At 33.1% G+C, this 144,179-nt stretch overlaps 2 protein-coding genes across 6 annotated transcripts in view; one reads left to right on the plus strand and one right to left on the minus strand.

The window, feature by feature from the left end:
• The first annotated feature begins 32,210 nt into the window (after positions 1–32,210).
• Positions 32,211–103,427, plus strand: LOC145294116 (acyl-CoA dehydrogenase family member 11-like). Its single transcript, XM_080141214.1, has 13 exons — positions 32,211–32,657; positions 53,382–53,614; positions 57,246–57,345; positions 60,256–60,376; positions 65,703–65,848; positions 68,553–68,702; positions 71,444–71,538; positions 72,599–72,698; positions 77,391–77,531; positions 83,029–83,121; positions 89,407–89,674; positions 91,561–91,627; positions 101,109–103,427. Exons 1-13 carry the CDS (start codon positions 32,373–32,375, stop codon positions 101,272–101,274), a joined length of 1,965 nt encoding a protein of 654 aa, XP_079997340.1. The 5' UTR covers positions 32,211–32,372; the 3' UTR covers positions 101,275–103,427.
• A 12,263-nt stretch (positions 103,428–115,690) lies between these two features.
• LOC145294117 (uncharacterized) overlaps positions 115,691–144,179 on the minus strand; it is a 173,586-nt gene continuing 145,097 nt past the window's right edge. Inside the window, exons 8-12 of one of the 5 annotated variants that reach the window (XM_080141219.1) lie at positions 138,420–138,604; positions 133,933–134,228; positions 127,970–128,055; positions 122,733–122,821; positions 115,691–116,529 (exon numbers count right to left, since the gene is read on the minus strand). In XM_080141219.1, coding sequence (XP_079997345.1) covers positions 122,766–122,821; positions 127,970–128,055; positions 133,933–134,228; positions 138,420–138,604 — 623 coding nt within the window. In that variant the 3' untranslated portion in view covers positions 115,691–116,529; positions 122,733–122,765. Of the gene's footprint in view, positions 116,530–122,732; positions 122,822–127,890; positions 128,056–133,911; positions 134,229–138,419; positions 138,605–144,179 lie in introns of all 5 variants that reach the window. The other 4 variants (XM_080141216.1, XM_080141218.1, XM_080141215.1 and 1 more) reach the window with 4 other exon arrangements.

Here is a 144,179-nt window from a genome sequence, read left to right on the forward strand (position 1 = left end):
TTATTGAGATGTGTATTATTTATTGATGCGGACTATGAATTTTTTTCTTCTATGAATTTTTTACTTTCTATAAAAAAAAAAATTATTAAGCATTTTTTGAGAGGAGGTAATTGGTTGGGGAGGGGAGTAATTAATATTAAATCCCATGTTATCTCCAAAATATACTTTAAAATGTATGGAAAGAATTTTCCAGTTGAACTTCGAAATGAACAATGAGAAAGAAATAATATGGATAATTTGGATATTTGGAAGTTATTCATTAATTTATATTGAAACTGCTCTTGAATTTTTTCTGAAGATCCTCGGCAATAAGGGTAATGATACATGTTAGCTGTGTAAACACACTATTTCCATTATCTTTTGGTGAATGAGTTGATAAGTTATTGATTTTTAATCCTTGTGTACGCGAGGAGAGAAAAAGTATATATGAACGAAGGAATAAATAGTACTCCCAATTTTTTCATTCATGAAAAAAAACATGATCAAATATCATTCAGGATTAAACATGGGAATGTAAGAAATCGATTTAACTTTGCCATAACCAAACAGATTTCTTTTATTATTAAAAAGCTGTAAAAAGCAACTGTATATAATTTTTGCTTACAATATTTATGAAACATAAAACTTTGGAGGGCTCCAGAGCACTGATAAAACTAGCCTTTCTGAGGAAAACAGGTTTAGACCTACTTGAAAAATATTTTGTTGTTAAAACTCACTGTATATATTTTTTTCTTACAAGATTTTACATTGAGCAACAAAAGTTAAAACTAAAACAGCCTCCAGAGCACTGTTGAAACCATCTTTTCTGGAGAACACCTTGAAAATATACTATTGCTGTAAAAAAAAAAAAAAAGAACAATATATGCTTTACAATATTTTAAAAACAGTGACACAAAATAAAAATAAGAGGCTTCCAAAGTGCTGCCGAAACTACTATTTCCGAAGGAAAACAGGTTTGAACCTGAGTCAGAGTGGATTGCTTGACAAAAAACAGGCCGTATGGAAGTTCAATTTCACAAAAAGAACGAATTGTTTACTTTGATAATATGCGATGGAGCAAGATGGCTCATGAGATTGACAAGGTCAAATCAACTGTTTTGACAGACGAGTAAGATTTGACAGACGATTAAGAGTTGAGAGCTAGCCGAAACCTACAATTTGGAAAAGCTGATTCTAATGATAGAAGTTAGAACATACGTCTTAGTCACATTAGAGGAAGAACCGTCCAATGAGAGAGAGAGAGAGAGAGAGAGAGAGAGAGAGAGAGAGAATGAATGATGAACGCATGGAACCAATGAGAAAGCGTCATGTATGAAAGATACTTTTTTTGGCCGGCAATCCAAATTATCTCCTATTTGATACATAAACGAAAGAAAATCTCTTGTTGTGCATTTCAGTTTTTGATGATAATTTTTTTTGTTGTTGTTTTCATATTTGAAAGCTTCCACTCAGAACAAGGGGAGACAATTCTAGAAGAAAGTTTATATTTTCTAAAAAAAAAGTTTGTTCCAAAAACAAAAAAAAGACTCACACTTTCCAATTCTAACAGTTGAAAAGTATTTTTAATTTTGTAACAAAAAGTTAATATTTTTATTTATTTACTTGCAGGACGCCCAATGTTGTCCAGTCATAAAATACGCATAAATATTATATTTTAATTAATAGAAAAACTTGCACATGCGCATGCGAGTATTATATTTTTTTCTATACAGTTCACTTCTTGTAAGTAAAAAAGAAAATACTCAAGCTGAGATCGAAACCAAAACCTAAAGTTTGACATGATCTTTAAAAAGTGTTTCCAAACATACTGTCATGTTTTACAGCCATGCATGCACATTCGTGAAACAAATTGGCAAACATAAAAATTTGATGACTCCCACATACCAATTTTTCAATTTTGACCCCTTTGCAGCCTTTTTTCAGATGAAACTGATTAAAAAGTTTTTCACGTGTCTGAATATCCTATATATCAAATTTTAAGTCTGTAGATCAAAAATTCATCAAGTATATAGGTTGAGAATTGTCCTCACACACACACACACACACACACACACACACACATATTCTCACTTTTATAGATAGTTCAGTCCGGCTTTACTCGGACCCTATATACTGTTCATCACTTTATGTGCATATGTATATATATATTGAAAAGTTTGACTCATGTCCAGGTAACTTGCATCTAAAATTTCAAGTGTTTAGATCCAAAATTGACAGAGAAGTTTGGTAGAGTCTGCAAAGATCAACTCTTTCAACTTTGAGCTTTTGGCAGCCAAATTGTCGCCTAAAACCTGATTAAAAAGCTTGCTGCATATCTGAATACGGTTTATGTAAAATTTCAAATGTTTTGACCCAAACTTTGCTGAATAGTTTGCTAGAGACCGCAAAGGTCAAATCTTTTCAACTTTGACCTTTTAGCAGCCAAATTTTCAGCCAAAAACCGATTAAAAAGCTTGCCTGATATCTGAATACACTTTATGTAAAATTTCAAATGTTTAGACAAAAAATTGGCTGAGTAATTTGGTAGAGACCACAGAGGTCAAACATTTTTTAAACTTTGACCCCAATTTTGACCCCTTTACATTTATTGTTTTGGGCTCAAATCAAATTAAAAAGTTTGATCTATGTCCAAGTAATCTACATCTAAAATTTCAAGTGTTTAGACCCAAAATTGTTAGAGGAGTTTGGTAGAGTTTTCAAATGTCAAATCATTGAACTTTCCCCACTTGACAGCCAAATTCCTGGCCGAAAACTGATTAAAAAGATTTTTCTAAATCTTAATACCCCTTCGTCAAATCTCAAGTCTGAAAATTGACTGAATAGTTTGGTAGAGAAATGTACACACACACACACACAATTTCACTTTATAGATATATAGATATAGATAGATTTTTATTTTTTGAAAAAGTCACTCATTTTCATATAATGACCATTGACCATTTGCATTTAATTTATTTCGTAATTGTAATTGTTGTATAAAATTTATTTATTTTTATTTTAATTCAATAAATTCACAGATAATTGTTTTATTTTGTGTTTTTTTTTTGTTAATTTTAGTGTATTGATGCTTTTCTTTTTTTTTTTTTTTTTGCGTTCCAAGCATTCTCATTCCAGCTGACACCAATTTTCTGAGACATTTCTGGAATCCTGCTTTTGAATCAAAGAACCACAACGTAGCAAAGCCAGAACCGATCAACTAAGACGTTTCAACCATCTTTAGTCTTCATCAAGAGAGTAGAACGCATACGTCAATTTTGATGCCCTAGGAACAAGGCCAAACTCAGCAGCAAATGAGAAGATGTAATCTATCAGTGCAGTCGACCAGGTTTTGTCTATCGGTTATCAAGACAATATCATAGTCAGTGAACAAGCAGAATGTTTATCATAAATTGTACCTATGGAAGCCACACATAGATATACAAAGAGGGAGGAGGTAAAAGGTTATGGCTGCACCACATGAAAAAATATGAAAATACAAAAAATACCTTCATTTTGAAATTCTAATTGTTTTTATAAAACTTATTTATTTTTATTTATTTTAATTCAACGAATTGACAGATCTATATATTAATACGATAGTGTGTGTTATTTTGTGTGTCACACTTATATCTTTTTTGTTCTGAGGGACTATTGTTTAATTGTTATGACCTTCCATTTCTTGTAATAAATAATTTTACCAAGAATTCTTCATTTGTTTTCGTTTCGGTTTCGATTATACCTAATGACACTCAAGTCATCTACTTCTTTTTATAATGATTTTATGAGAAATTCTTCATAAGTTTGGGTTTCAGTTTCGATTCAAACTGACGTGCCCAATTCATATGGATATATTTTTTTTATTTTTGAAATCACAACTTTATAATATATAAGAATCGATAGAAAATTGACTCTATAATAATATATACAAAATTTGCAGGAATTAAAATATCATATTTAAGCGTACTTTACGACCAGGCTTTGCCGGGCATCTCTGCTAGCTTAGATAAATACTTTTGCAGTTTTAACAAAAGAGCTACAATAATATCAGGAAGTCTTCATTTACGCTGAACAGAATGCGAACATCGTTAGATTGCACATAAAAGTGTCTGCTGTGGAATTTCCACAGGTCCCGCTACTAATTAATTATTTTGTTATTTTAGTGTGTTGATTTGGAATTTACCAAAAAGGTTATGTGAAATTAACATTTTCAGAGAAAATTGTTTCATTGTTTCAAGTAGAAAATTTTCAAAAATGAAAACAGAAATGTCATCAAAAACTAAAATATGCAAGAGATGAACACAAAAGAATTGAGCAGGAAGAACAGAGATTGTCAGAAGTAGATTTGTTGTAGATTGCCTTGGCCTTGAAAAAATTGCCTAAGATTAATTTTTTTCATTTTATTTTTTTTTTCTACCATTATTTCATGGCGAAAAAGGCATGGTGCCACTTTGACATAAAGGGCTACTGTTTGAGACCAAGTTTACCGAGGGATACTATGTAGGAAGTTGAATGGTGAGATGTCTGTTCACATTACACTTGCATGTCAATACAGTCAGGGAAGCAAGAACCTGGGAGAGAATTCCAAAGTCTAGCAGTTCAAGGGAAGAAATTATATGAGTAGGTTTTCTGGTATCTAGGAATCTCTACAGTGTAGGGGTGGGATTTTGCTGCTTTTCAGGTTAGTTGGGGGTATTTACAACAAGAGGTTACCAATGGTTTGAGTTTGTCTGAACATATTCCATTAAAATAATTGTAAAACAGGTGCAGAGATGCAACATTTCGGTGATGAGACAGAGGTTCGAATTTGGTTGCTATTTGCATGATGAGAGATAACTGAAAGTGCCGGTCCGAATGTGATGTAACGATGTCATCATCTTTATATTCTTACTAGCAGATGTACCCAGCGTTTCCCAGAATCAAACGTAACATTAAATTCCTTTTAAAAAAATGATATGAAAGAAACAGAAAGAAACTGAGACATGTGCATGCAAGTATTGTTTTTTCTAAACAGTTCATTTCTTGCAAGTAAAAATAAATACTCGAGCTGAGATCAAAACCACGACATAGACACCCTCGACAAACCCGACAGGCAGCTAAATCTCACCCCCACACAGTAGAGATCCCTAGATGTAAAAGATCTTTCTACTCCAGTAGTTTCTTCCCCAGAACCGCTAGACTCTGGAATTTCATTCCAGGTCCTTGCTTCCCTAACTGTACTGACATGCAAAAGTTCAAGTGCAACGTGAACCGACATCTTGCTGCCCAAATCCCAACATAGTGCCCCAGTAGTTGCTGCCACTGATAGTAGCCCCCTACACCAAAGTGGCAATGTGCCCTGTTTGAGGTGAAAATGTAATAAAAAAAACCCAAAAAAAAAAACCTAAAGACACTGAGTCAAGTATGATAGCCATTAGGTCAGCTTGCCACAATCTTTAAAAAGTGTCTTCAAACCTACTTATTCTTAACATAAGGAAGCTGTCATGTGCAGTTGTAAAACAATTGATAAACAGATAAAAATCAAATGACCCCCCCAATTATCAATTTTTCAATTTTGACGCCTTAGCAGCCCTTTTTTCTGCATGAAAACCAATTAAAAAGTTTTCCACATGTCTGAATACCCTATATACCAAATTTCAAATCTGTAGATTCAAGATTTGTTGAGTATATAGGTTGAGAGTTGTCCTCACACACACATTCTCACTTTTATAGATATGTTACAATATTCTTGTGATCTTTTTTTGGTTTTTCTTTCTTGCGTTCCATGCATTCTCATTCCAGCTGACACCAATTTACTGAAATAATTACAGAATCCTGGTTTTGAATCCAAGAAACACAATGTAGCTAAGCCAGAACCGATTAAGTAAGATGGTTCAACCATCTTTAATCTTCGTCAGGAGAGTAGAACCCATACGCTGATTTTGACGCACTAAGAACAAGGCCAAACTTAGAGGTAATCTATCGGTGCGGTCAAACAGGTCTTGTCTATGAGTTATCAAGGCTTGTAATAAGGAAAGTGACAAAGAAGAGCATTTGTCAAAAGTTATACCTATGGAAGCCGAGCGCAGACATATGAAGGGGGAGTGAGTAAAAGGTTATGGGCCTACCACAAAAAAATATGTTGTTGCTATTAAAAGCAACTTGATATATTTTGTATTAAAAATCTTTAACTATGGTGACAAAAAAATAAAACTATGGAGGCCTCCAATGCGCTACATTTGTATAAAGGTTTTGACTGAATGCCAAGGGTTGTTTTCTGGATGGATTTTGTATAAATTAGGGGTGAATGGGTTCAGTTGGAAATTCCTTAAAGATTCAAGAGTTCGAGATAGAGATTCCAAAAGATGTCTTAAAAGGGTCAAAAGGTTACATTGGCCAAAATGTTGTGAACAACCAATAGATTTTGCCTAGCAAAAACACATTGAGAATGTTGGTGACTATGTAGAAAAATAAATTTGGAAACAAAAGGTTGCTCGTTTTAATGGTGCCATTCATGTCTTTATAGCTCTTTAACTTTTTGAGTCCAAATAATACGAATAACCAATCCTCATCTAAAAAATTCGTAAGTCAGGGGTTCTCAACCGGGGTCCAAATGGACCCTAGGGGTCCATAGAATATTTCTGGGGGTCCACAGGCAAAACATAAGAAAACTTATCATTATTATTTAAGTTGTTGTAGAATACTTTATTTGCATTAAATTAGTTTTCATTTAAAAATAAAGATTAATTATATAATATTTCTTTGATTATTAAAACCTCAAAATTTATATTAGTGAAAAATAGAAGATTGTCTTGTGACCAATAGTTATGAAAGGGTCCACCAAAATATAAAGAAGGGAAAAGGGGTCCATGAGTAAAAAAGGTTGAGAACCACTGATGTAAGTATTAACAATGCAATTAGAATCGTCAAATACTTTGATTTGTTTTTTTTTTTACAAAATGTTTAATTTTGACCATTTGAACAGATCTATTTTGACCATTTGAACAGATCTATTTTGACCATTTGAACAGATCTATTTTGACCATTTGAACAGATCTATTTTGACCATTTGAACAGATCTATTTTGACCATTTGAACAGATCTATTTTAAGTCTGCTTATACACACTTTAGTTGTCAGTTTGCAAATATGGTTATCTCAACAAAGTGTCATCTCAAGATAAAACGCCACTTCAGAATGACCTATGGAACTTTGAAGGGTTCAAGATAATCTTTGAAGAATAATTGATTATGTATATGTACAAGAGCCGAAAAAGGAAATAAGGATAATAAATGTGCATTAACTGTAATATATTAGGTTGATGCAAAAATAATGTTGTTTTTTGACATTCAATTTCATGTCAAAATAAATTACTTTTTGCACCAACCTAATATATTACAGTTTTTATATTTAAATTTTATTCAGAAAAATATAATTGTCAAAACAAAAATTTATTCTTTGAACAAAGAATACAACATTTTAAGTAATTTCCTTAATCCATGGATTTTCAATGTAGGCTCATCTCCTCAGGGGAAATGTCATTAGCAAAATATTAATTATGGTTTGATATCATTTTGCTATTTAGCATATACATTGAAAATATATTTTAAAGATTAAATCTTTTTAAAGAACATAGAGAAAGAAAAAAAATTGAAACAAAAAAAAAGAATATGAGGTTTATGTATCTGATTAGAATGGTAGTCCTTGAATAGATAAGAGTGATTTTATTAGGTTCCAGATTGGTTAAAGAATTTTAATTTGCTCTGTCTAGTATATTGAACAATTTTATTTGGCTGGGGTTGTATTATATAAAAATATTACCTTAAAAAAATATTTGTAAGATTTGAAACCACAAGATTGATTAATCTGTGATCTAATTCATCCCAGTATTCATATATATATATATATATATATATATATATATATATATATATATATATATATATATATATGTAATTAAATTTTGCGGGAAAAAGAAATCCAGCAGAGTGCTCAATTATAAGGCAAATCCGAAAATAAGAGCGTGTATATATATATATATATATATGTGTACAGAAAGTTTTTAGATGAGACAAGTCATTGGTACCGTCAGTTTCAAATCCGATAATTAGGAATTCGCAAATTCGTGATGTATATATATTTCCACTTTCCACTTTTGAAGAGAGCTTGATATGGTTATCTAAAACGGTCCTAACTATCGGGTTTGAAACCGACGGTACCAATGACGTGTCACATCTAAAAACGTTCTGTAAAAAAAAAATATATATATACTAGCAAAAGTACCCGTCGTTGACTGGGTTCAAAAACAGCGTATAGAAAATGGACTCTGATTTATGAAAGTATGATAGGTTATGAAAAGGAAGGGTTGTAAATTTGGGTTGAATTTGGAGGTATCAAAACCAAAGCAAAATATGATGAAAGTAAAAATAAAATAGATAAACCCTATAATTTATTATACCATACCTGTTCACACTGAAACACTTATCACAATATTCTGTGGATCTATATTAAAAAAACTTGTTAAACTTTGTGACATATTTCCATTCTATGGAGGTCAAGCGCGAACGAACACCCAATAATTTTATTATACCATATTTCTTCAAACTGAAATATAATTATCAAAGTATACTTATGCAGATAGATATGAAAAGTCTTTATTAAAGTTTGTGCCTATTTCCATTCTATGGAGGCCAGGCGCAAACGCAGACTCCATAATTTTATTATACCATCCCTATTTAAGTTGAAACATACTTACCAAAGTATTCTTATGTACATCTATATAAAAACCCTTGTAAATGTTTTTTTTTTTCATTTTTAAATTTTTTATTTCCATACTTTGTGGGCCAGGTGCAAACGCAGACCCCACAATTTTAATGAACCACCGTTCTGCCAGATCAAACATACCCATTCTTGTGTCTCGATACATCTTTTATCATTATATGTAATCAGTTTTCTATAATATATATCCCTGAGTGGCTTCCGGGCCTTGATAAGTGGTGATCACTGTGTAAAAAAAAAAAAAAAAAATTAGTCAACCATATAGGAGCCTATTCGTGACCAGACACACTCACACACACTCACACAGAGACATTCAACTTTATATTATAACTAGCGGGGGTACCCGGCGTTGCCCGAGTGTTTGTTTCCGGGACGGGGGGGGGGGAGTTTTAAAAAATGTTATGGTAGGTAAGTAGGAAGGATCAAACCCGGAGTCATGAGTAAAAGTAGGAAAATAAAGTGTAAAAAAAAAAAAAAAAAAAAACATCTGCAACGTTAACAGTTCGGCCACCAAGAAAAGTCCATTCCAGTTGTTTAGGAAAAAAAAAAAAAAAAAAAAAACGACTACGGTAGGTCGGTGCGAACGTGAAAATATAATGTGAATTGTCCAGCACGCTAACCACTACGCCACAGAGCACTGCAGCTTAGTTTAGTGATTTTAAATAACTTCACATGAAAGAACTACGAAGCCAAACCGGTGTTCTCTTCTCAACTGTTCCTTGTGAACGATCCCCAAACGGTGTTAAGTGGTGGCAGGGGGAGGAGGAATTTATTAGAGAGAAAATATTTTACCACTTCCATTGATCTTAACCGATTTTGGCCGTGACTTCTCAGCAGAAAAAGTATAGAAATCTAAGATTATCGAGGAATTTGAGAAATAATAAGCCTATAACACACCTCAGATATTGTTCTGCCGTTTGTGCATATTATATTTGCATGAAATATCTTGATTTTTAATTCTATTAAGGTCAAAATCAGACAGGAAAAAATGAGTTCATTTTATTTATATAGAGAAGAGAAGAGATTATAATATATATATATATATATATATATATATATATATATATATATATATATATATATATATATATATATATATATATAATTAAAATGAAAGATGAAGAATAAAAGTTATATAAAACTTTATCGTATCATCAGAACAGTAAGGAAAAGTTACAGGGAAAATTTTTTTAAAAATCTTTAGGCCATGGTATTTCAAAGCTAAATCAGGAGAGGAGAAGGACCAGAATTATGTAAAATGCAAATATAGAAAAAACTGGCTTAATGACATTTAGAAATGAAATGAGAATGAAGGTAAATAGGATAAAATGATAAAAAATAATTAAAAGTGGGTATATAAATATAAGCCATATAAATATACAACATATATATATATATTTTTTTTATTACATTTTTTTATTACATTTCCACCCCAAACAAGGCACATTGTCACTTTGTTGTAGAGGGCTACTATCAGGGACATGAGCATCAGGGGTACTGTGTAGGGAGTTGGGCAGCAAGATGTAGATTCACATTGCACTTGAACTTCTGCATGTCAGTACAGTTGGGGAAGCAGGGACCTGACAGGGAATTCCAAAGTTTAGCTGTCCTGGGGAAGAAACTAGTAGAAGGCTCTCTTACATCTAGGGATTTCTACTGTGAAGCTGCTTGTCGGGTTTGTCGGGGGTATTTACGTCGAGGGGGCACAAGTGTTTGCAGTTCGTCAGAGCATTCACCGTTAAAGTACTTGTAGAAAAGGCAGAGGGATGCAACATTTCGTCGATGGGACAGTGGCTGAAGTTATATATATATATATATATATATATATATATATATATATATATATATATATATATATATATATTTATATATATATATATTTACCCTATTTACCTTCATATTTTGTACCTATTTTGAATTATTATTTACCATTTTATCCTTTTTTTTTTTACTCATGTTCACCCTTAATTAGGTATATCACCACTTGAACATAAGGGGATACAATTTGGGATCATGCCGAGGAAAGATTAACAAGATGTTAGTTTATGTTACATTTAAACTTCTGCATATCAGTACAGTCAGGAAAGCAGGTAGCAGGAAGGGAATTCCAAAGTCTAGCTGTTCGAGGGAAGGCACTATTAGAAGCTCAGCCGAGAACTACCACAACTACTTTGCCATCCCATAAGTTTGCTTCTCTCATACTAGTTGCATTCTTATACGGAGCTAATTTAAACATAAACTGTAAGGCAGTTCGTATATATATATATATATATATATATATATATATATATATATATATATATCTGTTTAATCCTTCAGGGAGACTAGCCGCCCTCCTCACCAAACAAGTCTGGTGGGGGAACCAGTTTAGTCGCCGGTGACCCCACCATGAGGCAGGTAGTACTGGGTTACATGGTACCAGTAGCATATGACATGACCTGACACTGAAGGATTAAAAACAAGACCTTCCAAAGGGCGAATGAACTCTTTTTCTGGGTCAACGGCCAACTAGCACTGTGTATATTTGTGTGTGTGTGTATATGTGTATTGGGGTAGAGAGGGCTCCCGTAAGCCGTGGTGAAGGCAACCTTTCTAGGAGAAGCAAATCTCTGATTTAAAAAACCATAAAGCGGAAGACCAGTACCCGCATTAAGCTGGTCTGCAGTTTAATTTGTTGCTGGCTATCTTGCTCTTGCTTGTTGCTGAATCTCAACATTTTGAACCGAGAGAGAACAAGTACAACAAAGTTATGTTTCCGTCTTCTGGCATTTAGGGACCTCAACAATGAAAGGGATGGGTTTCTGTTGCTAAGTGAGTTTGTTGGTGATACATATGTCGAGGAAGCACAAGTGCAACGAGTTAAGCAGGGCACATTCAATTAAAATACTTGTAAAACAGGCACAGAGATGCAACATTACAGTGTTGGGACAGGGGTTGGAGCTTAGTTGACAAATATGACGGGTGATTGCAGAAACATGTATGCACATATGTAGCCATTAATGTTTGTATAAAGAAATTAAATATACCTGCTCTGTTAACTTATTGAGCACTTTTGGTAGACACATGTTGTTTCAGTGGATGTACTTCTCGGAAACTAAGCTACACTGCCGTAATATATATATATATATATATACAGGGTGGCCACAAAGTCACGCACCAATGTTAATTAAAAAAGTTAAAAAATTTAAAAAGTTAAAGTAGTAATATTTATTCAAATTCAAAGTTCTTTACAAGGATTACAATTGCTCGATATGTTCGCCGTTTGCAGCTATGCACGAGCCAACACGAAATTCAAAGTTCCTGTAGACACGATTCAGTAAATCAGCATCACCATCAATTTGAAGACAAGCATCAATAATACGACTCTTCAGATGATCCAAATCACGAATCTTCATTGAATAAACAATTTGCTTAATGTGACCCCAGAAATAAAATATAAATATTAATAAAAAATAAATATTAACATTGGTGTGTGACTTTGTGGCCACCCTATATATATATATATATATATATATATATATATATATATATATATAATTTATTGGTATATTAAAATTTACTATATATATATATATATATATATATATATATATATATATATATATATATATATATATATATATATACACACACAGCTCATACTTTTAAATTTCTTTTTCAGGACTTACTTCCTCTATAACAACAAAATGAAGAAAAAAAAAAAAAAAAAAAACTAAGAACTGACTAACTACCCTGATGAAGCTATTTTTAGCGAAATATTGAACTTACAACACCAACAAAAGGACATAAAAATGATTTTATGATATTCCTGACTTCTAAAGTTTTCAAAATATTCAAATTTCTGTTCAAAACAAGTGTCTTCAAATAGTATGCCACTATTTTCTTATTATATATATATATATATATATATATATATATATATATATACCGCCCCCTTAAGTAAACACTTCATCAAATCTCCACACTAACGTAATGTACTTGCAATAACCCTTATCCCTGAGTGGCTTCCGGGCCTTGATAAGTGGTGATCACTGTGTAAAAAAAAATATATATATATATATATGTGACCTTGTCTGTCTGTGTGAGAAACAGGTTTGTGTGAGATACGATAAACTGTCTCTACCAAACTACTCTGTCAATTTTTGGTCTACAGACTTGAAACTTCATATAAAGGAGATTTAGACCTGTAGAACAAATTCGATCTGATTTGGTTTTTAACGGGTAAAAATAGCTGCTAGAGAGTCAAAATTGAAAAAAAAATGAAACTTAGCAGGTGTAAGTCGACTATGCGTATTACTTCTACACATGCACAGATATACATTTATATATTTAACAATGTTATTTTTTATGTTTTATATGCATATGGACTCAGCTCAGATGGTAACAAATAAGGCTGGAGACCTACATGTTTTGGTTTCGATAAATAGTAGATTTTCATTCCAAGATAGGTACCAATTGACGCTCATAAATTTTTTTTTTTTATTTCATTCTTGTAATTTATTTTTATTACATATTTTTTTTATTTAAGTAGATGCCAACAATTTTCATTATATTGTGTCTTACACGTGTTTCGTTGGATAGAAGAAGATATTTTCCTTATATTACCAAACAACTAATCAGAGACAAATAAGTATTCCTCCAACACAAAATTCAAGATATTGAATGAAAAAAGGAAAAAATAATTTGGAGCAAATAAGAGAGAGATATATAAAATCTGTAAAACAAGAAATTTTAAACACTTGTTTAAGGTACGATTTCAGCTTCAAATGAAGAGCAACATCAGGAATTGGAATACACCCTACTAAAGCCTGCAACCAGAGGAGATACTTTTGAAGAGGACTAGAGTTTCATGTGTATACTATCAATAAAAGTGCCTATTCAAAAAGCCTGGAAACTTATTGAAGGCACCTCATATATAGTGGGGGAGATTTTCTCTGATTTTCATCTTTAAAGTGTGTTTCTTGTGTTTTTGACTTGCTGTTTTCTCATTTTTCTTAATCACCTTTTTGCTTTGCTTTGAAAAACTGTATATATTTTTACTAATATTTAATTGTCTTTGAAGAACAGCCAAATAAATAAAATATTTTCCGTTATAAGTTGTGTAACGTGCACAAAATGATAAAGGGCAAAAAGAAAAAAAAAAGTAGGCAAGATAAAAAATTAAAAAAACAAAACAAAAATTATGATTCTTTTCTTTCAGATGCAACCAATCAGTACATATTCTCAGAAGACAAGGACATAACTTTGTTGTACTTGTTATTTGAAACAATTTGAACGATTTTTATAAAGGATATATGCCTTAAAAATATGATTTTTATAAAGGATATATGCCTTAAAAATATGATTTTTATAAAGGATATATGCCTTAAAAATATGATTTTTATAAAGGATATATGCCTTAAAATATGATTTTTATAAAGGATACATGCCTTAAAAATATGATTTTTATAAAGGATATATGCCTTAAAAATATGATTTTTATAAAGGATACATGCCTTTAAAATATAATTTTCATAAAGGATATATGCCTTAAAAATATAATTTTTATAAAGGATATATGCCTTAAAAATATGATTTTTATAAAGGATATATGCCTTAAAAATATGATTTTTATAAAGGATATATGCCTTAAAATATGATTTTTATAAAGGATACATGCCTTAAAAATATGATTTTTATAAAGGATATATGCCTTAAATATATAATTATTATAAAGGATATATGCCTTAAAAATATGATTTTTATAAAGGATACATGCCTTAAAAATATAATTTTCATAAAGGATATATGCCTTAAAAATATAATTTTTATAAAGGATATATGCCTTAAAAATATGATTTTTATAAAGGATATATGCCTTAAAAATATGATTTTTATAAAGGATATATGCCTTAAAATATGATTTTTATAAAGGATACATGCCTTAAAAATATGATTTTTATAAAGGATATATGCCTTAAATATATAATTATTATAAAGGATATATGCCTTAAAAATATGATTTTTATAAAGGATATATGCCTTTAAAATATTATTTTTTAAACTTAGGAATATATATATACGAACTGCCTTACAGTTTATGTTTAAATTAGCGCTGTATAAGAATGCAACTAGTATGAGAGAAGCAAACATATGGGATGGCAAAGTAGTCTCTGGTCACCCTTGCCAATCTTTTACAAAAAACACCCGTCAAGCTTAATCCACTGTCAAAAACTTTCCCCACTCTTTATCTATGCCTAAATCAAAACGTAGATTCCATGAACAAAGCTTCTTTCTTAGAATTGCACGCCAGTGGAACTCTGTTCCGTCTGCCTGCTTCCCTCCTGACTACAACTTGGATGTCTTCAAGTCCAACGTAAACAAATTCCTGATTAAGCGCCCCCTTAAGTAAACACTCTAAAATATCCACACTAATGTACTGTACTTACAATAACCCTTATCCCTGAGTGGCTTCCGGGCCTTGATAAGTGGTGACCACCTTGTAAAAAAAAAAAAAAAAAAAGTTGTGGTAGCTCTTGGCTGACCACTCCTATCACTTCTATCAGCTGTCTTGAAAAAAGGAAGAAAATGCTATTAAAATCCACAGGATTGTTTTAAGAGACTAAGTTGTTAACCTTCAATTGTGAAGATGACATTAAAAAAGAATGTGCTTATCATGTGCTCATTATCAGCAGCAGCAAAAAAAAAAAAAAAAGTCAAAATACCACTTTACCTATATAATTACAAACGAGTGATTAAAGGCGAAAGTATAACATGATTTTATTGTGATAAAGCTTAAGTCATAACTTCATATATTGTAATACTACTGTGCATGATTACACATTTGGAAACCTATATACGAGGTGTCTTCAATAAGTTTCCAGATTTTTCGTACAGGCATTTAAAATTGTTCCAGACTCTTAAAAATTCAGTATGTTATTGCTATACATCTTATAAGAGGACTAATTTTTATGATTTCAAGTTCAAATGAACAACTACAGCAAGAATTGGAATACACCCTACTAAAGCCTGATTGTCACAGTTGGTGAATTTCCAAAAATACAAGCTAGACGTGAAGACACATTAGAACAATGATATGCAATAAAATAAAATCTGGCAACTTATTGAAAACACCTTGTAATTGCATGCAGGTGATTAAAGGCGAAAGTATAACATGATTTTATTGTGATAAAGCTTAAGTCATAACTTCATATTAGCACATTGTAATTGTACTGACTATTAGTTGCATAATTACAAATTTAGAAACCTATATAAATCGTTATCGTTGTCATCATCATCATCAACAACAACAACAAGGTCCATAATATGCTGAAACAAAGCATATAGAAGAAAACACTCAAGACGGGGATAAAAGCATAATATATTTATAAATATTTATTAAATATATTTATTAGATAAACACAGGAAATGTCTTGCAAATATTTATAATTTTTGCAAGACATTTCCTGTATTTATTTAATAAATATATTTAATAAATATTTATAAATATATTATGCTTTTATTCCCGTCTTAAGTGTTTTGTGGCTTGAAAAGAGTCCAATTATGAGAATATAAGAGTTCTTTTTAACCTCTGTCTGTAGTCAGCTCCCTGAATTGTTCTGATTTAATTGAGTCGTATTCAAATCAAGAAGAAAGTTGACTGGAGTGCAATCAGATTCAAAAGAGGACGAACAAAGGATTTTTGCATTCAGCACACTAAAATTAGGTATTTGTTGATTGGTCAAGGAGAATTGCAAGCTAATCAAATTGGAATATTTGAGAAGGCAAGGGCGCTAATTCCTGATGAACAAAGAGAGATAACTATTTAGTGGAAACATGGATAACTTTGACTTCCAAAATAACCTATCTCTGGCCATGTAATATTTATTCCTCTTTTACTCTCAAGCCCATCCTTACCAAATCCTCCTTTGTTTTTCTTGACCTTCCCCAACTAACTGCTGAAATAAAGACATGCTCTTCATAAACACCAACCTTAAGTCTGGGGTGACAGCTGAGATTAAATCATGTCCTTCATTAAATCGACTTTAAATGTGTATTTAAATGCGATATCCTTTGGCAGATTCCAATCTTATATATATATATATATATATATATATATATATATATATATATATATATATATATATATATATATATATATATATTGTGTACAGAAAGTTGTTAGTTGAGACAGATCATTGGTACTGTCGGTTTCAAGCCCGATAATAAGGCCCGTTTAAGGTATCCTTATCAAGCTCTCTTCAGTCAATATTCGTCTCTATTATTATTATCGGGCCTTATTATCGGGCTTGAAACCGACGGTACCAATGATCTGTCTCAACTAACAACTTTCTGTACACAAAATATAAATACGCTCTTAAAGTTTGGATTTTCCTTTTAATTGAGCACTCTGCTGGAATTCTTTTTCCAAAAGAAACTAATCATATATATATATATATATATATATATATATATATATATATATATATATATATATATATATATATATATATATAATATAAAAAATATAACACGGAAATTACATAATTGTCGATGCAATAATTTATTTCAACCTTATGGTATTTTCAAGCATCTAAACCAGACAATTACATTTTTGATACTGAAAAAAGGAAAGAAAAGAACGGGCTTCGACCCTCAAAAAACCAGAGGGGGTGGTAGTAGCAATCCACTTAATACATTTTATAGAGAGGGTGGTAGGACCACAAGAAAAATTTCCACATCAAGAAGCAGTCTAGACTGATCAACTCCACTAAATCGGAACTCGGTCATGTATCTAGGGAGATTATCAGGAACATTATTAAGGTAACCCTGGAGGCCACTAAATTCAATCTGTGGAAGGATTCTTCGAATACTATCGAATGGTTTAAATCGATTGAAAATAAGAGAAATGCTTGTTTCATCCAATTCGATATCATGGATTTCTATCCCTCAATTTCCAAGGAATTACTCATGAACAGCATTAATTATGCTAGGAATTTCGTGGATGTATCCGATGATCAGGTAAAACTAATTATGGCTTGTCGCAGATCCATCCTTTTAAACAATCAGGAAACATGGATCAAATCGAATAACAACGAGTTTGACATCCCGATGGGGGCTTTTGACTCAGCCCAGATTGCCGACCTAGTGGGCATATTTATAATGTACACTATTAGCAGAATTATAGAGCCTAACTTAGTGGGATTATACAGGGATGATGGACTATTTGTTATCCCTAATAGTGACGACCCCATAGTATCGAAAATACATAAAAAATTAGTAAGAGCCTTCAAATACCTAGGATTTAAAATAGATATTACCCCAAATTGTAAAGAAGTTAATTATCTAGACATAACTCTAGACTTAATAAAGGGGATATACAAGCCGTTCAATAAAGATAATAACACACCATCTTATATTAATACTAGATCTAACCATTCAAGTTGCATAATTAAACAAATACCTAAAACGATTAATAAACTTTCGGCTAACAAAGAAATTTTTGAAGCAAATAAAAAATTATACAATAGAGCACTAGAGATAAGCGGATACAGTGAAAAACTCACATATATTAAGAAGGAAAATAAAAATAAAAATAAATCTAAGAACAGAGGCCGGAAAATAATATGGTTTAATCCCCCTTACTGTCAACTATCCAACATAAACATAGGGAAATTATTTTTGAACCTAATAGATAAGCATTTTACCATAAATAATCCACTTAGGAAGATATTTAATAGAAAAACCATTAAAATAAGTTACTCGTGCACTAAAAACATTGACAGAATAATTAGCACTCATAATAATAAAATATTAAACAACTCTAATAGAAATAAGGCTACAGTAGACAAATGTAACTGCCAAGTGAAAAATAACGATAATTGTAAAGTTGAGTGCGTGGTTTATAAGGCCACGATCCACCCAGAAGATAATAACAGGGACAAAAAAGTTTACTTCGGTATCTCCGCCGGAAGCTGGAAACAACGTTTTTATGACCACAAACATTCTTTCAATAACCCAGAACTTAAGAATAAAACCGAGTTAGCTAAACAATGGTGGTTATTAAAAAATGAGAATCGATCCCCAGTGATTTCATGGTCAATCCTATGTCATTCGGACGTTCCAAACGGCTTTAGGCAGAGATGCAGTTTATGCCTCGAGGAAAAAATAAGAATCCTGAAGTACCAACACAATAATCTCCTAAACAAACGAGATGAACTGATGGCCAGATGTAGACATAAATGTAAATTTTAAATAACCAATAACTCTAGATCCGACGAACAGAGAATTCTATAATGGTAAAGACACCGAATCTAACACCACTAGATTATTTACGATAAACCCTCCCACCCCACCCCACTGGCAATTATAGTGTTGTCCGGTATATACTCGATAATAACTACTTTATGATTTGTTGTCCGAAATCTAAGTTAGGTATTTTTTTTTTTTTTTCCCCCGAAGTACATGTTTTATCCAAATTACTTATAAATAAATGAGATAGCTTTAAGAAAATAATTTTTCTCTGCAGATAATACATTAGTTATTAAACTGAGTTAAGTCAAAAAGACCAAATATTAAAACTAGATATTATTAGATTTGATACAAATCAACACAAAAATATAATTATTTTACTTATTTCTTTATGCGTGCATGAGAATACTTTTGTTGTACGGAGTGAATAAAAGTATATATTAACCGAAACTAGATACGTCCTATCGAATTGGGGGCGGCCAATATTACAATTTTCCACTTCTTAATCAATTAAGAATTGAAATATTAATTACAACGACCGCTATAATCACCAATAAAATTATTTACATGAAAATATATAAAATATTAAATACATAAGACTCAATTTTTTTAAATTCATAGTATTATATTACAAATACAATATTTAAACGAATAAGATAATATTTATTTCTAACTAATTTTTACATAATAACATACAGATAGTTTTAAAACTTTGCATATAATATTCTTTTTATTTTTTTTATTTTTATTTTTATTTTTTTACTTTTATTATTTTTTATTTATCTTTTAATAGACCTACTTTCCATGACTCAATTAACTATAGGACGCGTGTATAACATCCATTTTCTTTCCCTTATCTTTCTCAGAGTTTCTAGACTAATATGACAGTTAACATTTGATCACTGTCTCCTCTTTTTTTCTTCCTCTCTTTTTTTTTCTTCTTTTTCCATTACGCGCTGTTCTATTTCTTTCAATATATATCCGTATACTTTCGCCCCTTTCTTCCTAGGTTAGTAAACGCGTGTCAAGGCATTTACGTGTAAGAACGTACATTTTAGAGGCGTGTGTGTGTGTGTGTGTATGTGGGTGTAGGTGTATGTATATGTGTGTGTGTGTGTGTGCGTGTGTGTATCTATGGTTACATCGAGCTGCCGCTTATAAGTGTCTAATCTAATATTTTTATTTGTTATTTTTAATTTTAATTTTTTTAAATCCCTACCACCCTCTCTATAAAATGTATTAAGTGGATTGCTACTACCACCCCCTCTGGTTTTTTGAGGGTCGAAGCCCGTTCTTTTCTTTCCTTTTTTCAGTATCAAAAATGTAATTGTCTAGTTTAGATGCTTGAAAATACCATAAGGTTGAAATAAATTATTGCATCGACAATTATGTAATTTCCGTGTTATATTTTTTATCTTATTGCTCTGTTTACCACATTGAGCTCTCATACCCGGATTTCCTCTGGAATTATTCCATTATAACACTATATATATATATATATATATATATATATATATATATATATATATATATATATATATAGCTTAGAGCATTAGAGGAAAAGAGCGAGCTCAATTCTATGAGGAGACTTATCTGGACATTATAAAGCTCAACAAATATCATTGAAGCTTATATATGAAAACAATGGGAGTTGGAAATGAAGACACAGAATTATATATTGGTAGATATAGATTGATTCGTTTATTCAATAAGGGAATATAATCGATTAGTTGGGACATAGAAGGGAATCTTTATGCCAAGGCATTTCGAAGCCTAATGCTTCTCATCAGAAGAGTAGAGAAGATGCTAGGTAACATAGTGGGGATCAATACCAACTGAACTATATAAAAAGAAAAATCTGCAAGACAAACAAGGATATTTAAACGGATTAGAGGTATGTCTATCCTCAACATATCTCTACGAATAAAAGAATCAATTCAAGGAAACAACACTCAGAAATTACTTTTTCCTTATTTAGAAACGAGCATGTATGTATTCTGTTGTTTATGTCCTGCTCATTCATAACATAGAAAGCTGCCCTTTGCAGTCGGGTATTCTCGTGACTTTATTGTGGACTATTGCTGACCCTCTCCTGTAAAGAAATATTAAAAACCCCCAGGATACTATATTCCGAACTTTTTGTTTCTGCCGGCTAACCTCATTGTATATGTGTATGCGTGAGTGTATATATATATATGTATATATATATATATATATATATATATATATGTGTGTGTGTGTGGGTGGGTGTATATGTATGTGTGCATATGCACTACTCTAATCCCTTATACCTTTAACGAAACCAAGAATTTTTTATTTTTATTTTTCGTTCTTTTATCTTATTTTATATATATATATATATATATATATATATATATATATATATATATATATAAAAGTGAACGTGTCTGTCTGTCTGTGTGTCTGTGTGTCTGTCTGTCTGTGTACATTTCCCTACGCAATAACTCTGTCAATTTTTAGTCTATAGACTCGAAATTTGAAATACCGGGTACTGAGATTTGGGAAAATCGATGTGACGGGTGTCAGCCAGAAATTTGGCTGTTAAGGGGTCAAATTTCAACGATTTGACCTTTAAGAACTCTACCAAACTCCTCCGACAATTTTGGGTCTAGACACTTGAAATTTTAGATATAGGTTCCTTGAACCTGGATCTAACTTAATAAAGTGATTTGAGCCCGAAACTATAAATTTTAAGGGATCATAATAGAGGTCAAATTAAAAAAAAAATTTACTCTTTTTTTTTTTTTTTTTGCTCAGCATACACCTCCAAACACCCGGGCAACGCCGGGCTGAAATGCTAGTATATATATAAAAGTGAACGTGTCTGTGTGTGTCTGTGTATCTGTGTACATTTCCCTAAGCAATAACTCTGTCAATATTTAGTCTACAGACTCGAAATTTGATATACAGGGTACTGAGATTTGGGAAAATCGATGTGATCGGTTTTCGGCCAGAAATTTGGCGAGTAAGGGATCAAAGTTCAACGATTTGACTTTTAAGAACTCTACCAAACTCCGCCGACAATTTTTGGTCTACGCACTTGAAATTTTAGATATAGGTTCCTTGGACATGAATCTAACTTAATAACTTGATTCAAGCCCAAAACAATAAATTTTCAGGGGGCATAATAGGGGTCAAAGTTTTAAAAAATTGACCTCTGCGGTCTCTTCCAAATTACTCAGACAATTTCTGGTCTAAATATTTGAAATTTTACATAAAGGGTATTCAGAGATAGGGCAAGCTTTTTCATCAGTTTGGGTCGAAAATTTTTAGATACCAATATATAAATGTATGTATGTATGTCTGTTTGCATGTTTGCCTTAAACTTTCAATAGCGGCGACGGATTTTACCAAGATTAGTATCGTTTTAAAGTTCGACCTTTCCTATGACAAATATCGAAAAATTGGCTAAAAACATTAATATCTTCCCCTTCAACTACGCACTTTTCTACAGGGGGGGGGTCACTTTTTTTCGCCAATATTTTTTAAAGTTATCCTCTCCTTTAGATTGTCTTGCCTTAATTTTTAAAAATGTCGCTTCCGGTTTGGCAGTGGGCGCTACCACTTTTTTTTTTTTTTTGCTCAACATAAACATCCAAACACCCGGGCAACGCCGGGCTGAAGTGCTAGTATAATATAAAGCTGAATGTGTGTGTGTGTGTGTGTGTGTGTGTGTGTGTGTGTCTGGTCATGAATAGGCTCCTATATGGTTGACTATTTTAAAAAACTGATTACATATAATGATAGAAGATGTATCGAGACACAGGAATGGGTATGTTTGATCTGGCAGAACGGTGGTTCATTAAAATTGTGGGGTCTGTGTTCGTGCCTGGTCCAAAAAGTATGGAAATAAAAAATTTAAAAATGAAAAAAAAAAACGTTTACAAGTGTTTTTGATATAGATGTACATAAGAATACTTTGGTTAGTATGTTTTAACTTAAATAGGGATGGTATGATAAAATTGTGGGGTCTGCGTTCGCGCCTGGCCTCCATAGAATGGAAATAGGCACAAACTTTGATAAAGACTTTTCATATCTATCTGCGTAAATATACTTTGATAATTATGTTTCAGTTTGAAGAAATATGGTATAATAAAATTATTGGGTGTTCGTTCACGCCTGACCTCCATAGAATGGAAATATGTCACAAAGTTTAACAAGGTTTTTTAATATAGATCCTCAGAATATTGTGATAAGTATTTCTGTGTGAACAGGTATGATATAATAAATTACAGGGTTTATCTATTTTATTTTTACTTTCATCATATTTTGCTTTGGTTTTGATACTCCCAAATTTGAAGCTATCTCTCTACAGCCCTTCATTTTCATAACCTATCATACTTTCATAAATCAGAGTCCATTTTCTGTAGGCTGTTTTTGAATCCAGTCAACGACGGGTACTTTTGTTAGTATATATATATATATATATATATATATATATATATATATATATATATATATATATATATATATATATATATATATATATATATATATATCGCCTTTTCTTTCTTTTTTTGTTCTTTTTACTTCACCCTTCACCCTCTATCCCTTAAACATATTTCATGTGTCTTGCCTTTATTTGTACCCCTTAATTTTACTCAACTTTTTATTATTATTATTATTATTATTATTATTATTATTATTATTATTATTATTAATACTATTATTATTATTATTACTATATTTATTGATATTATTATTATTAATAATAATACTATTATTATTATATTATTACTATTATTATTAATACTATTATTATTATTATTATTACTATTATTATTAATACTATTATTATTGTTAATATTATTATTATTATTATTATTATTATTATTATTTTTATTATCGTCGTCATTGCTATTATTATCGCTACTATCATCATCCTTTTTATTGTCCTTACCATCGTCGTTATTACTGTTGTTATTATTAATATTGTTATGGTTAATAGTAAAATTCCCCCTATTACTCCACCACGCCAATCATCCATATCCAAAAATCTATTTTTGTCCTGTTAGACATCTCCAAAGAACTTGCTACCCTATCTCTCTACCTTTGCCTTATAAAAAAGAAAACAGAAATATTGCCACATATTACCTAGCATATAGTATACTTTGAAATCCAGTATTATAGCCTCATAACTACCCACTCAGACCCACCCCTTTCGCCTTAAATCACCACCATAATATCCTTCCCAAAAGTATACACTAATTCATAGTGATGTTGTCATCTCGCTTGCATCTGTAAAAAAAAATGCCCCTCCATAGATAATAGACACCTCTGTTGCCAAGATTGATGGAAAAATGGTTGGATCATTTTACCAATCCAGTAGTTATCTCACTGCCAATGCAATTCTCTACTTGTATAAAAGCCAAGTACATTGTTAAATGGAGTACTGTTGTCACATCTGGTCAGGAACTGCTCAGCGCACTGTATCTAGTCTTGATGGAGTTCCAAACTGGCTTAAAAACCTAGTAGGTGTTGCCCTTTTCTCTTCCCTGCAACATCTTTCCCACAGAAGAGAGTTTGCAAGTCTGTTTTTATTGTCATTATTTTCATGGCAAGTGCTCGTCTGAGCTCCAATCTATAGTTCCCCTTGCCAAACTTTCACAAAAAACACTCGACTGGCTACAATCACTATGAACAATTTCCCCAATCTCTATCTGTGCCTAAATCAAAATGCAGTATCAAGGTTCGAAGGCCACTCGAGGATAAAATTTAATGAATGTAACAACATGAACAAAGCTTATTTCCTAGAACGGCCCACCCATGAAACTTTATTCTGCTGGCCTGTTTTCTGGCTGACTACAATATAGTAGCCTTCAAGTCCAATGTAAACAAGTTCTTGTCAAGCCGTCCCTCTTAAATAATCAAATTCTATTCAAATCGTGCCATTAACAATTGTTAGGCTACCACTTTACATTCAGTAACCCTTATCCTCGAGTGGCCTTCGAACCTTGATACATGGTGACTCCCTTCTAAAAAATAATGGCCAAATTCGCAAAATTTGGCTGTAAAAACGATAATCTGGCAACCCTGGACAAGAATATGAGAGTGATCTCCCTTTGATGTAGCCTAGTTTTTAAATATTATTATAATAATATATGATAATAATTGTAATGGTGTGAGAAGAAAGTTATAGTAATTTTGACATGCAATGGTTCTTCACCAAAGAAAGAAGTCAGTGAAACGTTGTGCAAAGAAAGGGAACATTCGAAAGAAACAGGGCAAAAAAGAAGAACATTGTCTGCCAAGAGGTGCTGGACTGAAGGAGTAAATTAAAAATTGTCTCTTACAATGTGATTTTATTATTTGTATTGAACGATGGAGCACAACATTACTTCCTGAGTATTTATTTATTATCATTATTATTATTATTATTATTATTATTATTATTATTATTATTATTATAATTTATCTCATGTAGTTCAGGTCTATATTTAAAATACAATGGACATTATTTTCATAGAAATGTTAATAAACTCATATTTGCTACATGTTATTAGTTTTTTCTACCTAAAAAAAATTTTTTTTTTTTTTGTTATCCAGAAAAACATCAGCTTTATCAAATCATATTTATTAATTAAACATATTTCTCATTCTGTGGAATTTCCATGGGTCATTCTAATTTTCTTACGATAAGTTGTGGAGAAAGTGGCTTAGCGTTAAAGAGACTGCGCGTTTGTGTCTGCAGAGTACAAACTAAGAATCAAGATGGTGCCCGCATGCGTTTATGTGGAAAAAAGTCTTGTGGAATCTCGTACCCTGATTCCATAAATAACGAGGAGAGAAAAGCGGGAAGAGAGACGATTTTGAGTCACGAAAACGAACGGACATGTGTAAAAGAAGAGGTAGAAGAAAAGAGTGTGGTGAACGAAACAAACAATGACTCGGTTGAAAGTAGAGTTGTAACGAACACAAGCTATTCCGGCATGACGTCAGGATTTGACCCCAAGCTAATTCCCCTGTTTGATGGCAGTAGCACTGATCACTCAGTGCAGGATTGGGTGGAAAAAGCAGAATTAATATGTCAGCTCAGTGGGATGAAGCGTATAGAATGCGTGGTCCCAATGCGCCTCACTGGGGGAGCATATGCAGTATACCAGCAGTTGGCTGATGAGGAAAAAATAGATTTTGCCTGCATCAAGCGCGCCCTTTTTACAGCATTTGCATTAGATCCAATTACTGCATGGAAGGAATTCATGGCCCGAAAATTACATCCCGGGGAAACGGTGGATGTGTATCTGGCTGAGCTAAAAAAGCTATCGGTCCTTTTTGGAGGGATGTCAGACAAAGGCTTGGTGTGCGCCTTTGTTGCAGGATTACCTAAGAGTGTGGAATATCTGCTCCGTGCCTCATCCCAAGTGGACGAGATGGACATATCGGAAGTATTGGCGTGGGCACGAGCAATACTAAAGTAAAGCCCTAACACTATAGACCAAGTGGCAGCTGTACACCCATCACAGGTTGGATTGCAGGACCTGGGCGCAGCTACCGCCTGCTATAAGTGTGGAGGACCCAACCATTTGGCCCGTGATTGTCTTTCGTCACGTCAATCAACTCGGAAACTTGACGGGCCGCAGTGCTACAAGTGCAAAAAACGCGGACACCTGGCCTGCACCTGTCCGGGAAACGGGCAAGGGGAAGAAGCTTCAGCGCCAGTCTTCTCCCCAGATCGTCATTGAGCAGGGCGCTACCCACTGTAAGCATACACATTAATGGAAGCGAGCGCCTCGCGCTTGTGGACACTGGGTGCACCCAGACTCTCGTAAGCAAGATATGCCGTGCCACTTGGAAAGCAGAGAGAATTCCGGTACTAACTGTAGGCGGGGGTTCACTAGCCTCTTGTGGGGTGAGCATTATCCACACAAGCATCAACGACGGGCCTGCAGTAGCCGTGCGAGCCCTGGTGATGGAGGGAGAGCTTCTCGGGTACGACCTACTTTATGGTATGGACTTGATTACACAACTGGGTGGAATTACTATGGACAGAACCGGCAAGGTACAGTTCTCCCGATGTGAGGAACATGTTTGTGCTGCCATAACTCTCGACAAGCCTGACTTTCATGCAGAGTATGATAGAAACACCAATGCATGGACGGCGTCTTGGAAGTGGTCAAACGATCAGCCACCAATATCCTTGCGAAACCGGTTATCGGAATATCCCCCACCCATGTGGCTAAGGGAACAGTATGAAGAAGAACTGCAAATGTGGATCGACAATGGCTGGCTTCTTCCATACCCAGAGGATGAGCTTGGCCCCCCACGAGGGCTGATTCCCTTGATGGCCGTCGTACAAGAGACCAAACAAAAGGTCCGCCCCATCCTACAATTCCGTGAGCTCAATGAGCATGTCGACCCATATACAGCAAGGGCTGATGTGTGTGCACTCAAATTAAGGGAGTGGCGACAGCAAGGATCAAACGTGGCAACTCTGGACCTACGCAGGGCCTATCTGCAAATACGCATTGAGAAGAAATTGTGGCCATTTCAGACTGTGGAAATTAGAGGAACCCGATATTGTTTAACCAGGCTAGGGTTCGGTCTAAATGTGGCCCCAGGCATTATGACAGCAATCATGCATGCTATCCGGCAGCAAGATGAGGCAGTGCAACAGGCAACATCCTCATACATCGATGATATATTCGTCAATGAGAACCTTATGTCAGCGCAATCGGTTAGAACGCACTTTGAAAGCTTTGGACTGACATGTAAGGAACCAGAGCGTCTGTGCGATGGAGCAAAAGTTCTCGGCCTGCATGTGCGCAATAGCAAGGAGGGACTTTGCTGGAGAAGAGGAAGTCACGTTCCCAAGGTCCCAGCAGACATCATTCGACGAACAGTGTTTTCGCTTTGTGGAAAAATGGTAGGCCATTTCCCTGTGTGCGGTTGGCTCAGGGTGGCCGTGGCAGCCATAAAAAGACATGCAACAGCCGTGTCGTCGCAATGGGACGATACAGTACACGATATCACCCTAAGGAGCATGTTGACAGAGACTGTGCCCAGAGTGACCAGTGATGACCCCGTTCAGGGAAAGTGGTGCGTCAGCGGGAATGAGTTCACGGTCTGGGTGGATGCTAGTTCACTGGCCCTTGGAGTTGCCCTTGCAGTTAATGATTCCATTATTGAAGATGCCTGTTGGCTTCGGCCAGAGATTTATTCGAGGCACATAAACCTGGCCGAACTTGATGCCACATTGAAGGGCGTTAACTTGGCGCTTCAATGGCACGCCAAGGTTCTACATATCATGACTGACTCGGCATGCACTCATCGGTGGATAACCGATCCATTAAGTGGAAGAGCACGGCTGACGACACGAGCATTGAGTGAGATGTTAATTCGAAGACGGCTTGCCACCTTGGTCAACACTATCACAGAGTACGACCTGACCGTGGACGTAGTGTTGATCAGGTCTGCGCTCAACAGAGCAGATGCTTTGACAAGAGTCCCTCAACAATGGCTTCTGGCTGGTGCTCGGAGAGATGCTGATAATCTGCAAAACACATGTGCAGCAGTTGTGTGTAATGTGGATGCAGCGCGCATCATGGACATTCATCGACAGTGTGGACATCCTGGCATCAAGCGGACACTGTACTTTGTCAAGATGATTGATCCAGGAGTAGGAAAGAAAGATATCCGAAGAGTGGTGGAAAGTTGCGAGGCGTGCCAATCCATCGACCCAGCTCCAGCACAATGGAAAGGGGAGTTAGGAGTGAGTGGTAAGTGGCAGAGAGTGGGCATGGACATCACACACTACGGTGGCAACCACTTCCTTACCCTCATCGATTGTGGGCCTACACGTTTCGCAGTCTGGAGACTCCTCGGGCGCCAGGACTCTTGCAACATTATTCGCCAGCTATCATCCGTGTTCTGTGAAAGAGGTGCGCCCGATGAAGTGCTGACAAACAATGACTCAGCCTTTTGCAGCCATCAGATGAGGCAGTTCTTACAAGAATGGGGTGTGCGGCTGCGGCTTAGATGCGCTTATGTGCCTTTTGGCAATGGTATAGCTGAGAGAAGCCATTGCAGCATCAAAACAATTGCAGCCAGGAAGCAGTGCACCATCGCAGAAGCTGTGTACTGGTATAATCTCATGCCAAAGGATGGCGTCTCTCCAGGAACGGTGCCTGCAAATGCAATCTATCAGTACCGTGTCCGAGAAAAAGGAATCCACCCCGATACAACTGTGGCCACTGAGATAGAACGGAATCGATATGCCAAAGGGGATGCTGTCTGGGTGAAGCCGCCAGGAAACCGATGTACTGACAAGTATAAACGAGGCACAGTGACCGATGTGGTGAGTCAGCAGTGTGTCCAGGTTGATGGCGTACCCCGTCACGTTAGGGACCTACGGCCGGCGACACATGTACCACCTTCAGTGGACGATGAGAGTGATTCTGACTCTGAAATGAGTGGGCCATCGCTTTGGTTTGCACCATCCCTATCAAGCAGTGACTCTGATATCAGTAACCTCCACGGAGATGAAGCCTTCCCCGACCATCAGGCGGTGGATGAGAGAGCACGCGAAGACGAGAGTAGCACTGTCCCCCTTCATAGAAGCACCCGACGGCGGCGATCACCACCCCCCTGTCGTCTCTGTGATCATGAGATCAGGGGGGAGTGTGGAGAAAGTGGCTTAGCGTTAAAGAGACTGCGCGTTTGTGCCTGCAGAGCACAAACTAAGAATCAAGATGGCGCCTGCATGCGTTTATGTGGAAAAAAGTCTTGTGGAATCTCGGAGAATCTCGTACCCTGATTCCATAAATAACGAGGAGAGAAAAGCGGGAAGAGAGACGATTTTGAGTCACGAAAATGAACGGACGTGTGTAAAAGAAGAGGTAGAAGAAAAGAGTGTGGTGAACGAAACAAACAACGACTTGGTTGAAAGTAGAGTTATAACGAACACATAAGTAAATCAACTTTATTTTATTTCTGATTTCTTTTGGTGGGGAGAGGAGAGGATGGGGGCTATATTTTTAAACATGTCATAACTCTAATCCTAAACTGATTGTGCATTCGTATCGCTGTAAAGTAGGCATTACTATATTTTGTGTGTAAAATTGTCAACGTCATCATTTTGTGTACGGATTAACTTGTTTGTAAATTTTATGGATAGCCAAAAGCACTAAATCCGAATAATGGAAGTAACGTTTTTTGGTATTATTTTGTGTACACTTGCATAATTTGACCCGAATTCTCGTGAATTCCCGTCAAGCATGGATCAGGCGAGACTGCAATCATCGGTGTCAGCCGAGCGTTGTTCAAATGTTGAAACGCTAACTCGACTTTTTATTTTATTTATTTAATTTTTTTTTTTTTCTATTATGTTTTTAGTAATTTTTAAGGTGATATTAAAGGGGCGGGTGACTTTTTATTTTCTGATTAGTTACTTATTTATTATTCATTTTTTTTTTTTTTAACTGAATTTTCGGGAGTTTGATTAGCCCAAGGAAAAAAAGCGCTATCTAAATGGAAGCAGACAACATTCGAATTGGAAGAAAGCGACTAAACCAATAAAAAGAAAAAAAAGTTGACAAACAAATATATTTTCAAACTCGCCACACAAAAAAATGACAGGCAAGGAAATAAATCTATACATGTTAGAAAAAGAAATGAAAACATCGATGTAGACAATCATATATTGTCAGGAGGAGAAATTGCTGTACCCCCCAAAATGAGGTGCAACAATTGTAAACACAAATGTTTACTTAAAAAAGATCGTGTGTAAAGGATGGTTTCTCCTGGAGATGTACAAATGGACAATGCCACCAAAAAGAACTTGAAATGCTAACTGCAGGAATAACGTCTTGGAAATAAAATAAAAAACAAGAAAAAATACGGTTACAAAAAAAAAAAGAAAAAAAAAAACTTGTACTTACACCTACCAATTATACGGTCAAAGAATTTTTTCTTGGAGAAAAAAACAAAAAAATTTCTGTTGATAAATATTTTGCAAGAAAAAAAAATTAAATACCAAAATAAAATAAACATATTTGCATTTTTCAAGGTAGGTCATTTTGTTATTTTTTTTATTATTATTTGCATTCGTATTTTTTCTAGTTTTTTTTTTTTTTTTTTCTGTTTTTTTTTTTTTTCATTAGTTTGCGTCTGTTACGACGCTCGGCTGACACCGATAATTGCCGGTCTCGCCCGATCCATGCTTGACGGGAATTCCTGAGAATTTGCGTCAAATTATACAAGAGTACCTTATTTTGTTTTGTTAGATTTTAATATTTATGTAAATATTACATTCATTAGAAATTATAAATTTATTATTTTAAAATATTTATATATTTACTTGTCTGCTGGGCTAATATTTTTTTATACAACAAATATGTGAATTCAAATGCCTTAGATTTATTTCGTTTCATTTTCCTGTAGTCTGCCAGTTCGAGTTTTACATAAACACAAGTCATGTGACAAATCAGTGACCATCAACACAATTTGTCGACATTGCACATCTATGTGTCAACATTACCAAATTATTACTAGTTTATTTTAGGCTTCTTATTTTAAACTGTACAAAAGTTATGGTGATAATATTAATTTATATTAAAGTTATATAGTGTTTCACTGTTTCATATAAGAGGATAATTCTATGGCGCACTTTGGGGGTACCTACTCTAGTGTCGTCTACTTTTTACATTTTTTTTTTCTTTCGTGGCTTTTAAATCTAAGTGAGTTTTTTATTTGTTTGTTTGTTTGTTTGTTTTTTTACTTGAGAGTTCCTTAAGTGGTAAATGCCCGAAGGCCACTCGAGGATAAAGGTTAATGAATGTAAGATGGTAGGGGGTGGTGGTGTAGTAATCGTTAATGGTGTATATTGGGTAGAATGGGGGGGCGGCTCAACAAGAACTTATTTACACTGGATTTTGAGTCTACCATGTTGTATTCAGCCGGAAAGCAGGCCACTGAGTGGTGGCCAGTTCTGAAAAAGAAGCTTTGTTCATGGAATCTGCGTTTAGATTTAAGCACTGATAGAGAGCGAAGGAAATCGTTTATAGTGGTTGCAGGCAGTCGAGTGTTTTTTTTTTTTTGTTTTTTTTTGTGAAAGTTTGCTGCGGTCATTTCCAGTTTATTCTCTAAATCCCGATCGGAAACATTCCAGTTGTGTTGTGTTGTGTACTCTCCTATACAAGCACTTTTAAAAATCTATATTATTATCCAAAGAAATTTTTTTTAAGGGAAATGACTCAGAAAATAAGTTTGAGACATTTTTAAAAAAATGTTAGAGTTATCTGCTCTTAGATATCACTTCGTATCGTTTGAGCAACTTTCGAAGGTTTTTTTTTTCCTTTTTTATTTTTATCGTTTCTATTTTATTTTCATCGTTCAGTTTATTCATTTTTATTAATTTTCTGAAGAAAGGCGAATGCGGCATTGTTTCTCATTATGTTTCAAACAACTTCCCTTCGTAACATCAACGTTAGTTTCAAACTAAAGGGATTCGATTTTTCGCCGTGTCGTTCATTTCGAGTCACTTCAAAACGACAGCAACGAAATGCTACCCTCGTCATGTGTAAGAAGTCAAATCATTTCAAATTTCCCCGTCATCCTCGACAACAGTTATCCGGCAGGAATGTCGGAACTTTCACCCAGGAAGAACCTCGGTTGACTAATATGTATCTTGAAGATGTCTTGTTGCAATCATATTTGAAAAAGCATATACCAACTTTGGTGAGATTAATTTCTTTATTTAAACTTTGAAATTTTTTTTTATTTTTAGCTTTTGATACTTTTTACGAATAGGTATCCAAGAAAATTTGGCTCAAGTGCACTATAACTCGCGGGGAGAACTTTTTTTTTTTTTTTTGGAAGAATGATACTCGGGAAAAGGGAAGACAATCCAAAATTAATTTTTTTTTTTTTTAAACATTCTAAAATAACTTACAATTCTTAAGACTTAATTTATTTCTAAAAAAGTTATAAAAAATACTTTTCATAGTATTTTAAACTGAATGTTATATTTTATGTGTGCATTAAAAATATATTGCGAAAAAAAAATTCTGTGTAGGCATTAAAAAAACAAATTGGTAAAGTTTTTACTTTCTTTCCACATTAACAAACACTCACCTTTAAAATGACAACTTATAGAAGTGCTCGTGCTCGGGTATGCTGAAAACGAATTTCACATTCAAATTTGGGGCAGACATAGTTTTCTGAATATTAAGACATTCTTTTCAATGTATTGCTTTATAAATGTTAGTGGCGTTCGCCATTCTTAACATGAGGAGGAGGAGGGATGTTTTGTAACACGTATGTGCATTAGTATTTTTCAGTTGAGAGAAAACATGGCTAATAGTAAAAGCATAATGGATTACATTGGATAATAAAGATCTTGCCTTGTTTGGGGTGAAAATTGAATAAAAAAAAAAAATCCCTAAAATTCCAAATAAGTGACATAAAGGTCCCATATATGGACTACAAACGTTCAATAAACAATTTCATCATAAAGAAATGGCAAGAAAACTGGAACAATTGCCTAAACAACAAACTCTTCCAAATTATGCCTTGTACTTAAAAAAAAAAAACCTACTACATCCCAGAAAATCATATAAAGAAGTAGTCGTCTTATCACATATCGGATAGGGCACACATACATAACTCACTTCTACATACTAAAAAGTGAAAAAACCCTCACATGTATACCATGTCACGAACCTTATACAGATAAACACTTTTTACTTAACTGCTATGACTTCACACAAAGTCGTCAACACTACTACAAGACTACAAACTTAAAAGAACTCTTCACAAAGAAAACTCTAAAACCATTCTAAATTTCCTAAAAATAACAAATCTTTACAATAAAATATAAATGCTATCAAATAACAAACTATACCAAAACATTGCCCGAATATACCCAGCGAAAATCGACTCCAAAAGTATCTAAAAATTTAAATCTTATATACAGCATTAAATGACTCAAAGAAGGTCGATATGCTGGTTAAACAAACAATGTTGATCTCATTCATAGTAGTTGACTTATTTATTGCCTCTTTCTTATCAGGACAAGGTATTGCATAAATTCGTTGTTCATTTATCTAAATTCATATCAGTTTACAAAGATATCTGAACTCTTTGTGATAAGCTTACTAACTCAAATGACAATTTGAAGCAGTTTTAACTGGAAGACCAAAATAAAAGGATTTTCTTTTTATAAACTAAATTTTAAGCTGTATTCTCATGCCTTGATAAGTTTGGACAGCTGAGAGAAAATGTTGGCATTGGAAATTTTGTATAAACAGGTGTTCTCTTTAAAGTTTGGATAATCATTATGGCCTTATTACAGCTACAGGATATATATATATATATATATATATATATATATATATATATATATATATATATATATATATATATATATACGAGCAAACAGTTAATAAAACATGTTAAAAAACACTTTGAAATGAGTCTTTTAACTTTCTTGAAGTTATACATTTGGATTTTACCGTCACTGGATTATTAATCTTCCACCAGACTATCCATTCATGTGTAATCACCTTTTTTTTTCACCATATTCCCTCTGCTTCACTTTTTTTGTTTTCAAGTAAGATCTTTGACTTACTTGTTTCCTCAAATACTTTTGCATGCAAAATCCGATCCCGCATTTTGCTAATTCCTACCCTTTGATGAGAAGGAAAGTATTTCTTCGAAACTCTGCGGATTAAGGACTATCCACTTATCTAATGTTTCCTTTTCAGATTAAATATGTTTTTAACTCATTTCAAAGTGTTTTTTTAACATGTTTTATTAACTGTTTGCTCGTATTATAAGCTCTATTTCCTATTTGGTTTTATCGAGCTTTTACATCTGGCTGAGATACTTTTATAAATATTAATTTTTTAATATTTATAATATACTTTAATTTTACCATCTTGGATCATTTTGGTAAATTTAATTGTAATTTTTATTTTATTTTATATATATATATATATATATATATATATATATATATATATATATATATATAGTTACTGCTTACAACAACACGTTTGTCAAAGTCAAGTAAATATCTGACGAAGAGATCTTTCTCGAAATATTATATTACACGGACATACCACCAGACCGACTTTCCCAGGTAACCACTGTGCAAATATAAATATACTGCGTATATGAAATATGAATATGTACACATGTATTTATAAGTTGTATTAATAAATTTCTCACCTGCTTCAGCCTGTGTCTTTCCATTACTTCTGCATTGCACCGCCTTCTACAATTCTATTTCTTATCAAACTCTGATGGGGAGAAAATGCAAGACTTTTGGGGTTATTAATATATTTATTGCGGGCTATTATCATCTTTTTTTAGTCGTTGTTTCATAGTTACCACCTGACGAAGGCCAGAGGAATAGTTGGCCGAAACGTCGGGAAACAACAACTAAAAAAAAGATGAGGATTATAGTCCGCAATAAATAAATTAGTAAATGATACTCATCTCAATAATGAATTCCAATTAAATAAAATATAGTTTTGAGGTTATTTGGAAGTTTTATTAGCTTACTTATGCCCTTGAAGCACAAGAGGAGTAAGTGCTGGTGTTATTGTAAGAGTTAAAAGTGAATGGAATAAATTCAGGGAACTACTGCCATTACTAATTAGCAGAGCATTGACACGGTTGATATAGAGATATATTAGGCATATGTGCACAGTGAGATGATGTGTGGAATTGAAACCTTGTCAGTAAAGATTAAGAATACACTTCATCGAGAGAAATGATATGGGAATGATGCAATGGATGTGTAACGTGAGTCTTAAAGACAGGCTTATATTTGACAACTTCAGAAGAAGATTAAATTCAGACAGTATAAGGAGATGTCTGCAAAACTGGGGACTTTGATGGTTTGATCACATTGACAGGAAGAATGAGAGTTAATCTATTATTTATTTAAAAAATTTTGAATTTATTTTAAATTTAGTTTTTTAATTTATTTCAAATTTATTTTTAAAATTTTTAATTTATTTTTAAAATTTATCCTTTATTTTTTAGATTTTTAATTTATTTTTTTAAATTTATTTTTAATTTATTCATTTATATCATCTTTAATTTATAAATTTGTAAAATTTTTATTTAAATTTTTAATTTATTTTTAAAACTTATTTTGAATTTATTTTTATTTAAATTTATTTTTTAAAATATTATGTCTTTATTTTACAAGTATGTAAGTTTTTATAGATATTCAAATTCTTTATATTGAAAATAAAGGTTCAGTCTTCAGAATCCAGTGAGAGTTGAAGACATACGTTGCATGGTGAGAAATATGAGAATTGTGATTGTGTAACCAGTCTTAAAGGCAGGTTTAGATCTGATGACCTAAGAGGAAGATTAAATCTGGATAGTATAGAATGATGTGTGTAAAACAGGTGTCATAGCTGGTATGGTCACATTGAAAGAATGGATGAGAGTTCTTGGATTAATAGGTGTAGACCAGTTGAAGTAATAAGGTTAGTTAACAGAAAGAAAATATTGGAGGAAAACTAATAAGGAGAGATTTGAAAAAAAGAAGATTAAAACTTAGCCAAAGATAAATAATAACGTGTAACATAGATGTTGAATCAAATATGATGATTATTAGCCTACCAAAATTAAAAAAAAAAACATATTCAAACACTGCTGTGTTTGAATATATGGTTAAGTGTTAGTTTTACTCGTTTAGAACTGCTTTAAAATTTCACCCCTCACTTATTTTGCGACCAAATTTTAAACAATTTTCACAGTTCATAGGTCACATTCTCAACTATATTTTAAATAAAAATGTTCAATTTTTGTTCATTAAAACAAAAATTATAATAAAATTACTGGTGTTCAGAATAAGGAACATGAGAGATGGTTTCTTTTGATTGGCTGTTGGTTACCATAGCGACATTTTCATTGTCGACACCTTCATAAATCATAGCGGGAATGTCGCTTGCATGCCATCTTATTTGGGTTATATAGAGAGAGTTAGCAAAAATTATGCTCTTTGCTGTCCCTTCTTTCTGTTTATTTATTTAATTACGTCTTTTATTTGATTTTTTTTTTTAATTAGTCAGTTGAACATTATATAATCAATTCTTAATGCTGCAATATTTTAAGTTATAAATTTATTATATTTTTTACTAGAATATCTTGTCTTTTTCTTTTCCAGTTTTAACAACTAGTCCTTTTAATTTTTTAAGTTTAATCTTAAACATATCACTTTCTATGCTCACATTTTTCTATGTAATATATTATCTTCATAACAAAAATTAGAGTAACTAGGGGGCAGCCATTTTGCATATGCCAAAATCAGCATTTTTTTTTTTTTTGACAAACAGCTTGCATATTATGCATGAAGATTTACTTCTTTAATGTGACTAGATTTAACTAAATCTACTACAGATATAGATTAGGTGTGTGTCTGAAGTCGAAACTATGCTATTATGGTTAAGTCCAAAAATTCAATACTTAAAGTGAAGATGCCAGAAGTGAACTCTGTTTACCTAAATATGGAACAGAAGTCACAAAGCATGAAACGAAATATGAAATCATATGGAACCACTTCCTTTATCATAAAACAATAAAAGTGATAAACTTTTTTTTTTTTTTACATTTCTATAAATATGTTTTTAATATTTAAAACATACTCATAAGAACTGTTAACAATTTTTGTTTGATATTTAAAATATATTCATGAGAACATTTTTTTTTTTTTTTTACATAGGCATCCCCACTTATCAAGGCCAAGAGGCCACTCGAGGATAAGGGTTAAAGAGTGTACAGTAGAAATTGGACAATATAGTAACCGTTTGTAATGGAGATTCGGTAAATTTGTTAACTTATATGGAACGGTTCATCAAAAACTTGTTTACATTAGACTTGAAGACAACTATATTGTAGTCAGCTGGAAAGCAGAAAAACGGAAGACAATTCCATAGGCGTGCAGTTCTAAGAAAGAAGCTTTGCTCATGGAATCTATGCTTGGTTTTAGGCACAGATAAAGAGTGGGGGAAACTAGTTATAGTGTTTTCTGCTAGACGGGTGTTTCCTGTGAAAGTTTGGCGAGGGGGGGGGCATAGAATGGAGCTCAGCCGAGCACCTGCCATGAAAATAATGATAAAGCAGAGACAAACTCGCAACATCTCTTCTGTGAGAAAGAGGTTGCAGGGAAGAGAAAAGGACATCCCCCACAAGGCTACGAAGTCTATTTTGAACTCTATCAAGGCAGGACAAGTCCTTTCTAGCAGCTCCTGCCCAAATGTGACAACAGTACTCCATCCTTGGACGTACCTGGCTCTTATATAGGTAGAAAATTGCATCAGCAGTGATATATCTACTGGATCGATAGAAGGATCCTACCATTTTTCCAGCGGCCTTGGCAACGAATTTTATGTATGTGTTCCATTTCAGATCAGGAGTAAAGGTCAAGCCAAGAAGCTTGTCAAAACATGAGGCCTCCCCAAGGCGAGAGCCATTCATTTCAATTGATGCCAGATGGGGATCAGAGGGTTGATGATGTAAAGATAAAAGCTTGGTTTTAGATGCATTAAAAGTAACAAGCCACCTCTTTCCCCATTGTACCACTTGCTCAAGATCAGAGGAGAGAGAATCAGAGAGAACTTGGTCGTTTACGGTTTTAGATGTGCTACCATAGATAGTAGTGTCATCAGCATAGATGTCTACGAATGATGTAAGGATGTGATTTGGAAGATCATTAATATAGATCAGGAAGAGAGTTAGGCCCAGGATGGACCCCTGAGAGACTCCAGCATTAATACATAGAGCTTCTGATTTCTGCCCATCAACCACTACTCTTATGAATCTATCAGAGAGAAATGATTTAATAATTGAGAAGACATTTTCAGCTATACCATAGCTGGAGATCTTATGAAGTAAACCTTTATGCCATACTCTATCAAAGGCCTTTGATATGTCAAGAGCAATTGCCCTAGAAAGGTAGCCTCCGTCAAGAGATTCGCTAATCCTATGAGATATAACTGTAAGCACATCTGCTGTAGATCTAGCAGAACGGAAACCATATTGCATGTCACTAAGAAGGTTATTTTTGCTCAGATGGTTGATTACTTCTCTATTTAACACAGATTCCAGCAACTTACTCATGACGCACAGGAGACTTAGTGGCCTGTACTGAGAGGGAGATGAGTGATCACCTGAATTCTTAAATACAGGGCATACTGATGAGATTTTCCAGGGTGATGGGAAGCAATTCTCCTTACGACAACGTTTAAACAGTGGTGTAAGTATGGGTGCTAGTTCTGGTTGAAGTTTTTTGAGTACTATAATTGGAATACCGTCAGGGCCAGTTGCTTTACTGGAATCGAGGTTTTTGATTAGCCTGGCAACATCACGTACAGATATTTGTATATCATATAGCATGTGTTCTGATACAGGTGGAAATATTGGAGGCTGGCAGCCTTGGTTGCAAAGGTTAGAATTAGCTGCAAAGTTCTGGGCAAAGAGTTTGGCTTTGTCTGATGCTGACGAGATTACCTCAGGTCCATTTATGAGAGTTGGGATAGAGCACATGCTTCTGTCAACAATATTTTTTTAATATTTAAAATATATTCATAAGAACTGTTAACAATATTTTTTTAGTATTTAAAATATATTCATAAGAACTGTTTATAATATTTTTTTAATATTTAAAATATATTCATAAGAATTGTTAACAATATTTTTTTAATATTTAAAATATATTCATAAGAACTGTTTACAATATATTTTAATATTTAAAATATATTCATAAGAACTGTTAACAATATTTTTTTAATATTTAAAATATATTCATAAGAAGTGTTGACAATATTTTTTTAATATTTAAAATATATTCATAAGAATTGTTTACAATATTTTTTTAATATTTAAAATATATTCATAAGAACTGTTAACAATATTTTTTTAATATTTAAAATATATTCATAAGAATTGTTGACAATATTTTTTTAATATTTAAAATATATTCATAAGAATTGTTTACAATATTTTTTTAATATTTAAAATATATTCATAAGAACTGTTAACAATATTTTTTTAATATTTAAAATATATTCATAAGAATTGTTAACAATATTTTTTTAATATTTAAAATATATTCATAAGAACTGTTTACAATATATTTTAATATTTAAAATATATTCATAAGAACTGTTAACAATATTTTTTTAATATTTAAAATATATTCATAAGAAGTGTTGACAATATTTTTTTAATATTTAAAATATATTCATAAGAATTGTTTACAATATTTTTTAATATTTAAAATATATTCATAAGAACTGTTAACAATATTTTTTTAATATTTAAAATATATTCATAAGAATTGTTAACAATATTTTTTTAATATTTAAAATATATTCATAAGAACTGTTTACAATATATTTTAATATTTAAAATATATTCATAAGAACTGTTGACAATATTTTTTTAATATTTAAAATATATTCATAAGAATTGTTAACAATATTTTTTTAATATTTAAAATATATTCATAAGAACTGTTTACAATATATTTTAATATTTAAAATATATTCATAAGAACTGTTGACAATATTTTTTTAATATTTAAAATATATTCATAAGAACTTTTAACAATATTTTTTTTAATATTTAAAATATATTCATAAGAACTGTTAAAAATATTTTTTTTAGTATTTAAAATATATTCATAAGAAGTGTTAATAAAAAAACTTTTCAGTACTCATGCAGAGAGTGACCAGACGTAACTCCGCCCCCGCCTGGCTCTCTCTGGAACATGACGTCAACAGCCGGAATAAGCGGAGTGTTGCCGAGGAAATTAAGCCATTTGACGTAACATAAAACTGAGCCAATGACAATGCAGAGCGATGGTTTTGAATGCGACGCGCATTCACATGAGTGGAAAATTCAAAGCAGTAGATGACAGTTTGAAAGAGGAAGAAAAGAAAACAAATTAGTGAAAAAAAAGAAGAAAAAAAGAAACACTATTTCGTACTTTCACGTCAGAAAAAAAAAAAAACATGAATTTTACAGCCTTAAGTGAGCAGCTGAAAACACCAACCGGAGTCCTCGATTTTTGTCAAGAAAAAAAATTACTGGCACGGACGAAAACTTGTACATCATGTGGACTCAGGTGCAATCTTATTATAAGAGGAAAGGTAAGCGATGGCTATGCCTGGAGGTGTCCGGCTACCAAATGCCGAACCTTTACATCAGCTGGACTGGTACCTTTTTTGCCAAGTCTAGACTGACAATTGCCATCATACTTAAAATAATCTATTTGTGGGCGTTGAGCAAGCAACACAGAAAGACCTCCAGCGCGAATGCGGAATACGATCTACGCACACACACCATTAATAAAACAACGGTTTGAGGAAACATCTGTTTTGATATGAAAAAAAAAAAAAAACTATCCTACCCAGTTTTGTTTCAACTTTTCTAGTTTTCAGGTTTTTCCTTCAAAAACAAAAAAAACAACACCCCAAAAAACAAAAAATTTTTTCAATTTTTCTTGAAAAAAAAAAAATTTTACAAAAAAATTCCTTGAAAGTATTTATTTGACTTATCTTTGAACCTTTTCTCGAACAAAAAAATCTTTAACATTATTTATTTAAGAATATATATATATAGCAATAAAAAATATTGTTATAACATTTTTCTTTACAGCTAATAAAACTTAAAATTTAAGGTAGGTTTTCTTTTCTTGTCATGCTTTCATCGCGATGCTCAGCTTAATTTCCTCGCCGACGTCGGCTTACTCTGGCTGTTGACATCATTTTTCGGGGAAAGCTGGGCGGACTCTGAGTTATGTCTGGATCACTCTCTGCATGAGTACCAACTTTTCATGCATTATTTATCACAAAATTCTGTGATAAAACTTATGAAAGACATAAATATATTATTTCAAAAAAACACCATTTATAGAAATAATAAAAATATATTTATATAAATATAAATAATAAAAATATATTTATATAAATATAAATAATAAAAATTTTCATTCGTTTGTTTTTTTTTTTCATGATAACACTAGTGTTAAAACAAAAAAAAACTGTAAAAAATGAAAGTTTATTTTTTATTGTTTTAAATGTTAAAACTAAAATAATTTTTTTAAATAAATTATTTCCACATGGTTTCATATTTCGTTTCATGTTTAGTGACTTCCATTCCATATTTGAGTAAACCGAGTTCACTTCCGGTGTTTTAACTTTGAGTACTGAATTTTTGGACTTAACTTGTTATTACTTCTATTAATTCTAAATTTACTATTTCAGACTAGTGTGCTATTTTTCAATGCAAAATCTGTGTGTGTGTGTGTGGGGGGGGGAATGGTGTTGTATCTGTTCTGTTCTCATGACACTACTATTTGGGATCATGTCTAGAGGGAACCGTGAGGCATTGAGCAAAAAGATGTCTGTACACATTACATTTAAACTTCTGCAGTACAGTCACGGAAGCAGAAAATGGGGAGGGAATTCTGAAGTCTAGACATGCGAGGGAAGAAACTATTAGAGTAGAAGACTTTCCAGCATCAAGGGGCCTTCATAGTGAAGGGGTGAGATTTTGCTGTTTGTCAAGTTAGTCAAGGTGGCACAAGCGCTATCAATTCATCAGAGCACATTGCATTAAATTACTAGTAAAACAAGCACAGGGATGCCACATTGTGGCGATTGGACAGGAGTTGGTGCTTCCAGCTGAACCATTTATAGAAAGGTTCTAAACAATCCTTCACTCAAGTATCTTTGACAACATAACATTGTTATGCTAATAAGTGACATGTAACATTGCGTGCAGATTTCCTCTAGCCTCCATTATGAACAACTTGCTGGCATTGTATTGTCAATAGAAACAGCTTTCTCATTGACATTTTACAGTTGTCCCTGAATCGTAGTTGTAGAGATCCCTTTTTTTTTTTCTTCTCTTCTGGCTGAAATAATAGACCCAATAAATAAACAACAAACAACTCCATTATTTGCTCTGGGATTTAGTTTTATTTCTTTACAGTAATTTACATCAAGGTGAGTATTTATTTTTTCTCTTACAGTGAGAAATGCCACACAAGCATAGGAAAGTAGGATTGACATGTCAGCACCCCCCGAGGAGGAGCACTCTGACATGCAACTCTGTTGGCATTCCCCAGTAGGGGCGCCTCGGTTTATTAGCAATAAACTAACCCCTTCTCAAAGAGAGAAGGCAAAGCCTTGTAAGGTGGACCTCCTAAAACTGAACAGTATCAGCTTTCTCCGTAATCGATAGAGAAAAAGTAATTCCAAGAATGGTCTAAACTAGGGCCGAGAGAAAAAATTTACATCAGGATGAACTGCATCTTTATCTTCTAATCAACGTAGGATGGTGGAGGCCTTAAAAAACAGCATCAGCTAATTTTGACATAAAACTACACTGAAACAGGAACTCTATAGCCTTTCTGACACAAACTTTCAGTCATAACAATAACTACCAGTACAGGTCAACTTGATCTCTAATGGAAAATTTCATTTTCTTAATTTAACCTTATTTTTACATATTTTAACATATTTTTTACATATTTTAACATATTTACATATTTTTGTATATTTTAACATATTTTCACATATTTTAACATACCTAATATCTATTCTTGCTACGCTGATTACTTCATTTTGCAAATTTTCTAAGTAATTATGCCGAACACAATTTTATTTTTATCATATCTAAAACAACTTTAAATGTGAGTGCATAGATTAAACATAAACAATTGTACAGAATTTATTTAGGTAGCACAATTGGCCACAAAATTATGACTGTTCAATGTTTATATTTTTTGTTTTTGGAATAATTAGTGTCTTTATTTTTTATGGACTGTTATCCTCATCTTCATAGTTGTTGCTGTTTCAGCACGTTTCGGTCAACTCATCTTCTGGTCTTCTTCAGCTTATTAACTGTGACGGGATAGAAATGCTGAGTCTGGTAGCTATGTTCCCAATAATTATTGCCTTCCATAGTCGTCTCACCATGTTTTGGCAAACTAAATCTCTGGCCTGTTTGGGTAGGATTGAAACTGCTATCGTCATTCAAACAATGCTCATCTGGGACCGTAGAGACTCAATGCCTCTATCCACTGTGCAACGGGCACTGAAGGATGATCAAGGTTGGATTTTATGGTCTTATAAATCATATTTTGTGTTCTTATTTAGTCTTCCATTGTCGGGTTTGGACCGGATGGTATTATATATTTTTGTTTTTGAAATCCTTTGAAATAAAGAAGGCCAGAGGATGAGTTGGCTGAAACGTGGCGAAACAATAACCCTTGTGAAGATGAAGATAAGTCTGCAAAAAATGAATATTCAAAGTTTATTAGAAATAAAAAAAATGTGTTGTACGAGAGACGTGCAATAAGGAATGCCCCTGATCCACTTCCCATAGGAGTAGAGCAACGAAATGGCACAGTTATTAGTCTTTCTCTACATAGGAACCACCCAGAGTTATGCATTTCTCCCATCGTTTGATGCAGCTCTGGAGACCGTTTTTGTAGAACACCCCAGGTTGGTCCTCCAACCACGATGTGACTTCACAAATCAAGGCTGCATCATCTGGGAAACGCTTTCCTTTCAAAAACAACTTCATGGCTGGGAAGAGGTGAAAGTCAGAGGGTACAAGGTCAGGAGAGTAGGGAGGATGGGATAGGATTTCATAACCACATGCCCGGGCTTCTAATCTGTTGTGGACCGGAGTGTAGTCCTGCAGGAGGAGGGTAACTTTGCTGATCTTGTCCCGCGTCTTGATTTTGATAGCTTCCCTTAATTTCCTCAAAAATGAAGCATAATAGGCTCCTGTAATTGTGGTACCCTTTGCCAGGAAATCTTTCATCACTACTCCATCCTGGTCCCAGAAGACTATAGCGGAGGGCTGCACCCTTGCCTTTTTTGGAGGTGGTGAGTCCAAGTGCTTCCACTGCATTGACTGGGCTTTGGTCTCTGGATCATAGTGATGGACCCAGGTTTTATCCTGTGTAATCAGTCTTTTGAAAAACTTTGACTCATCTTCTTGGCACATCTCCAAATTCATCCTCGAGCACTCAACGCATTCTCGCTTCTGGAATGGTGTGAGCAACCTGGGAATCCATCTGGCAAACACCTTATGCATATGCAAATGGTCATGAATGATAGTTTCCACAGACCCTGTACTAATCTTGACATCTTGGGCTATTTGGCGAATAGTAATGCGCCAATCTTCCAAAATGGCAGCTTCAATTTGACAGACAGATGCCTCATAAATGGCAGAAGGGGAGGGGGGCGACCAGGTCTGGGAGCTGTTTCCATAGACTTCCGGCCATGTTTGAATTCACAATGCCAGTGTATTACAAGGTCATATGATGGGGCATTATCACTATAAGTTTCTTTCATTTCATCAAAAGTCTCCTGTGGTGTGCGTCCTTTCAAATACAAAACCGGATCACTGCTCAACATTCAACAGGCTTTATTTCACACCTGACTCAGTTCAAACACCTGTAAAACAGAAACCACAATTAGTTCAGAGCTGTAATTTGCCACATAATCCGTAGAGATATAAATCATTGCACACGCAAAATTTTAGCTAGATCAGACAACTGGAAGTGGGTCAGAGGCATTACTTATTGCACGCCCCTCGTATTGTGAGCTTTTGATCCAGAAGCCAAATTTGACAAAAAACATAGACTTAAAACAAGAGAAAAATTCTTATATCTTAGAATTGTTGGAAATGAAACTTAATCATAATGGGAGCAATAATTATTAAATTAAGTCTAAACATTACCTTTCAAAAAACGAAAAGTGTAAAAATTATACTGAAGGGCAACTTGCACTGTTCATATCATCAAGATACCATAACATTGTGAGCCAGCATAACTTGAACAAAAAATGCCAACCACCTGCTCTTCCTGGAGTACTTCAAGCTTTTTGCCAGCTCAGACACGGACTTAAATCGACTCCTGTAGATCGTATATAACTTCTTCAAAAATATTGGAATGACATTTGGTTTGGACAAATGTGGCAAGTGCTTCATCAGAGCTGGGAAGAAGATCCAAATGAAAAACATGCAGATTGAAGATACTGATATCAGAATCTGGAAGAGCAGGAAAAATATAAATACTTTAGCATAGAAGAGAACGATTCAATTCAACATGGCAAGATGAGAGAAAATATTAGCAGTGAATTTATACGTTGCGTAAGGAAAATCTGTAAAGCAAAATCACTGCCATTAACCAACTTGCCATGATTGTGAAAACATACAGTTTTGGCATTGTTGACAAAGGCTCATAAACAGACTGGACACTAAAATGTGGAAAATGTTAACACTGTACTGAATAACATGCAGAAATCAGTGTCTCCAGGCTATATCTGTCGAGAGGAGCAGGAGGTATAGGTCTCTCAGAAATTGATCATTAGTATCGTGCTATTATTATGAGCACCGAGCAATATCTGATGAGCTTCCAGAATCCAAACCTCAAAATGGTACATCAACATCAAGAGCCAGCAGAACAACCTCATCATGAAACTGGACAAACATGGAACAAGATTGTTTTACAAAATGAAACAGAATCAGAAAACAAGTCTGCTACGAAAATAGTATAAAAAAAAAAGTCGTCAAAAAATGCATTTCCATTGCAAAAACTGGAAGAATTTGCCAACTAACAGCGTGCCAAGTATTTTCAGGATGAATTCACCGAGGACTATATAAATAAGAAATGCTCAATAGAATATATATATATATATTTATATAAATAAGAAATGCTCAATAGAATATATATATATTTATATAAATAAGAAATGCTCAATAGAATATATATATATATTTATATAAATAAGAAATGCTCAATAGAATATATATATATTTATATAAATAAGAAATGCTCAATAGAATATATATATATTTATATAAATAAGAAATGCTCAATAGAATATATATATATATTTATATAAATAAGAAATGCTCAATAGAATATATATATATATTTATATAAATAAGAAATGCTCAATAGAATATATATATATTTATATAAATAAGAAATGCTCAATAGAATATATATATATATTTATATAAATAAGAAATGCTCAATAGAATATATATATATTTATATAAATAAGAAATGCTCAATAGAATATATATATATATTTATATAAATAAGAAATGCTCAATAGAATATATATATATTTATATAAATAAGAAATGCTCAATAGAATATATATATATTTATATAAATAAGAAATGCTCAATAGAATATATATATATATTTATATAAATAAGAAATGCTCAATAGAATATATTTATATTTATATAAATAAGAAATGCTCAATAGAATATATATATATTTATATAAATAAGAAATGCTCAATAGAATATATATATATTTATATAAATAAGAAATGCTCAATAGAATATATATATATATTTATATAAATAAGAAATGCTCAATAGAATATATATATATTTATATAAATAAGAAATGCTCAATAGAATATATATATATATTTATATAAATAAGAAATGCTCAATAGAATATATATATATTTATATAAATAAGAAATGCTCAATAGAATATATATATATATTTATATAAATAAGAAATGCTCAATAGAATATATATATATATTTATATAAATAAGAAATGCTCAATAGAATTACTAAAAAGAGGATTGCTCCACTATGATCAGGAGCGGATTATAATGGCTGCCCAAGATAAAGATTTGATGACCAATCCTTTTAAGAAGATGAGTGATCTAAACAATGATAATAAGTACAGGTTCTGCCACACAGATTAAGAGTGTGAGCCACCTCACGTACAGTTGTAAGGTTCTGCTGGGAGACAGCTACTCTACAATGTGACACAATGGCATGTGTAAATATCTCCACTGGACCATCTCTAAATGCTGAATATCGAATGCAAAAGCAAACCCTGGGAACATATATTCGAAAGAATGGTTAAAAATAAGACATACACCATCCACTATGACGATGCAGTTCCTACAGCTGTGTCGCATGAAAATGAAGCTGTTAAACCTGACATAGTGAGATGGGACAAGAAGGAGAAAGAAGCAACCTTAGTAGAAGTTAGTGTCCCCCAATGATGCTGGGTTAAACAGAACTGAGAGAGAAAAGATAACAAAATACTAAAGTCTAATGCACGACATAAAAAGAAATTGTAATCTTAGGAAGATCTCCATCATTCCAATAATTGTAAGAGCAACTGGACTCGTGAAAAAGAATTTCAAAAACTATCTGGCAATTATAACTGGTGAACCAAGTGCAAGAGTGATTCAAACAATTGTACTTAAAGGGACGATTAGAATCTTAAAAAGATCTCTCGGTTGGGATATCTGGCATCTAATAGGATGCTTCATTCCCAGCTTGATCAAAATGATAAGAAAATGTTTAAAAAAAATTTAATAACAGTTTTTTTTTGTTTTTTTTACAGAGGGTCACCACTTATCAAGGCCTAAAGGCTACTTGAGAATAAGGGTTAATCAAAATATATTGGTCACTAGCACAATAACTTAGTAAATGTTAATAGTGGGAATTGGGTATAATTGATTATTTAATGGTACGGCTAAACAAGAACTTGTTTATATTGAACTTGAAAACGACCACGTTGTAGTCAACTGGAAAGTAGGCCAACGGAACAGAGTTCCACAGTCAAGCAGTTCTAGAAAAGAAGCTTTGTTTGTGGAATTTGCGTTTAGATGTAGGCACTGATAGAGAGTGGATGAAATTGAATCTTCATAAAGAATTCTAGTACATGTAAAATACATGTTTGCGCTAAACGGTTGCATGTTTAGTATGGTGCATGATTGTGATGCATGCAAATAAAAAATTAAAAAACATTTGAAAAGATAGCACAAAAACACTTTGAAAAATTGATTTTTTTTTTTGCTTAATAACAGCAAAGTGCATATTTAATATGATTTTAAAGTGTTTTTAGAAGGAAGCTTAGTCCCCATTTAAAACAATAAAGGAGAGAGCTTAACCCCCAAATATTTTTTCAATCAATAATAGTTATTGTATGTTCAAATTACTGAGTTTTGCAATACTAAATTCACTGTTAGTGAACTTTTTTCAAACTTAACAAGTGACAGACCAAACAATCCTGATATGGAGATAAGATACGTTCATTTAATTTGCACGTTTAACAATGAAAATGCCAAACGATACAGCATCTTATTGTGATTTGAGAATGCATCTTAAATCTAATTTATTACAAATAAAAATCCTTTTCATTTTGGTTTTTCAGTCCAAACCGCTTCAAAGTGTCATTGGAGAAAGTAAACGGTAAAGCTTATCACAAATTAAGGGTTGAGATATCTTCATAAACTGGTATGAATTTGGACAAACGGACAATGAATTTATGCAATACCTTGTCCTGATAAGAAAGAGACAATAAATAGGACAATTTCTATGAATGAGATCAACATTAGCATATGTCACTTCCTATTGTGAATTTTATCTATGTATATATGTAGTGTGTGTGTGTGTGTGTGTGTTAATTTCCGTAGGAAATCTTGAGTAAGAAAGCTCAATGTAATACAGAGCAAGAATAAAGTTAAAATCTTCAAATGAACCTTCTAGCCATTACACGTAATTTATTTCACATCATTTTGGTGCTGCACCGAAATGATGTGAACACTCTTATTCTTCTATATAAATAAAACAGATTATGTATGTGTGTATGAATGTGTAACGATTTAACTGATAAACTATTAAACTACTGATCACATAACACTGAAATTAACAGAAAATAATAATCATACACCAAGGATGATTTAATGAGTAAAATCTTTGTTTGGATGGATGAATGTGTACAGAAATATGTCAATAAGTTGAAATTCAAAATGTTCCTTTCAATTTGCCAACATATTTCTACTACTTCTGCACTAGCTCAAAGGCAGCTTGAATTGGTTTGATTTTCAGTCTTATCTATCTGAAACACTAAATGTTTTGGTTTTGATTCTAGCTGATGGCACCCAAGTCTTTTTAAAAAAAAAACTTTTGACATCAGTACTATATATTAGGTACAATATAATATTCAAATGAGAATTGGCTCTGTAATAATAGATATAAAATCTGCATGAATTGAAATATATTTTACAACCGGGCAAGGCCAGGTGCTCTTCACTAGTTATTAAATAAACTACCAGCTTGCTTTGGCAGGGTGAAATAAATTATAATGTGTAATGGCTAATGTAATTCATATATATATATATATATATATATATATATATATATATATATATATATATAAAAATGGGCTTTATATATACTAGTGATGGGACGATTCCAATATTTTTCCCAATTCCGATACAATTACTGATTCCGTAAGAAATTCCTGATTATGATTTCAATTCTTTATAAATCTCTAAATATTTAACTATAAAATTCTTATTTTCTCAGATTTCGGTAAAAAAACACAAATGTTAAATATGCAGATATTTTCCTAAATGTCAAAATCAACTTGTGAAGGATGATCTATCGATTTTTGCGTTATTGGTATTTTGAAATCAATAAATATTTATTATTTTATCGTTATTACCAGAAATGGAAGATTTTGCTTTAAACAAAATCCAATAAAAAAAACAAAAGAATCGTTTTGGCATTGGAAAATTGGCACCAATTTTTCCGATACCGATTCCTCAAAATTTGTCAATGTTTTCTGATGCTGATTAATCGTCCCAACGCTAATACATACGTATGTACATATGTGTCCCTAAAATAGAGGACAACATAATGAAAGCAAATCAACCCTCCGTCAAACACTATAAAAAGTGCAGTTACTATCGGCTTAGCTTTATCACAGAAAATATCGTTAATTAAAAACATAAGTGATAAAGATATCACATATTTCAGACTGGACTTTCATATTTTTTTTTTATGTAAATCACTCCAGACAATGTATGAAGCCACTTGATGTAAGCAGCTCAAAAAAAAATACTAATTCAAGGTAACAAATTAGCCAAAAATAAATTTTTCATACATAGATTCCCACCCAGAAAACCAAACATTTTCCCCCTTTGTCAGAAACATAACTCGTGGAATGTGAGGACTAAAGGCAAAATAAATGAAGCAAGAGTTACAAGGCTGCCAAAAGTAAACCGAAAGTCAACTTTCTACTCTCCTAAAAGTTTGTGTTGATGTGCCCGGTTGTAGTCCTTATTGTTGAGGTTTCAAATCCTTCCATAGTCAGCCACGCTAATGAGTCACAGAAACCTGTATCCATGGATAATTATTATACGTATGAATTTCATGCTCAAGCATTTAGGAAAATACGATTACTAATAGTTTTATCGCAATGAATATCGCTAACAATAAAAACTGCAATTTGAATATATATATATATATATATATATATATATATATATATATATTGTATTGGTAGTAATTATTTGTTTGTTTAAAACAAAATATATAAGTGTGTCACCCAAAAGAGTGCTCAATGTTTATACAGAGCCAAAATAAGTGAATTTAGTTTACAAACAAATGGCTACACATAAGCATACATGTTTCAGCGAAAACCCAGTAAGGGAATCGCTTCGTCAGGCCAAGGACAATTCACTTATATATATATATATATATATATATATATATATATATATATATATAAAGGAACTTTGTATGTGAGTTCGTATCCTATAGACTCCTAAACGGCTGGGCCGATTTTTTAAAAAATTTCACACAAATCTACTTTATGTGCCTGGCAGTGTTCTTAGATGGTTTTGTGTCAGAATATCTTTAATATCTATCAATAATCGAAAAAAATCAGATGAAACAAGGAACAGGTGATTTTGACTAAAGTTAACACCTTACACAGCCTAACATCACTGGTTTGAGAAGTTTCATTACTGCACAAGCAAAAAGGTACAGCATATAAATCAACAGTAGGTTCTTTGATATGTAGGAATGCGTTCAAAATGAATTTTTCTGTTTAGAGCACAATTTAAGCTGTTACTTGATTTTTGTATTTTGAACTTTAATTCAAGCCATTATCACTGCACAAGTAGAAAGGCTCGGCATATAAAACAACAGTAGGTTCTTTAATATGGCAGGGGCATGTTCAAAATGAATGTTTCTGTTTCGACCACAACTGAACTATGATACTTGATATCTGCATTTCATCTTTAATTCAAACCTTTATATATCAAAATAATTTTATAAAATCAGCAGTAGGTTCTCTACAGTGCAATGTAGACTACAATGTATTGTGGACTAAGTCACTGTGGGAAGATTGAAAAATGGGCGATTTTACCGATATCGATGACAAGAAAATATTGGAGGGTGAAACATTCATTGATCCTCATTCATTCCTGGGCAACTTCGGGTCTCCTTGCTAGTATTTAATATACCTGTCTGGCTACACAGTAGCATACATGTTTCAACTAGAGACGGGAGATCATTGTCTATGGAATCTAGTGGTGTGGTAATAGTTTGTTCCCTATATAAACAAATGACCTGGTGTTGAAGGATAACATGTTAGATGTTATATAGCGAGATTTTAAGTGATTTTTCAGTTTTGTAGACGTTTTTAGGAGAAGCAACAATCTCAGAATAAATACAACAATTTTTGTAATAATTAAAAATGTGAAATATTTTCATAAAACTCACTGTTGGGGTTGAGTGTAAAAAAATTTGCATAGGAAATGTTTGGTTATTTTACTGTAATGACTGAATTCACTGAAGAAAAATCGAGATTACTTTATGTGTGTGTATATATATATATATATATATATATATATATATATATAAAATAAAATTCACGTGTAATCACCTTTTTCTTCCCCATATTCTTTCTGCTTCACTTTTTGTTATCAAGTAAGATCTTTGACTTACTTGCAGTTTCATCAAATACTTTTGTATGCAAAATCCGATCCTGCATTTTGCTAATTCCTACCTCCTGATGAGAAGGAAAGTATTTCTTTGAAACTCCGCAGATTAAGAACTACCCATTTATCAAGTGTTTCCTTTTTAGATTAAATATGTTTTTAACTCTTTTTCAAAGTGTTTTTTAACATGTTTTATTAACTGTTTGCTCTTATATATATATAGAATAACACATCATCATATTAAGTTTAACACCTGTGTTACATGTTGGCATGTGTTGGACAGCTTTAAGAAATTGACTTCCAATATTATCTCTGCTCAGTTGGTCTTTACACATGCAAATTAATTCCAACAAACAAAAAATGTTCCTAATCACAGATTTTTATAATCTGCGATTAGGAACAAGATATTTTTTTGTTTTCTCTGGAACATGGTCACCCAACATGCAAGACGTCTATTACCCTTTTAAGCTGGTAAATTTTCGTTTCTGTTGCTTTTAATTTCTATCATGTCAGTATATTAAACCGCCGATGATCATGATTAGTTAATAGACACTAAACAAACCTTTTTGTCGTTTAATTTAGCTCAGCCATATTTATTTTTTGTTATTTTCATTCTCTTCAGGTTTTGGCAAAATTTGAAGATGATTTGATGGAATTTGGTCGTAAAGTGGCCACAGATATTTACGATCTTTCATTGGAATGTGAGCAGCAGCCTCCCCGACTCGTCTCGCAAAATGCTTGGGGTAGAAGGGTTGATACAATCATTACGTCCGAAGCCTGGAAACAAATGCATGCAATTTCTGCCAAGGAAGGATTAATTGCGCTTGCCTACGAAAGGAATTTTGAAGAATTCAGGTAAATAGAAAAACAGAATGAAAAAAAATGTGAAGACGTTGGTTTGAAAGATTTTGCGGGTTTGTATAACAATCCACAGACGTATGAAAAAGTGTTACAAAAAATAAAAAAATATAACAAATTTTATCAAAGGAAACATGTTACTCTTCTACCTACCTGAAAAGTTCTTTTTACTCAGTTTAAAATATTTAATCAGTTCAAAAATTATACAGTGTTTATCGATATGTGAAAAAGACAAATGGCGGAAAGCTGACTGACTAATATGTGAAGTTTGGGAAAATGAGTTGAAACTAAAATATTATACAAAATACTGTTAGAAACTCACCGAGTATATGGCACGGTAACATGGCATATTATAATTTCAAATATTATAATCTCTGGAAATAAATATTCGACAATGACTTTATGTACATGCATTTCTGAAAACCACTTTTATTAGCAAAATTACATTTAAGTAAAGTTTCAAAATGTATATGATTTTAAATATTAGAAATTTATGGAAAATCAAAACAGTATATTTTTTCTTTAAAATAAATTTCATTTACTTTAAAGATGTAGGATACTTTCAACAATAAGTTTTTATCAAGCGACTTTTTTTATTATTCTTATTTCTTTTTGGCAGAGATATAATAATCTCTTATGACTTGAGTAGAAGTCTGAAAGATGTTGGCTTGAGATGGTCTGAAAATCATTTTTAAACATCACAAATCACTATGTGATAGTTTAATGGATAATACAGTGGCACTTTTTTTTGTGAGATCTTTTTCATAAATAAATTTATTTTTAAGAAGAAAATACATCATTTCGTCAAAAGTATATATATTTAATACCGTTGTTTTTAATTTTCATGTCAAAAGATTTCAAGACTTTAAAATAATAACCCATTTATTTAAAAAAAAAAAAAACAGCATTGTTTTGGCTTTCAAAAATATTTTTCTAAAAATAAATATACATATTGAAAATAAAAAAAACATACCAAAGATGCATTTACATCACACTCATTTTATTTTATTAAAAGTACAATTCGTTTTACACATGTTTCACTGAATGGTGGAAATTCACCAAACAACTCATCAGAGACAAATTTATATTCCTAGGACCCCCCCCCCCAGCTTTTTTCCCCCTTGGTTTAAAAAGGATAAAAATTGTTGGAAGGAAACAAAAACCCTTAAAAGCCATAAGGATAATGATCTTATTTATACTATCTTTACCCTTATGACTTTTAAGGATTCTTGTTTCCTTCCAACCATTTTTATTCTTTTTAGTTCTATTCATGTATTTAGCACTGTTGAGGTAAACACAAAAAATTGATATATATATATATATAGATATATGTTTTCTTTTTTTATTACTGTTTTATCTGTTTAGTTACACATGTTTCGGTTGCCAAATCATATTTACGATCCAGCAACTTCGTCAGACTTTACCGAAAATCGATGGATCATAAATATGATTCGGCAACGGAAACATGTGTAACTAAACAGATAAAATGGTAATAAAAAAATAAAACACATATTTGCTCTGCAATAGTATTGAGTACTCTCTTCGGGTTTTTACTAATTACCATTTTTGCTATATGTATATATATCCATTTTCAATCTATAATCAACAAGTTATGAAAATATATTTATGGCAATTAAGCTACACAGAGGGTTCTGCATTTCATCCTTAGGAAATTATTAGATTAAACTGCATAAAATTCATGTTACTGGGTGTAATATATATACAGGGTGTCCCAAAAGAAGCTGAATTGATCAAATATAAGATGGAACAACAGAAGCAACAAATCAATGAAAAAAAGATTTTAGCGCATCTAGAATGATGATAACAAAGTCATCAGAGGTCGTTACATCACCGAGGAGCGGATATTTATCATAGAGTGGTACTTTTGGTCGAATTCAAATTTCAAATCCGTTAGCTTCTTTTGAGATACCCTGTATATATATATATATATATATATATATATATATATATATATATATATATATATATATATATATGAATAATAAAAGGGTAAAAATCCGATATGATTGAAAAAAAAAAATGGAGGCAGAATGAATAATAAACTCCAAAAGAAAAACTCTCCAAATTTACTCAAAATGCAATCCAGACAGTTCCCAAATTAACTTGACATTTAAGAAAAATTTGACCCTACTGATTAACATTCATAACAACCCCATCTTCACAAGATTGAACAAAATAGGCATCAAAATATTCCAAGTCACCTCCTCAACAATTATGGATATAATCTAAAAGTCTAAATCCGACACCACATCTAAAGTCAAGGCTGGTGTATACTACATTCCCTGTCTTGATTGTGATGAAATCTATGTTGGCGAAACTCAACAAAATCTGGACAAGAGACTTTATGAACACAAAAAACAAAAACAAAAAACACACCCAATGCCATTTTCTCTCACGTTATGAAATATGGTCATCACTTTGCTTTGAAAACGTATGAAGCCAATACATAATACATATAGATTTATGTTTAATTGAATCTGCCCTTATTTCCCACGCCATAAATACAATAAAACAAAGGAAAAGTTTCTATACTATTTCTTCCCACCTATCTAAAACTATCATTAGTGAAAATGATTTGGATACCAGTTAATTCTAAATTCCTACATTCGTGTGTGTGTGTGTGGAAATTCTGAGTTAAATTATGTAAAATTACAACAAAATATATTATTTGGCAAAGGAGTACAAATAATTAAAGTTTTTCTCCTTAATCCATGGGTTTTCAATGGATGGCTTTTCTCATTGGAGGAAATGTTGTTAGCAAAATAGATGTGGGTAATTATAAATTTTGCTTATTAGCACATCGATTGAGAATTAAAATTCAAGTGATAGTATAAAAAGGATACTCAAAGTTGAAATGATGAAAATGTAGGAATAGATGTGAAGCCCAACGAATATTCCAGAATGAATTGCGTTTTTTTTTTAATAGTAAATTCTAAGCTGTAAAGTAAAATTTAAGTCATGTATGTTTGGTAACCCATTTTTTTCAATGTGGAAGAACTCAGATTTCCATTTATTCCATTTGCTCTATCTCACATATTGAGCTTTTTTATTTGATTGGGATTGACTTATAAATATTGATAATACTATTTATTTGGACTTTGTTTATAGTATTATATGATCTGTGATCCTACGGCATTTCAGTATTTCATTTAAAGACATATTTGGATATATTACAAATTTGAATATATATATATATATATATATATATATATATATATATATATATATATATATATATATATAATTTGTAAACAATTCAAATACGACAAGTGTATAATTAATAGCACATTCATATCATTTTATTTGATATATGGTATGCATTACACGTGTTCGTTGAATGGTATACCAAACAACTTATCAGAAACCCATATAAATCCATATATATACATATATATATATATATATATATATATATATATATATATATATATATATATATATATATATACTAGATAAATTTAGATATGTTGATCTCCCTTTGCATATATACTGTTGAAATAATTGACCCTTTTGTCATGGACCACTTTTAGCTGTTTTCACTCTTCAAAAAGTCTGCAAAACTGGCAAAACGTTGATCATATTTGAAATCATGGTTCTATTGTTTCAGCCGAGTCTACCAGGTTGTTAAACTGCTGCTGTTTTCTTCAGCTAGTGGCCTCTACAGTTGTCCTTTGGCTATGACTGATGGAGCAGCAAAAATTTGTGAAGTAAGTATCTTTTGTTTTATTTTGTTTTTGTTTCTTTATTTGCAAGAATTGTTTAGAATCTTGAAATATAAAATTATTTATTTAAAGAAATTGAAATACATTATTGTTAAGAACATGGACCAATGTTCCATAAAAAAAATTGGTGAATAGTAATCTAATACAACAGAAAGATTTAAGAAACAGCGTTACTTTACTTTATATATTAGATTGCATTTTTACATCTAAACATTCCTTGCATAGTTTTCTATACAATTAAGAATTTTCTTTATGCCTTCATTTTCATTTATTTTTTATTTGCCTTCACTAAACCTCAATTTAACTGCTTTTTTTTAAAATTTTTATTCGTGCCAAACAAAGCATATTGCCATTTGGACATAAGAGGATCCAATTTGTGACTATGTCTATTGGAGATTGTGTAGGGAGTTGAGCAATAAGTTGTTTGTTCACATTACATTTAAACTTTTGCATTTTAGTACACAGGAAAACAGGAAACTGGGAGGGAATTCGAAAATTTAGCAGTCTGAAGAAAGAAACTATTAGAGTAGAATACTTTCCAGTATCTAGGAACCTCAACAGTGAAGGGGTGGGATTTTACTGCTTGTTGAGTTAGTCGAGGAGGCACAAAAGCTATTCCTCAAATCACATTCCATTAAAATATTTGTATTATTTGGATTCATCGGACTACTGTTCTCATCTTGAGTGTCATTAACTTGTTTCGGTCGATGTAACTTCTGACCTTCTTCAGGTGTATCTTGTCGAACTTGGGGATGTTTCTATTGAACTTGGGAATTTTGAATGAAACCCTTTATTTACTTCAAGGCAAGGATTTATTTGTATTCTGATGGATACCATGGCAAACTATGGAGTCGGCTATGCTGGGTTCAAATTGATGAATGTTAGTTTTTGACAACTTTTGAAAAAGTAAAGAAACTGAAACTGTTGTGAATATGATATTGCTTGTGACTATCATGATGTTGGCAAGGTCAGTGGCTATCATGATGTTGGCAAGGTCAGTGGCTATCATGATGTCGGCAAGGTCAGTGGCTATCAGTATGTCGGCAAGATCAGTGGCTATCATGATGTCGGCAAGGTCAGAGGTTATCATGATGTCGACAAGATCAGTGGCTATCATGATGTCGGCAAGGTCTAAAATATTTTTTTAAAAATAATTAAGTGAATTTGTATCACAATTATTTTAGACAAGGATTGACTACTATTCTCATCTTGGTTGTTATTTTCATAGCATTATTTTCATAGCATTATTGTCATTATCACTAAATGTAACATCCAACCTTTTGCAAGTGCCTCTTTTCAAACTTGGAAATCTTTATGTTGAACTCGGAGACCTGCGAGATGCCTTCAATAAGTCTCCAGACTTTTTTGTATGAGCACTTTTATTGATTGTACACACATGAAAATCTAGTTCCCCATCGAAGTAATCTCCTCCGGCTGCAATACACTTGTTGTACCGTTCTAACAACTTCTGGAAGGGCCCATGGAAGTCCTCTTGTGTGAGCATGTCAATGATCCTCATCACAGCCTCTTTCATCTCCTCGGTTGTAGCATAATGATAGCGTCTAAGGCTTTCCTTGAGCTTAGGGAATAACCAAAAATCATAGGGAGCAAGGTCTGAACTATACGAAGAGTGAGGAACTGTTTTGATGCCCATTTTGGTCACGACGTCTTTCATTTGATTTTCTCTGAGCATCGTTGGAACAAACTTTATGCAAATCTTTTGCATCTTCAGTTCCTTGTGAATAATTGTGTGTACAGTTCCCACACTGACATCAAAGTGTGTACTTATGATCTCTATAGACACGCGGTGGTCCTTATCTATGAAATTCTTTATTTGGCCAATCAACTCTGGTGTTCTGACTTCCTTACTCCTCTCATACCTCTTATCATCACTCACAGACTCCCTGCCTTACTTGAATCTTTTGTGCCACTCAAAAACTGATGCTCGATTCATGCAAGATGATCTAAAAGCAGTTTAAAGCATTCCATACGTTTCTGTAGTATTTTTCCAAGTTTAAAACAGAATCTTATTGCATATCGTTCTTCTAAAGTGTCCTCACGTCCAGATTGCATTTTTGAAATTCACCAGCTGTGACAATCAGGCTTTAATAAGGCGTATTCCAATTCATACTCTAGTTGTTCATTTGAACGTGAAATCATAAAAATTGGTAAGTCTTCTCATAAGATGTATAGCAAAAAGATACTGGATTTTCAAGAGCATACAACAATTGTAAATGCCTGTACAAAAAAGTCTGGAAACTTATTGAAGGCACCTCATATAAAGAATTTCGAACTGAATCCTCTATTTAATCAATAGGGATAGATTGTTCTCGTTCCATCAGCCATAACTGGGTAGAAGTGTTAATTAATTAGAAATAAGATTTTACTATTTTTAATTATCATTTGTAGTAAGGATTAAATTTTAAACTTCCAGAACACCATCAATTAGAACTCATTCTTAATACCTTTAACCATTGTGCCAAGACTGATGGAAAAGGAACAATCTACCTCTGTAAGTAAATAAAAAAAATTATGGAAGTCACTCCAGACAAAACATGAAGCCACTTGATGAAAGGAGCTAACCCTAATAATAAAATGAAAGAAAGCTCACAAGCAGCATTCAATCTCATGGACTTCAAACAGGCTTGTAAAAAGTAAGCCCTTCAAGATCCTAACAGGAAAGAAAGGGCTTACAAGGTTGGCTGACAAAAACTAAAGTTTAAGCTATGAAATAAAAGCTTCAATTTAAAATTCTGTATAAACTCTGGAGTTCGAAAAAGAATCTCGGAAGTTTCATTGTTTAAAAATCTATGAAAATACCAATCAGAATGAGAACATTATTCCGGATGATGAAAATAATGTAAATAATCATTTTGTTTTTATTTTTATTCATAGATGCATGAAGAAGGAAAATTATATTTGAAAAATGCCTTCATGCGACTGACCAGCAAAAATCCAACTGAGTTCTGGACATCTGGCCAATGGATGACCGAGCGCCGAGGAGGGTCTGATGTTGGTGAGATTTTTTTCTAAACCAATTGAGGTGTGTGATTAAAATTGTCGCCCTAGAAAAGACGACATGATTCCATTTCTGTTTCATGAAAACTGGTTTCTTTTTTGTTGCAGACCATCTACTAGTTGGCCAGTTGGGTACAAATCCCAAGAGCGATAGGAGCCTTCTATCATGTCTGAAAGTTACACAATGTACAACGAACAAGATCACAGCTGTACAACTCCTGCTCTCTACCGATCCGAGTTATGACAACAGGACCATTGCCAACACCCTCAAAATGATTATGGCCTTTGGTGTGGTTTCAAGTGATGGCCACATCATGCCACCTCACATCTTCGAAATTGGCTTGAAACTCAACACCAAAGTGTACCTGGAGGTGCTGAAGAATGTCGTGATCCCCTGATGCACTTAGGTGGCCGCTGGCAGACCCTGGGTGTGGCAGCAAACTCAGCGCCAGCCCACAAGTCAAAAGAGACTCCGGCTTGGCTTCAGAAAGAGTGCTATGGTTTTGTACCCTTCTCTTACTGCCCTCCCACCCCCCCTGGTCTGAACCCGCTGTTGTTCAGAACATCACCAACATGACCTCCCACAATACCAAAGCCAGCAGCCAGCCTGATTGCTGCCATTCACCGAGCTCCTGCCAGCACTTATGGAAAAGACATGCTCACAGTTTCAGACCTGTAACGAGGCGACGATTGAGGCTGAAGGTGGCTACATTGAAAAGTTGTCAGCTCTACTACATAATCAAGTTACCTGAATTAATTTTTTAAATAAAAGTTTTAAAATAAAGCTGTAGTGTTGTTTTCTTTAGGGCAACAAATTTATCGTTTCACCCTGCACAGATTATGGAATCTGTTGTGCTGGGTTCAAATCCTATTGAATCGGTTGTTGCCATTTACACACCAATATTATTGGGAAAGGTATGAACCCTCAGTTTCCTCAAAGTAGAATAACAACTCGTATTTATATTTTGAAAATTTTTAACTGGGATTTGATAATTTGGATAAATTTAATAATTTGGATAATTATGGATAATTTGCATCATACTTTCTTGTCTTGGATGTTATTCTTACAACGTTTCGGCTAATGTAACCTCCAAACTTCTTCAGGTGCATCTTGTCAAACTCGGAAATCTGTACAGAATGTTGAACCCTTTATTTTATTTCTGAAGTACATTGTTCTTGCTCTCTCAACCATGACCAGGTGTTTCAAAAACTTTATAATCATACTAACAAGACCCATGGAAATTCCACAGTTGTGAATATTTGTAGGAGTTTGTGAATGTTTCCATGATATGGACGTCTCGCACGAATACCGACCCCTTCCCCCCCTATAATTTGTTCAAACTGAAACTTACTTATCTAAAATATCTAAATACATTTCAAAATACATCTGGTAAATTGGATTTGCATTATTCTTTGTATATTTGTTTCATATGTTGTTGAAACTTATATCTAGAAATTTTACTTATTTAGTGTTGGACATTATTTCTACTTTGAGTTCTAATCTTTTCATTTCTTTAAATGTTATCTTCTTTTTTTTTTTTTTTAAATTACATTTTCACCCCAAACAAGGCACATTGCCACTTAGGTGTAGAGGGCTACTATCAGGGGCAGCAACTACTGGGACACTATGTAGGGATTTGGGCAGCAAGATGTCAGTTCACGTTACACTTGAAGTTCTGCATCTCAGTACAGTTGGGGAAGCAGGGACCTGGAATGGAATTCCAGAGTCTAGCGGTTCTGGGGAAGAAACTACTGGAGTAGAAAGATCTTTTACATCTAGGGATCTCTACTGCATGAGGGTGGGATTTAGCTGCCTGTCGGGTTTGTCGAGGGTGTCTACGTTGTGGGGGCACATGTGTCTGCAGTTTGTCAGAGCATTCACCATTAAAGTACTTGTAGAACAGGCAGAGGGGTGCAATGTTTCGTCGATGGGACAGAGGTTGAAGCTTAGATGCAAGTTCAGGGTCTATCAGATTGGCGCCTCTCTTTTGAACCTTGTCTAGGAGCGAGAGACTAGCAGCAGATGCACCAGCCCAAATGTGACAACAATACTTCATACATGGGCGAATGGTGGCCTTATAGAGGTACAGGATACTTTCAATACTTTCAGCCAAGTATTCCTCTGGCCTTCATCAGATGGTTAATCGTGATGGGATAGGAATGTTTAATCTCTGAACTGTATCCCCAGTAATTACTGCCTTCCATAGTTGTTGTTGTCTCACCATGTTTTGGCCAACTAATCCTCTGACTGGCTTTGAGTAGGGTTGAAACCGCTATCTTCAGACAATGCTCACCTGGAGCCATAGGGATTCAATGTTTCTATCCATTGAGCCAATTACTGAGGATACAGTTAGGAGACTCAGCATTCTTATCTCGTCGTGGTTAACCACCTAATGAAGGCCAGAGGAATAGTTGGCCGAAACATTGTAAAACAACTACTATGAAGATGCGGATAACTTATCTTCTTTGTTCTTTCACATTTATATTGAACCATGTACATTCTAAAACTATCCAACAACATTTATCAAGCTTAACCTATATAAAAAAGAATTAGCAACAACTTCTCAAATGAGGAAATGTTTAACGAACATATATCAATATATATAATATAGCCTGGTGAATCCTTACAAGAATGAAATGTGGAAAATTCTGTGTAACTTAATTGCCACATATATATATTTTCAAAACTGACTACATAGCTCTACTCACATATTGAGCACTGTTGAAGTAAATACTAAAAATAGATATATGTAATTTTATATACATACTCGCAAGCCACCCAGCATTGCCTGACCAAAAAATATGCATAAATATTATATTTTAATTCATACAGACTCTGAGACATGTGTATGCAAATATTCTGTATTTTCTAAACAGTTCACTTCTTGTAAAAAAAAATACTTGAGCTGAAATTGAAACCAAAACCTAAAGACAGTGAGTCAAGTATGATAACCATTAGATCAGCTTGACATGATCTTTATAAAGTGTTTTCAAATCTACTTATTCTTAACATAAGTAATCTGTCATGTTAACCATTCATGCATGCGCATTCGTGAAACAGTTGACAAACAGAAAAATCAGATGACCTCCCCACGTACCAATCTTTCAGTTTTGACCCCTAAGCCGCCCTTTTCTCTGAATGAAAACCAGATTAAAAATATTTCCACATGTCTGAATACCCCATCTACCAAATTTCAAGTATGCAGATAAAAAATTTGTTGAGTATATAGGTTGAGAAGTGTTCCCACACACACACACACTCACTTTATTTATATAGGGTTCTGTAAAAGTCTGAGGAAGCTACAGACGGCCAAAAATACGGCCGGGTAGCTGAAACAATAATTTAACTTAACAGAAAGATATGGTAATAAAAAATAAAACGCATATTTGCTCTACAACAGTATTGAGCACTTTCTTCAGGTTTTTATTAATTACCATTTCTACGAAATATATATATATATATATATATATATATATATATAGTAAGTTATGAAAATATAAATGGCAATTTAAGTTACACAGAATATTCCATGTTTCATCCTCATAAGAATTTGTCAGGATAAGCCTGACGAATTCTCATGAGGACCAAACACGGAATATTCTGTGTAGCTTAAATTTCCATTTATATTTTCATAACTTACTACCTAGCTCTACCTATGTATTGAGCACTGTGAAAGTAGATACTGAAACTTTATGGATAAAATTATGTCTTATATTAATTTATGTGATTAAATGAAATAGTCATATATATATATATATATATATATATATATATATATATATATATATATATATATATATATATACATAGGAATCAGTAAAAAGAGAAAATGAAGGTATAAAAACTATATAGTAATATATGTATAGATTTATTCATTTATTTAATAAGGGTGATACATAAATTGGGGGTTTGGGGAAAAAAGGAACTCTTTATATGATGGTATTTCGAAGCTTAATGCTTCTCATCAGAAGAGTAGAGAAGATAATGGGGATGTTACGTCTAGCGATAGTTTCATTAGGAGCAAAATAAATTATTGAGGTTGTTTGAGGGAATTATATTGATCTCTGTGATAAAAGAAGAGTGTATTTTGTAATATATAATGTAAGTAGATATATGTATTTATTTATGTGTGTGTGTATATATATATATATATATATATATCTCTTCTCTATATAAATAAAATGAACTCATTTTTTCCCGCTGATTTTGACCTTAATAGGATTAAAAATCAAGATATTTCATGCAAATATAATATGCACAAACGGCAGAACAATATCTGAGGTGTGTTATAGGCTTATTATTTCTCAAATTCCTCGATAATCTTAGATTTCTATACTTTTTCTGCTGAGAAGTCACGGCCAAAATCGGTTAAGATCAATGGAAGTGGTAAAATATTTTCTCTCTAATAAATTCCTCCTCCCCCTGCCACCACTTAACACCGTTTGGGGATCGTTCACAAGGAACAGTTGAGAAGAGAACACCGGTTTGGCTTCGTAGTTCTTTCATGTGAAGTTATTTAAAATCACTAAACTAAGCTGCAGTGCTCTGTGGCATAGTGGTTAGCGTGCTGGAAAATTCACATTATATTTTCACGTTCGCGCCGACCTACCGTAGTCTTTTTTTTTTTGTTTTTTTTTTCCTAAACAACTGGAATGGACTTTTCTTGGTGGCCGAACTGTTAACATTGCAGATGTTTTTGTTTTTTTTTCACACTTTATTTTCCTACTTTTACTCATGACTCCGGGTTTGATCCTTCCTACTTACCTACCATAACATTTTTTAACCCCCCCCCCCATCCCGGAAACAAACACTCGGGCAACGCCGGGTACCCCCGCTAGTATATATATAAATTGATCTTCCTGCAACATTATCATTACAAACAAACAAAGGAAAGAAAAGTCTTCTCTTTAACAAAAGCATTTATTACTGGTACTTTCAGCACCACTTAAAAAAGTCTCTTGCTGTCACATGTTCATTTTACCTAGAGGCATTTCTCTTTCCTCTGACCACATGCTGGTCATAGCCGACCTGTTCTCATCCTCAATCTTACACGTTCATTTTCTTCAACACGCACTTTGCTTCTGCCAACCACGTGGTGCATTTTTCCTCCTTTTTTTCTCTTTTTTCGCACACACTTCCTAATTTGCATATGCACCTTTTTCGGCTGCTGCTGTTGCTGATCTCTTCGCAAGCCAGCCATCCTTTGCTGCTGCTGCTATTTTCCCATGCACTCATATGCACAATGTTACATCCCCGTCAATTCCAATTAATATTAATTTAAAGAATTTAATATTTAATAAAGCTAATTATTATTTGGTTTCAGCTGCTTCCACTGACACAGTTGCTAAAAAAGAAGAAAATGAAGATTTCTACAGACTCTTTGGCAATAAATGGTTCACATCAGCAACTGATGCCAACATGGCATTCACATTGGCTCGCATTGTTGGACAAGATGGACAAGTCATGCAAGTAAGTTGCTATATTAATCACCCATTAAGGAAGTCTCAAATTATTATAATAGCCATAACACTTTTGTTACCTCTCCCGACCCGTAAAGGAGAGTTGAGGTATTGCTTACACATAAGCGTTTTTTTTGTTGCTTGTTAAGATATAGTCGACAAATCGATTTTAAAAAAATATATCGTTTAAAGCAGAAACAATATTGCGTACTTAATTGTCATGTCGAAAATAGTAATATATCCAAAAATTATGAAAATTCATCAAGTAGAACAAATGCTTTTTTGTTTTTAGTAAAAGAAAAGTCAGTATGGAAGGATAAAGTTGTCCCCCCAAAAGAAAACACTACAGCTTTATTTCAAAACTTTTATCGAAAATATCAATTCAGATAACTTGGCTATGTAGTAGTGCTCACATCTATTCAATGTAGCCACTTTCAACCTCTATCACCGCCTCGATATGGGTCCGGAACTGGGAGCATGCCTTTTCCACAAGTGCTGGCAGGAGTTCAGTGAATACTCGGCGGAGGGCGGCAATCAGGCTGGCTTTAGTGTTGTAGGAGGTCATGTTGGTGTTGTTCTCGACATATGACCAAACAAAGTAGTCCAGCAGGTTCAGGTCGGAGGAGGAGGAGTGGCAGTGGGAGAAGGGTACAAAGTGTAGCACTCCTGAAGCCAAGCCTGGGTTTTTTTAGACTTGTGGGCTGGCACAAAGTCCTCCTACTACACCCAGGGTCTGCCAGCAGCCACCTGATTGCATGAGGAAATCACCACACTCTTCAACATATCCAGATACACTTTGGTGTTGATTTTCAAGATGACCTTGAAGATGTGAGGTGGCATGATGTGACCATCACTTAAAACCACACCAAAGACCATAACCATGGCCGTAAACCTTTTTCATCACCCTGGGCACATTCCTGTCATTCTTGTGCAATCCAGCAAAGCATTTTGAGGCTGCTGCCAATGGTTCTGCTGTCATAACTTGAACCAGTAGAAAATATGAGTTGTACAGTGGTGCATCTCTGATCTCACTTATTGAACATTATGTCACTTTCAGACATGATAGAAGGCTCCTATCGCTCTTGGGATTTGTACACAACTGGCCAACTAGTAGATGGTCTGCAACAAAAAAAGAAAACCGGTTTTCATGAAACAGAAATGGAATCATGTCGTTTTCTTTTTATGGTGATAATTTTATCGTTTCACCCTGTATTATTATTTTTGGCATGAGAAGTAAGTACTGTTGCTTTTGCTTAAAACAACATATTTAAAAAATCAATCTGTCATCTCTGAACAAGCACCGTTTTTGTGTGTTTATTTGTTTGAATCTATTCTGCCCTTAACTCCTCAGAAATTCAAAATTGCCTAATAAAGGATAAAAGCTAATTTTCAGATTTTGTTATCATTCCCAAATACATTTTTTTTTTTCTTTTAATGGATTGATAGTTGCTATTTCTTCCGAGGAGTTAAGGGCAGAATAGATTCATTGATTGATATAATAATTAAATGAATGATTTTGCACTACAAAACAGGTGCTGTCAAGAATTGTAAATGTCAATGTAATTAAAGGAATAAATTGTAAGATGGTCAACATCATGAAATTTTGAATATAGACTTTTGTCATTTGTTATATATATATTCTGCCCTTAGCTTCTCAGAAGAAATAGCAACTATCAATCCATTAAAAGAAAACAAAATGTATTTGGGAATGATAACAAAAATGGAAAAAACTCTTCTTCAAACGCTTGGAAGTTGTTTTTTGTTTTTAGCTGGATTATTCTCACTTTGGATTCTTAGACTGGATTACTATGTACGTGAAAATTGCCTTGTTCCAATTTATGCTAGTCTCGGCAAAATCATAGCTTTGCTATAACAATTATTTTGCTAAAATCTTTTCTCTGATGAAAAGAATGCATTCTTTGAAACTCTGCAGATTAATTCTTAATGTTTCTTTCTGAGTAACCTGCTTAATAATAAATTCTTGTAGAGTATAATTTACAGTCTTTAATTTTGTTTTTATAATAAACTTTATTTCCTATATTGGTTGCATTGAGTTTTATCTGGTTAAGATTATCATATAAATATTAATATTTATATTTCCTTTAAGTTTACAGAAACTTTTGACTTATAAACTTAATAATTATTTATTGATTATATATATATGTATATATATTTATAAGAAATGGTAAAAAATCTGAAAAAACTGCTCAATACTACTGTAGAGCAAAGTATGTTTTCATTACCGTTTTATAGTCTGCTTAGTTACATATGTTTCCACTACTGGAATCGAATTAACGATCTGACAGCTTCTTGAGATCTGCAAAGTCTGATGAAACTATCGGATCATTAATTAGATTCCAGTAGTGGAAACATATGTAACTAAGCAGATTAAAAACAGTAATAAAAAAAAACATATATATATATATATATATATATATATGTCTTGGAAGTTTTTTAACCTTTAAAACTATATAAAAAATAATAAAAATTGGAAAATTATTTTTTCAGTAATCATTTAATCTCCTGCAATCGCTAAGTCAACTCACTTTCTTGAATTTACAATAGTCCTAATGTTATTTCAGGGATCATAAATTGTTTACCATGAAACACTGTTTTGGGGATTTAAAAACAAAACAGTATGGCTTCCAGCAGTGTTGATCAAACACCAGCTTATATACTGATGTTTTAATAAGAATTGCTGATTATATTTTCAGGGAACAAAGGGGCTGACAATGTTTTATGTTGAGGTTAGAAATGAACAAGGCGAACTGAACAATATTGAAATACTGAAACTAAAGAATAAGTTGGGTACAAGGCAGATGCCAACTGCAGAATTAATGTTGAACGGAACAAAGGCTTATCAGGTGAGTGGTAGGAAAATTAGAAAGATCATTCGTACATTTAGTTCCCCAATTATGTTGCCAGCTGAAAAGAACGAGTTTAGTGGCATACCATAACTGAGGTCACTGAAACTCTATAACTTTTCATAAAAAATTGATTTGGTCTTAGAATAACATTTTATCCATAAAAAAATTAGGTTTGAAAAGAAAAAAAACATGTGCAAAGGCATAGAAAAATGGGCTCCATATTTTGGCCAAGTTTCAGAAAAATCTAGGAATTTTAGGTATTTCTTTTTTTATTTAATTATTTTTCTTTTTTTTTTGGGGGGGGGAGTCGAGGAAAGTTGTTTTTTCTTTTAGATGGGAGGGGGGCATTTTTATTTCTCCCTTTTCTTTTTAGTGGTGGATTCAAATCTGCCTTTTTTTGCTCATTTATAATTCAACTGGGGGTGGCATGGGAGAGGAGAGTGATAGCCCCTCCCTCTCCAATGCGACCCCCCCCCCCCCGCCCCAATAATAAAATAATAAAATTTTGGAAAATCGAAAACAAAGAAAAAAGGAATATCTTAAATTATTCAAAACTGTGCACTTTAACAAATTTCAAGAAATTATGGAGTTATTTTACCTGGTGCCTCATCCCCTCTATATAGATAAATTTAATAATGAACACTGACATTTCGTTTCTCATTGTTTAAAGTGACATTCAACCAATTGAGTATAGGAAGAGGAATGGTGGTAAAATGAGGATCCGGAAAGAAATATATATATATAATGTCCTTTGAGTTTTGTATATTTAGGCAGAATTTCATTATTCACGCATATTTTATTGAAGAGGATCTTCGTTCTTCTTTTTATGATCTTTCTTTCGAATTTTTCTTGTTTTCGTACAAGTATTTTTGTTGTGGGATCCAAAGTTCTTATAAAGTCCCCTAGTTTACCGAACATTTTCAGTCTCGATTGACCATCGTCAGGGTTGTTCTTCCCGTGCATCCTACTAATTGATTGATTTGTTCTCTGTTGTTTTACTGTTTTTATTACTAATTTACTGTGTAGTTTCGCCTAATTTGAATTTTTTTTCTTCCTCTTCACCTTTATCGTGTTAGAATAGGTGGAGAATTCGGCTGCTGTTGTCAAAGTTTATTTTATTAATGGTTGGGTTTTTACTTTTTATTATTAATGCTTCTAGCATTGTTAGTCGTTGGTAATTATTGCAAGTTTTTAATATGGTAGTGTTATTTTTTAAAAGTTCTTTGTATTGTTTGGAGGTGGTGTTTATTATGTTATGTTCTTGTTCGAAGTGTTTGCAAATAGCACTGGAGGTGTTTTGATGTCCTGTGAGACATCTTCCCAATGTAGTGTGTGTATGACCAATATAGTTCATATTTTTCGAGTAGCAGTCCTCGAGGGGGCATTTAAACAAATAACCTGCATTGACCATACTCATTTTATCGGTTGTATCGTTGTTATTATTCTTAACTACTAGGTTTTTCGTTAGGTATTTTTTATAATATATTATTGGTTTTATTTTGTTGTTAGGATTTTGTATTTTTATGTATCTTTTTATAATATTTTTGATGGTGATTTCGTCCTGTTTGTGATTATAGTGCATTTGATTTTTGTAGTATAGAGGAATTAGGGTGTTTTCGTTTTGATTAATTGGTTTGTTTTTATTTCTAATAAATTGGGCTATTTCTTGATCGATTATTTTATTGGGAAAGTTATTGTTAACTAGTGTTTGTTTTGTAGGGTCGGAAAAAGGAACCTTAGTAGTGCATGGGTACAGTAATTTTTCTAACATTTGTGTTTTTATCTTAGGGGGTGGTAATATGTCATGGTTGTATATTGTATTTATTATTATTTTGATTGTTTTGTTAATAGGCCCAACATTTGCTGAATATTACATATTTTTTCTTATCAAATCAGTTTTTTATCAAATCAGTTTTTTTTATCAAATCAATTTTTTCTTATCAAATCAGTTTTTTTATCAAATCAGTTTTTTTTATCAAATCAGTTTTTCTTATAAAATCAGTTTTTTATCAAATCAATTTTTTCTTATCAAATCAGTTTTTCTTATCAAATCAGTTTTTTCTTATCAAATCAGTTTTTCTTTTAATTTAAAATTTGGTCTGTTACTACTTTACATTGCAAAATATCAGTTTTTTTATCAAATCAATTTTTCTTATCAAATCAATTTTTTCTTATCAAATCAGTTTTTTCTTATCAAATCAGTTTTTTCTTATCAAATCAGTTTTTTTATCAAATCAATTTTTCTTATCAAATCAGTTTTTTTATCTAATCAATTTTTTTATCAAATCAGTTTTTTCTTATCAAATCAGTTTTTTCTTATCAAATCAGTTTTCTTATCAAATCAGTTTTTTCTTATCAAATCAATTTTTCTTATCAAATCAGTTTTTTCTTATCAAATCAGTTTTTCTTTTGATTTAAAATTTGGTCTGTTACTACTTTACATTGCAAAATATAAGAAAGTGTTGTTATATATTAGCCTCCTGGAAGATGCCAGATGGCCTTGCTAATCATCATTGTAAGATCGACTATTATTATTAAAAGTTAGATGTTTATTTAAAGAAGTTATTATTATGAAAGAACATTCTAATGATTATCGGTATGAAAATTAGATTGTGTTACAACGACAAATAATGTTTACAAGTTTTGGAATGTAGTCGAATTTTTACAGATATCTGCAACTCGAACGAATGGATGCGTAGTTCATGATGTGTAATTGGTGCAATGTTTTTCATTTTCAGGTTTCTGCGGAAGGTAAAGGCATCTCTGCGATTTCTACTATGCTCACAATCACCAGAATCCATAATGCTGTCTCTGCAGTTTCAATTATGAGACGGTTAGTTGAACCACCTTTTTAAGATAAACACTATTCTCTGCTGGTCATAACCGACAATATCATAAAATTTATCTAATTTTTAAATGGAAATGAAAAATGTTTGATTTTTGTTTTTATAACAAGAAAAGGAAAAATGTCAGAATTTTTGAGATGAGGATTGATAATTGATATCACTTGGATTATTCGGACTACTGTTCACATCTTAGATGTTCTTCTCACAACGTTTCCTATGGTGAAACCTCTGACCTCCTTCAGGTGCATTTTGTAAAACTTGTCCATCTATTCAAAGAGTGTTTCTTTTTGAGTATGTTTAATATTCGCATCACAGATGGAGCAGATATCCATTCTGAATTTTTATATTTTAAAAAGATTTTATTTTTCAAAGTTTAACTTAAAAAGCCAATAAAGCAATGATAACATTAATAAAAAAAATCTTCTGCTTAGAAAGTTTGAATGAAAAATCTGATTTTATAATAATATTATGAAAAATCTGATTTTATAATAATATTATGAAAACCTACAACGTCAGAATTATCGATTAATGTATAAGCAGTTGTTAGATTTACATATACTTTAGCTTACCACGCATCTTCATAATCTTCGTTACTAGAAACAATATTTACTTTTGACAAGTGAAAGTAATTTTTATGCCTGGTTCAGTTATAAAAAAATGTACGATTGAAATGTGTATTCGCAAGTATTTAAATTTCTATCATTTATTCTAATTTGTTATTTGTGTTTTTTTTCAACTGATTTAGGATGAATCTGATGTGCTGAATCCAAAAATCACATTAATTTTGCTCAATCATTTTATTATTAATCAAAGGAAAATCCTGTGTGGAATGATTAGTAATTGGCTATCGGCATTTTAATTTTGAATTTGTAATAAACCGTGAATCTCATGTACTAAAAGAATTATCAGACTATGTAATATATAAATTAGATTCAAATTTTTTTTTACTTATTAAGTATTAAGAACATAAAATGTACATAATCAAAATTATTTAAATATAAGATTTGAGTTAATTTATATAATAGATGCTTTTTTTTAATGAACCAGAGCTGTAAATATGGCCAGCAATTATGCCTCAAAAAGACGAGTGTTTGGTCATCTTTTGAAAGACCTACCTCTGCATGTTAAAACTTTGGCAAACTTGGAGGTAAGTAGAATTTTTTATAAACTAAAGTTAGATGAGATCGTTACTCGCATTCATGTCAGTTTTATTTATCAATGTTGATCATTCTCATACTCGGCTCATCAAGATGCAAACCCACCTAGACTTCCCAAAGTTCTGTACCCACGTACAAGGTGAAAGATTGTCTATAGTTTTTCTCCGGCAATTATTCCCTATTTTAGTCACTAAATTCGTTCGGCATACAAGCTGCGTTCCTTCTTAACGAAACATTTTCTTAAAATAAAGAAAAGAATAGAAAAGAAGGGGTCAGATTCCAAATTCTTCTTAACAATCAGCATTCTATTTCTCCTCCCTCGCCACTGCTGTCGTAATTCTCTTTTCATCCTCTTCCCAACTGACAGCAACCTCACATGCCTGAGATAAAAATGGAACAAGAAAACATCTTTTTATACTGCCGCCTCAAACCACAATAGCACCTAAATTTACATTTATCTTATTTTTCGTATCAGACGGTTTTTGGGTTCAAATGCTGGCGCTTCTCTATGGAGGACACATGCTAACCATCGGCGCACATTGCTGTGGTTCTTCACACCGTTATTACACAAAGCAAACTCCAATTGGTCAACTCCATTGTTGCCACCACCACCACCTCTATCTCTTTTAACATCTTGCTACTACCATTGTGAGAAATTTTCCATTATTTCTCTGTGTACCTGAGGCTAAGCAGAACTTCCATGTTCTTTCCAAGAACTGTTCCTCTGTGGAATGCAATACCACAGGGCTGCTTCCCAGATGATTACAGCATGTTTGTTTTCAAGTCCAACGTTAACAAATTCTTGTTGAGCCATCTTTTTAAGTAATCCAATTTTTTCCAGATCTAATCCATCATTAGCAATTCCCATGGTGTTAGTCTCGTCATCAATGTGACACAAACCCTTAACAATTGTCCTTGTGCTTTGAGGAGCGGTATCTCATTAGTAAAAATCAAAGCAAAACACAGATAGTTTCTCAACTCCATCTTAACACCTTCAAGTGGAGACAACTCCATCTTAACACCTTCAAGTGGAGACAACTCTGCCATTTTAACACTGTCTTCTTACATAGTAACATATTGTAAGATGTGTTTAGTATGGAGAAAGGAACATTTCATTTTGAAATTAAATTACATAGAAAGGAAATTTTCACCAGAAATTAAAATTAGAAATTGATGTGCTCCAGGAAGTGACATCACTAACAGGAAGTAGAAATAAATGATGTGGCAAAAGCTAATTGATTCAAGCCTCCTAGCTATGAAAGCAAGGATAGTATATTAATATATATACTGTAAATATATTAGGGGTAATTTAAATTCATTTCTCTATTAATTGCATTTTTTTGTATATACATTATTTAATACATTGCTTCATTTATATAATAAAACTAGACCATCCATGACCCGTTGGGTCGGTATATGTTATAGCTAGCTATGAAATAGTGAGTATACAGAATTAATATATAAATGTGCAAAAATTGAATGCATACGTGTATGAAAACAAACATAGTGATCAGTGAAACTAACCCGAACTGCATTGGATAATAAAGGTGTAAACATTATTGCCCTTAGATTAAATGAAAAATCCTATATATAACCGTTGAAAAAAATGAAAAGTAAAAGAAATATAAGGAGAGATTGTGCATAATACAGGTCCACCCTAGTTTTTTTTGTTTTTTTTTGTGTGTGTTAAGTCTTAAAAATATCAGAAAATAATAATTAACTGATTAAGTAATATTTAATGGTGAGACTTTTTCAAACCAAATCTAAAAATAAAATGAAAATCCCCCACACCTGTAATCACTAATCTGACCTTTGGCCTCGTGGGGATGCAAGTAAATATGATTTTTTTTATTTATTCTATTTTGTGTAATGCATGAATATAAAATTTACTTAGTATTTTTATTTTAACATTCACAGCAAATTATGAAAACATTTGTGTATTTTATTTGAAATGAAAAATAAAAAGTAAAACACTTAAACAGAACTATTTTTTTATTTTATGGCTAAGCATTTTCAGAGAAAATCAGACATTTTCACTCTCATACTCAGATTTACTCCCACAGGTCTTAATACATTCACCTTCTTGGCTTTGCACTGTCAGTGTTTAATTTGGACACTATTGCTACTGCACTACATCTTCAACCTTAATAATTGGCACTCCCTTTACCTGCTATTTCTTTTTTTTTTTTTAATTCTTTTCTTATCCTTTATGCATTGTTAAACTATTTGCCATTAATTTAATATTGTTAATTCTGTGCCATTTATCACATCGGGCAAAGTTGGATTTCTTCCAAAAAACAATTTATTTGGTGACATTTTTTACAACTATTTAAAAAAAAAATCATTAATTAGTTATTACTTAAAATCCATTTGAAGAGCTGTAATTCTGACGGTATTCATCCGGTATGGGTTGAGACAAAAAAATTTTTAAATGGAATTTATTTTTAAGCAACACTCAATCCCAGAACTATAGGATAGAGGGCATAGTGGCAGATACAATAGGAGATTTTCACAAACTGTCTCACACACAATTTAGTACATACACTAAAGTAACAAAACTAATACATATACACACATCTTCGTGCCTATCCCATTTATTTAAATACACGTTGCACCAGCCAAATTGAACATATGTGCTCAATATTTCCTTACAAACAAAACAACCCTTCTTAGCAGAACATTTTTGGGGCTTTCTGAACATTTTTTCATTCGCCACAAAATTTTTTTATACTAAATTAATATACAAGGTATCTTCAACAAGTTTCCAAACTTTTTTATGTACACGCATTTAAAATTGTTGTAGACTCTTGAAAATTCAGTATATTATTGCTATACATCTTATGTGATGACTGGCTAATTTTTATGATTTCAGGTTCAAATGAACAGCTACAGCAGGAATTGGAATACATCCTACTAAAGCCTGATTCTCATAGCTGGTGAATTTCAAAAATGTAATCTGGACGTAATGAAGGACACTTTAGAAAAACACAACGCAATAAAATTCTGTTTTAAACTCTGGAAAAAAAAAAAACCAGAAACAAATCAGTTTTTGAGTGGTATAAGAGATTATAGAAAAGCAAAGTCTGTGAAAGATGATGATGAGGTGTAGGAGGAGTAAGGATGATGAGGTGTAGGAGGAGTAAGGATGATGAGGTGTAGGAGGAGTAAGGAACTCAAAATACCAGAGTTAATTGGCCAAATAAAGAATTTCATTGATACGGACCGTCATGTGTCTATAGAGACAATAAGTGCACAATTTGATGCCAGTGTGGGGACTGTATGCACAATTCTTTTATGAGGAACTGAAACTACGGAAGACTTGTGAAAAGTTTGTCCCAAGGGTGCTCAGAGAAAATCAGACTATTTGATGAAGATGGACATTAAGACAATTTGTCAGCCTCCCTATAGTCCAGATCTTGCTCTCTATGTCTTTTGATTATTTCCTAAGCTCAAGGAAAACCTTAGAGGCTGTTGTTATAAGACAGTTGAGGAGATGAAAGATGCTGTGATGAAAGATGCTGTGATGAAAGATGCTGTGATGAAAGATGCGGTGATGAAAGATGCTGTGATGAAAGATGCGGTGATGAAAGATGCTGTGATGAAAGATGCTGTGATGAAAGATGCTGTGATGAAGGATGCTGTGATGAAAGATGCTGTGATGAAAGATGCGGTGATGAAAGATGCTGTGATGAAAGATGCGGTGATGAAAGATGCGGTGATGAAGGATGCTGTGATGAAGGATGCTGTGATGAAAGATGCTGTGATGAAAGATGCTGTGATGAAAGATGCTGTGATGAAAGATGCTGTGATGAAGGTCATTGACATGCTTGCACAAGAAGACTTCCACGGGGTCTTCCAGAAGTTGTTGGTAAAACAAGTGAATTGTTGGTAAAACAAGTGAATTGTTGGTAAAACAAGTGAATTGTTGGTAAAACAAGTGAATTACAGCTGAAACACTAGAGTTTCATGTGTGTTCTATCAATAAAAGTGCCATACGAAAAATGTCTGGAAACTTATTGAAGGCACCTAGTATTTTGTCTATTTCAAATTCAGTATGCAACGTTCTGATATCAAAGCAAAGTAAAAACAGTTCTCTACAAAAATTGGTGACCCTGAATGCAGTCTCAACAATATTGTTGGCCCCAAACTCCTCAACCTTCTAATAATTCAATGCAACAATTTTCTTTTAATGCATTTTTGTCCACATCTTTGCTGCAGCATTGTCGAAATATGACTACAAAGAATTTCTCAGTCCTTCTTTGATTCTAAAAGATTAAAAACCAAAAATATTTCTCTCTGGAATCCATGAACTACAAGATTTCCACTCTGGAATACCAACCAGAAACATGTTCAACACACAACTTACATATTCATTCATATACATGCTTCCCTCCGGACTACAACTTGGATGTCTTCAAGTCCAATGTTAACAAATTCCTAATGAACCGCCCTCTTAATTAAACACTTCATCAAATCTTCACACTAACGTAATGTACTTGCAATAACCCTTATCCCTGAGTGGCTTCAGGGCCTTGATAAGTGGTGATCACTGTGTAAAAAAAAAAAAAAAAAAAAACCATCGTTGAATGACTAAAATTGTTGATTAGCACTTTCCTTTTTTGAATCTTTTTTATTCTTATGCACTCAATCTTCATGAATATTTTTTTGTTTTTCTTTTGAAGATGGAGACGAGAGGAGGATGTATTCTCGTGCTTTGTATGAGTCGTCTTCTCGGTTTGCAAGAAGTTGGGAAATCTACAAAGCAGGATGATGACCTCCTGCGAATTTTAACACCAGTCGCCAAACTTTACACCGGGAAACAGGCAAGAAAATCTGAGTTTTGCATTTTTTTAGATCTATGTAACACGAAATCTTTATATCTATGTAACACGAAATCGTTATATCTATGTAACACAAAATCTTTATATCGATGTAACACGAAATCTTTATATCGATGTAACACGAAATCTTTATATCGATGTAACACGAAATCTTTATATCTATGTAACACGAAATCTTTATATCGATGTAACACGAAATCTTTATATCGATGTAACACGAAATCTTTATATCGATGTAACACGAAATCGTTATATCTATGTAACACGAAATCTTTATATCTATGTAACACGAAATCGTTATATCTATGTAACACGAAATCGTTGTATCTATGTAACACGAAATCTTTATATCTATGTAACATAAAATGTTGTGTACTCCTTTGTCTTTGTCTAGTTTTGGTTTTGTAGTCATCTTGTCAGTCGCTTGCTGTCAGCTCATCTCCCCATCTCCAACTGCCTGCAGCCATATCCATATTACTCGCTAAACCTTTCTTTTGGTTTTTTCTTGATTCTTTTCTTACTGAACATATATTCAGAAAACTTTCTGATAATAACAAATGCTTTAACATGATTCATCTCCCTCCCCCCCAAAAAAAACACCACCCATGGAATTGTTAATGAAATCCATGATCCTTTCTGCAATTCATATTTGATATAAATGATGACAACTATTACATTTGCTAAAAAAAAAAAAAAAAAAAAAAAAAAAAAAGAATCCCCCACTCCACCCTCTCATGTTTTAAATTTAAAAAAAATATTGAATCATATTTAGAAAAAAAAAAAGGTTTTATTTTCTGTCTTTTCAATAAATAGTTGCAAAATTTTCTTAATTGTCAGAACTATATATATTTTTTATCAAAACACATTAGGGTTTTTACAATTTTATTATATTTAAAGATTTAAAAATTCCCAATACACACACACATATATATATATATATATATATATATATATATATATATATATATACTGATCATAATACTCACAAAACACGTTTACCAAAAACTTAATAATTTTATAAACAATTATTAATAAATTAAAATTCGACACAATTCATTCCTTATTTCAATCTCCAATATTGTTATCTCTCTATATATATATACACCATAATTTTGTTCATATTAATATTATTAGTAGTAGTAGTGGTAGTGATATTAATTTAAGAGATTTTAGTGAAAAAAGTTTTATATTCCAAATGATTATTTTGAAATTTTTAATAACTTCCAGTCACATTTATACACACATGGTGACACCAACAAATGACTTAGATTATCTCGATAGGATTTCTTTTAAGAAATAAATATTTCATTGAAAGCAATAACACACTTTTCCCTTTAGTAATTATAGTAAGTATATAAATTGTTGTTATTGGTGGTGGTGGTACGAGGGGTGTGCAATAAGTAATGCCCCTGATCCACTTCCAGTTGTTTGATCTAGCTGAAATTTTGCATGTGCAATGATTTATATCTCTACAGGTTATGTGGCAAATTACAACTCTGAACTAATTGTGATTTCTGTTTTACAGGTGTTTGAATTGAGTCAGGTGTGAAATGGGGCCTGTTGAATGTTGAGCAGTGATCCGGTTTTTGTATTTGAAAGGACACACACCACAGGAGACTTTTGATGAAATGAAAGAAACTTATGGTGATAATGCACCATCATATGACCTTGTAAAACTCTGGCATCGTGAATTCAAACATGGCCGGAAGTCTGTGGAAACAAGTCCCAGACCTGGTCGCCCCCTTCTGCCATTGCCATTGATGAGGCATCTGTCCGTCAAGTTGAGGCTGCCATTTTGGAAGATCAGCGCATTACTATTCGCCAAATAGCCCAAGATGTCAAGATTAGTACAGGGTCTGTGGAAACTATCATTCATGACCATTTGTATATGCATAAGGTGTCTGCCAGATGGATTCCCAGGTTGTTCACACCATTCCAGAAGCGAGAACGCATCAAGTGCTCGAGGATGAATTTGGAGATGTGCCAGGAAGATGAGTCAAAGTTTTTCAAAAGACTGATTGCACAGGATGAAACCTGGGTCCATCACTATGATCCAGAGACCAAAGCCCAGTCAATGCAGTGGAAGCACTTGGACTCACCACCTCCAAAGAAGGCAAAGGTATAGCCCTCTGCTGGCAAGGTCATGCTCACAGTCTTCTGGGACCAGGACGGAGTAGTGATGACAGATTCCCTGGCAAAGGGTCTCACAATTACAGGAGCCTATTATGCTTCACTTTTGAGGAAATTAAGGGAAGCTATCAAAATCAATAGGTGGGGCAAGATCAGCAAAGTTACCCTCCTCCTGCAGGACAACGCTCCAGTCCACAACTCGCATGTCGCCATCCTCCCTAATCTCTTGACCTTGTACCCTTTGACTTTCACCTCTTCCCAGCCATGAAGTTTCTGAAAGGAAAGCGTTTCCCAGATGATGCAGCCTTGATTTCTGAAGTCACGTTGTGGTTGGAGGACCAACCTGGGGTGTTCTACAAAAACGGTCTCCAGCGCTGCATCAAACGATGGTAGAAATGCATAAATGTGGGTGGTTCCTATGTAGAGAAAGACTAATAACTGTGCCAAGTTTCGTTGCTCTACTGCTATGGGAAGTAGGTCAGGGGCATTACTTATTGCACAGCCCTCGTAGTAACCATAACAATTGTAATAAAATAATAAAATTGACAACTAAATTAATTGCTGAAGGATGTTTTTTGCTGCTTCGATCCTAAACCACAAAAATGTTGTAAATTATCTAGCTTAGCTCATTATCACTTCCAAATTAATTCCTTTTCGCTACTTGAAATTGTTGAAACAAAACTAATCGTTAAGAAAAAGACAAAATTAAGGATATTGCAAACTTAAGCTTTCTTTTTCTTTCCCAGTTTCCATAGCATAAAGCATGCTGAACGCACGTTCATTTTTGTCAAATAAATTTTCAGTTATTAAGATTAAGCCACCCAAAAATTACATTTGCATCATTATGCTTTCCTTTTTTTTTTTTTATCATTATTAGCAAGCATAAAGATCAAGCCACCCGTTTTTTGCTTATAAATTAAACTTGCACGTATGATTTATTGAAGCAAGCCAGACACACGTACATTCACTTTTATTAAATAAATGATTCCTTGTATACAATTAATTGAACACAAATTGCTATTTTACTTATTTTCTTTGTTTAATTATAACCAATTTAATTTGTTTGTTTTTTCTTTCGAAAAGAAATATAATGCTAAAGAAAGAAATATAACCATTTTAGCAGGGTTTTTTTTTTAACCAAGAAATTAATTGTGAATAAAGTATATCTGGATATGAAAGCTATTGAAGGTGTTGAGATGTTGTGTTGCCTTGGTGATAACTCTAGAGCACAAGGTGGAGCAGGTGCTGGTGTAATTGCAAGAATGAAAAAGTGAGTTCAGGGAATGTCTGTCATTACTAGAACTATGACAACAGCATATTCTTTTCTTTGTTTTGATTCTCAGGTATATATCCAAAGATGGAGTACTGCTGCCACATCTGGGTAGGAGCTGCTAAAAACAGCCTATCCTGCCTTGACAGAGTACAAAATAGACTTCATGGTTTAGTGGGGGATGCCCTTTTCTCTTCCCTGCAACCTTTCTCCCACAGGAGAGACGTTGCGAGCCTGTCTTTGTTTTATCGTTATTTCCATGGCAGGTGCTCGTCTGAGCCAATCTTTCACAAGAAACACCCGTCTGGCTGATACTATTGTCAATAATTTTCCCCACTCCTTATCTGTGCCTAAATCCAAATGTAAATTCCATGAGCAAAGCTTCTTTCTTAGAACTGCACGCCAGTGGAACTCTCTGCCGCTTGCCTGTTTCCCACCTGACTACAACTTGGACGTCTTCAAGTCCAACATAAACAAACTCCTGACAAACCGCCCCCTTAAGACACTCTATCAAAACCCCAAATACTAATTGATTACTGTACACACAATAATCCTTATCCCTGAGTGGTTTTCGGGCCTTGATAAGTGGTGACCCCATGTAAAAAGAAAAAAAAAATCTTATACGCTTTTATGTAGAGTGATGTGATCCTCAGTTGATTAACTGTGTCGGATATATACTCAAGAGTCAAAACAATGAAAAGAATATGCTGTTGTCATAGCCTTAGTCATTACTAACTAGCAGAGCATAGCATTACCACTGCTGACCAAGGAAAAAAGTCTATCAGGCATGTGTTCACAGTGTGATGATGTATGGGAGTGAAACCTGGCCAGTGAGGGTTGAGGACATGCATTGCATGGATAGAAATGATATGTGAATGATATGATGGATGTGTATTATGAGTTGCTTAACTCTTTACTGCCAAATTGCACTTTCAAGTCGCGTTTCAAAAACATTTGTACAGGAAATATTTCTTACTCTTATGACTTGTCAGCCCAACTCGTTTTCAAAGTACAGGTCTATGCATGGTTCAACATTTTGATGATTTTTTTTTCTTTATCCTCTTCCCTGGAGTCAAAAACAACATAAATTCATGATTAAAAAAAATTTATTGATTGAAAAATTTCTGGCAGTAAAGGGTTAAAGAAACACGTAGATCTGATGACATCAGAGAGACAGTATAGAGAAATGCATTCAGAAGAGGAGACTTTGTTGGTATGGTCGCATTGAGAGAATGAATGACAATTCTTGAATTAGTAGATGTAGATCAGTTAAGGTAACAGGTCCAGTTTACAGAGGAAGGCCAAGGTTGGTTGGTTGGTTGGTTGTTTTTGTTTTACAGCATATCAACCCTTTTCGGGTTATTTAATGCCGAATCCAAGATTTTGAAGAAAAATTTTTTAATAGAATATATTTGTTGTTTTCAAGTCAGTTTCTATTTAACCCATAGTTGGGAACCCTAACAGGTACTACCTTTATCATGGAATAGTTGGGAACCCTAACAGGTACTACCACTCTGGGTCAGAGTGGACCTGGGAGCAATCTGCTCCAATTCAACTAATTTTCGCACGACAGTCGTATATATATAGTAAGGTATATGGATGGGGTGGAAATTCCCTCCAGCCAATAAGATTTCACCACGAAATTGGAAGCCCCATATCCCTGGGTGGGCACAATTCCCATATCTGAAATCTGAATTACTAATTCTCACGATTTCCAAGGCCAGATGTCAATTCTGACATCCGACCCTGGGTTCATTTAAGGCCAGACAATGTTATAAGTGAAATTTCCTGTCATCAACTTTTAGCTGTAAAAATATATTTCTCTGGTTTCAAACAATATCTATTTTGACATGAAATAAAATATATATATTTATCTTCTCTATCTTAACTCCTTGGATTATCTGGCGTCACCCGGGAATAAAAAGCTACTTGAGCGTAGTTCTAACCCTCTTCAATGGGGGATTATGTTACACACTGCCGGCCAGGACATAAAACAGACAATAAACCCAAGAGGATGAGTTTGGCTCGTTCACAATATAAAAATTAAATCCATTTATTTTTTTTCTATTTTCTGTTAAGGTTGTTGCCGTTGTATCAGAATGTTTGGAATGTTTTGGAGGCCAGGGATACATTGAAGACACAGGCTTACCTCAACTCTTCAGAGACGCACAAGTAATAAAAATTTTATTTTCGTTATTATTCTAATTATAAAACTGATTTTACCAAAAGAAAAAGTATAAATTATCATTATAAATTTTTCCGAATGTTAACTATATATTATATTATAGAAATGTTTAATAAATTTGGAAAAATATTATATTGTAAACATGTACTATGCTGAAAAACAATATCAAATCGACATATATGTTGCATTTTGTGTGTGTATATTTATGGGTGTATATAACTGTCTATATAATGAACGTATATTGTGTATATATATTTATGACCATGTCTCTATGATCGTCTAGAATGTTGAGTGAATGTGTGTGTGTGTATATATATATATATATATATATATATAAGAAACCTTATTTCTCGCCAGTCATAGTAAAGTATATTTTCTCTCCTCTAAAATTGAAAATAGTCTTGTACCCCTTTTCAATTTTTGAATTTTTAAATCTTCTTGCCTGATGAGATCAATTATGATTGAAACGGTCTGCACGTCGTAGCAAGATATGACTGTATTTACATAAAGAATAATATATATATATATATATATATATATATATATATATATATATATATAGTAATTTATAAAATATATATAATTACTAACTAGCTCTTCCTACGTATTGAGCACTTTTGAAGTAAATACTTAAAGTTTACGCATAAATCTATACTTTCATATATTAAATTTATGTGAGTAAATGAAGTAGTTATATATATATATATATATATATATATCTATATATATATATATATTACAGAGAGGGAGTGGAGTTGCAGGTGGCAGAGATGGTTTTGGAGAGGGATGTTCGGCTGTCTGGGCTTGTGAGGATGACGTCAATAGAGGCTTAACCCAGGAGGGTCAGTCAGGGCAACAATCCTGGATTGAGCTGCACAAGCAATGACAAGAAAGGAATTCAAAATGGGGGACGCAGAATTCTTGGGAATTTGAGTCAGCAGGGCTAACTGACATTTCAGACAATAAACAAAAAGGGAATGTTCTGACATCATCCATTCCATTAAAAAGAGAGACAGCAAACAACATTGTATACATTCAAACATCCCAAGACTAACGATCCGGATAGTCTTATGAATAAGACACATATATATGTGAGAGTTTTTAGTGTTTGTGATTGTCTAGTTTCTCTAGTGTTTCTCGAGTTGAAACATGTATAAAAGGACTTTAATAGATGAGACAGTTATTTCCCAACATGACGAATAACATTATCGGTGGAGACACCAGTAAAATACATATAGCTTTGCCTTTTTTGACCTCATGTTACCATGCTGTCGTAATTCCTTCTCTAAAAGAAAACAATAAGATATGAATTATAGTTTTTTTGTTTACATGGAGGTCACCACTTATCAAGGTCCAGAAGCCACTCGGGGATAAGGGTTATACATAAGTCTTTTATTCTATCTGGAATCCCCTTTGGAGTTGGGAACACTTATAGTTTTCTACATTTTACTAAACTTTACCCTGATTGTTTCCACAAGCATCCAGAGACCGTCCAACTCAACTGTCTGTTCTTGACTGTCTCTCCTCCTAATTTCTCTCTTAACTCTACATTTAAATAGAACATCTTCCCTTCTAATTACATTACCAATACACGTAGCACTAGAGAATAATCACTCCCATCTTTAACATAAACAAAATTATGTGACAATTATAAAAAGTAAAATTCTCTAACTTATTTCTGAAATTCTATTCCACCAAGTTAACATTCCTGCTACATACTTCAGCTGACAAAACATTTCGACTATGAACAACAATCATAGTAATCATCATCTATTTTAGTTTTCGGCATTTTCCAGAACCAACAATACAACATGTTTCAGAGAGGGATGCATACCTGCAATGCATGGAAATGATAGGTCTGCAATAGGAGAAATACAGAGTGTCTCAAAAAAATGTACTCACATTTCGAATGACGAGAAATCCTTTATTTATGAACATACAGTGAAATGGAATAGCTTCGAATATAGAAGACAAATGTGATTAAAGAATCATGTTCGCAAATGCTCGAATTGATGACCATTATTGTCCAGATAATGCTGATAACACGCACCAAGGGATTCGCAAACATCACGAAACAGGTCTTTCAATTTCCATTTTCAATGCATCAATTGTTCTTGGTTTGGTGTGATAAACTTTGTCTTTGAGATATCTCCACAAAAAGAAGTCCATGGGTGTAAGGTCCGGGGAACGTGCAAGATATTCAATGGCACCCCTTCGTCCAATCCATGTGTTTGGAAAAGCTGCATCGCGATGGTAGTGGGGAGGTGCTCCATCTTGCTGAAAGTAAATCTCGCCGTCATCACCAAACATCTCAGAAATTTGTGGACCAACAAACTCCTGAAGCAAGTTAAGGTATCTCTCACCAGTGGCAGTTCCGTTAATAAAAAATGGCCCTATGATGCCCAGTGCGGATATCCCACACCACACTGTTACTCCTGGTAAGTTTACATGGTGTTCAAGTGTTACATGAGGATTTATAGGACCCCAGTACGTGCAATTCATCTCAACAAAAATAACCTTCTTAGTGACACTCAATATGGTTTCCGTTCTGCTAGATCTACAGCAGATGTGCTTACAGTTATATCTCATAGGATTAGCAAATCTCTCGACGGAGGCAACCTTTCTAGGACAATTGCTCTTGATATATCAAAGGCCTTTGATAGGGTATGGCATAAAGGTTTACTTCATAAGATCTCTAGCTATGGTATTGCTGGAAATGTCTTCTCAATTATTAAATCATTTCTTTCTGATAGGTTCATAAGAGTAGTAGTTGAGGGGCAAAAATCAGAAGCTCACAGTATTAATGCCGGTGTCCCTCAGGGGTCCATCCTGGGCCCAACTCTTTTCCTGATCTACATTAATGATCTTCCAAATCACATCCTTACATCATTTGTAGACATTTATGCTGACGACACTACCGTTTATGGTAGCACATCTAAGACAGTAAACGACCAAGTTCTCTCCAATTCTCTCTCCTCTGATCTTGAGCATGTAGTACAATGGGGTAAGGAGTGGCTGGTTACTTTTAATGCATCTAAAACTAAGCTTCTCTCTTTACATCATCAACATTCTGATCCACATCTGGCATCAATTGAAATGAATGGCTCTCGTCTTCAGGAGGCCTCAAGTTTTGACAAGCTTCTTGGCTTGACCATTACTCCTGATCTTAAATGGAACACGTACATCAAATCTGTTGCCAAGGCCGCTGGAAAAATGGTGGGATCTTTCTATCGATCCGGTAGATATCTCACTGCTGATGCTATTCTCTATCTATATAAGAGCCAGGTATGTCCAAGGATGGAATACTGTTGCCACATCTGGGCAGGAGCTGCTAGAAAGGACTTGGCCTGCCTTGATAGAGTTCAAAATAGACTTCGTAGCCTCGTAGGAGATGTCCTTTTCTCTTCCTTGCAACCTCTATCTCACAGAAGAAATGTTGCGAGTTTGTCTCTGATGTATCGTTATTTTCATGGAAAGTGTTCGACTGAGCTTCAATCTATGGTCCCCCCTCGCCAAACTTTCACAAGAAACACTCGTCTAGCTGTAAACACTATCAATAATTCCCCCCACTCTTTATCTGTGCCTAAACCTAAATGTAGATTCCATGAACAAAGCTTCTTTCTTAGAACTGCACCCTGTGGAATTGTCTTCCGTTTTCCTGCTTTCCGACTGACTACAATATGGTTGTGTTCAAGTCTAACGTAAATAAGTTCTTGATGAGCCGTTCCATATAAGTTATCAAATTTACCAAATTTTCATTACTAATGATTACTATATTGTCCAATTTCTACTGTACACTCTTTAATCCTTATCCTTGAGTGGCCTCTTGATAATGTGATGATGTCCTATGTAAAAAAAAAAAAAAAAAAAAAAAATTATAGCGATTAATGGTGCCATTTAATTTAAGGGTTGCCGCATCGCTCCACACGATTTTGTGGGAAACCCTGCATCTTCTGCACATTTTGCCAGGTACCATTCACAGAAATTGACTCTCCGGTCAGGATTGTCTTTGTTGAGAGCATGAATTAGTGTTGGAATGTAGCATTTCCAGTGCAAACGCTTCATGATGCGATGGACGCTATCTTTTTGAAATGTGGGTTTCCCGAGCAATTTGTCGAAGTGATTTCTGTGCTGATCGAAAGAGTGTTTCCTGCACCTGTTCTTCTTTTCCAGGGCTCGTGGATGTCCGAGGTCGTCCAGAACGTTTCTTGTTGACGTTCTGGACGATTCCATCTGCTTCCAATTTCTCTTTGATGCGAGCAATGGTCCGGCGCGTTGGTGCCGGTCTTGGGAATTCCTTTCTGAATTGTCTTTGCACTTCAATGGCGTTTTCTGTCTTCCAATAACATTTCAGGACCAACTTCCTCTCTTCCAAGCTAAGTTGATTTCCTGCCATGCTGTGATTCACACCTCGCACTTGCAACACAAAAAAGACAGCATGTTAGCAACGGTTAAAGTGTGAGTACATTTTTTGAGACACCCTGTATTTAGCTAAGAGAGACCATCTAAGAAATGTCTGATGTCTGAAATAGTGATATCTTCTTGGATGCAAGGACCCATGCTGTGATTATAACCCACTTGATATTTTCCAAAAGTAATGTTCATATCCGGATGATGGGCCTCATAATAAGTCAGGTTTTTATGTTCATAAATCAACAGTAAATAATCTTGAGTGGTTTCGTAGTGTGAAATGATATCTAGATATATTCCTATTCTAGTTCTTTCCAAGAACTGCAGACTTTTTTGATACTGTCCACAGAAAAGATCTTTGTACTTATATAGCTGGGATCCAAATTGTCCTGCATGTTCCCAATTGTGATTTACAAAAAAAACAAAAAACTGAAATGTAAAAAGTATAAGTAAAGCAATGGGCGAGTATGTGCTGTGCTAATTCTCTATTTTGTTTTATTACATGGGTAAACTGATGCATTCGGGGCTCATTTGGGCAACGTTTTCGGTGGTGTTAAAACATGTGCGACATTGCTAGGGTGTGTACATTCAGAAGACCAGTATTTTTTAAATGATGAAAAAAAAATTTCTTTAGAAAAAAAGCAGCAAATTTTAGCTTCCTGAAAAAAAAAAAAAAAATAAATAAATCAAGAAATAAAATACAATTAAGTCACTTAATTACTTGAATAAAATTATTAAATCAATTATTAACATTTGAATGGGATTTTATGCCATCTTTGTTGATACTGCAGAAAAGATCTTGGTACTTCAATAGCAAGAACTTCACATTAAGTCAGGGAAAAAAAATGGAAAAGTCATTTCACTTCAAGTTTGTACTGACTGATTGCTCAGTGATGTCTCAGCTATTTCTGGACTGATATGAATCCCTATCTGTGGAAGTACAAACATCTTAACAACACATTAATTTTTTTATTTTAATATTGGCCATTATTGGAAAATATTTAATTAACCATCGCTAAAAAACTGCTATCTCACTCCCCACCTCCTCACTCACTAAACTAAAAAAGGAAAAGTTTTCACAGCTGATCTTTTTTTGTAGCCATCAAAAAGAGTGAACGTTCTCGTTAAGTTCTCACCAAGCTCACAAAATATTGTCACCTTGTGCAATTATGTGCTCCACTGCTTGACAACCACTGACTTTAATGCTGTTGTATCTGAACTTTTTTCTTTCATTCTTATTCTGACAATGTTGTCTCTCACATTAGCGACTATCAAGGAGGCAAGCACAGGTTTAAGAGTATAAAGATAAACAATGCTAGAAAAACCAAAACCAAAACACAAACTCTGACATTTTCTGCAAATATCAATTGCATTTTGTGTGTGTGTGTGTGTGTGTGTGTGTGTGTGACACCATCGATACTAATGTCCATATCTTAGTTTTCTGTTCAGGACATGTTTGTCAGTCAATGGATAAATTCATCTCATCTTGCCCTCCTAAACTCTCCCAAGCCGAAACTTGTCATTGACTGTCTCAAACTGAAAACTGTCCTCAACTGTCGCAAACTCAAGACTGTTCCCAAATTGTCGCAAAACTAACACCAAATATATTAACCTTTAAGTCCAATCTTTTGTCCAATCTTAATTAACAATTATATTTTGCTTTCTTTTGTGTTCCTTTGTAAACAACTTCCTATATCTTTGTTTTACTGATAAACTTATTTCCTCTTTTTTGTTATATTTTTCCTTTTCACTTCCTAACACTGTAAGGTGATGGTGGGATTTGCAGCATCATAGCCCTCCCCCTTTCTGATTATTCAAAAACAACTTTTTTCTTACATTTTGTTTTCAAAATTCTTTTGCAGGTGCTGCCAATCTGGGAAGGCACCACAAATGTTCTCTCATTGGACATTTTACGTTGCATAAACATTTCCAATGGTGCTGTTCTACAATCATTGCAAGAAAACATTTTGTTGCTTGTGTCCGGTGCTTCTCGACTTGATCGATTGTCTGAGGCCTGTGAAAAAACTTTGAATGCCATTGACCAAACTCTGAAGGCTGCACTAACTCACCCTCAATTCCTTGTGCCAGGAGCGAGAGACTTTGCCTTCAGCATTGCAAGAATCTTCATCAGTAAGTTGGCACCAATTCTGATTCTGGTTTTAGAGAAAATGTTAAATAAGAATGTATTATTCTATGCTTGTCTCAGAAGAGTTCATAAAAATACAAAATTGTTATGACATGTAAAGCAGGAAACGAAATCATTTACTTCAATGAGTTCAGAAATAGCAAAGATTGAATGCCATATCTGGAAAGATCGCACGTTTTATTATCTGGTTCTGCAATACAAACTATCAAAAGAAAACAGTTTTTTTTAGTTTTTTTGTTGTTTTATCCAATGCCAGTAGACGCAGGTGAAACGTGAACAAATTCCGATTGTCGATTGTTCTCAGTCGGCCATTGCAGCAACCAGTTCAGTTTCTGCCAGACCAGTTTCTTCTTCAATAATGGATTTCAGTGTTACACATGGACGTCTAACTCTCTTTTTTGCGTCTGGAGTTCAAGGCTTAACGTCCATGATTCTGAGCCGTACAGAAGGATTGACTCTATGCTTTGGTCTTGGTTTCTTTCTTGATTGAAGATTTTCATACTTTTTCTAAAAAATTAAATGCATAATCTTAATATTCATAGCATGTATGCTTTCGAAATAGCTTCCCAGGTATTTGAAGTCGTCAACACAGACAATTTCTGATCCGATGAAAGCACCAATGCATTAGAAGATTGATTTAGATGCGTGTACTTTGTTTTTGGAGCATTGAGATACAATGTCTTGACAAACCTTCTCGACTCGTTTCAGAAGATCCTGGGTAGACTCAATACAATCCTCAAGGAGTGCAACATCGTCAGCTTAGTCTAAGTCCGCTAGCATTTGAACAGTTATGAATAGAAAAGGAGCAAGCGGTTCCCTCTGAAGAACTCCTTTGTCTATCTTTAATCCATCTGTATCTCCTTACAGTGTGATCACCACAGCAGAAGTGTCCTTGTACATCACATGAATTGTGCCGAAAACTCTTATGGGAATTCCATAGGCTGCCAGAATTTCAATCATTTGGGCATGGTTGATGGAGTGAAAAGCCTTCCAGAAATCGATGAAAATTATGACAGCCACCTTAAATAATTCGTCGGAGAGCAAGAATGTAGGATGTGGTTGACCGTCCTTTACGGAACCCATTCTGATTCGAGCACAAAACTTCATCAATGATAGGTCCAATTCTGTTAAGCAGGCAGCAATTATAAATCTTGGCTGCAACTATGGAAAGTGAAATTTCTCTGTAGTTGTCCGTTTTGGAGAGATTACTTTGCATATTACTTGTATAATATTATATATTTACAAAATAATTATTAAACTTTTATGTTTAACAGATTTCCATATAGTAAAATTTTGCTTTTGTATGATTCCCCCCCCCCCCAACTTCTATGGATTTTTGGATGTTCATGTGAAATCTAGTTGGAAATCCCTGTTTTCAAAATGATTTTCGAACAAGAAAGTGTCCTAGTAGTCATATTTTTAAAGTCAAGAAACAATGATTAAGAGGTTGTATGTTATGGAGCAGAGCCCGAGTAATACTTAGCCATGGTTTTGCTTGAACAGTACTTTTTTCCATCAGAAAGCAATACACACAATATTCAAAACTGTGCATCATTTTTGAAATTTCCAAACATACTTTCACTTAAATAACTAATTTGTAAACCAACAATTCGATTCAGCTAAACTTTTGACATGTGAAGGTTAGTACTTTATAAAAATCATATTCACTTTTTATTAGTGGTGTCATCTATGTGTCAGGCTTATTGCGTGATGTGTACCTTCATCTTCGTTATTTTTCATCATGCTTTAAACTATTTTATGACGTCAAATCTGAAATTATTTATATGTAAAAAAATTTAGTTCTCACAATACATTTTCAAAATTGAATTACGTCGAGCGAAAAAAAGTATTGTTTATTGTCTGTTTGTAGGTGCCTTGTTGATAAACCATGCCAGCAGCTCCAAAGCTGTAGAGTCTGACATTATGACGGCCATTTTGTGAGTACATTTTTTCATTTATTTTTTTTGAGGGGGGATGTTCTTGTTTGGAGATTTTGAAATTTAATTGGCAAATAAAGATTGAAAAATATTTTTCTCAGTTTTTTTTTTTTTTTAATTTCTTTTGTGGACGGTTATCCTCATCTTCATAATTGTTGTTTTACCGCATTTTGGCCAACTCATCCTCTGACCCTCTTGTAGGTGATTATTTGCGATGAGCTAGGAATACCGAGTCTTCTAACGGGACACATGGCGCAGTAGATAGAGACATTGAATCTCTATGATTCCAGATGAGCATTGTCTGAAGATAGCGGTTTCAATCCTACCCAAAGCAGGCCAGAGGATTAGTCGACCAAAAACGTGGTGAGATGACAACAACTATGGAAGGCAGTAATTATTGAGGATAAGTTACAAGAGTTGGCATTCCTATCCAGTTGTGGTTAATCACCTGAAAAAGGCCAGAAGATGAGTTGACCGAAATGTGGCAAAACAACAACTGTGAAGATGAAAATAACAGTCCGCAAAAAAAATTAATTCACAAAATTATGAAGGATCATCTCAAAGGATATATTTATATAATTTCATTTTTTAACTAAAATGCAGTAAAAAAAAAAAAAAAAATGATCTAATTATTTTAAAGAAACTTAGAATCAATTAGGGTTTAAAAATTCCAGCAGGACTCCTACCAAAAAATAATATAACTATTAAAATGTAAAATCCCTCGTTTATTAAAATGTGTTGTTTGAATCGATTCATTTAAAAAAAAAAAAAAAAAAAAAAAACGCACCCTACATAAAAAATAAATCTTGCTGGTGAAAACCTTAAATAATCCAAAATTATTTTTATTGGCCAAATGACTTTTTTGTTTGTCATTTGAACATGTCTTTGATTGTGTCACTATCTTTATCATCGTTTAATTGCCCTCCCCCCAGAGAAAAAAAAAAAAAAAAGACTCTCAACACAACTTTCATATTTGGTGTGATAATTACTCATCGAAAAATCAACTGTTTATTTCTTTATTTATATTTAATTTTTTACCTAAGGCATCCATATCATGTCAATATTTTGTATAGCATAAAGCTGTTGAATATCTACTTCGATTGTTGACATAACTCTATGGTCAATAATACACTTTCTCCTTGAATTATGGCTAGCTGAGCTAACCAGCTTTGTCAAGGGCAAAAGTGTAACATATTTCCATTAAAAGTTAATCGGACTACTGTTCTCATCTTGAGTGTGATTTTCACAACGTTTTGGTCGATATAACCTCCGACCTTCTTTAGGTGTATCTTGTCGAACTCGGGAATGTTTCTGTTGAACTCGGGAATTTGGACGGAATTTAATATATGCAAGTAATAAGTATAAAGATAGATATACATAAATATATAGTAATAATTAATAGATAGACATAAATAGAAATACAAAAGTAGGTTTAAGGCTCCTAAAATTAGTACTAAAATTGTCCGCAAGGACCCGTGGCGCAGTGGTTAGAGTACTGGAAAAAATCAATTGTAAAACGTGATATTCTCCTGAAGGTTGAAGGTTCAATACTCAATGTGGGCAACTGAAATATACATTTGCGAATTACTTGGGATCTCTATCCAGTCATGGCTAACGGAACAAGAACATGCTACCCCCCCCCCCGTTTCTATTTAAAAATTATTAAAACAAACTTTTTAATAAACTGAGTCATGGACATGCGTGCGACTGCATGAAGGTTAACTAATTTGCATATTTTGTTAAAAAAAAAACGAGTGTTAATTAATTATTTTTATGATTTCTTATTAGATTTGTTTCATTTAACATTGAATTCTATTTATACATAGTTTCTACATTCTGTATAATTGCATTGAATTAAAGATGAAAACGCACTAACACGTGGAAATATTTATATATACATATATGTGTAACATTGCTGGTGTGTGTGTGTGTGTGTGTAAAAAGTTTCTACCAAACTCCTCTCTGAATATTTGGTTTACATAGTTGAAATTTGATATATAGGTTATTTTGGATCTGTAGCACAATTTCAATTTGATTTCTAGACAGCAAAAATTGCTGCTAAGGGGTCTAAATTGAAAACGAAACAGTTGATCTTGGCAGGATAAGTTGATAAAACATTAAACATTCATTAATCAAAGTTGCTTAATTTTGAACCTTTCGTATCCATCTGTCGGTAGCTCAGATAGTAACAACGCCAGAGAGATAAATAACGACTAAGGCATGAGCGTTAATTGCTTTGGTTTTGATTCTAGAGGATGCTACCCAAGACATTTTTTTTTTTAACACTTTTGAATTCATTACTTTATATTGAACTAGCGGGGTCCCCGGCGTTGCCTGGGTGTGTGTAGGTGGTGTAGTAAGGAACCCCGAAAAAAAAAAAAAAAAAAAATGGAGTAGCGGGAGGCGGGGGAGAAATAAAAACAACAGTAGACAGCCCGAGTGGAAAGAGTGTTAAAAAAAAAACGATGTTAAAACTTTAAAAAATTGGAAAAACAAAAAACAAAAAAAAAACAGCGAACATGATGGAAAAATAAAAAAACGACCGTAAAAAATGGCATAAAAAGCCAGTTTCAATATTAAAACTTAAAAAATTGAAAAAAAATCTTACATCACGATTCGAACGTACAATCTTAAGATAATGATGCTGCTCCTTAACCGACTTGGAATGATTTTTTGCTACCCCTCCCTGTAGAAAAGTGTCCTGTTGAGGGTGAAGGAATTAATGTTTTTAGCCAATTTTTCGATATTTGTCATCTGAAAGGTTGAGCTTCAAAATGATACCAATCTCGTGAAAATCCGTCACCTCTGTTGAAAGTTTTTGCAAGACATACACATTTTGCCTTTTATATATATATAGACTAGTGGGGGGTACCCGGCATTGCCCAGGTGTTTGTAGGTGTGTGTGTTTTTGGGTAAATGAAAACAAAAATCGTTGGTTGTTTTAAAAAAAAAAAAAAAACGAAGCCTTGATGCAAAGTTATAAAATAATAAAGTGTGAGAAAAAAACATGCAACTTGGCAGGTGCCCGTTTTTGACGAGTTGATGATGTCAACTTTGAGTGCGGGACAGTGTTTTATTTACCGCGAGTCTGTTCGCTTCTTCTTTTATGCGAAAAAGCTTAATGCACATGAGGCGATCGAAAAATCTTGAATATTTATCTTTTGAAAGTCAGGCAAATTAAATAGACAGATGACCCCGATTGTTAACTCGTAGATATTATTTAAACGTGATATAAAAAGTTTTAAGAAGAAGTGAGTTGACTGATCACTTCTCGGAAAAAAGCCTTTCTGGGAAACAAAAAGCGAACATACATAGATTTTCGCTTTTATATTTATAGAAGATCATCAATAAAGAATTGGTTCTAGGATAATAAATAAGAAATCTACATGAATTAAAATATAATATTTATCTATATTCTATGACCGGGCAATGCCAAGCGACCTGCTAGTACTAATTAAATAAACTTGCACTTAAGCACTAAATCTATAAATATAAAAGCGAAAATGTGTGTATGTATGTGTGTTTGTTTGTATGTATGTATGTTTCGCAAAAACTTTCCACACGGGTCACAGATTTTCGCCAGATCGGTATCATTTTAAACTTCCAACCTTCGCCTGACAAATATCGAAAAATTGGCCAAAAAAAAAAAAAAAAATCCTTTACCCTGAAATCAGTAGTTTTCTACAGGGGGGAGGGGGGGGCGATCAGCAAAAACTGTCCTCTCATGACGAGTTCGCTTCTATGCATGCGTCATACAACGTCGTAACCTGATTTACTTTAAATATTTGAACAAGTGACACAATTTCGGCGACGTTGTCTTAGAGTGCAGCCTTATTATCTAAACATTTTGGGTTCGAATCATGGTGTGAGATGTCTTCTTATTTTTTTTTTTTTTGATTTTTTTAAATTTTAATATTGAAGCAGGGTTATTTAAACCATTTTTCACGTGTTTTTCAGATTTTTTAACGTTCGTTTTTCTGTTTTTTTTACTTTGCTTATTCATAGGTTTTCATCAACCCCCCCCCCTGCCCGACAACCCCCCCCCAAAAAAAACAACGCTTTTATATTTATAGATTATCATCAATAGAGAATTGGTTCTATAATAATAAATAAGAAATCAACATGATTTAAAATATAATATTTATGCATATTCTATGACCGGGCAATGCCAAGCGACCTGCTAGTACTAATCAAATAAACTTGCACTTTAGCACTAAATCTATATATATATATAAAAGCGAAAATGTGTGTTTGTGTGTCCGCTAAAAACTTTCGACAGACACAAAAATTCACAAACGCGGTATCATATTGAAGCTCCATCCTTCGCACGAAAAATATCGAAAAATTGGCCAAAAACGTTAATTTTTTCACCCCGAAATCGACAATTTTCGATGGGTGGGGGTAAACAAAAACGGTCCTCTTGTGACGACGACCGGTTCTACGCATGCGTCAGATGACATCATGACCGAATTTACTTTAAATAGTTGAAGAACTGACTAAATTTCATGTACGTTGCGTTAGCTCAGTTGGTTACCGCGTTGGATCATTATCTAAATGTTTTGGGTTCGAATCGTGGTGTGAGATGTCTTTTTTTTTTTCGATTTTTTAAATTTAGATATCGAACCAGTGTTATTCAAGCCATTTTTCACGTAACGTTCGTTTTTCTGTTGTTTTTTTTACTTCGCTTATCCACCCCCGACCACACACCCAAAAACACCCGGGTACCCACAGATTTTTAAAATTTTAATATCGAAACAGGCTTAAGCCATTTTTTTTTAACATTCATTATTCTATTTTCTTTTTTTTTTGTTTTTCAGATTTTTACATTTAACATCGTTCGTTTGCCTTACGTTAGTTTTTCTTGTGTTTCTTTTTTTTCGATTACCTCCCCCCTCCCCCAACTTAAGTTTTAACGTTCGTTTTTATGTTTTCTTTTTTTAATTCGCTTATAACAAACAAACCTGGTTATTGATCTCATTAAAAACAACTGCTGAATAGCTATTGCTTACGTTGTCATTGTCGTAACGCTCGCACAAAATCTTCCGTGCGGGCACCTGTCAATTTTGTTCTTACTTAAATAAATTCAAACATCTTTCAGTAACTCATTCTGGCTGGCCGAACGGTTCATGTTTTTTCCACATTTTATTTTCTAACTTCACCTCAGGGCTTCGGGTTCGATCCTACCAACTTACCAACACTTTTTACCTCTCCCCTTTCCGTTTCTTTTTTATTTAAGAGCACATACACCTCCAAACACCCGGGCAACGCCGAGTACCCCCGCTAGTCTATATATATAAAAGCAAAAATGTGTGTGTGTGTGTGCATTTTTCTGTATGTCCGCCAAAGGCTTTTTTCCCCGCGGCTTCTCGGTAGGCTCACTCCTTAAAACTTTTTATATGCTGCCTAGATGATAATATGTACGACTTAACAACAGGGGTCATGTGTGTATTTAATTTGCCTGACTTTTAAACGCTATTTTTTTCCCAACTTTTAGATCGCCGCGTGTTTCTTTCACTATTCGATATAAAAAAAGCAAAACTGGATTTGAACTGGCCAGTTGGTCTCCAGAAACGTTTGGTCAATGTCGGCTTTTCACCGTCATATCAAACAATTGGTTTCATTTGGACAACACTCCCCTAATAAATCGGGGAGCTGCTTTTCCTCCCCAAAGTTGGGTTTTCACGTCATGAAAAACTGTCCCGCAGAAAATGTTAACTGCTGAATAGCCATTTCTTACGCCGTCATAAATCTTAACTCTGCCACTTCTATTTGACCTCATTAAGAAGGTACCTGTCAATTCTACTTAAATAAATTCAAACGTCTTTCACTTACTCTTTCTTGCTGGTCGAGCGGTTAACGTCTCACTTTTTTTTTTCCAACTTTGCCTCGGCTTCGGCCCTAACTATCTACCAAAACATTTTTTTTTTTATTTAAGAGCACACACACTTCCAAACACCCGGGCAACGGCAGGTACCCCCGCTAGTAAAAAAAGGCAAAAGTGGCATGTGCATTTTTTTTTATGTCCAAATTTTATTAATGGATTTATTTACATCGACTTTTATAAAATCCACGCTATTCCATTGTGTCGCATGTTCGTTCGGCTTTTTAGTATCAATCAGGTGAAACTAATGAAGCGAAGACAATTCCTTGTCTTTCCTGTCGGGGACATCCAGAAAGCGATCAGCTTTAATCAATGCGATGAAAACTGTCATATCAGACAATTGCTATTCATTTAGACACTACCCTTTTTATGGGGAGCTGGTTTTCCCCGAACATCTTGGGGAAACAAAACAAAACCAAAAAAACTGCCTCGCAGCCAAAGTTAAGTGCGGAATTTCATTCTTCCATGGCATCATTTACGCACCTGTCACTTAAGTTTTTAATCGTTTAATTTCAACCATTCTCACATCTCTGCCTTCTTAGTGTTGTAGTAACATGTCAGGCTTTTTTTTTTTTCGGTTTTGCCTCAAGGATTCGGGTTCAAGCCTACCTACCTACCAAAACTTTTTTTTCTTTTACACCTAAAAACACCCGGGGCAACACCACTAGTATACTGTAAATTCTAAAAACTGTATTTCTGTTCATTGCTTGAAAAACTCAAATTTATGTTTTGCCACCTGACAAATTCTCTTGGCATTCTGTCAAAATCTTTCTCCAAATTCAGATTCTTCTTAGTAAGATATAGCTTTTAGAAATTGATTTCCAAACTAAACTTTTTCTGCCCAGGTCTTTATCCCTTTTTCTCTCAAATTCTTCCTTATCACTTCCTCCCATGTTTTCCTTGGCCTTTCCCCATTAACTGAACCTCCTATGTCATGTTCTACATCTCCATGCCCAAGAACTTTTATTCATTCTTTCAACGTGACCATACCATCGAAATCTCCTGTCCAGCACACATCTCCCTATACTTATACAGATTTAATTTTCATTTGATGTCATCAGATATAAGTTTTTAAGACTCACACATCCATCATATCATTCTCATATCATTTCTATCCATGCACCACATATCTTCAACCCTTATTGGCTAGGTTTCACTTTTATGAATCATCACATACACATGTCATATAGTCTTCACTTGTTCAGCAATGGTAACGCTCTGCTGGTTAGTAATGATAGAAATATTCTGAACTTTTAACACAACTTCAAGCATTTCTATTTCTGTATATTGATTGAATGACCTTCACTGACTATTCGCTTGCTCTAAATAATGCAACGTTCACCAAACATCAAATGTCGTTAGACATGCATTAATTTGCATATAAACGTATCAACAGCCCTAGAAAAACATTATAAAGAGATGTGGTGAGCGCGAAAGACGATACATCATGAAAAGATGAGTGTATGATGGCAATATATATATTTTTTTAATTTTTTTTTTTTAATCCTAATTTCACCAGACAACAAAATCTTAGCATTCTATAAAAGAAAAAACTTCCTCTAAATTCATAAAAGCAAAATACAGGTTCTTCTTACTAAGGCACTTCTGATGCATTTATCTCAATAAAAATAGCATCACTAGCGGAGGATGGGGGCGCCCAGCTTTGCTCCGTCGTAAAATACACTTAAATAAATTTTAATTTGTCCACATTTCGTATATATTATTATAGAATCGTGATTTCAAAAGCAAAAAAATGTATTTGGGTGTCATCAGCTAGAATTGAAACTGAAATCAAAACTGTAGCATTCAAAGGTGGTGACGTTACCACTGTACCAACGTGACACACATATGAACTGATTAAAAATAAACTATGATGAATGTACAAAATGTATAACAATTTTTGACCCTTTAAATCATTTGAGGCCCCTAGCACCGCTCTGTGACTTTTAATTTCAGAAGAGATAGAGTTTGAAAAAAAATGGAAACATAGTTTTATAAATTAAAAGAAATGTTGATTGTCTTTCTTTACTTATCGTTATTTCCATGAAAAGTGCTCAACTGAGCTCCAATTTGATTCCTTCTTGTAAAACATTCACAGCAAGAACTCCTCTCACTACCACAACTGAAAAGAACCTTTCTTTCTTTCATTTATGTGCCTCACAAAAGAGACGCTAGTCTTTCTCTACTCTATCGTTATTTCAATTGAAGATGCTCGACCAAATTCCAGTCTTTGCTTTCTCCTTGTAAGAGATTCACAGGAAGAGCTCGTCTTTCTACTACAACTAAAAAAAAGTCTTTCTTTACTCCATGTGTGTAGCATTAGGCAGATTTTTTTAGACAGCTTCCTGTCTTCAAATATACTGGCAACACGTTATTGTCATGACTACACCATAAGCAATCAAATGTACTTGATACCATTGATGAATGGTGGTACTCTCATAGTGTTACTCATCTTTTAGATGACAATCATTCCAGTCTTATTAACTTTGATCAAAGAAACTAGAGCCACTTGATGAAATGTACAAGGTAGAAAGATAAAATTGTTACCCTAAACAAAACACTACAGCTTTATTTTAAAACTTTTATTGAAAAAAATCAATTCAGGTAACTTGATTATCTGAACGAGCTGACATCTATTAAATGTAGCCGCCTTCAGCCTTAATCACCACCTCGATACGGGTTTAAATCTGGGAGCATGCCTTTTCCACAAGCATTAGTGACAGTTCGGCAAATACTCAATGGATGGTAGTGATCAGGCTGGCTTTGGTATTGTGAGAGGTCATGTTGGTGATGTTTTTTAACGTTTGACCAGACAAAGTAGTTCAACAGGTTCAGGTCGGGGAAGGGTGGGGCAGTAAGAGAAGGGTACGAATCGTAGCACTCCTTCTGAAGCCAAGCCTGGGTCTCTCTGGACTTGTCAGCTGGTGCCGAGTCCTGCTGCTATACGCTGGGTCTGCCAGCCGACTGCACTAAGGGATCACCACACTCTTCAGCACATTTAGGTACACCTTGATGTTAACTTTCAAGCTGACTTTGAAGATGTGAGGTGACATGATGTGGCCCTCACTTGAAACCACACCAAACACCATAACTGTGGCCTAAAACTGTTTTCATCAACCTGGTCAAGTCCCTGCTATTCGCGGCAATCCAGCGATGCATTTTGAGGATGCTGGCAATGGTCCCGTTGTCATAACTTGGATCGGTAGAAAACATGATTTGTACAGCAGCACATCTCGGATCTAACTCACTAAACATTGTGTTACTTTCAGACATAAGAAATCACTCCTATCGCTCTTGGGATTTGTATACAACTGGCCAACTAGTAGATGGTCTGCAACATAAAAAGAAAACTGGTTTTCATCAAACGGAAATGGAATCATGTTGTCTTTTCTACAGCAACAATTTTATTGTTACACCCTGTAATTGGCCTCCCAACAGAAAAAAAAAAAGCAAAAGAAATGTATAAATATAGGTTATGGTCTTCCATTGCTAAAATAAAGCTGGATTTTAATCGGTAAATTAAAATGAAAATCTGTTTTATGATTTAGAACTTATTCAAATTTTGTAAATTAAAATCTCATCTTTTTCTTTTAACTTCAGCTGGTCTCAAAAGTGCCTGACGCCGTTTATCAATGGCATCCATGCCTGTACTTATGATGAAAAACATTGTATGAATGAATGCGAGCTCGTCTTCAATAAGGTAACATCTGCAAACACGCAGGAGATGGTTCGTGAAATTGGAAAGAAAATGGAACGAAAATGTTAAAGATTTTTTTTGTTTTTGTTTTTTTATAAAAGCAATTGTCAGCTTCTAGGACACACATTGGGCAAATTTTAAATTTGATTAAATAAATCAGCCAAAATTAGGAATATTATGTGAAGGGTGTAATATGTTGTGATAAGGATAAAGTGAGGCATTAAGAGAATGTTCATTTTGTGCGTCGAAATTTAAAAAAAAAAAAAAAAAGTATGATCGCAAATTAACTATCATTATTAGGTTTCAAAAAAGAAATGAAAAAAACTACAAATGTAATACTTTTAGGCTAATAATAAATTTACATTCCATTATAAATTTTGTTTTTAAAACATGATTTTAAAATAAAAAAATTTCATTAAAACAAAAACTTTTTCTTTTAATCAAGAGATTTTACCAGGATTGTGCAGTCAAAAAATATAAGGTCCGATTTTGACTCCTAGAATTTCTAAATATCCAAGTCTGACTCCTTTTTTTTTTTTTATCTTTTTGGTCCCCTGACAAAGGAGGGTGGACCTGTACATTCACCCTTGTCTGTTCGCACTTTTCTCAATAACTACACCTTGAAATTTTTTGAAAATTTGCACAAACATTATACGAGTAAAAAAGTAACAGAATGGATTTTCCGAGAAAACTCTGGTTGCCCCCCCCCCTCACAGGGGGTGCCTTTCGGGTTAAAATGGCTAAAATTTAATACTTTTGTGCATATTAAAAAAAAATTGATGCCTTGGATTTTATAAAACTTTCTGAAAAATTGTAACTAACTGATTTCTATATAATTTTGTTTGTCTATACTTCATGATAAATCTTGGTTGTGCCCCAGGGGCTCTTTTAGGGCTAATAAAAACACTCCATTTTTGGGACTATTTTATCATATTTGTCCAAATTTTTCTGTGTATGTCTATTTAGCAGTTTTGCATGGTGCTGAACTCAAATTTAAATATGTTAAGCCATTGGGAACTTTTGGGCCTAATTGTGAGGGGGGGGGTCAAATGATGGACTTGGTCATTTTTATTTTTATGCCTCGTTCACTATGCACTCATGGGGGACCATGTATGCTTCATTTGTTTTTTTTTTTTGTTTTTTTTTTTTAAATATTCCATAATTAATTTAACATTGAATCAAAAAAAATCTGACTCCTGGAATAAAATTTACATGCAAGTGTCTAAAGACGAGATTAATATGGTTAATTTTCATGCAAGATAAAAAAATCTAGCTTGTGAATGAGCAGGGGAGATCTTTTTCTTTCGCCTGAACCAAGAAAGCAGTCAGTTCCGATAGAGAGGGCTAGGTACTTTATGTGTATACGTATACATTTTAAAGACGGAATGAAACCCCAGAGATTTTTAAAACCTGTTCATATTTGTCAACGTTTTTGTTTTTAATGGAAATCGCTCTAAGGAACTAACAAGAATGAAAGACAATTATTGTAAAGAGAGATGCTTATTGACCTTAGTCTTGTAAAGACCAAAGTTGTAGTTAGGAGGAAAACAGTCAGCAGGAAGACAGTTCAACAAGTTTGAAGTTTTTGAAAGAAGCTACTAGAACATTAATACGTTTATGAAAACTTGTTCAGAAGAAGGGACGATGACAACATTGCAACAACCTGGAAACAGACTACAGAAATATGACGAGTTGATTCTACCAATGAAGTAGATGCACTGTGGGAACTGGAGAACATCACAAGTACGTTTCACTCTGAATCAAAAAAACCTCCAACTTAAAAATACAGGATTTTACACAATCTTTTATGCATAAACATTAATGCTGGTTAAATTTTTAAAGCATTATTCAAATATTTAAAAAGAAATTTTAATCAAAAATAAAATTTAATACTTTTTTATGATTTTTTCGTTACACAAAAAAAAATTCTACCAATTTGATTGAAAGATTATAGTTTTTATTACAAAGAAAAAAAAAATATATAAATTGAATTCCAAAACAGAAGAGACCAATTTTATAATACAAATGAAAGGTAAATATCAATAAATGATTATTTCTGTTCAGTCAATTCATCACCCATGCCAGAGTTAGACACAAAGTCAACTTTTGATGTGAAGAAAAAAAACAGTGACTCATTAAGAATTATGAAATGTGATGAGACTTACCTTCACCGGTTCAAGGGAAACAACTCCAATTGTTTAAAAAAAAAAAAAAAAAAAGAATTCATGAATTTTTGTTTCAGAAAACCATATCGATGCACATATTTTGAAAACAAAATAAAACCTGATCACAAAATGTTAAAGGGGAATTATATATATTTTTTATAAACATTATTTCAGAGTAAAAGTAGATTATTGGGCTAAGGCAAGATGATGAAAAAAAACTTCTTTTTTTTTTTGTTGTTTGTTCGGTTAGAGTTCCTGATTTCTAGAGCTGAACTCGGCAGCAAATGTAGATCATCCTTGGTTGGATATATAGTTCTGATCTATTATAAGCACTGTTTATTTATATATATATATATATATATATATATATATATATATATATATATATATATATATATAACTCCTTCAGTCTTTGTTTGACAGACTATGGATACCCACGTAGGGGTGCCTGCATGGGAAATTTTTGTGGCAGGAGCTGTGCAATCTCCAACCACACCTCTCCTAAATCGACATTGTTAAATACCAGTGGCAAGTGAAGTGCATGTACAGGGAGACTGGAAATAAATGCCGAGATAAACAGAGAGCACATACAGCGCCTAGAATTCCCAAATGGTGATCTGACGAGAACTGGTGTGTCAAGTCGATTATGCCATATATATATATATATATATATATATATCACATATATACACACACATTTGCAAGTCACTTTATATATATATATATATATATATATATCACATATACACACACACATTTGCAAGTCACTTTATATATAATATATATACATACACACATTTGCAAGTCACTTTGTGTTGCTTGATCCTAAAATACATTTAAATATTTTAATTTATGCAAATTTTGTATTTATTACAAGGTGGAACGATAAAATTGTCACCCTAGAAAAGACATGATTCCATTTCCATTTAATGAAAACCGGTTTTCTTTTTTTGTTGCAAACCATCTACTAGTTGGCCAGTTATGTACAAATCCCAAGAGCGATAGGAGCCTTCTATTGTGTCTGAAAGTAACACAATGTACAACGAATGAGATCCAAGATGTGCCACTGTACAACTTATGCCCTCTACCGATCCAAGTTATGCCAACAGGACCATTGCCAGCACCCTTAAATTGCAATTCCGGATGGTTCAACACTTAAGGGTACAACTTAACAAAGTTTCTGGCCACGGTTATGGTCTTTGGTGTGGTTTCAAGTGAAGGCCACATCATGCCACTTCACATCTTCAGAGTCGGCTTGAAAGTCAACACCAAAATGTTCCTGGATGTGTTAAAGAGTGTGGTGATCCTCTGGTGCAATCAGGTGGCCGCTGGCAGACCCTGGGTGTGGCAGCAGGACTTGGGTCCAGCCCACAATTCTTAAGAGACCCAGGCTTGGCTTCAGAATGGGTGATACAACTTCGTACCCTTCTCTCACTGGTCTCCCTCCTTCCCCAACCTGAACCTACTAGTCTACTTTGTTTGGTCATACATCAGGAACATCACCAACATGACCTCCCACAACACCAAAGCCAGCCTGATCGCTGCCATCTGCCGAGCTCCTCCTGGCGCTTGTGGAAAAATCATGCTCTCATTTCTGGACCTATATCGAGACAGTGATTGATGGTATACTATTATTAAATAAAGTAAAAAAAAAAAAAAAAAAATTGCTTTCGGCATCAGAAAATAGATACATTGTGTGTGTGTATATATATAAATAAATACACCTTAAAAAAAAAACAACAAAAAAAACAACAGAGTTCATCATAAAGAAGAATCTGAAATTATTAGAGTCCATACATAATTTTGTTTTAAGATCCTGCATTGTGGAAAATAAAACCCACTCTTTCCACTAAATATGCGATGACTGTCAGTCACAATGTGATTAAAACCAATTTGTACGAAAGTTTCCTTCTAATAGTTTTTATCATATCAAATCTTGAGAATTACAGTTGAGCAGGATGAGGGAAGCTAGCCATCACCATGTGTAATAATAAGTATGAAAATGATGCATCTGGGCCGTTCAACCATGCAAGAATTCACTTAGCATAATAAAATTAACCTGGCTAGTATGTCTTTCTGTCGACAATATCAAGAGAGCTGACAGCGGTTAAATGATTAATGACAACATGAGTTTGAATCCAATTTGTTCCATAGAAATACTTTCACTTAGGGTGTTGGCAACCTTCACTTGGTCCCTCCTGATGTATTTCTACAACGAATTCTAACTAGAAAGATATCAGGGAAACAAATACCAACAACAATCATTTCATTCGAAATGAATGATGCTCAGCAACAACAGCATCAACACATGGAGGACGTTAAGCGTGATAATTACAAGAGTAAATGTGGCTGAGGCCAAGCATATCAGATGCTCAATGGTAGGGTAGCATCAACTACAAACCACACACGTTCAGATCACAGTTACCTCCAAACCAACATCAAATTTGGAGACACGCATATCAACATCAAATTTCGTTAAAAATCTAACAAGACACATAAAGTGTTATTTACATCGACAGTCAAAACGTTTGTTTAAATCTACTGCAGTTATTGCTGCAACATTTTCTGACAAACTGAAGCATGGAGCAGAAGCACAGAAGAATGCTTTCTTCAACTGCGGCAAAAGTGACAGTGGTACATTCTTTATGCCAACACAGATTGTGACTTTGTGGTCGAATAAAAAAATTCCTTGAAAAGTAGATTCCCATTTATGTTGTACATTAAAATTATGTTTCCTCATATCAGCCGCTGCCGAAGAACAGATTTTTGTTTTTTTTAAATGAAAGTTTTGTTTTTCTTGACTTCTTTCTATTTAGTAGAAATCTTGCCAATGTATATCAAGAAAAAGTCCCTTCTGGTTTATACTTAATTTCAGTTTTATTTTTAATAAGAAATGTTATCAAAATATTTTTTTGGTCTTTACTTTGTTATAATCTTTTCAGAAAAATTTTAAATCAAAAATATTTTCAAAGTAAACAATAAAACTATAATATATATAAAAAGTTTCATTATCACATATTGGTCCCCTGACAAAGGAGAAGTTGGACCTAGTAATTCACTCCTGTTCGTACTTTTCTCAATTATGTCTCGGATTTTTTTTTTTTTAAATTTTGCACAAAAATTAGTCATAGTGAAAGTAAATTTTTCACTCGTGGAAGGGACCTTGCATGCTTGGCTTGTTTTATTCAAAATTAAACCATTCCAAAAGAAGAATCATTTTTAAATAAAAACTATTCTTTTATGTAGAGTTTTAAAATGAAACTGGAATTACAGAAGTGTTAACCAGAAAGGACTTTTTCTCATTATACACAGACAAGGTTGCTAATTGTTTAACACACTCCAGACGTACAATATTTTTTGCAGATAAAGACTTTTTGCTCTGATAACATATTCAAGAACCTGTATAGAGAATGAAAAATACCGTTAAGTTTTTGGCATCAAGTAGTGATCATATCTGGCTTAGTTTGCTATCTCAATCCAATGGCACATTAATTTGAAGTTGTCCACAACTGTACAAAGGTCCTTAACATTAGAAACAATATTGATGACTTCGAATGAGGAAATTGATAGTGGGTGAAGTGTCTTTAGATGGCAGAATAGTTTTTCCTTCAAATTGTCAGACTTTCGAATTCCCTCTTTGTTTCTTGCTTCCTTGACTGTACTAACCTGCAGAAATTTAAATGTCATGTGAACAAACATTTCTCTGCTCAACTCCTGAGTCCTCTATTAGGCATGATTCCAAATGGTAATTTCTTGTTTTAGATTAAAAAAAAAATAAAATAAAAGTCCATAGGTAGAAGACTGCAAAAATACAGTTTTTTTTTGTTTTTTTTTGGGGGGGGGAATCCCAGCTTGAAAACAAGAACATGACTTTGTTCAGATCATCCTGAAGTTGATCAGTTACAAGCACACACACATAAATAAATAAAGTGAATGTGTCTGTGTACATTTCCCTACGCAATAACTGTCAATTTTCAGTCTTCAGACTGAAAATTTGATATACAGGGTACTGAGATTTGGGAAAATCTGATCGGTTTTCAGCCAGAAATTTGGCTGTTAAGGGGTCAAAGTTCAACGATTTAACCTTTGAGAACTCTACCAAACTCCTCCGACAATTTTAGGTATAAACAATTGAAATTTTAGATATAGGTTCCTTGGGCATTGATCTAACTTAATAACTTGATTTGAGCCCAAAAAAGTAAGTGTTAAGGGGTCAAAGTTAAAAAAAAAAATTGACCTCTGCGGTCTACCAAATTACTCAGACAATTTTTGGTCTAAACATTTGAAATTTGACATAAAGGGTATTCAGAGATAGAGCAATCTTTTTAATTGGTTTGTGTCAAAAAGTTTTAGTTACCAATATATAAATGTATGTTTGCATGTCTGCCTCAAACTTTCGACAGAGGCAACGGATTTTACCAAGATCAGTAACATTTTGAAGTTCGACCTTTCAGCATACAAATATTGAAAAATTGGCTAAAAACATTAATATCTTCACCTTCAACTGGGCACTTTTCAACAGGGGGGGGGGGTCGCTTTTTTCGCCAACATTTTTTAAAGTAATCCTCTCCTTTTGTCTCACTTCCAGTTTGGCGGTGGTCGTAACAGTAAAGACGTCAGGTTTTTTTCCCCCCATTCTTTTATTCCTTTGCGGTACGGGTTCGAGCCTGCCTTCCTACTACCACGTTTTTTTTGCTGAACATACACATCCAAACACCCAGGCAACGCCGGGCTGAAATGCTAGTCAAAAAGAAAACTAAATCACTTTGATGCAACAAATTATAAAAAAAATAAATTATTATTGTGAATAAAAAAAAAAAAAAAAGTTTGTATATTTTCCAAGCATTTTTATTGACTTTGCACTAAATTTCAGAATAAAAGACAGTGGCACCATATTTGACAAGATTTCGTTGCACCTACCACAGAAAAAAAAAAAAAAAACACAGGTGGGGTCGAGGGAAGGGACTGGGACAGAGTGCAACAAGTGGAACATAATTGGAGAAAAAAAAATGCAAATGGAAAGGGAAAAAAGAATAGCAATAAACCATAGAATCTGCTATTTGTACTTATTTACATGATGGAATTATGGAAGGGGGGGGCACAACAATACTAAGCAAGCATAAAATAGAGCAGGGAAATTGAGTCGAGAAATGATTTTTATGATGTTGATAACGACAGTAAATCTTGTGATTGTTTTTGTTATGAATACTTGGCCAATCTGAAAACACAATGAAATGGGAGAATTTTCATGGAAAAAAAAAAAAAATGAGAGACAAGTTTAAAAAGAGGTCATTTCTGATTTCATTAAATTGTAACATGATTGAAACATTTTTCATTTTTGTTTTTTTTTTTGACGTTTGAAATGAAACAAACTTTAAAATTTTCAATTTAAAAGGCAATTTTCAACTTTTTTTGTAAAAATAATGTTTTTCTTTACAGAAAATAAAACGTCTAAAATCTAAGCAAATTATAAAAGTCTGTGGTATATAGTTTGTTTTGAATTTGAAAGCAATCAATATAAAAGGTAGCACAATTATAATACATGACTAAGAAACAATGTTTCAATCCATCTTGAGAACAAAGGTTGCTTCTGAAGAGACCATTGGTGATGAAACCATGGCAATATAAGTGAAGTCATCAGCTACCATTTGCAATAATGCAAAGCTCTTTTGTAAATATGAATGAAGCCCTCTTTGGAATCTGATTTTATTACTCCAAAAGATGTTCAAGCTATAAGCAAAGATCACACATCAAAAACGACTTGACACCAATTCCACCCTGATAATTGTGATCTCACTAAAACTGTAATTGTACATTTCTTTGCTTCTTGCCTTTATGTTATAAGAATTTGGACTAGCTGTGCAGTACCCTGAATTAACGCTGATCAACAAGGTAATCTCACCAAATCTATCTGGTTAGAGAAAACGCCAAGGCAGTCAGCTAACACAGATTGAACAAACTCATGATTAACACTATTTAAAATCAGGATTCAATAAAAGATATACAATTCTAATAAAATCAAATTTTTACCTCTTTCTTAATCAGCTCCCCACAACCTTTTAATATGTGTGTGTATTGCGTGTGTACTATATATAATTATAGATCTAACTATAGATGTTAAAAACTTTGTTTCAAATTGTATTCTGGACGAGAATTTTTATTTTTGGCCACATCGATTGTTTGATCGTACAGATCATCTGCAATATTATTTCGAATCACAATGACTGGGAAGAATGAAGGATTTTGATAGATGTTAACTGGATAAAAAAGATATTTCATTTGGATTATTGTGGTTTCACATGTACATCAATGGACAGTGTCATGTGTGTGTGCAATAGAGGGGGAGGAGATACAGGTATTTGTCTAATACTATTCAGGTATCCCCCTCCCCCCCAAAAAAATGCATTTTCTTTTTTCATCCAAATTCTTGACATAAGCAACTATGTTTAAATAAACATGGTTGATTTTATAAACCAACAAACTGGATTAACTTTCTCACTCGATTTGGGATAGAAAATGAAGCAGGAAAAAAAAATTGAAATCCGTTATGGCAGAAGAAACGATTCCAAAACTTGTGCAGAAAAGAGGAGTCAGCAGTTTTTGAAGAAATAAAATATCAGATCTTGTCTTTTGTTTTTTCTTTTTAATTTGTGATCTCCAAACTATTTACTAAAAAATTCACAATTACACGAAGAGAAGAACATTTTCTATCATCTGCAAATGAGCATGTAGGTTTTCTGAAAAAATGAAATACAAAAAATCTGTATTAAAAAAAAAAAAAAATTTGTTAGCAAGTCGGATCATGATTATGTCTAAAAATATTGCTTTAGCAGAGTTAGAGGAGGGAGGAAAGTAACTCCATGATAATCTTTAAGTAAAACTGCATAAAAAGATGACTTTAAAATATAAAACGATTTTCTAAATATTTCAGAGAAATTCACTGTCAAATGTAAATCAAATCAGTATTTTTTGCTGAATTTTTTGCTGAATTTGCAAAAAGTTACACCAAGAATGATCCCATCAAATCATATCTACATTCAACAAATATTATAATTTCTTTCAAACTTTATTATATTTCCAGTTTAACATGATATGCTGGCAATAATTTCACTGAAATGCATGTGAAAACATTTTTCAATAACATTTCTAAACTAAAATATTCTATAAAAATTGCGCATTTTTGTTTAGTATAAAAAATTAGTGCGTAATAATTATTAAAAAAAAAAAAAAACTTTAGAGAAAAGTCATTATCGTGTAACTCTCAGCATAGCATATGAAAATTAATGGGGGGGGGGGGAACAAAACAAAAAATAATTCCATAAATTAAGGGGAAAGAAGGGGCAGATTCAATGAGATGTTTCGTTAATTATAACACAACATGAAGATGGTTATTCAAACAAAAAAAAACCCACAGATTTCTTTAATGAATGTCTATAATTACACGAGGTTGAAAAACGATATGTTATTCAATTTATATTTATTTGGCCAAGTCACGAGGATTAATTTTGTTAGAACATGAGGAGGGGGTTGCTAATTTCTTTGTCTCCATTGAAAGATTTTAGTAAAACTGATAAAACAAATTTTACTCCCTCTCCAAAAAAATCTCTCACATCATAATTAGTTACAACACTTATAAGAGTGCTCAGTATCAGTGATAGATTCTATGCAGATGTGTGAAGAACATAGATACATAAAATCAACAGTAGATAGTAAATGACAGTTTTTTCTTGCTTCATGTTCAGCCAACGACAATGCTGTTCATTTTTTTGTAATCTTCAAATTTATATAATTCTTTCTTTTGACATTGGCACAGTTTATATGAAAAAGAATATATCCAAAAGAGAAATGATAGAAAAAAGGTCAAAGATAAAAGCGACAAAATAATGAAGGTAAAATTGTAGAAATTTGGTTGAAAAAATGATTGATTCAGTAGACATGATGCTGATTGCATTGATGATAACGCTGACAAAGGTAATAGTCAACTTTGTTAAAATGGAGAGGAATCAAAATATGATTATGTTCAACAATTAAATAGCCAGTAATACAGAATATGATTTTTAAGACTAAAAAAAAAATATTTTTAAAATTCTTTTATACGTTTCTAGAAAATAAAGCATTCAATAAATTTTTACAAATTAAGGATTATTCAAATAAAAAAAAATAAAAATAAGTGAGATGAAAATGTCTTTTAACCATATAAATTTTAATTTCTTTTAGTGATTGTCCAAATACCATTCTTATTTGTCGAAATATTTGTCCACGATTAAACACTTGCCCCCCCCCTCCCGATCCTTCTCTAAAGAAGAAAAAGAATCTATTTTTTTGGTATTATATTTTAAAGGAAGCAATTACATCTTACATTAAGAATTCACATTATTTTTTTTATTATTTCTAAATAAATTTGTCAATCAGCAGGATAATTCGAAGAGAGCAATGAAATATTAAGATCATAATTATCAATAAAATTAAAAAAGAAAATGTACACGCAAATATTAAAACATGCAGAATTAAACTACAGAAGTAATTTTCTGGGAAAGCTAAATAAAAAAAGTTACAAATGAATAAAATGTTTTGTTTTTCTAAGAACAACGATTGTTAGTTTTATCATTTGCAACAATGTAATCGTAAACGTATCATATAGAAGAGATGACAATTCATTATTGATGAATGATTTTGCACTGTTGTCTGTTAGTTTGAATAAAATGAAAGTTTAAGGAACAAAGCAAACAATATTCCTATTAGAGAATACAAAATGAGGTTTGGAATTTGGAAAGAAAAAGGCATAACCACTAATTATTCCCGCCTTTAAAATAAATGTGCTCAAAAGACAATCTGTATTTGCTGGTTATGTATAAAGTTAAAACATTTCTTTGTTTTCAAAATTCAATCAGTTAATCATAAGTGATGAGACGATTCCAATACAATTACTGATTCTATTCTAAATTTCAGATTTTGTTTCTTTTAAAATCTCTAAATATTTAGGTGTAGAGTTGTTATAAATTTACATTATTTTCAAATTACCATAAAAATCCACCACAAATGTAAAAAAATACATTTGTAGAGTAATCTATGGATTCTATTCTTTATTGGTTGTTTAAAATCAATACCAGCAATGAAAAATTAAGTTTGAAACAATAACAAACCAAAAAATAAGCAATCAAAAAAGTTGTTTTAAGCATCAGAAAATAGGCACACATACGCCCCACCCCCATTACAATACCCCAAGAAGTTTCGATTTTATGATCCTGATTAATCGTCTATATATATATATATATGAATGATTTATTTTTTTTAACTTAGGAGTCACCACTTATCAAGGTGCGAAGGCCACTTCAGTTCAGCATGATGGTAAATGATATTGCCAACCACCATTAGCGATAAGGCAAAATAGTTGCCTATAAACACAAATGGAATAATCTCTGGTATTTGTAAATATTTAAGACTCACTTGCTAACGGTGCTGGCCTTACAGACGAATGATTAAAATCAACTAGATGATCATATGTTCAATCCCAGTTTGAAGTAGCTGCCTGTTTAGCCACACTGAACAGTTATGATACAATGGAACAGTGTCTGCGGATAGCTCATATTATCTATGACTCACCAGTTTGGCTTGACATAGCAAGTATATTCATACCTCACAGTCACATGCAAATGTAATCAACAATTCAAATTCTGCACCAGCGTTTCCACTGACTAGAGGAAATTCGGCGGCAGATGTACTCTTTCTCTGCTGACGTATTTTTACTATTCTAGTCATGTGAAAAATCTGCTCTATACAGAAGATATGTATTTAACCTACAAATATTCATAAAAAATCAGACAATTACTTATGACCAAAATATTTTTTTCTCCATCACTCCTGAACACTAAGACAGTCTCATAATACTAAATCACATTTTTGGGGTTCCAATTTGAGTTCAATTCAATGATCTTAAAAAAAAAAAAAAAAACCTAAAACTTTAGAAATTAAATTGTTTTTGTAAAAAACTGAATAAAAAATATAAAATTCTCAAAGGATGCATTTTTAAGAGATTGAAGAAATAGCAAAACATTAAAAAAATTACAAAAAAAAAAAAAAATGAAAAAATGAAATCCGAATATTTTTTTTCTTTTATTTAAATTGTTTTGATATCTGCATACGAACTAGTATGATTTTAGTTACAAAATTGAGGCATGACACAAATTTCTATTAAAAAAAAAAAATTAAAAAAAAAAAAAAAAGAGTGGAGGGGGGCAAAGATATCATACCAAAGCAACAAGTCTTCAGATTTTTCTGATTGTAACATTTAGAGTGAAAATGTAGATTACTCTACTTCCTCCACCTCTCGAGGAAAACTAAATTCTGAAAACATTTTTGGGGAAAAAAAATTAAAAGAAAAAAACTATGAAAACTGCAATTTAAAACCTAATCAATCTAATAAGAAAGTATATACGTATACATTGTGTCAATGATATTCCAGGCAAAAGGTCAGCAAAAAATTTTTTTTTCAAAGAGAACGATGGGGATGGAGTGATGCTATGAAAGTTTATATTTTTATGAAGTGTCATTAAATGAATGAAAGAGGACGCAAAAAATGTAGTTACTTTCTAAAAGCAGTAATTGCTGATAATGTTGCAAAAAGGGGGGGGACAAAAAAAAACGGGGGTACTAATACATTGTACAAAGCATAGTCAATCGATTCTTTCTGAACAGTAATGAAAAAAAAAAAAAAAATTCTAAGGATGTACACCATATAAAAACCTTTTGTTGTTCGTTGCTAGAAAGACCAACTATAACAAAAATTAATCTCTACCAATTATAAACCAAACTAAAAATAAAAGTAAAATTTTAATTATTTCTTTTTTCTCAACAGTTTCTTAGAATTATTGATTTGTCATTTTTGCTAAAGTGTTTTATCGAAATAGCCGATTGACCACAGTCATCATTACACTGTATCAGTAAATAAAAATTTAAACCATGATTGTTGAAAAAACAAAATTGCAGATTATCAGATTAAAATTAATAAAAATATTTAAAAGATATTTTAACATATTAAACCTTTCTTCATCAAACCAGTTTCTTTTGATATAATAAATTGATTAGGAATTATCTAAAAAAAAAAAAAAAAAAAGAGTAAATAGATAACTTGTGAGAGGCTGGAGGGATATATTGTATAATAAATAGCAAGGTGTATCTATTGATAAGTTGTAAGACTAACCTATTTTTGCTCTTTACTGTATTTTCACTAAATTTGGAAAATTTCCTTCACAGGATTCTTCAACAAACCAGATTATGTTTGAATAAAATCCCCACATTTCTTTAGTCACACTGCCATGAAAAAAAAAAACAACCTAAGTTGACAGTTTGGTGTGTCTAGCAATCTTTCATAAACTCATAGAACCATAATACATTTCAATAAAGAATTTTTTTTTTTTTATTATTTTTTTTAAATTAAAAAATAATACATTTAGACATAAGTTTCAACCACATTGTTTCTGTCTTACCAGTGCACAGAAACTATTGTGAGGTTTAACTAGTTTACAAACTTAATTTCTGTGGGTTTTGTTAAAAATTAAACTTTCTAAAAATACATAATTTATTAAAATAAAAATTCTAAAAGTTATTTGTTTTATGACCAGTTTCTAATTTTCAAAAAAATTATTAAAAAGTTAAAATTAAAAAAATAAGCCTTTTTTGAATTTTGTTTTTTGTTTGTTTTTACAGCAAAGTAAAGAAACCTCAGTTTGTATCTTGGTGACATTTCCAAAAATGAGAGAAGCCTTGAAAATTAAGTTTGTGGTGCACCCAAACATTAAAATAAATTTTTTTTTTCTTTTAATGTTGCAGCAGTCTAATACAGAAGAAAACATGGTGTAAAAAAAAAAAAAAAAAAAAAAAAAAAAAAACAATCCGATTAATGTAGCAAATAACACACACACTATTTGTTTTACATAAGCATTAATGTTGCTACACATTCATGAGCATATTTTGGTCAGCCAGTTACTAGTGACTAAAGCCGGACTAAGCTTTTGTATTGGCAACATTGCCTGAAGAAGTCTAGTTACTTGTAACTGCCTGACTGAAAAAGGTTCATGAATGTGCAGCGACATATTAATGCTTACAAATAAGTACAGCTTGCCCTATTGAGCATTCTTGTATTACCCTCGTTAAAACTTTATTGGTTATTTTGCCTCTGGAAAATATTAACCTTGAATTGTGTGTATATATATATATATTTATATATATATATATATATATATATACACACACACACTGACTCTTTTCTAATCAAACTGCAGCAAGATTATAAAAGTTTGACTGACTAACAACATCATAAATCAGATTAAAATAAACATTTTTTTTTTAATGGCAGTGTTTGTCCTGTGACAAAAGAAAATGACATATTTTTTTTTAAAACCACAGCTTTCTATGAAAACATGTCTGAAGAAAACTTTCCAAAGATTCATAGAAGCATCTATAAGTTTTTAGTCTAACAAATTATCAACCTGACGACTCTTGCCAAAAATTATAGACAATTTAGATTTTTTGTCGTTACCAATAGAAATACTATTCTACAATGTCCAAATGGTTTTCATGTCAAACATAATGAAGAAAACACAATTTTCTTGCATTAATTTTACAGTGATTTCCTACGAAAAGGTTTTGCCAAAAAGAAATTGATATTCTATGCTGAAAGTGTCAAATTGTAAAAGAAGTAATAATAGTCACAGTTTTTCTTATGAAAGTGAATGTTTTGTGAGATGGACATGAAAAGAACAATATGTCACTAGCAGCAGCTGCGGAAGAATGACACGTCATAACCGTGAAACGTACAAAAATTGTCCGTTTAAGACCTTTTAAAAACAGGGTTTTTCATATTTTTTGTTTCATATTTTCAAATGATTTTTTTCATTCATTTTTCTTTTTATGATAATGACATGATAAGTGTTAAAAATGTATGTCTATGTATGTGTGTATGCACATGTGTGCTCATGAGTAAGTGGGATATATATTTTTTTTTTGGCATGTGGGTATCTTCTGTATGAGAATCATTTCTTGGGTGCTGCTTTTAACTTGCTTGAGCCAACAGACTCTGCCTCTGGTTCCCATTCGGAATCTTCATCCACAGACTCATCAGAGGGAGGTGGGTCAGAAAAATCTTCATCAACCCCAGTCACTGCAAAAAAATTGAGAAACAAAAACTTTTTAGATACAACTGACGATTATTTTTATGATAAATTTAATGATACGCCACGGCAATTTCATGATTGTATGCACATTTTATTCTCCCCACTTTTTTAAAAGATGGATCAGTCAATTGTGAAGATTCAAAAAGAAAAGTAATTTCTAAAATTACATCTAATATGTCGAATATAAAACTCAAACTAAAATACATTTTTTGGCCAAGACCAAACTGTAGAATCTGTTTTGTCTAAAAATGGTACACTAATATCATAAGAGTTTACAGAATAGAAATATGTCACAAAATCACAAGAATTTTGGAGATAAACCCCCATCCATGGCCAAATTTATCTGGAAACTACATTAACCAGAGTGAGAGTGTCGGACTGACTTCCTCATCTTGGTTGTTATTGTCACAACGTTTCCGCCGTTTTGCCCTCCGGCAGGTGTTTTGTATCGAACTGGGGAACCGTTTGTTAGGAGTCTCGAACCCAACCTTTTATTATTATTATCATGGGGGTACCGTGTTCGGACTCCAGCTAGGCTCTGGGACATAGTTGCTGATTCTCTGTTTTGAATGTTACTTTTCACTGCCTTCGTTCAGGATTGAACTCAGCACCTTTGGGTAACTGTAAACTTTGATACAACTTCTAGGACCACTCGGCCATATTTCTTAGTTGGTTTTTGTTAATGTTAAACCTATGTTGTTATTCAAGGTTTTCTCTATCAGAGGTGTCCAAATTGCATTCAGCTCTATGCTTGGTTTGCTCAGTAGGTTGTTATGTCCGAGCATGTGAGCTGTTTCTTTAAGTTTTCTCACTTTCCAGTGGGTCTCTCTGTTTATTATTTTTACTTTTTGATAGAGAATCAGCAACTATGTCCCAGAGCCTAGCTGGAGTCCGAACACGGTACCCCCATAATAATAATAATAATAATAAAGGGTTGGGTTCGAAACTTCTAACAAACGGTTCCCCAGTTCGATACAAAACACCTGATAAAGGCCGGAGGGCAAAACGGACGAAACGTTGTGACTATAACAACCAAGATGAGGAAGTCAGTCCAACAATCTCAATCAATGAAAACACCTCATCTCAAAAAATACAGACAATTACTATTAGATATTATATTAGATATTATAATAAGGCTGACTGGGAAGCCATCAGGGAACTAATTAGAGATGCTCCATGGAAAAATATTTTCTCTCTCTCTGCTGAACAGTGTGCAAACGAGACCACTGACTGGTTCAAAACTGCAATCGAAGCGCATGTTCCCATGCGGAAATTTTATAGTAAGCCCCACTCTCCCCAATGGTTTACGTCGACTTGTGCAACTGCCATTACTCAAAAGCAGCATGCATACCGTAGGTTTAACCGACATAAGTCCAGTTCAAACAGACTGAAGTATATAGAAGCTAGAAATAACGTTAAGAAAGAAATAGCGACAGCTAAGAGAGAATTTACGGAAACCACTAAAAAGCGCATCGAAGCACAAAAACTAGGAACTCGAGACTTCTGGAAAATCTACAACAGTGTAGTAAATAATGGGTAATCAACAATTCCCCCACTAACCAACAATCACGAGGTTGTCTCCTCAGCAACCGACAAGGCTAACATGCTTGCCAGTCGGTTTGCCTCAAACTCCACACTGGACCCTTCCAACCACCCCCTACCTGACTTTCCTATGCGGACAGACGCCACACTAGACGATCTGAAAACCACCCCTGCTCAGGTGCATGCTATCATAAAAAACCTTGACACCTCAAAAGCATGTGGACCCGATCTTATCCCAGCTGTGCTATTAAAAAAGTGCTCAGCCGAAGTAGCTCCAGTTCTCTCCAAACTCTACAACAAATGTCTTAATGAAGCTTGCTTTCCGGGCTGTTGGAAAACTGCTTCTGTTGTACCAGTATTCAAGAATTCTGGCGAAAGGACAGACCCATCAAATTATCGCCCCATTAGCCTCCTCCCACTTTTTGCCAAAATATTTGAGACCATAATTAACCATGCTCTAGTCCATCATCTTACAGATGCTAAACTACTGACTGACAAACAATATGGATTTAGACAAGCCCGTTCCACAGCAGACATCCTCACCGTGATCTCTGAACGTATATACCAATCACTGGACAAAGCGGGGGAAGGCAGAGCGGTAGCTCTAGATATATCTAAGGCTTTTGACAGGGTATGGCATGAGGGTCTCCTCAGGAAGATTAGATCTTACGGTATCACTGGTAGAATACTTAACATAATTAAATCCTTCTTAGATAAGAGAAAAATCCAGGTAGTCCTCGACGGTCGCACATCTAAACAATATGATATAAATGCGGGAGTGCCCCAGGGTTCTATCCTTGGACCTCTATTGTTCCTGATATTCATAAATGACCTCCCCGACAACATTGCCTCTGAGATGGGTATATATGCTGATGACACTACACTCTATGGCAGACACGACAGGAAGACGAATGAACACATTTCTAAAGAAATGGCAGAAACACTAGAGGAAGACCTCCAATCTGTAGTGGAATGGGGACAAAAGTGGCTGGTCGCGTTCAATGCTGCCAAGACTAAACTAGTTTCATTCAATAATTACAAGAAACCCTCTCTACCACCAATAGCAATGGCCAATGACCCTTTATCTGAGAGTCCATCTTTCAAACTCCTTGGCCTAACGTTCACAGGAAACATGAGTTGGAACAATTACATTGAAGGCATTGCCAGGGCCGCTGCAAGAAAGGTAGGCTCTCTCTACCGTGCTAGAAAACTACTAACACCCGAAAGTATCCTGTACCTCTATAAGGCCACCATTCGCCCATGTATGGAGTATTGCTGCCACATCTGGGCTGGTGCATCTGCTACTAGTCTCTCGCTCCTTGACAAGGTTCAAAAGAGAGTCGCAAATCTGATAGGCCTTGAACTGGCATCTAAGCTTCAGCCTCTGTCCCATCGACGAAATGTTGCATCCCTCTGCCTGTTCTACAAGTATTTTAGTGGTGAATGCTCTGATGAACTGCAATCACTTGTGCCCCCACGACGCGAGCACCCTCGACAAACCCGACAGGCTACTAGATCCCACCCCCACACTGTAGAGGTCCCTAGATGTAAAAGATCTTTTTACTCCAATAGTTTCTTCCCCAGAACCGCAAGACTCTGGAATTCCATTCCAGGTCCCTGCTTCCCCAACAGTACTGACGTGCAGAAGTTCAAGTGTAACGTGAACCGACACCTTGCTGCCCAAATCCCTACATAGTACCCCAGTAGTTGTTGCCCCTGATAGTAGCCCCCTACACCAAAGTGGCAATTTGCCTTGTTTGGGGTGAAAATGTAATAAAAAAAAAAAAAAAAAAAAAAAAAAAAAAAAAAAAAAAAAATTAACCAGAGTATTTAAATAAGTATGTTTCAGTTTGAACAAAGATGATACAGTTATATCGTGGGTCTGTTTTTGTACCAGACAGCTATAGCATGCAAATTTGTCAAACTTTTTTTAAGATTTTAAAATTTTTAAGTCCACTAATCAATCAATAATTCCACTAATCAATCAATAATTCCACTCATGGACTGGTGGCAAATCCATTATGTTTGACTTCAGCCAAATTTAAACAATTTACTGCATAACCTTATAGGAATGATACTAACAATTTACTACATAACCTCATAGGAATGATACTAACAATTTACTACATAAGCTCATAGGAATGATACTAAGAATTGGTTGTGTAGAGGTCATTTGAACTCTGCAATGAATCCTTAGTAAAATTTAAAAGATGAATCAAAAACATTTTGTATAAAACTTCAAGTTAATTGTCACCAAAGAAAACTAAATTTATTAACAAGTTGATAAAATATAAAATCGTTGCATCAAACTAATAATGCCGGATTTATACATTTGTTTACGAACTGACCAAAATCTGCTGAAATCAATAATTCCACTCATGAGAAGTGTAAATCAGCGCTTTGAAAAAATGGCTTCAGAATTGATATGCCAAAAACAAAGCGTATAATCTATTTCATAGTCATGCAGCATCTGTAAGCATGAAATGAACATGCAATAACTGCCGTCACAAAAGCTGTACCAACATGCTAAGCGTAGCAGACGCAGCTAGTTTTATTTGCAGTATTTGTTAAAATTGGATTCCCATAGAAGAGAAGTTGAAAAAGAAAAAAAAAAAGCAGTAAATTCAATTACCTAAGCAACATAATTAAATTCAATGATACAACTATAAGACAACGTATATCTACTACAGAAAGTTTTCAGGCAGCTGTCAACAATTTTATAAAACACAGGGATCCCATCATATGCGAGAGTATCAACATGCATACAACACGCATGTCTGACCTGTACTCTTTGTTTCAACTGGTATGGCCACGTCACCCATCATCAGTTATCCTAAATGCTCCAAAGGGTGCTCAACATTGATGTTGATGAGCCAAAAGCATGTAGTAAAATGACAGTTGAGCCATGGAGAGGATAAGTTAATGACAACCTCATCCTGGGAGGTGACACAATCGAAATGCCAACAGACAATAACAGTTGGAAGTCATTTACAAAACATTTAACCTCAAAGATGAGATGAAAAAATTAATGTGTAGATTTTTTTAAAAATAAAATCATAAAATGTTTAGAGTTCTCAATTATGCTGAAAGATTTTATTTCGAAAAAATCTCAATAACAATTTTTGGTATTTTGGCACTAAAGATATCAAACATTCTTAGCTGTAGTGGCCATCACTACCGGATAGTTTAAAAATATGTACACAGTATTTAAAAGCAAACAATTATATTACAAAGAAAAATGCATTATAAATATTCAATTTATTTGTTTTACATAAGCATTAATATGTCGCTACACATTCATGAGCATGTCTCAGTCAGCTAGTTTCAAGTTACTAGAGACCTCTTCAGGTGATATTGCTTATACAAAAGTTTAGTCTGTAATCTTACATTACGGATTAAACTTTTGTATAAGCAATATCCCCTAAAGAGGTCTTAATTACTAGTAAACTGGCCGATCAAAAAATGCTTACGAATGTGTAACGACATATTAATGCTTATGTAAAACAAATAAAAAGTACATCTCGCCCTATTTCGGTATTGAGCACTCTTATATTAACCTCGTTAAAACTTCATTGGTTATTTGCCCCTGGAAAATATTCATCTGGAATTTATATATATATATATATATATATTGTAATTCACTGCTATAGGAGAAATAACCAGAGTGCTCAATTACTTGTACAAGAGCATATATTGTTTTTTAAATTTTAATTAACACAGTAAATTGTTGAGTCACAGAACATGTTGAGTATACTTCAAGAGGATCAAAAACTATTTTGTCCAATATAATAACCTCCGACTTTCTTCGAGTGCATCTTGTTAAAACACAGGAATCAATATGGAATTTCAAACTAAACGCAAAACAAAGTTGTTAAGTAACAATTTTAAAGTGACAAGCTTTTGAAAGTTAACAATTCAATCCTCAATGCAGGTGGTAATAATTAAAAATAAATACTTAATCCTATTTAGTTATGGCTGATGAAACAAGAACAATCTACTTCCATGAATTAAACAAAAATGCACCTGAAGAAGGTTAGAGGTTACATGAGCTGAAACATTGTGAGAATAAAATGCAAAATAAAACATCTGAATAATTTAATACGAAAGGTTTTCGTTCTAAGTTTTAGAATGACTAAATATCTAACATTAGTTCCTTCAATGGAACTTGCATGGAATTCACTAAATTTTTGAAACATCATAAAAATGGTATGCAAATTTAACAATGTCACATATCAGAAATATCAAATATCGAGGATTCGGTTGCACGTAAATGTTGAATGAACAAGTTAACATGAAAAGAAAAAAAAAAAAAATATGAGTAGCAAAACTGACTACAAATCAAGTCTCCCCAAAGTGAAAACTCTGGATTGGGACAAAAATTAAAATTCCCTCAATTTAGAAGGATTTCTCCTTCACTGACAAATGCGAAAACAGTTGAAGTGTAGTATCAGGGATGCGAGTAGTTAACGGTCAAAAACTTGAAACTGAGATAAATTTTCAACCTGGGAGTAACTGTACATGTGGAGAGGATAGTACAATTAAAAAAAAAAAAAAAAAAAAATGGCAACACACATCCCTGCACACTTTAATCTATTAAACTGATTCAAAACAATTCAAAACGATTCGCATTCCAATTGTTGTCGTTTACCTTTCAGCGTCGTTGTCATTCGCTTTGGTCTGCTCACTGGCTCGGGTTGGATTGTGTGTTTGAATTCTTTCCGGTGCTGCGAGTTTTTTCTAAAACAAAACAAAAAGCATATATAAAAAATATATATAAATAAATAAGCATAAAGAAATTAGTTTATAACATGGCAGAAAATTTTCTGCAGGTTTTGGGGATTTGGATTTTAAAACTATTGAATTTGACAAGATTGTCTTTAGAATCTGGAGATAAATTGTTTTTCAAGTAGAAAATGATATAATGGCAAAAAAAAAAAAAAAGTTTGATTATTTAATATTTTGTTGTGCATCTCTTAATAATCTCATTTCAACATTTCATAAAAAAGTACATATAAATTCATTTTTTTAATGAATACATCCAATACTTATCAATACTTTAATTTTCTAGACGAAAATTAACAGAAAAAAAGTTTTTAGTATTATTGTACCCTTAAACACGATACTAATTCAATAAGGAAAAATGAGATTCCACCTTTTTACTGATTATATGTAAACAAACTGAAAAGTCTGGCAATTAAAAAAAAAAAAAAAAAAAAAAAAAAAAAAAGCTTTAAAAAATATTAAAATTTCAAATAGGAATCAGTTTTACACAATCTAAACATGCTAGTTCACCTCCCGACCAGATAAGGTTTTAAAGACATGTAACATATTTTTGGCTATTTCCTTAATTTTTTTAGAAATCAATTATGGATGTTAAGGGGGTGTGACATCTGAACAAACTGTAAGGTCAACAGAGAGCAAGTCAATTTTTTAAATTTTTTTTCATCACAAAATTTTTCAGGTTGTTTAAATGTATTACTTGAACATCAACTTTTCCCTCGACTATTTTGTAGAAATGGACCTTTACACGCTTTCGTCATGCGAATAGTTTCAATATTGTTATTACACAATATTTATCTCCCTTTAAAAAAATATTTTTGGTTGTATGTCTTTAAAACACTATTTGGTTAAATTGGGCAATCATTTTTATATTAAATTTTTATGCAAAACTGATTCTGCACTAAATTCTAAAAGAATTTTTTTTTTTTTTTTTTTCTGTGACGCTAAGTTTTTCAGTCTGTTTACACAACAGTAGAATGTCATTTTTTACTTTTTAGGTAAATTAGAATACAGTGTAAAGGTAGAAATTTACCAATGTTTTGTTTATTAAAGATTAACACAAGTTCAAAAAAATAACTTGTAAAAAGAGAAAGAAATTTGTTCGTGTAATTTGTAGAAAAAAAAAAAAAAAAAAAAAAAAAACGATTTCCTAACAAATAGATTTATTCCTTGATTTTAACTTGTAAATAGTGATGTAAGAGGTTTATTATGAATTGAAAAGAAAACAGTTTTCTTTGCTTTATTATATATTTTTTCTAGCTTTCAAAATTGAATAATCATTCAAGCAAAATAATCAAGATTTTCTTCAAGCACACCAAAAAAGAGAAACAAAAAAATAAAAGAGATGGAGTATTTTGTTGGACATCATTATTTAAAGTAAACGTTTTGGAAATTATGCAAATTGGAAGCCAAGCTTAAATTAAAACTATTTTTATAAAACATCTTTTGAAATTAATCACTGATATTGATCAAATATTTCTGTTTTATCAATTTAAAAAAAAAAAAATTTCACTTTTTGTTAATGTTGGCTTACTTTGAATAACTGATGTCAAACCAAAATTATGACATTTAATTTGGGGTGCTCAACAGAAATTTAGTCTGCTTTATTCATTTTTTATTTTAATTTGCTGTCTCTACTACATGAACACATGAAAGCAAATGAGAAATTACATTTTTCACTCTCCAGCAAATGAGGGAGGGGATTGGCAGGGATAATTTTGATGTCTGTTGAATGAAATTTTAATTATACGTGAGGGAAATTTTGTGTTAAGGAAAATCGTTTGGCTCATCCGCGATTCACAGTCAGACATCCTCCCCTTTTCACACATGCACATATATACAAATTTTTCAGGGATCGAGGCAAATTAAAGAAATAGTCAAAACAAAAAAATTTCAGAAAGCTTTTTTTTTTTTTCCGAAATATATCAAGTTCACTAAATATTTACATGTCAAAAATTGGTGTGCTGTCTGCACATCCAGGTAAAGATCTTAATAAGAACATTTTCATTTAGAATTCTTTGCTGGATCCCAACTATTTCTCTGAAATCAATTGGCCGTAGCAAAATCAGAATAAAAACACAAATGCAACAAAATGGAGTCCTAGCAAGAATATTGAGACACAAGGTTGTTTTTTTAATGTGGTAGAAATCCCATTCCCAAAAAAGGGCACTCTGGATTGGGACAAAACTAAATTTTGTCTCGGTCTAGAAGGATCTCTTCTTTACTGATTATGAAATAATGAAACACTTATCCTTTAGCGATTACATTGCTTCCAAAGTTCAATACGGAGTGAAAAATCTTTTCAACTTTTTTTTTTTTTTTAATAAAACGAACCAAGTTAAATTATTTAAACAATAAAAGTTTAACAGAACAATGTAGACTTTTTTTTTTTAACAAAGGCTGTTTAAAAAAACATCTGAAGAAATCAGAATGTTTATATTTTCAAGTATCACCATAAAATTCATTGTATATTTAGAATTAAATTTATTTAAAAATATACAGAAAATCTTTATGATGTACATACTCCTCACAGAACGAAGATGTCATATTCTAAAAATCATATGGGTTTGGCAAGTAACTTTTCTATTTGGCTAGTAGATGAAAACATTTAGTTGTCAAAAGTCAACTAAAGTTAAATGTGTCCATAGAGCCCTGTTAATGTTCGTTTGCATAGGCTAACAAATTTTAATACAGAAAATATTGACAAAAAAAGTTAAAAACAATGATTTTAATCATTTGCATTAATTTCCATTATTAAAATTAGAACACTCTTCTTAATGTAAATTTTTTTTTTTTTTTTTTACACAGGCATCACCACATTATCAAGGCCAAGAGGCCACTCAAGGATAAGGGTTAAAGAGTGTACAGTAGTTGGACAATATAGTAATCATTAATAATGAAAATTCGGTAAATTTGATAACATATGGAACGGCTCATCAAGAACTTATTTACGTTAGACTTGAAGACAACCGGAAAGCAGGAAAACGGAAGACAATTCCACAGGCATGCAGTTCTAAGAAAGAAGCTTTGTTCATGGAATAAAATTAACTAATATACAATAATCACCAAAATATTTCGAAGCGTTATATTAAGTTCGAAAAGCAAGCTTACAATTTGAATTTTAGTAAAAAAATAAACTAAAATAACATTTAATTGTTTATACTGGAAGTCCAAAAAAATATTTTATCAGAAGCGTGGTTTGGTTTTAAGGCATGTCAACAGTCGTTGGGTCATTTGATGCTGAAAGTCTCCATGTGTTTCTACATACGATTGAAACATGGAATTTAATTTTAAATTCCAGAGCTTTTCTGTTACAGCACCATCTTTCTATGAACCAAATTAAGTTTGTGCAGCTGTAAGGCAAAATGTTTGATCATACGAGCCAACGATATGCAATAAAGAGTCCGACCAATTTTGTCCAACTGAGGTTGACCATTCTCCATCAAGGTGAGGTAGGATTCTGTTCAGTCATAGGAGGTACCCCCCCTTTTTTTTTAAACTCATGTTCACCCCTTACAATGCATATCACCACTTGGACGTAAGGGGTTACTATTTGTGGCCATGTCTAGGAAAGATTAACAAGGTATTTGTTTATGTTACATTTAAATTTTTGCATATCAGTACAGCCAGGGAAGCAGGCAGGAAACTCCAAAGTCTAGCTGTTCAAGGGTTTATTTTTTCTCTGTAGAAGGGGTTGATTGACAATTGTCTGAGGTACCCCTGCTGTAGAATACCAACCGAGGTGCTCCAGCTATTTTGGTAAGCAACATTAGGTGCCTGGGCTAGAAAGTTCTTTTTACATCCGAAAAGGAACATTAGAATATAATTTGAAATGGAAAAAACACATTGTGTGAACACAATGTTGTTGACAGTAAATATAAATTGCTTACAAGACTTTTCAATGAAAACAAACAAATATTATTCAAGATTTTAAAGTAATACTTCATAAGCGTTCGGTGCAAACATCACAATAAAGTGGAATTTGACCAACATTTGAATCGGAAATATTCATCTAAGATTTTTTTTTTTTTTTTTAAATCATGTTTACACACACACGCAATCGAATACGTTGTTTGATATGCTACAAAATGTGTTTCCTACATCGTTCAGGTTTACACAAGACAATAAATCAATGAACATTTTTTTCAAAGAGAGGAATGATTTCTTTATGAAAATGTGTTAATTGCTAAAAAGAAATTTGCGACAAATTTGTGAAGAGCCATGATACGGCAGAACAACCATCTACGGAAGACATCCACATGCACTATAAGTATTATATGTTTTTAGTATAGTATGAACAACCAGAGTGCTCAATTACAAATGTGGTAGATCATCGACTGAAGAACGAATTCATTTTGTATCTTTAGCCTCATGGGCTCAGTTTCTAGTGTTTCACGCATATGCAATCATCAGTGTATGAAATGATAATTACTGTTGGTTGAGAGATTTGAACCCAATCACAAATTCACCTTTGACTCCACAGTCAAATATATAAGCCAACTCAGTTCAGGGCAAATCTGGAGCAATGATAATGAACTTTATTTTGACCCTTCTCTTTAGAAATGCAGTTACGTTATGGTGGACATTTAGTTCAGTTCTTATAAAATTGTTACTTGTAATCGTAGACACGTGTTCAATTAGCAAGTGTGAAGATTCTGTTTTGGAAGAAAAATAAGGAAAAAAAATCAAATAAACTTATGCTAAAAACGCATCAGTGTAAACTTGGTTTAGAAAGTCGAACATTTAGACAATCAGATTATCGTGTATATTAACTCGCAGATTTGTCAATCTTTCTAAATAACAGACATGTTTGATGAAATAAAACAAGTTTTAAGTAAATATCATGACTATTTTCAGGCCAAAAGAATTCTTAATATTTGTTTAAAATTAGCACAATGATAAAATGATTTTTTTTAAATGTAGTTAAAACAGAATTTTGAAGGAATGGGCAAATTAAAATTAAGACAACATTCACACTTCGTTGAACAAGCCAAACAGTTTTTGTAAAACAAAAACAGCATTCAGACCTGTAACACCCAACGCCATACTGACACTCAGGCTTCTCTTTTTCTGGGGCTCTCTTCTCTTTTGCCTCCTCTTTCTCACCTCCGGTTTGGGAATCATCTTTCGCGGCCCCTTTTGCAGCATCATCGACAGGATGGGAGAATTCTTTTAAATGCGATGTATTCTTTCTGCAGTTAAAAGATTTTTTTTAAAGAAAAAAAAAAAATAAATTTCAATTAAAATCCTAATAGAAAACACGGAATCTTAAAGATGACAAATCAAAATTTATGTAAACTACATGTTAGCGATCAAATTGTTATTTCAAACTTGCAAAGCATAAAAGATCAACAGGTTAACAGACAAAGTACCTTTTAGAGATAATTGAATAAAAAAACATTGATTTAGATAAAAAATAAAGATTGGATAAACATAATTGATGGCAAAATTTTTCAAAAGGAAATACAGTTAGGAAATTAGTCCAAAACAATTTTGGTTCACCTACTTATTTCTGAGATATTTGCACGAAAAACAATTTTGCATAAAATCTAAGTTACGTTAATATTGGTTGAGAGTAAGTAATTATTTATCAGTCATGTTATTTCTTCCAGACGTAGGGTTACAACTAAACCAGAAGGATTTAAGTTTAAATAAGGGCAGAATCCAAGCTATTGATTAAAAAAAAAAAAAATTTTTAAGTAGATTCTTTGATATGACAGGGGCCCTTTATCTTAAAATTAAATGCTTCCAATTCAGTCATAATCACACTTCTAGGAGAACTAACATGGCCAAAAGCTAATTGCCTACTCACAGACAGCATTAACTTCATATGCTTATACTTTTTAGAAATATTAAATTATTTTAAACACAAATGCATCACAAATGAATTAAAATAAATTGCTTGGAACTAATTTCTCAACTGTATTTCTTTTCAAATCTTTGATGCCACCAATGGTAATGTTTACCAAAGGTGGTAATGTGAATATAGTTTTCTGCTCATCTAAAAGATCTAGACAAACTCAAATTTTCTTTTTAACATTTACAGTGCATTGGACTCCCTCCATTTTATGATGTTGTCTTTGTTGTCTTCATTGCTCCAAGTGTACTGACATGCAGAAGTTCAAGTGTAAAGTGAACAGACATCTTTCTGCTCAACTCCCTACATAGTATCCTTGCAACTTATGTCCCTGATACTAGCGCTCTACATCAAAGTGGCACTGTGCCTTGTTTGGGGTGGGGGAAAAAAAAAAGAAAAAAAAAAAATTCACCTCAAACAGTTGTCGAACATATTAGCAAGATCACCAGATTTTGTAACATGGTCAATACCATTTTAGTCTCTGCCAATAGATTAACGTTTGAGTGAAACAGCATTTAGTTGAATTTATGAAACATTTCTAGCTTGCTTTACTTTGAAGAAATATACTGCAACTACAGTCAAGCAACCTTCAGCAAGCTGAATATTATTTAAAACAACATTGTTCTAAGAAGAGATACAGAGATTTGAGCATCAATATACTTAATATGCGATGCAAGAACACAGTCATCGAATATATTTTCAATTGAACGATTATTTTCATTAAATTAATAGTATTACACCTATTTAATCAAATTGTATTTTGGATTTCTTTGTAATGAGCAGAAGATTCCTTTAGGTACAAAAGCCAAGGCAATCACCCAACATGGGTATTACTCGATCAAAAAACAAAAAAACTGCAACCTACAAATAGGAACTTCTTTTTTTTTTTAATCAATAGTCTTTGGTTACTGGTGATAAAAATAAAATTTATAATAAAGTAAATTTATGAATATCCAAATAAAACATTATTTCCTTTCCACAAATTCTTTAATAACTTGTGCAATTTAAATATTTTCAACATTATTTTAGATTATTTCACACTAGCAGGGCTAAAAGTGTAACATAATTTTTATTTCTTTCTTTCCCTATCACCTTTCTTTTTTGTCCAAACCGTTCCTTTCTGACACACACAACTAAAGTCAGTAGAAAAGAAATTACGGAGGCTGAGAAAACTAACGTTAAAAAGTTTTAATAACATGAAATGAGACAAATGGCCATTTGACCACAAATAAGGGATCTTTTTTTTTTAATTTTAGATATTAGACATTTGGTGTTATACCAGTTAAAAATAATACCAACTTTGTGGGTGTTTGGTATATATTTTTCAAGTTTTAGTCGTACACACACACACACACACACACACACACACAGAGACTTTCCCTTTATATAGATTTCATTTTAACAAGCATTTGTTATTTTACAATTTATGGAATAAGATGAAATATTTGTATGTGTGGAGAAGTTTGGATCAAATTAATATGTAATGTACTGTTTGTTATTAACGGATTAAGTTAGATTTAGGTATATGTATCTATACTCTTATTTTTTGTGTGTATTGATATTCATATTAAAACCCTTTTTTCTATTTATTTAAAAAAAAAATACAACTTTGTTATATATAGGTCATGGAATTACATTCACCTGCAAAAAATCTAGCTAATTTGCATATTCTTTTAAACATTCATTTTAATTAATTCCTTATTAGTTTTTTCGGTTTTCTTATGGGATGATCATCTTTAGTTAACTATTACGTGTATTTATATTCGTGCAGATATTCTACATGATTTATACTTGCATAATATTTGCTAATAAATTGTAATTATATTCATGCAGATATTCTACACGATTTATACTTGTGTAATATTTGCATAGAAAGGTTATAGTAAACACAAAACTCTTTCTATATATATTTATGCATGCGTATATATATTTGTTAAAAAGATTTTGCCCACCAAACTCGGTTAGTTTTCAGTCTACAGACATAAAACTTAATATATAGGGTATTCAAACTCATGCAAAACTTTACATTTAGATTTTAGCCAGGGAAAAATCATTGCAAAAGTGTAAAAAGTTTTTTTAAAAAATGGAATTTGCCAGGACAAGGTCGAATGGTGGCATTACGAATATGCATATGTAAGGTAATAGCTATTGGTTCATGTTTCAATTTTTAACCTTGCAGCAAATATGTCTTCATAGCTCAGGCATTAACATCAAAGGAAAAAGTAAATTGTTAGCTAAACGTTTTGGTTTCGATTCTTGGTGATGGCGCACAAGTCATTTTTTTTTTTAAACTTTAAATCATTATTATATATTGGGTCCAATATAATAAATACGAAATTTGCGTAAATCTAAATATATTTAAGCTTATTTTACAAACGGGCAATGCTGAGCGGCCTGCTAGTGTGTATGTATATATATATATATATATATATATATATATATATATGTGTGTTGTTTGAAAAGAAAATATAGTAAATAAAAAAGGTATGGCAGTGTTTTAAGAATCACACAAAATGATATCAACAGATAAACCAGTTTTATCAATTGTGTAGTCAATAAATACTTAATAATTTAATTTTTAAAAGTTTTTTAAAGTTAAATATGCATTAAAATTTTATTTGAAAGTATTTAAAAAAAAAAAAAAAAAAAAAAGTCTTTAAGGATACATTAAAACTTAAAATGGATAATTTCACAAAATTCACGCCAAAGACGTTATGATACAAAATACAACAAAATCATGCAACTATGATGCACAAGTGAAAAGCGATAAAAAGCGCACACATTCAGCCTAAGTAAACAAAATATTACACAAAAATTTTAAAAAGTTGTCCACAATTGGCTATGATGAAGTATTTGTGGTTCTTAATATTTTCAAATATTTAACAGATTCTATTTTGTATACAAATCTTTTGTAGATTAATTTGTTTTACATATTTTGGAAATAAACAATTTGAAATTGCTAAATTCTATATAATTCAAAGAGGAGTTTGGTTTTGATTATTGTATTAGATTTTTAACTGTAAGCTCATTGTCTTTGGTGGGGAGGGGGGGGATGTATAAATTTTATCCTCGTGTTAAAAATAATTCCTTCATGGAAGGAAATCAAGATTTAGACATCTGCCTCCACCTCCAATAACAATAGAGAAGTGTTTTAGTTCTTTCCTACTGCAAGAACTTAGACACCAGGGTCAGAAAATGGGATTGAAAAGTTAGCACTACTGAGGAGGGACATTCTGACCTGCAAAAAGTGCCTGGACAGTCCCCGGTAAGAACGCCTCAGGCAAATAGAAATAAATTAACCCTTTCTAAAAAAACCAAGACAATGCCTGGGAGGGTAGACCTCCTAGAACTGCACAAAACTAATATCGCATCGCAATGAACAGGGACCAGATCATTACAGGAATGCTGTAATCTCTTAATTTGGGATAGAGGATAAAAATCCCTAGCTAAGAGAAAAGTGAAACTGCAATAAAGACACAGACACGCACGAGGACAGAATTCAAAAGACAATATCATGTTCCAAGTTTAATAGACTTAAAGTAGTTAGAAAACTTATTAGATTCATTAAATATAATTCCTTTAGTTATTAGGAACGTAAGCTGACAAAATCAAAATATGAACCCTCGCATGTGAGTGTGGCGGAAAGAAAACTAAAACCAACTTACGATGTTATACCAAGGATAAGAAAAGCACATCTAAAACAAGTTGCAAAATAATTTCTGAAGCATCATTTTTTCAAACAAATGCATTTAATGTAATTTAGCATCCCCCTTATGAGGGCAGTTTTTAATATGGTAAAAATACAACTTCCTAAAATGGGGCACTCTGAATTGCTTCCATCTAGAAGTATTTTTCTTACAGACAGAAGATGAATTGTAGTATCTGCACTTTGATCTAAAAAAAATCCAATCAGTTTCAAGTAAGAAAATCATAAATTAAGAGCATTGTTTGATAAAACAAAAGCTATCATGAATTGTTTGAATGGCAAATTTAATATTTTTAATTTTCAGAAAGAACCATTGATAGACTAGAAAAGGAAGACGATACATGAAAGAAAAACAGGAAAAGAGAAAGATAAAGCAAAAGAGAGGAACAAAGAAAAGAAAAAAGTAAAATCCAGCAAATAAAAGCAAGATGGTAAGGCTCGAGCTATATGGCAGAAATCAGCCTCTCTTTACATTACTATTGAGACTTTATCAGAATCTGAAAAATTAGAAATTTTGGGGATATCGGAATTTGAAAGAATTGTCTGCCAAGAGCAATGATAAAATAATATTGATTTTAAATTACCAGTAAAACTAATTTCTATAGACCCCCCCCCCCCAGTATATTTTTTTTTATTTGAGAAAAAATCTAAACATTTTATGTGTGTTTTTATGGTAATCAAGGAAAAATAACTATATAGATAAAATATTCAGGGATTTATAAAGAATCTGAATTGGTAAATATATCGGAATCTGTAAAAATATTGGAATCTTGCTGTAGTTAATATATTTTATATATATATATATATATATATATATATATATATTTCTGTAGAAATATATTTTCTTATAATATATATCAATCCTTATTTAAGAAGCTCAATGTAATTACAAAGCAATATAGAGAATAAATGACAAAAAGTTATATTCCAAAATTTGTGATAATTTATTCCTTTAATTCAGTGGACTTATACAATTCTTGACGGTATCTTTTTTGCAGCGCAAAACCAATCAATTATTATATCAATCAGTGAATCTATTATGCCCTTAACTCATACGAAAAAATAGCAGCAATCAATCTGTCAAAAGGAAATGAAGTGTGATTTGACATGATTAAAATCCGAAAATTGGAAGAGAAGCTGCAAATACCTTTATATTTTTCCATTACGCCATATTGAATTATATATATATATATATATATATATATATATATATATATATATATATATATACATATAATTAAAAAAAAAAAGAAGATTTTTACACAAAAATGGAGAAATCACATCCCTGGAAGGCTCTAGAGATTTAAACAACTAATCTACCTTTACTACGAAGAAAATAAAAAAAAGCAGCATAATTCTATCAAAAAGAGTAGAACACACATTTTTATCAAAGGCAGCTGTAATTAAAGGACAAAAGCAAAAAAGAACAAGAAGACGCAAAAGACGACAACGTTACAGTTAACAACGTTACAGTTAACAACATGCCTGTAACATTTTTCTCCATACTTGCATGAGACACGTTTCTTTTCTGTATTGCTCGCCTTGGGAGTCACTTCTGCATCTTTCTCCTTCTCTTTTCCTTTTTCCTTCTCTTTCTCCTTTTCTTTCTCTTCCTCCTCTCCTTCATCTTCCTCTCCTTCTACTTCCACCTTTTGGGCTCGTGCAGCCGCCCGTCTTCGACTTGGCCTAGGTATGTAAGAGTCAAGTTCCTCATCCGAGTCATCATTCCTTCTCCTTCGCTTCTTTCGACCTACACTCTTTGGTTTGAGTGGCATTTTTTTGGTGCTAGATCGACTTTTGGACTGGAAAAAGAAAAATATCTTGTTTTTAAATAAATTTTAACTTACAAGAAAAAAGATAAGAAAAAATTGACAACAAAGAAACAATAAAGACAAGTAAAATGACTCAACATGCTCTCGTGGCATCGTCATTCCAAGAAATTTATATAAGTTATAGGAATAACCATGTATAATGATCATTCCTATAATTTATATAAATGGTCATTCCTATAATTCATATCATAAGTTATAGGAGTAACTATGTATAATAGTCATTCCTATAATTTATATAAATTATAGTACCTATCAACTATGTCTCCCCATGGGACGGATTTAGACACCAGGGTCATTTTTTAACGTAGAGAAAAGGTACAAAAATAAAAAATTGTCTCAGTCGTGAAGGACTGATCCTCCACCGAAATAGAACAAGAAATGGAAGTGCAGCATTTGAAGAACAGATACTACACTTTGATCTTGACCAATGTGTAATGGTTATAGATGCAAATTATGGAATCCAGAGAAGAGTTCAAGCTATCTTAAATCTAATATAGTGGAAATTACAAAGATCAAATTTTGATTTCTACAAAATTTAACAATATTTTACCCAGAAATATTATGACCTGGCATAGACATAATTCCAATAAAAGTGTGTTTATGAATGAACTTGCGGCTTAGACATATGAAATTTGGTATGAATGATACTCTACTAATGCAAATTGTCAAAAGGAGGAAATGGGGAGATCAGATTTACATAGATTTCTTATAAAGAAATAATAGAGGAAGTACAAAACTATCTAGGGGGGGGGTCTATTTTTTTAATAAAAATTTTAATGGGGTAAATTGAGCTTGGCTAAATTACAGAAAATAAGTTTAAGATTTGAGATTTTAATTGGGGACTTTACTTAGTTTTCTAATCCCATAACTTCAATCATGCAAGTTCTATTTTGAGTTTTCACAAGAGCAGCCTATGTTGCTGACCGCATTAAAGTATTTAGGGATCTGATCTTCTGCATTCTTAAAAGGAACTTCTTGTAAAGCATTAACTACTTGGTGATTTAATGTCGAAATAGAAACATACAAATACATCTACAAGGTATACGTTTTGAGTATTTATATAATAAAAAAGAAAAAAATTATATATTCATCAACATTTCATCTTTATTTCAAAATTTTCCCAAGATGATAGATTTGAAGGGCATACAAGTACAATATTTGAAAATATGTGATGCATTTGTATACTTGTATGTTAGTTCTTCAAATTAATTATCTTGAGAAAGTCTGGAAAGAAAAACAAAACATTGATGAATCTATAATATAAAGCTGAATGTGTGTGAGTGTGTGTGTCTGGTCACGAATAGGCTCCTATATGGTTGACTATTTTAAAAAACTGATTACATATAATGATAGATGTATAGAGACACAGGAATGGGTATGTTTGATCTGGCAGAACGGTGGTTCATTAAAATTGTGGGGTTTGTGTACGCGCCTGGTCCACAAAGTATGGAAATAAATTTAAAAATCAAAAAAACAAAAAAAAAAAACAAACGTTTACAAGTGTTTTTGATATAGATGTACATAATACTTTGATAAGTATGTTTTAACTTAAATAGGGATGGTATAATAAAATTGTGGGGTTTGCGTTCGCGCCTGGCCTCCATAGAATGAAAATAGACACAAACTTTAATAAAGACTTTTCATATCAATCTGTGTAAGTATACTTTGATAATTATGTTTCAGTTTGAAGAAATATGGTGTAATAAAATTATGGGGTGTTCGTTTGCGCCTGACCTCCATAGAATTGAAATATGTCACAAAGTTTAACAAGGTTTTTTTAATATAGATCCACAGAATATTGTGATAATTGTTTCCGTGTGAACAGGTATGGTATAATAAATTATGGGGTTTATCTATTTTATTTTTACTTTCATCATATTTTACTTTGGTTTTGATACCCCCAAATTCGAAGCTATCTCTTTACAACCCTTCCTTTTCATAACCTATCATACTTTCATAAATCAGAGTCCATTTTCTGTAGGCTGTTTTTGAACCCAGTCAACGACGGGTACTTTTGGTTTTCATTTTCATATTATATATTATTTATCAAATAAATAAAAAATATAATATCCTTCTCTTCAATCAACAACCTCGTTGAAATTCAATGGGTTTTACTTTTGAGGTTTTTGTTATTTTCAACAAAGAAGTCACCACTTATCAAGGCTCATAGGCCACGAGGATATAGGTTAAAGAGTGTACAGTAGACAATGGGGCAATATAGTAATCGTTAGTAGTATAAATTTGGTAAATTGGATTACTTAAGGAGAACGTTTTTTTTTTAACCTGCGCAGATCATGTTAGAATCATGAGGCAACAATTGTCTAGATTAGATAAAAATCAACCTAATTTTGCTTGCGGACTCATGAAAGCCATCAGCTGTAAACACCATATATAATTTTATTTTTAAATTCCAATAATAATAAACTCTTATGAACATATGCACAGAGTATTCATGAACATAAAAATATATTTACAATAGATTAAATTCTTATGACATAAAAAGCATGAAGACCAATTAGAAATATCCGTTTAGATGAGCTAAGGAATAGCAAGGATAGAGACCTATACATTGTGATTAAACACCTGCCAACTTGGCTTAACAATAAATGAACCAACGAAAGCAGCACTTACCAATATTACAGAAACTCTTTATACTATTACAATATATTTACAACGTGATTGTTATACATATTAATTTATATTCAACAGATTTCCATATGGACCTCTTATGACTTACCATGGAAATAACGATAAAACAAAGACAGGCTTGCAACGTCTCTTCTGTGGGAGAGAAGCTACAGAGAAGAGAAAAGAGCATCCCCCACTAAGCCACGAAGTCTATTTTGTACTCTGTCAAGGCAGGATAGGCTGTTTTTAGCAGCTCCTGCCCAGATGTGGCAGCAGTACTCCATCCTTGGACGTACTTGGCTTTTATACAGATAGAGAATTGCATCAGTAGTGAGATATCTTCTAGAGCGGTAGAAGGATCCCACCATTTTCCCAGCGTCCTTGGCACAGACCTGATGTACATGTTCCATTTCAAACCAGAAGTAAAGGTCAAACCTAGAAGCTTGCCAAAACATGGAGCCTCCCCAAGACGAAGGCCTTTGATATGTCAAGAACAATTGCCCTGGAAAGGAAGCCTTTGTCAAGAGATTCACTAATTCTATGAGATAACTAGCACATCTGCTGTAGATCTTGTGGAGTGGAAACCATATTGCATGTCACTAAGAAGGTTGTTTCTGCTGAGGTGGTTGACTACTTTATTTAATATGGCTTCCAACAACTTACTCATGACACACAGGAGACTTATTGGTCTGTACTGAGAGGGAGATGACTTTTCGCCTGAATTCTTAAATACAGGCCATACTGATGAGGTTTTCCAGGGTGTTGGAAAGCACTTCTCCTTAAGGCAACGCTTAAACAGTTTTGTAAGTATGGGGGCAAGTTCTGGTTGGAGCTTTTTCAGCACTATAACTGGAATGTTGTCAGGGCCAGTTGCTTTACTGGAATCAAGGTTCTTGATTAGCTTGGCAACCTCAGGCACAGATATTTGTATATTACATAGCGTGTTGTCTGTTATAGGAGGAAATACTGGGAGTTGGTGGCCTGCGTCGTATAGGGTAGAATTAGCTGCAAAGTTCTTGGCAAATAGTTTGGCCTTGTCTGATTGGGATAGAACGCATGCTCCTGTTCAGGATCCTGTTTGCTATTTGCCAAAACTGGTGGGAACCAAGCCGCTGCTCAGCTACTTTGGATTTAATGGACTGAGCATATAGCTCAGTTGCATTTTTTATTACTATCTCACTAAAGTTTTTTTTTTTTAAATCTCACTAAAGTTTGAATTATTTTCAAAATTGCATATAAGATTGTCAATTAGACATAGAATTTGATTTCTTTTTTAAAATAAAACTACTTGATCAATTTGTGATTTTTGGCATACACTATTTTCTTTCTGTGATGTGTATGTATATCATAAATATTTTTCTTTGTATTTGCTTAGAGTTATTAACAAGCATCTTTATCTCTTCACATTATATATATATATATATATTGCGAAAGAAAGAAATATATATACTCCCAATAAAAAAAAAAAAATTTTCACAGGTGTGAGATGTCCAAGAAGCGCCAAAATCATGAACTAAAAAATTTTTTTCTTACCGAAGATTTACTCACTCTGCCTCGACTCGAGCCTTTATTTTTTTCCCAATCACTTCCAGAATCTTCATCGTCCCAAGCTATAAAATCTTCGTCATTCTCATCGTCATCATCATCTTCCTTGTATGTTCTGCGTCGATATCTAAGGTCATCATCACTATATTCATCTCCAATAACAAAATCATCCACTGTAGTAGAGAGAGAGAGAAAACAAAAATGATTTTTTTTTTTTTTTTACTAATCAATTTCACATATGGTCATATAAAAAAAAAAAACAGAAAAAAAACCCAGGTAATACCAAATAAATTTATTTAATCCTTTATGACCTGGTTGAATGAATTTCATTCAGTTGTAAATAAATGAATATAACAGCATAAATAAAGTAGATAATTAAGTCAAACACTCCTTGTAGTTTAGTATCTGGGTAGATGCCAAATACCTCCAGATTGCAACTGCTCATTGCTTACATTCAGTGTGCTACCATCTGTCTCAGAGAGGGAGGGTTTCATTTGTTGTCATAAACACTTTTTCAAGCACTATGGATCAGGTAATCAAGGTAAGTTTATGAAATGCAAAAATTCTCATTGGTAGTTTAACTATGAACTTCATAATGAAGAATTGTTATAGTGAAAAAGACTTAAAATCATAGTATTGTTACCCTTTAAACTAATTAAAATTAAATATTTTATCATCTACATCATAATTATCATATGGTATCACTGGATGAATACTTAATATAATTAAATCCTTAAATAAGAGAAGAATACAGGTTGACCCTAGACGGTTGTACATCCAAATAATATAGAAATGCGGGTATATCTCAGGGGGTCTATCCTTGAACCTTTGTTATTCCTAATATTCATAAATGATCTCCATCATAAAATTGTCTCTCTGAGATGGGTATATTTGCCGATGACACCACACTCTATAACAGGCATGAGGGGAAAACAAATGAACACATATCTAAGGAAATGGCAGAAACAGTAGAGGTTGACCTCCAATCTGTAGTGGAATTGTGACAAAGTGGATGATCACATTCAATGCTGCCAAAACTAAACTTGTTTCCTTCAATAATTACAAGAAACCTTCTCTTCCACTAATAGCTAAAGATGCATTACCTGAAAGTACTTCGTTTAAACTCCTCGGCTTAACATGAGTTGGAACAGATAGATTGAGAGCATTGCCAGGGCTGCTGCAAGGAAAGTGGGCTCTTCTTTCTTTATGTGCTAGAAAGTTATATACACCTGAAAGTATCCTCTACCACTACAAGGCCACCATTTGCCATGTATGGAGTACTGCTGTCACATTTGGGCTGGTGCATCTGCTACTAGTCTCTCGCTCCTGGACAGGGTTCAAAAGAGAGTTGCCAACCTGATAGGTCCTGAACTGTCATCTAGGCTTGGCTTCAACCTCTGTCCCATCGACGAAATGTTGCATTCCTCTCCCTGTTCTACAAGTATTTTAATGGTGGAAGCTCTTGTATCCCCTCAATGTAAATACCTCCAACAAACCCGAAAAGCAGCAAAATCCCACCCCTACACAGTAGAGATCCCTAGGTGTAAGAAAGCCTTCTACTCTAATAGTTTCTTCCCCAGAACAGCTAGACTTAGAAACTCCCTTCCGGGGTTTTGCTTTCTCAACTGTACTGACATGCAGAAGTTCGAGTGTAATGTGAACAGACATATTGCTGCTCAACTCCCTAGATAGTATCCCACTTATGTCCTGGATAGTAGCCCCCTACATCAAAGTGACACTGTGCTTTGTTTGGGGTGAAAATGGAGGGGGGGGGGTAATTTCATAAAACTGAATTCATTGAATATTTTTTTTTTTTTTAATTTTGTTTTGTATAAAGAAAACAGAATGGAATGACATATAAACAGTCTGAGGATGTTATCTGCATTGAGATATTTTAATCTGCTGATCTAATTAGACAAATAAATGGTATCAATGTTAAAAAAATGTCAATTTTCCTTCCGGATTACATAAAATATCAGTAACCATATTTCAAATAAATGGGGCTTGTACATGTGTTTGTGTGAAGGGAAGCACAAAAAAAAAAAAAAAAAAAAAAAAACATGCTAGTGGTAAATAGTAAAATTTACTCGTCTTCTCCTCTATATCTAATAATAAAGTAGCCGCAGGAATTCCCCTCTGGAAAAAAGTATCATAGGTTTGCAAGACATGCCACATACAAATTCAATACAGCTAGGCTAATAGCCACAACCTTATGTAGCTGTCGAACACCTTTGCAGACACATTTAATTGTGACAATAAAATACATTACATCCTAGGAGCAACACCATCACAATATCATTAGAGGAAGGGGTACCTATTTTTCCCTCTAAATACTTAGACCAACCACCGCCACCAGGAAAATGTCTGTTTTTACAGGGCATAACATTTTATAAACAGTTTTTTTTTTTTTTTTTTACATAAGAGTCACCACTTATCAAGGCCCAGTGGCCACTCGAGGATAAAAGTTAATGTGTGTACAATAATCAATGGGATAATATTGTAGTAATCATTAGTAGTGGAAATTTGGTAAATTGGATTATTTAAAAGGGTTAGCTCATCAAGAACGTGTTCATGCTGGACTTGAAGACTACCAAATTGTAGTCAGCTGGAAAGCAGGCAAATGGAACAGAGTTCCATAGGCGTGCAGTTTATGGAATCTAGATGTGACTTTGAATCACGTTTTCAATCTGTTTTTTTTTTTTCTTTTTTTTTTTTTAAAACCTATTTGAGTATTTTAACATTCATTTCTCAAGGTCGCATTCCTGGTTCTTTTGTTCTACTCCCTATTCAAAATTCCGAACCTAACCCTATTCCAAATTCCGAACCTATAACATATTTGTCTTTGTTCATACTGATAAGCAATAACATTCTTTTCTCTAAAATTTTTAACTTTTAATAATAGTTGATTTTTCTAAACCAACTATCAACAAGGTAACCCTGTGTCACCACGGCATAATCTAACAATATGACTATATGCAGCCTAACTGATATCAACCTTTTAGACCAGGCTGCATGGAGAGCAGACATGAGACATTATCTCGTGTTGCTCACCATGGAGTCTGAGACACTCATAGCACCTTAAATACAAAAACAGGATGGCGATCTTTATTTTACAAATTCATTGGGGTCTTCTGATCTAGTTATCTCCATATATAATAAAATGACTGTAGAAATTCCCTTGTGTACCAAAGTATTGTAGATTTGCAAAAACACATGCCACATACAAATTCAAAACATCTTGGCTATTAGCCACTATCTTATGTACCTTTCAAACACCATTTTAGACACATTCAGTCGTGATAATAAAATGCTACATTGGATCCTACAAACACCATCACAATATCTACAGAGGAAGGAGTCCCTATTTTTCTCTCTAAACATTTAGTCCTACCACCACTACCAGTTGTCACGGAACAAATACTACACATTCTAGGTTCTGTTATTACACTGATCATAACTGACTATTACAAACATAGACCTACTATAATCTTTCCAATTTTCGGATCATGAATAATGAAGGCTCCTTTTCCAAATTCCATCCATTCTGATTGGTTGAGCTCCGATAATTCTCATATCCCAGAATGCAATTCTATGCTTGATAAATGCTTACCAAGTTTAAAATATGGCATCACTAAGAGATATTAAGACGTCTTTATCAAAATAAATACACTGAACAATATATATATATATATATATATATACACACACACACACACACAGAGGTTTATTTGTAACTTCTTTTATCTTTTCCATATGATTTGACAACATTTATAAGTAAAATATACGCAATTTTATTGTTCGAAATATAACTTATTTAGTGCTACCTATTTTATTTCTGGTACATATTCCTTTTAATATAATTCCGTAATTGTTTTTCTTTTTGCGAAAAAAATTGTAAAAATCATGCTATAATTTGGAAACTAAACTCTACTATACACGAAATGCATTGGTTTAAAACATCACAAATCTACACGAGTACACAGAATATAACTAACTCTGGACTAAATTGAAGAGGTTAACTCAAATATTTGAAATTCTTTTATTATTATGCTGAAAACAAAAACATTCAAACTTATTTTTGCCAACAATTTTATATATCTCCCAAATCTTTGTCTTCTTCATTAAAATTTCTCCAATAAAAACAAAAAATTAAAATATAGAGATTTACTTGGAAATTATTTTTATCTATTCCATGCAATTTGATGACATAGATAAAAAACGCAGAATTTTATTGAACAAAATAAAATGTACTTCTTTTTTGCCAACTACCGTATATAGTTGTGTATAAGTCGATGTGCATCTTAAGACCAAAAATTGTGTATAAGTCGACTGTGGATTTTAGATGAGTTAAATGGTTTGTCTTATGAGTCTTTCTTGCACAGATAATTTTCCTTTTGGTGTTTTTTGTAAGACATTATAAACTGTTTCAGCATCCACAAACGATAATATGTGCCTTTATGCAAGTGTGATCTATTCAATTTTCATATATACAACCAACCCGCTGCACACTTACATGCAATGCAAATGTTGCTAATCAGACATTCTGATCAATGACATGCTATAGATTCCAGGCACAGTTACTGTTTTTAAACATAATTTATGTTACATACCATAATAATGTAAACGCATACATTGCATGAGCCGTAAATCTACCCTAATAATGTAATAATGTGAACGCATGCGTTAAGTGCTATTAAATGGTTTTATTCAATAGTTGTCATTAAATTGTTAAAACTTGTTGAACTTAGGGGAGAACGACATATCGTAAACACTATATTCCCTAACCTACTTAAAAAAAAAAAGAAAGTCACATCACCACGGAATACATCATATCAAACTTAGACTTATAGCCATATCTAAAGAGTGAACATGGCAAGAGCTATTCTAATTATTATTAAGCCTCCCACTGAAAAACCGTGCATGTACTTACATGCTGGAAAACACATTGCAGTGAGGTTCGGAAGGAGTGCACTTAAATACTAGGATTACCAGCATATACCGAGTGCACAAACAAAACGGCATTTTCTATGCTATGATTGCGTACAGAGTCGGTCTTTAACAACATTTCTAAAAACATTACCTATGTATAAGTTGACCCCAAAAAAGTAATTGTCTCCCAGAAATTCGACTTATACAGGAGTATATACCATACTTTATTTCTGCAACATTTTTCTTTTAATAAAAATTCCGTAATTTCCATTTTTTTATGGAACAAATCTTAACAAATATGCGATTATTTGGAAGCTAAACTATTTATATGAAATGCATCGGTTTGCAACATCACAAATCTACACAAACATACAAAATATAATTACATGTAATTCACTCTGTACTAAAGTGAAGAGATTAGCTCCCAAATATTTGCTTTTTTTTTTAGCATTAGGTAAAAAAAAAAAAAAAAAAAAGAAAATTTACAGGAGTTTATTAAACAAAATAAAACAAACTAATTTTCTGCCAACAATTTTACTTCTGCAACGTTAATTCAATTATTGTTTAGGTCCGCAGCAATGTTTTTTGGTTGTTTCTTTTCCTCATGACACAATGTTGACACGTTAAGTGAAAGCACAGAATAATCACAGCACATAAGCAAATCCCCATGTTAAGAATGGGTTTATAGATACTAACGTTGTTACTTTGGCACAGTACATTCATTTTGCCCATGGGTGCCAGTGCCTCTTTTTTTTTTTTTTTTTTTTTTTTTTTTTTACAGTGGTCACCACTTATCAAGGCCCGGAAGCCACTCAGGGA

The sequence above is a fragment of the Euprymna scolopes genome, chromosome 15 (assembly GCF_053919585.1).
Source record: "Euprymna scolopes isolate OS-2025 chromosome 15, ASM5391958v1, whole genome shotgun sequence".
Taxonomy (NCBI): Eukaryota; Metazoa; Mollusca; class Cephalopoda; order Sepiida; family Sepiolidae; genus Euprymna; species Euprymna scolopes.

Coding starts and splice junctions, on each gene's coding strand:
- LOC145294116 (XM_080141214.1), top strand. CDS start 32,373: ATGTTTCAAACAACTTCCCTTCGTAACATCAACGTTAGTTTCAAACTA. Junction 57,346..60,255: donor GAGCAGCAAAAATTTGTGAA/GTAAGTATCTTT, acceptor TTTTATTCATAG/ATGCATGAAGAAGGAAAATT. Junction 89,675..91,560: donor CATTGCAAGAATCTTCATCA/GTAAGTTGGCAC, acceptor GTCTGTTTGTAG/GTGCCTTGTTGATAAACCAT.